This window comes from Nyctereutes procyonoides, unplaced genomic scaffold, assembly GCF_905146905.1.
Source record: "Nyctereutes procyonoides isolate TBG_1078 unplaced genomic scaffold, NYPRO_anot_genome, whole genome shotgun sequence".
Lineage (NCBI taxonomy): Eukaryota > Metazoa > Chordata > Mammalia > Carnivora > Canidae > Nyctereutes > Nyctereutes procyonoides.
In genome coordinates this window covers 80,744,390-80,888,568 of record NW_026575125.1, presented here as the reverse complement: position 1 = coordinate 80,888,568, position 144,179 = coordinate 80,744,390, and the positions used below count along the sequence as shown (strand labels likewise).

The following is a 144,179-nucleotide window of genomic DNA, read 5'->3' as shown; positions in this document are numbered from 1 at the left end:
GAAGCAGGCTCCCTGTGGGGAGCCCAATGCAGGACTCAGTCTCGGGACCCTGGGATCATGCTTTGAGCCAAAGGCATATGCTCAACCACTGAGCCACTCATTGTCCCTAAACTATGCTTATTTTGAAGTATTTATTCCCTACATTTCTACCTGCCCCAAAGATTGTGACCTGTCCTCTGGCCATGATGAGTGTCTATTGGTGGGAAGGCAATAGTGCTGGGGATGAGAGGAGTGTTGAGAGTATTGGAAGGGGACAGCTGAACTAGAGATGGAGGGAGGTCTCAGAGTTTTGCACTGAATGTTTGCACGGAATTTTGTGTACTTTTATTGACGTGCTACAAGGGTGGGAGGCTGGGGAAACAACATAGAAAACAATGTTGGGCTCTGGTTGGTCAGGACAATGAACTTAAACCATATGAAAATTGTATTTGGGGGGATAAATGGTAACCAGGCAAACAAGAAATGGCATTGCTCTTGGCTAGATAACTGCACATGCATGAAAAGTGGGGAGATTGACTAGGAAGGGTGTGAAGGGGCTTTTCTTGGAATACAGAACGGCATCCTTGTTAAGCACATTGTTGTTGGCACCAGCATGAATTCAGATCTTGGCCGTGCCACTGAGGAGCTCTGTGACCTTGGCCAAGTTACCTAACCATTCCATTCCTTGGTCTCCCAGTTTGTAAAATAGAAATAATATTGTTAATACATATTTTGTGATATCTTTGTTATGGACAAGCAGTCCCTGCTTGAGGAATGTTATTTCCCCTACCCATGGCAGAGATTATGCAGCCAGCTATTTAAGAGGATGAAGTTGAGACATACTAGGTAGCTTCAGTGTATTGAGGAGCATCAGTATAGCTCAGGAGAGGGTTGGGTACTCTGCAGGCTTAATAAATTGGGGTAATTAGGACTGCTTCTGGCTGTGCTGTGCAGCCATTTTTCCTGCTCAAGCATAGACCTAATGGAATTAAAGCTGCTCGGAGTTACTACCATCCCCATCTGAATCTTCTCCTTGCTCTGGAGTTGCCATGGACTAGTCTAGAACAATCAGGGAAGTGATCCGAGGAGTCAGCCCCTTGCTCTTAGGTCTCTGGTTGGTGATCGCCCTGCTCAACATTAAGTCTTATGCCCTACCAACTCAGTTAGCTCGGCGCCTTCGGCCCATTCACATCAGACAGCATTTCTAAAAACAGCTCTGCTGAGATATAATTCACATACCCTGTACTTTACCCATTTAATGTGTACAGATCAGTGGTTCTTAGTATGTTCACAGTCATGCAAGCATTGCCATGAAATTTTAGACCATTTTCCAATGGCCTGAAAAGAACCCCTTCTCTTCCCCATTAGCAGTTCCAATTCCTCTTGCCTGCCACCCCTGGCACCACCGCCTGCTTCTATGGATTTGCTTATTCTGGACATTGCATATGAATGGAATCATACAATATGTATCTTGGCCTAGTTTTCAAAGCTCTTCCATGTGGTAGCATGTATCCACACTCCAGTTCCTTTAATTGCAGAGTAGTATTCCATTGTATGGCTATACCACATTTTATTTATCCATTCATCCATTAGTGGGCATGTTTCCACTTTTTGGATATTATAAATAATGTAAACATTTGTTTACATTTTTGTGAGGGTACATGGTTTTAGTTCTCTTGGGGAGATATCCAGGAGTGCAATTGCTGGGTCATATGGTGACTTATGTGTTAAAAAATAAAATTCAACAGTAAAATTTGAAGATCCTTTTGGTTTTATTCAACAATTAATCAATTGGGCAACATCCAATCTAGCAGACATAAAGGAGCTCTGAGGAGTTGTGCAAAATGAAAGACTTTCACAGGCAGAAGGGAGAAGGAATAAGGAAGTTCTATGAAGCAAAAAAGCAGATGGGTTATTGCAAGGTTCCTTTTCTTTAGGGGATGGTAGGGATCTATCAGGCAGATCACCTAGCTAATACTGATCAGGTGATTCCTGATTGACTGGTTTGAGATTCCATTTCCTGGAGAGCTAAAATTGTAATTAAGTAAGCCTTGGTTTGATGATGTGGGGCTTAGCATAAGCAACTGCATCTGTGGGGGCCTGTTGTCTTGTCTTTAACCTGTTAATGTTGTAAGGAACTACCAGACTGTTCTCCCCAGGGGCAGCACCAATTTACATTCCCAGGATTGTTATTTCTCTACATCCTTTCCAATCCTAGTCATGTCTATCTTTTTTATTATAGTCATCGTAGTGGATAGGAAGTGGTATCTCACTGTGGTTTCCATTTGGATCTCCCTGATGCCTCATTATCTTGAACATCTTTTTATGAGCTTATTGGCCATCTGTTTATCTCCTTTGGAGAAATGTCTATTCAGATCCATTGTTTGTTTTAAAAAAATAGGTTGTCTTTTCATTATTGTTTTTTTTTATCCTTTACATTCCAGATACAAGTCCCTGATCAGATATATGATTTGCAAATAGTTTGTCTTATTCTGTGCATTGTCTTTTCACAACCATAGATTGTGGAGTGGGGTACAGGAATAGGTGAGTAGATCCAGTTACAACACTACAAGTGCTAATGTCGTTATGGGTGTTCAGTAGTCTTTCTTGAACACATGCTCCTCAGATTTTTCCAAGTATTTGCTTAATTTCAAGAGTTCTGAATGAGTTAATTTTGACAATGTTAGTGTTCTCATTGCTTTGGGGGAGGGGTTAACTTATAGATGTTCTCACTCTGCTATTCCGAAGCTTTGTCTAGATGGCACTTTGATAGATCTTTTGAAAGATGTTATTGGATAACTTTTATTATTTATACATTTGCTAGACTTTTAGGGAATAACTTTACGTGCTTTTCATATATTTGACATTTATTTCATACCACTGGCACAGAGTAAAAAACCTAGGCAAAAAAAAAAAAAAAACCTAGGCAAAGTAGGTGGTAAAAAGAAAATGACCAAATGAAAATTTCTCCTCCTGATAGCTTGCTTTTATCCCCATTTCGAATCCATTCTGGAAGAAGTGAAGATGTGAGCTAATTTCTTTTTCTTTTTTTTAAGATTTTATCTATCTATCTATCTATCTATCTATCAATTATTTATTTGAGAGAGAGAGAGATGGAGAGAGGGAGCATGTCCATGAGTGGGTGGAGGAGCAGAGGGGGAGAGAGAGGGACAAGCAGACTCCTAGTTAAGCCTGGAGCCCAACTCAGGGCTTGATCCTCTGACCCTGAGATCATGACCCTAGCTGAAACCAAAAGTCAGATGCTTAGCTGATTGAGTCACCCCGGTGCCCTCCCATGCCCCCACTCCACCCCATTTTTAAAAAAAATGTTTTTAAATTTTTATTGTTTTTTATGAACTTGTTTCTTATAAAGGGAACTTTTTCTTCTTGTCAGGAAAGAAGTGAGAGAATAATCCATTTTCACCTCATTATTTTTCAATTGCCTCCTCTATGGGGTATTCACAAGTCTTATCTTCAGGGGAGAACAATTCTTGCAACCCTCTGCTGGAAACTTCTTTTCCTTAAAGTAATTCTTTCCAGAAGCAAAACATACAATACAGCTTTTCTATTGGTTGAGCTCACAAGTTTGGGGAAATTCCACTAAGACCCTGGCTCATCCACTCCGCATATTTCTTAGACAAATACGAATTGTCATTGTCAAGACGTTGCAACGTAAGGTTCAGACAGGGGCATACATTTAATTAACAAGATGAGGAACTAAAATATGAACATTTCCTTATCTCACTTGACTCTGAGAAGTCACCTTCATACAAAACAACTCTTTCTTATATTCTCCCTGCCATCTAGCTCCAGGCTTCTTTCTGCTCCCATGAACTCAATAAAAACAAACCTAGAAATAAGCAAAATAAAAAAATGCTCCCTCTAAAAAAAAGGGGGGGAGAAAATGTTAGGGGATTCATGTAGTCACGTAATTTTTTTCTATTCTTTTTACCTTTAAATATATGTTTGCCTGAAATTAAAATAGATCTACAACAATTTTTTGTTATTATTTGCTTCATGTAAGTTTTACATCATCATTTTATTTTCAATCCTTTGAGTCTGGGGCACCTGGGTGACTCAGCGATTGAGTGTCTGCCTTTGGCTAAGGGCCTGATCCTAGAGTCCCAGGATTGAGTTGCTGCTCATCGGGCTCCTTGCATGAAGCCTGCTTCTCCTCCCTCTGCCCGTGTCTCTGCCTCTCTTTCTGTGTCTCTCATGAATAAATAAATAAAATCTTAAAAAAAAATTCTGGGACGGACGCCTGGGTGGCTTGGCAGCTTAGCATCTGCCTTGAGCCCAGGGCATGATCCTAGAGTCCTAGGATCGAGTCCCACATCTGGCTCCCTGCATGGAGCCTGCTTCTCCCTCTGCCTATGTCTTTGTGTCTCTCATGAATAAATAGTCTTTTAAAAAAATCCTTTAAGTCCTTATGTTGAGGTGTGTCTTTTGTAAATTGCATATAGTTTATTTTTTTGCCTGATATATATATTTTAAAGATTTTATTTATCTATTCTTGAGAGACACACAGAAAGAGGCAGAGACATAGGTAGAGGGAGAAGCAGGCTCCCCGCAGGGATCCTGATGTGGAACTCGACCCCAGGACCCCAAGATCATGCCCTGAGCTGAAGGCAGATGCTCAAGCACCGTGCCACCCAGATGTCCCTGTTTTTTAAAATGATATACAATTCACCTAATGTTCATGAATTTTAAGTGTAGTGCTTGATGGATTTCACAAAAGTATACGCCCACAAAACCAGTAACTACATCACTACAGAGATTATTTCCAGTGCCTGGTGGGCTCCTTCCTATGTTCTCCATCAGTACTCCCCAAACATAATCACCATAAGGACTTTTATGATCACACATAGTTTGTGTCAGTTATTTAATGTCATGTAAATGAATTCATATAGTATATACTCTCTAACATCTGGCTTCTTGCACTCCACAGTAGTGTGAGTCATCTGTGTTGTTGCATTAGAGCACTGGCTTAAGCATTCTTACGCATTCTTTATTTATAAAAGCCTCAAACTGGAAACAACATACATATTAATCAGTGGGATGATGGACAAATCAATGATCTCAGGGAAAAGAATTTACTATTTCACCCTTAAGTATGATTCCTGCTTTAAAAAGAACGTCTTCATTAGATTAGATATGTTCCTTTTTATCCCTAGTTTGATTTTTTTTTTTGAAAATCATGATCGAATCAAAATTCGATCAAATGTCCTTTCTGCATCCATCGGCAACTTGCTCCTTTATTCAGCCTATATAATAAATTACATTGGATGACTTTCAAATATTCAGCCAAGACTCCATTACTGGGATAAACCCCACTTAGTCATGATTTATTGTCTACATTGCTGGATTCATTTGTTAATATTTTGTTTAGGATTTTTGAATCTATGTTCAGGAAAGAGCTTGGACTGCAATTTTCCTTTCTTGTACTCTTGTTAGGTCTTGGTATCAGGGTTCTACTGGTGTTCTTAAATATAACTGCATTACTTTCTTTTTTCACTATTTGCATTGTATATATTACTACCCTTTTTACTTCCAACGTTTCTGTATCCTTTTATTTAATATCAGTTGTAAGCAGTATGAAGTTGCATTTTGTTTTCTATAAAAGGAGAAGTAGCCTGATAATCTTTATATTTTAATATAACTTCTTAGTCCATTTACACTTTAAGTAATTATTGAATACAGTTGGGTTTCTAGCTACCATCTTGCTACTTGTTCATCTGTCCAATCCTTTATCTTTTCATTTGTGCCTTCTTTTTATTAAGTATTTTTATTATTCCATTTTATCTTCTATAACTTTTTAGTTATTTATTCTATTATGATTCCTTTTGTGGTTATCCGCAGATTCTTTTTTTTTTAATTTTTTTTAATTTTTATTTATTTATGATAGAGAGAGACAGAGAGAGGCAGAGACATAGGCAGAGGGAGAAGCAGGCTCCATGCACCAGGAGCCTGATGTGGGATTCGATCCCGGGTCTCCAGGATCGCGCCCTGGGCCAAAGGCAGGCGCTAAACCACTGCGCCACCCAGGGATCCCTATCCGCAGATTCTTATATGCATCCTTGACTTATTCTAGTTCACCTTAAATTCATACTTTTATCACTTCTCCAAACATGTAAGAACCATATGACAGTTTCACTCCCTTTGCTGACCTCTCATCTTTTGTGCTATTATTATATATTATATTTCCATGTATGTTTAAAATTGTATGGGAGTTAATTTTTATGTTATGCGTATTACACCACAATTTTTAAAAAAGCCCTACAGGACATTATTGTCATTGTTTTAAACAGTACTCTTTCTTTCTCCTGCAGTATGCTTCCATCTGTGATCCTCTTCCATCAGCCTAAAGTGTCCCTCTTTCGTATTTCTTGTAGTGTGCATCTGTCGGCAAAAACAAAACAAAACAGGGGCACCTGGGTGGCTCAACCAGGTAACTGTCTGCCTTTGGCTCAAGTCATGATCCAAGGGACCTGGGATCAAACCCCGCTTGGGCTCCCTGCTCAGTGGAAAGTATGCTTCTCCCTCTACCTCTGACCCTGTACCCCTGCTCATGCTTTCTTGCTCTCTCTCTCTGTCAAATATATAAACAAAATCTTAAAATGTAAATCCAAAAAAAGCCTCTTTTATTTGAAAATCTCCCTTTTTTCAATTGATGTGAAATTCACATGACAAAATTAACTTTAAAAGTGAACAGTATGGTGACTACAGTTAACAATACTGTATTATATATTTGAAAGTTGCTATGAGAGTAGAACCTTTATCGTTTTCTGTTTTATCATTGTCAGTCTAGCTAAAGGTTTGCCAATTTCATTAATCTTTCCAAGGAGCCAATTTTTGATTTTATTAATTCTCCATGCTAATTTTTCTATTCTCTTTCATTGATTTACACTCTAATTTTTTATAATTTCCTTTATTCTGCCGGCAGTGGGTTTAATTTACTCTTCTCTTTCTAATTCCTTAAGGGGTAAAGTTATTATTTTGATCTCAGATATTTCTGCTTTTCTAATGTAGGTGTTTAGGGCTATAAATTTTCCTCTTAGCCCTACTTTTTCTGTATCCCATGAGTATTAGTATGTTCTGTTTTCATTTTCATTTGTCTCAAAATATTTTCTCACTCGTGATTTCTTCTTTAATACATTGGTTGTTTAAGAGTGTGTTGTTTAATTTCCCTGTACATGTGAATTTTTCAGTTTTCCTTCTTTTGGTGGTTTCTAGATTTATTGTGTTATGGTTGATGTCATGAAATATACCCTTTTATATTTTGTATCCATTAAAATGGTTTTATAATTATAGTTTTTTAATAGCTTTATCTTTTAAATTCTACACCTGAATTACAGGTTATTTTTGCACTACCATTACTGTATTGTAGGATTCTGTATTTGTCTACATAGTTACCTTTACTAGAGGGCTTTGTATTGTTGTATGCTTTTGCTTTCTGATAAGCTGGTGCGGAAAAAGCCCTGATTTATAGTATTTGCTGATTTACACAGTGGCATACGTACTCCCATCAAGGGATAATGTGAAGTTACCAATGTGACATAGTTGATGTGAAGTTGGGAAAATATGTGCACAGTCATACATCTGGTGAGAATTGGCTCTAAAATAGCACTTGTTTCGTGGAGTTTCCACTGGGACATGTGTAGTTTAGGAGTCTCTCAACAATTTGTGGGGAATTCATAATCACCTTTTGGGACTAATTTCTCTGTGATTCCCTCCTTTTGGTGATTTTATCCCTCAAACTTCAGTCCCTTTGGTAGCCCTGAACTCTACATTTGTCTCTTTATCCCCAAACTGCTGACACTTTTTTGTCAGTTGCTTCTTAATATCTCTGAACACTTTTAAAAGTATATATTTTGTGGGGCGCCTGGGAGGCTCCATCGGTTAAGTGTCTGCCTTCGGCTCAGGTCATGATCTTGGGGTCCTGGGATCCAGCCCTGTGTGGGCTCCCTGCTTAGCGGAGAGTCTGCTTCTCCCTCTCTCTCTGCCCTTCCCCCTGCTCATGTTCTCTTTCTCAAATAAATAAAATATTGGGGATCCCTGGGTGGCGCAGCGGTTTAGTGCCTGCCTTTGGCCCAGGGCGCGATCCTGGAGACCCGGGATCGAATCCCATGTCGGGCTCCCGGTGCATGGAGCCTGCTTCTCCCTCTGCCTGTGTCTCTGCCTCTCTCTCTCTCATTCTATGTGACTATCATAAATAAATTAAAAAAATTAAAAATAAATAAATAAAATATTAAATATATATGTACTATATAGTACATTTTTTATAACTGTTTCCAGTGGGAGAATTAGTCTTCTATCAGCTACTCCTTTATGCCTGGAATTGGAAGTCTTTTCTCCTATCCAGCCTTCAGTTTTCACTGAAGAGATTAATCTATTACGTTTATTGTGGTTACTAATGTATTTGGATTTATTTCTACATTATAACATCTTAGTTTGATCTTTCTCATGATCCCACTCGTTTCTTTCTCTTTCTATACAGCATTTTTTGCTTCCATTTTTGATTGGTATTTGAAAATATGTGTCTGTTTATATCAACTACTTTTTCTTTTCTCATTTTGGAGTTAAATACTATGTTTCTGTTCTTTTAGTGCTTAACCTAGAAATGTTAGCATGCATATTTAATAAAGGTTAAAGTAAATCAATATTATTTGCTATCCTCCCAAACAGTTCAAGGACCATAGGTCACTTTAACTCTGATCACCCTGTTTTGACTTGTATGTATATGTATATTTTTAAAGATTTCATTTATTTATTCATGAGAGACACACAGAGAGAGGCAGAGACATAGGCAGAGGGAGAAGCAGACTCCCTGTGGGGAATCTGATGTGGGGCTCCATCTCAGGACCCCGAGATCACACCCTGAGCCAAAGGCAGACTCTCAACCACTGAGCCACTCAGGTGTCCCAAGTTGTATATATTGCCCATTATTTTTGTTCTATATTTTTGATGCCACAATGCAGACATTATTATTGTTTTTGTGCAGTCAATGTTTATTTTGGCTTCCTCTTATATTTATCACTTTCCAAATGTATTAGATCAAAGGAGAGGAAATGTAAGACTGTGTAAGGCAAATATATTGATAGAAGTGCACTCTCCTGGGATTCAAGATTGGAAATGAGATGGGACTCACATACTGGGGACTGACACTAGTAGTCCACTAATCAAACGTTGGTCTCAATGTCTCAAAGTGCAGTCATGTCACTGAGTTCTGGCCAATGGACTACGAGCAAAGTGATATGTGACATTTTCCATTGATCCTACCAGCTGAATGTAGAGGTTGCCTATTGTAGCCAGTTCAACCTGCTGTAACAAAATTCCATAAACTGAGTGACTTAAACAACAGAAATTTATTTCTTATGGTTCTGGGGCTGGGAAGTCCAATGTCAAAGTGCCAATGAATTCACGTCCTGGTGAAGACTTTCTTCCCGGTATGCAGATGATGCCTTCTTACTGTATTCTCACGTGGTGGAAAGAGAAATAATTTCTCTCGTGTGTCTTACTATAAAGGCACTGATCCCATTCATGAGGGCTCTATCCTCATGACCTAATTACATCCCAGAAGCCCCACCTCCAAATACCATCCCACTGGGGATTAGGGCTTCAACATATACATTTTGAGGAGACAGAAACCTTCAATTCATAGCAACTCCTGAGGCCTAAAGGAAAGCAGAGCCAAAGAATGAAGGGAGACTGGGTCCTCGAGTAACGGTGGAACATAGTCCTCCTCCTGACTCACTGCTTTTTTTTTTCCTGACTCACTTTGAACTGGACATGAATGAGAAATAGACATTTTTTAAACCACTGAGATTTGGGAGTATGTTTATTACTTACCCAACTTATGACACTGGCCAACCAAGGAGTTTACCTGGAAGGCAATGGGTTGGGTCATGAAAGGAAAAGTGAAACAACCAGCTCTCAAAAACAAGACATCTGGGATCTAAATAGAAGGAACTAACAGAGTGCTTTCAGGGCGCCCCAGACATTATGAATCAGCTCCAGGTATTTTCCATCTTTGCCTTGCTCAGCTCAAGATTCAAATTCCTGGGAAAAATCTAATTGACTTTACTTAGAACTTGTGCCCACCTCTTCATCAGAGGAATGCAGGGTATATTGATTGGCAGTCCCCAAATGCTGCACACAATGGGGGAGGGGAGTCTTCCAAAGGGAATAACAACTGGCACTTGACATGTCCAGCAAAGGAGCTGTAAACTTTATGGTTTATGTGGCTCATCTATTGAATTCTTTTTTTTACATCTATTGAATTTTTAATTTGTTACTGTATTTTTCAATTCTAGAATTTTTATTTGATTCTTTTCTATAGATTCTAGCTTTCTGGTGAAAGTTATCATGTCCTTTATTTTCTTGAATATTTGTCATCTGTGTCATATAACTGCAATAATTGGATCACTACGAGTCAGTTTCTTTTTCTAAAATATTTTATTTATTTGAGAAACAGAGAGAGAAAAAGAGAGAGGGAGAGAGAGAGAACGAACACAAGTAGGGAGAGGGGCAGAGGGAGAAATAGGGAGCTGATGTGGGACTGGATTCCAGGACCCTGAGATCATGACCTGAGCTGAAGGCAGATGCTTAACTGACTAAGCCACTTAGGTGTCCCTTCTACAAATCTGTTTCTATTGGTTGGGGTTTTTTTTTTCTTGAGCTAGTTTATTGGTCCATCAGTTATTGTTTTTTATTGACTACCAGACTTTGTGACTGGAAAGGTATGTATGTCCTAGATGACCTTATCTCCCTCCAGAGAGGGTTCACCGTATTTTCTCCAAGGCATCAGAAGGATAAGCTACTTTCATCCAATCAGCCACTGCAGTGACTTGAGACTGGTTTACAGCATTTGCTGGACATAGCCTATTTCCGGTCCATTCCCTTCCTAGGCTATAGCCCTTTAAGGGGTCCCAGATGAGAGCCAGTGATGGATGTTTCCTAAGGATCTTCCTCCTTGAGAAGTTCTAAACTCAATTTTTGTCTCTTCAGCTCTGAGAATTTTTTGAACATTCCACTCTACTTTTAGCACTCTCCTTGGCTTCTTATTTGTTACCCTGTGCAATCGAATGGGCAATTTCCTGGAGGGTACAACCTGTGCTGAGTGTCAGATTCACTTTTCTGTATTTCTCCCCTCTCGAGATCTTGGCCACCCAAATTCTATCTGGCCTCACAGACCTTAAACTCACTTCTTGTCCCCCTAGTCTTGTGATATTATGTGACATTCTGGTGGCTTCTCTGCCTTTTGAGAGCCATTTTCTACTTAGTGTCTGGTCCAAAAACTGGCAGGTATTCTAAAGGAAAACAGCAACATGCAAGAAGTTGTGTTTACTCAGTGAATTTCATGTCTTCCCCTCTGAAGTCCTATCTCTCTGATGCCTTCAAAAAAGAAAATTCTTTTTCATATTTTACTTGATTTTTCTAGTTGTTCTCAGAACAGCATTGGTCTGCTACAAGTTACTGCATTTTTAAAAAAGATTTTATTTATTCATGAGAGAGAGAGAGGCAGAGGGAGAAGCAGGCTCCATGCAGGGAGCCCGACGTGGGACTTGATCCAGGGTCTCCAGGATCACGCCCTGGGCCAAAGGCGGCGCTGAACTGCTAAGCTACCCGGGATGCCCATCTTTTTTTTTAAACAATAATCCCTACACCCAATGTGGGGCTTGAACTTACAGCCCCAAGATCAAGAGTCACATGCTCTACAGACTGAGCCAGCCAGTGGCACCCAAGTTATCCCATCTTGAAGCAAAATTTTCTTGTGCACTATGGTATATTTTACTGAAGTATAGGTGACATACAGTATTATATTACTTTCAGCTGTACAACATAGACAATTCTATACATTATGAATACTCACCACAATAAGTGTAGTTACCATCACCATACAATTATTACATTATTGACTATATTCCCTATGCTGTACTTTTCATACCTGTTACTTATTTAATTTAAAACTGGAAGTTAATCCCCTTGACCTATTTTGCTCACCCTCCCACCTCTCTCCACTCTGGCAGCCACCAGTTTGTTCTCGGCATTCATGAGTCTATTCCTGATTTGGTTTGTTTTTTGTTTGTTCATTTGTTTGCTTTTTTAGATTCCACTTACAAGTGAAAGCATGGTATTTGTTTCTTTTCTGTCTGATTTGTTTCACTTAGCATAGTAGCCTCTAGATCCATCCATGTGGTTGTGAATGGCAAGATATCATTCTTTTTATGGTTAATATTCCATTGAATACATACAATATTTTAGTGAGTATTGGGCCTCCAAGAGTTTTCTTGTATATTTATCTAATTTAAGTGGTCCATAAGTGGATAGGAAACCAGATGTTTGAGATATATGTTTAATGATGATGATGACAGTGTAGCACTGTGTGTGTACCAGTCAGAGTTCAGTGCAGGAAACAGAAGCCACTTTAAGAAGTTTAAGAAGTAAGCAATGCCTTTCAACCTCTTGATTTACAAAATGGAATTATACAACCTGTTTCATTAAATACATCATACATTATGACATGCTGTCAGCGTGATACATATGCAGCCTTATTCTTCAATGCAATCTATCATATTCCATAGTATGGATGTCCTATAATGAATTTAGCCATTGTTCTATTGACGAACATTCATGTTGTCCCCCGGTTTTTTGCCAATAAAAATGACACTACAGTAAATGTCTTTGTGACAGTGAGTCATGGTACTTTTATTTCTACGCAGTAGAAGTTTCTAAGTGAGAATGTTGGGTCAAAGGGTATACATATTTTGAAACTGTAATAAACAGAACCAGATTACATTCCAAAAAAATTTAAAACAATTTATGGGAATAGATTTGAAACAGAACTGAACCCTTACAAAGTTGCTAGAAGGTCTAAAAGAGTGGGGTATAGGCTGGATTTAAAATAATAGATCCAGAAAAATACAGAACTGAAACTTCAAGGGAGCTACTACCTCTGATGTCATCCCTAGAGCTCTGCCAAGAGTCAAGAAGCTGCCACTGAATTCACCTCTCCAAGCTGTCTGTGAATATTCAGGGAGCTAAATAAAAAGCATCCATCGCTATGATCCCGTGATTAGAAACTGGATCAAGAAACTGCTGTTGCTGCCTTTGCTAGGGGTAACCCCTTGGGTTTTTTTTAAGATTTTATTTATCTGAGAGAGAAAGTGAGTGAGAGAGAGAGCTTGAGCTTGGGGAGGGAGAGGAAGAAGCAGACTCCCCTGCTGAGCGGGGAGCCAGACCGGCTGGCTGGCTGGTGGGATCATGACCTGACCCAAAGACAGACATTTAATGGACTAAGCCTGCCAGGTGCCTTTTTGTTGTTGTTTGTTTGTTTGTTTGTTTTTGATACCCAAGAAGCTGGAGAAGAAACACTACAGGAAAACCTCATATATACAAACAGGACTGCTCTTTCCAGCTTGTGAGCTCACCTCCACCTGCCAGAAATCACGTTAGTGCATCTACTTCTTGATCTCTAATTTGCATGCAAAACCCGAGCTGCATGAGATTAAGAGGTGGAAATGGAAGTGGAGTAAACCAATCCATAGTATTAGCACAGTCTATGATTATTATATAGTATTACTAACTACTTCACATAAGCCTGGATAAGACACTAATTTCAGCTATCTACTGCCTACCTCTGGACCTTAGAAGTGAGGGAAGAGACAAAGGCAACTCAAAAAACAGGAAATGCATATGACTTACAAAATTATGGGAAAAGATTTTTTTTTAAAAAGACTTTACCCATTTATTCATGAGAGACACAGAGAGAGACTCCCCGCAGGGAACCTGATGTGGGACTCCATCCCGGGACCACTGGATCACAGCCTGAGCCAAAGGCAGCCGCCCAACCACTGACCACCCAGGCATTCTGGGAGAATGATTTTTAAACAATGCACAAGTAATTCTAAATCAGTAATAAAATTAGTTATCTTTTGGGGGGCTTTTAAAATTAGTTAATATGTAATTGGAGACAACTGAAGCTGTACAGAGCAATAAAATAGACACTTTTATTTACTGTTGAAGAGAGCAGAAAGCAGTTCAGATACTTTCGAAAAGAAATAGACCATATATGTCAAGAATCATTACTGATAGTCATACATTGTGACCCAGTAATTCCAATTTGGGGAAACTATCCTAAGGTAATATTCCTAATATACTGAAAAGAGGCTTATACTCAAAGATACTTATTGTAGCATCATTTACGATAGGGAAAAATTGGAAACAACCCAAATATAATAATAGGGGAATGGTTAAGTAAATTTTCGAATATACACAAAATTAAATATTTTGCAGCCATAGAATAATGCATTAGCGAAAAGATCATAATGTTACCAGAGGCTTTTATTTTAATCAGTTGATCAATATAAGTACAATGCCTAAGTTCTATAAACTTTTCAAGGACCTACAAAGGTACTTGAAACTTGACAAAAATTACTGGCTTGGAAACAGAAAGATAACTGAAAAATAAAGTCAGTAAATGTTTAAGTAAAGGCTGAAAAATGTAACACAACAGTTTTATATATTATTACATTTTGTGTTCAGAAAAAACTTCAATATTTTGGAAAAATTGTTGGTTGGACTGTATCTGTTTGTAGGAATTCCTGAGCATATATAATCCGTGCCAAGAATTCATAACTAATAGTAAATTTAAAAAACAAAATTTATTTATTTATTTAAGTTTCAAGTTTTAATTTTAATTTTAATTAGCATACAGTATAATATTAGTTTCAGGTGTAGAATTTAGCAAATCATCACTTATGTATAACAACCAGTGCTCATCACAAGTACCCTTTTTTTTAAAAAAAGATTTTATTTATTTATTTGAGAGAGAGATAGAGCATGAGTAGGGGCAGAGGCAGAGGGAGAAGGAGAAGCAGATTCCCTGCTGAGCAGTGATTCCCGATTTAGGGCTCAATCCCAGGACCCCGAGCTGAAAGCAACTGCTTAACCAACTGACCCACCCAGGTGCCCCAAAAAGTGTCCTCCTTAATACCCATCACCCATTTAGCCCAACCCTCTGACCACCTCCTCTCTTATAACCATCAGTTTGTTCTCTATAGTTAAGAGTTTGTTTTATGGTTTGTCTCTTTTTTTCCTCCATGTTCATTTGTTTTGTTTCTTAAATCCCACATATGAGTGAAATCATATGGTATTTGTCTTTCTCTGAATGACTTATTTCACTTAGCATAATATACTTAAGCTCCATCCATGTTGTTGCAAATGGCAAGAATTTATTCTTTTTATGGCTGAGTAAAAATCTCCACCTCTTCTTTATCCATTCATCTGTCAATGGACATTTGGACTCTTTCCATAATTTGGCTATTGTTGATGTTGCTGCTATAAACATTGGGGTGCATGTATCCCTTCAAATCGGTATTTTTGTATCCATTGGGTAAATACTTGGTAGTGTAATTGCTGGATCATAGGGGAGTTCTATTTTTAACTTTTGGAGGAACCTCTATACTATGAAAAATGAAATTTAAGTTTTACTTCAAATTTTTAGCAAAAGATATATTTAATGTAGGATATGAGTAGATGTTAAAGTATATGGTAAGATGTGAGGTGGTGCCTTCAAAAGCAAGAACGCTTAGGGTTCAGCATGGTCTTAAAATATTCTGCATATATTTTGAGCACCTACTATGTGCCAGGCACTTAATATGCACCATCTTCCTTGTTTTTCTTTTTTTAAAAAATATTTTATTTATTCATGAGAGATACACAGAAAGAGAGGCAGAGACACAGGCAGAGGGAGAAGCAGGCTCCATGCAGGGAGCCTGATGTGGGAGTGGATCCCAGGACTCCAGGACCACACCGTTGGCCAAAGGCAGGCGCCAAACTGCTGAGCCACCGAGGGATCCCCTTCTTTGTTTTTCTTTAAGTAATCTCTACATCCAAGTTGGGGTTAAATTCACAACCCTAAGATCAAGTCTCATGCTCTACCCATTGAGACAGTCAGGCGCCCCTGTACCATCTTCTTTAATCCCCACAACAGCTGGGAAAGGTAGAGCTGGAGTTTGAAGGCAGGTGGCTTTGACTCCAAGTTCTGAGCCCGTAATAAGAACTGACATGTTATAAAATTGTTTACATGGTTCGATTATAATTTTAGAAACAATACAGTATTCATTGAAAGTAAAACATTTTTCTGACTTCTACTGTTCTGCATTCTCTAAAATATTTTTTGCAACAACCATGTAACATTTTTAAAAATTGGAGTTTGAGAATTCTTGTATGATAGTGACATCGCGTGGCCACAAGAGATCATTACAAAAGTACCCGTAAAATTGCTTTAATTTCAGTTTGGGAGCTGCCTACTAGAGGGCAGCACTGAGCTCTTTTCTGGTCAAATTCTCTGGGGCTGAACTTGGCAGAAAGTTGGGTCAAGATTCCACCTCTCCCCTCAAAACTACCATAAATAAATCAATAGATCAATACACCGATAGATAGACTAAATACCCTTAAATAGCCTCTTTGCATTCGGTAGCAGTATAACAAAGTTATTTAGCTCTGAGCCCTGGAATCATGCTGCCCAAATTTGATCCCTGACTCCACCACTTACTAGCTGCGTGAACTTGGCGGAATCACATAACCTCTCTGGACTTTTTCTCCACCTCTACACTGAGAATAAGAATTGTCCTCACCGGGGGATCCCTGGGTGACTCAGGGTTTAGCGCCTGCCTTCGGCCCAGGGCGTGGTCCTGGAGTCCCGGGATCAAGTCCCACATCCGGCTCCCTGCGTGGAGCCTGCTTCTCCCTCTGCCAGTGTCTCTGCCTCTCTCTCTCTGTGTCTGTCTCTCATGAATGAATAAATAAAATCTTAAAAAAAAAAAGAATTGTCCTCACCTTCAGGTGCTTGGCTGGCTCAGTCGGTAGAGCATTCGACTCTTGATCTCAGGGTCACAAGTTTAAGGACTGCATTGGAAAAAAATAAAATAATATTTCTAAAAAACAAAACAAACAAACAAAAAGAACCCCACCTCTTAGAGTTGTTATGAGAAATAAATGAAAAAATATACTGAGAGGACTGATCGTGCCAGTTGAGAGGAGATAATTGATAATTATGATATTGCCTCCTACCCCAAACTATCCTTCTTTGAAGAATATATATAGATATAGATATATAGATATATAGATATATCTATCTTGTTGAGTACCATAAGCAGAATTAACCAAAGAACTTTCAGTGGGATAGGGTTTATATAAGACATTTAAAGAGAGGTTGAGAATTGCAATTCAGAGCCTGCACTGGAATCAGGCAGATCTGGCTTTGAGGCTGGCCTGGGCAGGTTACCTGTTCTGCCTCAGCCTCATTTACCTAATATGGAAAAAATAATATTACATGCATCATAGAGTCTCCGTGACAATTGAAATGAAAGATTGCCTTTCATGCTGGGACACAGTGATCTGCACGTAGAGCTCACACAGCTTTTGTTTCCCTCCTTACCCTCGGTGGGGTTCTACGTGACATGGCAGCCCTTGTGGCAAAACGTGGACATTTGTCTAACATCCTTTCTTTTAGTTTTCCTCTCCTACTCTCATTCATCTTCCCCCACCTCCCTTGATCCCCAGGTTCTCACGTGACTTCCTGGCTGCAAGGAGTGACTTGTCCAAGCCTCGTTCTGGATGATTAACTAGGGACACAACATTCTGGACTTATTTTTATAGTCCGTGCCCAGACCCTGCAAAGTTATTCATTCTGTGTCTCTGTCTCAAAAGGAATACATAGAACCCAGGCTAATGCCAAGGAAAGCCTTTGCCCCTTTCCCATGATATATATAATTGGGGGTTCCCTGCAGTGTCTAGCAGTACAAAAAAATCATTAAATGTGAAGGGACTGTATTTTTGTCTTGGGAACTAATGTTAAGAGGGTAGCACGAGAGATGTGTCTGCCCTTGCAGTCTTGTGGGGAGAGAGGGTCATTTTGGATGCTGTCATTCCATGGTTACTTAGGAAGTAAAAATCATTCAAAGATAACTGAATTCTGTAAATTATTAGGTTCTGATACTGAGAATGTAGAACAGGGACTGATATGTTTCAATGAAATCCAGTAGGATCCCGCTAACTTTCCTGTGCAATAGGTCAACAAGGCAATATTTAACCAGACAGTTTAGCTAAGGCTTTTGTTTTTAAGATTGTATTTATTTATTCATGAGAGACAGAGAGAGAGAGAGAGACAGAGACAGAGACATAGGCAAAGGTAGAAGCAGGTTCCATGCAGGGAGTCTGATGAAGGACTCTATCCCCGATTCCAGGATCGTGCCTGAGCCAAATGCAGACGCTTAACCACTGAGCCACCCAGGCGTCCCTTAGCTGAAGATTCTGACTCAGTGGTTCTAAAAAGTCTGTAGGCATGATCCCTGATTATACTCATGGATATGGAGTTTTTAAGTATTTTTTTACTCACAAGGAACCCAAATAGTTCTAAAATGATCATTAATTATATTGTCACAGAAGTCTGGAGATCTAATGGGCATTTTTGAGTCTATGGATAAATTCAATGGGTCCACACTGTAATTTTGTTTAAGAGGCAGTGGTGAGGAACTTTGACTCTAAATCTCAACCACTGGGATTCCTGGGTGGCTCAGTGGCTTAGTGCCTGCCCTTGGCCCACGGTGTGATCCTGGGGTCTCAGGATCGAGTACCGCATCGGGCTCCCCGCTTGGGGCCTGCTTGTCTCTCTGCCTATGTCTCTGCCTCTCTCTCACTCTCTGTGTCTCTCATGAAAAAATAAATAAAATCTCTTTAAAAAAATAAATCTCAACCACTTATTTTCTTCACAATCTGGTTCTACCACCTACTAGCTGCTTGTCCTTGGGTAAGTTACTTGAACTCTGTGCTTCAGTTTCCTCATCTATAAAATATAGATGATAATAATATCAACCCTATAGGACTGTTGTAATGGTTCAGTTATTTAGTATATGTAAAGACCATAGAGCATTGTCTAGCACATAGTGAACCCTCAATAACTGTTAGCTATTAATATCTACAGAGACGGGCACCTGGGTAACTGACTGAGGGGCTCAGTCAATTAGATGTCCTACTCTTGGTTTCAGCTCAGGTCATGATCTCAGGGTCAGGGATCAAGCCCCATGTGGAGCTCCATGCTCAGCAGGGAATTTGCCTGAGCATCCTCTCCCTCTCCCTCTGCCTCTTCTCCTTCTCTAAAATAAATAAAAAAAACTTTAAAAAATATTTACAGAGGGACTCAAGGGCTTATGGAACTCTTAATTAAAAAAAATCACTTTAGGGGACACCTGGGTGGCTCAGTGGTTGAGTGTCTGCCTTCTACTCAGGTTGTGATCCCGGGGTCCTGGGATCGAGTTCCACATGAGCTTCACCACAGGGAGCCTGCTTATCTCTCTGCCTATGTCTCTGCCTCTCTCTGTGTCTGTCATGAATGAATAAATAAAATCTGTTTAAAAATTTAAAAAATCATTTTATAAATTTTATTTATGTGCTAATTCTCAGCTACTTCTACTTATAATTTTGGAATTTTATGTCTATTCAGGATTTGGGAGCATTCCTTGCATGACGGTTTCTTGAGCATCTGGGATGCCATCAGAACTCTGTGAAGTATCTTCTGGGGGTTGTACATGACACCATGGCACCAGTAGAGAAGCCTAGAAGGCCCTCACTTGTGTAAACATTTTGATCAGGTCACCCCAAAATTCTGTAATTAGGGATTGTTTACTTTGTCACCTTGTTTGCCTGGAGCCCTTACCAAAGCAGGAGCAGTCTTGGAGAGTGAGCACAAGAGATGTATCTGCACATCTGGAATTCAAATAGCATCTACCTCATGGATCATTGTGCAGATTAAAGGAGACAGAGCTTCCAAGAATGATTGTCACATCATCAGCACGCAGTAAATAACATTGCCTTATATATCTAAGTCTTGGTAACCTCATTTACAAAATGGGGAGAACAGTATCTATCTTCATGGTTGTTGTGAATATAAAATGAGATGATGTATATGTGAAACTGCCTACCATACTAAAAAAAGACAGATAATGACGAGTGTTGACAGGGACATGGAGAAACAAAACCCCTCATATATTATTGCTAGTGGGAGTGTAAAATGGTACATCCTCTTTGGAAAACAGTTTAGTAGTTCCTCAAAAAGTTCAACATAGAGCTATCCCATAATCCAGCAACTCCAATTTTAGGCATATACCTAAGAGAAATAAAAACATATGTCCACACAAAAATGCATACATAACGTCTATGGAAGCATTATTCATAATAGCCAAAAAGTGGAAACCACTCAAATATTCGTCCATGGATAAACAGATGAGCAGAAGTGGTATAGCCAATACAATGGAACATTATTCAGCCATAAAGAAGGAACGAGGTACTGACACATGCTACAACGCACATAACCCTTGAAACCATTATGCTAAATGAAAGAAGCCAGTAACAAATTGCCACATACCATGTTTACATTTATGGAAAATGCCCACAATGGGTACAGGATTTCTTTGCAGGGGCATAACGAAAATGTTCTGGATTTGGACAGAGGTGATGGGTGTACAACCTTGTGACTGTATTTAAAAACACTGAATGGTGTCCTTTAGATGAATGAATTTTGTGGTATGTGAATTATGTCTCAATAAAGCAGTTATTTTTTTTAAATGTCTGCCACATAGTAGCCCTAATGTAAAATGAATAATTTTCAGCCACCAACACCTCAGCGCTAAATTCTTAGGAATCTAGAACCGGGCCGTGAATGAATGGTATCCATTACAGAAGCCACTCAGGGAAAAAGGATAGATCTGGAGCATGGGAGTTTTGCCGAGGTCTGGAGTAAGTTGGAAGGAAACTCAGTGAAGGCATTTAAGGGGTCTAGAAAGAGAGACAAACTATACCTACTTTGAATTCTTGCAGGGAGCCAGCCTGGATCATCTTTCATACCCTGGACCAAAGTCACAGCTGATGAATGTCCTGGCATTTAAAGCTGTCCCGGAGAAGGAGCTATGTGTGGCTATTCAACAGAAAGATAAAAGGAATAAAACAGAGGCAAATCCGAGGGTATGTCAGTCTGATTTTGAAAGGCAGAAGGCAGTAGTTGGCAGAGGATGCGTTTATCCAGAGGACTCTAATTGTTTGTTAATCTCTGGGTCAATGCATTTAGGTCAGCACCAACTATGCTACAGGTAGGATCAATATAAAGGATTAGAAGTGTCTGTCTAAATCCTAATCCTGGTCTTGGTCTGGGGATGCCAAAGAGTGATTTACAAAAAGGTTTACTATCCCTCTCAATTATTTACCCCATTAATGGAATTTATCAGCAGACTGGAGTCCTTGGCAGGATTATGAACGTACAGAGGATGCACTGAGATGAACACACTGGGTAGCCGTGCCAGAGATTTCCATGTGCAGAAGGCAAATTGAAGACATTTGAGCAGTGAATTACATGGTGAGTAGTTGACAGCTCTGGTTTATTAGAAAGATTGTAATGGGGAAGAGACACAGCCCACATGGGAGCTGAGACTTTTGACTGAGATCTATCAGTTTTACTGCAGTATGTAGTAAAAATAGGAAAGAAAGAAAAAGAAGGAAAGAAGGCTGGGGGCAGGGGATGCCTGGGTGGCTCAGCAGTTGAGCGTTTGCCTTCGGCTCAGGGATTTGGGATCCAGTCCCACATCGGACTCCCTGCATGGAGCCTGCTTTTCCCTCTGCCTATGTCTCTGCCTCTCTCTGTGTGTCTCTCATGAATAAATAAATAAATCTTTAAAAAAAAGAAAGGGAGGGGGGAAGAACTTTCAACACTTTAAATCAAGATTGGGCTCAAAGGTTATCACCCCAGCTTTCATTCAGATTCACTCATGATTCTTTTTTATTTCTTCCTGATGTTGTCTTACACAAACTGTTAACTTGATTCAGGCTGCAACGGCAAAGATCAATCATCCATAGAAGTCCTCGGCTTGACAAGCTAGGATAAGGAACCATTTCCCTCAGAGCTATTTGTCATAGTCTTTCTTTGTACATATTTAAAGAACAGTCCCTTTCCTTGTGAAATCAGCCTTCCCAACAGATTGTGAAAGCCACCTGAAATGAAATAATGCATCCCTATGCTCTAGCTACTTTCTACGAAAGCCTGATTCCATGCAAGTGTCTGTATCTGAGTTACCTAGGCAATGGCCCCAGAAGAGCTGTGGGTCAGTAGTATCCTATTTCCAAAATTTCGTACCTTCGAGCTTTTACTTATGTCCACATTTCCCATTAAGCCGAGGGGGCTTCAGCCAGCTTGTTTTAAGACAGTGTCTTTTACATAGGGCTTTATAATTTTGTCTTTAAGTCCAAATCAGCAGGTGAAGGCGTAGAGCATTTCCCTCCCTCCCTTCCTTCTCTGTTTCCTACTTTTTTAAAAAAGATTTTATTTATTTACTCATGACACACACACACAAACACACACACAGAGGAGAGAGAGAGAGAGAGAGAGAGAGAGAGAGAGAGAGACAGGCAGAAGGAGAAGCAGGCTCTATGCAGGTAGCCTGATGCGGGACCCGATCCTGGGACTCCAGGATCACACCCTGGGCCGAAGGCAGGCACCAAACCGCTGAGCCACCCAGGGATCCCTTTCCTACTTTTTTTTGAAGAAAGAGTTTCCTTCTGCAAAATCTTGGGATCAGGAACAAGACTAAATCTTTGAGTAATATAGAGCTTTCTGGTTCTACAGGGAGTTCTAGCAGAGTTAGAAATACTACCCAATGCATGAAATAGAACCCAGAAAAAAATGAAGGGACAAACTGTCAGCATGGGGGTTGTTTATTTTATTTATGATAGTCACACACACAGAGAGAGAGAGAAAGGTAGAGACATAGGCAGAGGGAGAAGCAGGCTCCATGCAGGGAGCCCGACGTGGGATTCGATCCCGGGTCTCCAGGATCACGCCCTGGGCCAAAGGCAGGCACTAAACTGCTGCGCCACCCAGGGTTCCCTATGGGGGTTGTTTAGTGAAGAGAAAAAGCAATCAAGAAAAAATAGCAAGAGCTACTTTCTAACATGAGGTTTGAAGAAAAACCGATGTTATAAATGTGTAAATTTGGAAAATGCTATTTTTAAAAAGCTAAAATTTTATGTAATTTTTTGTTTTGTTAAGAACACTCAACATGACACTGTCAACAAATTTTTAAGTGCACAAGACAGTGTTGTTAACTATATGAACTATATTGTACTGCAGATCTCTAGACTCTATTCATCCTGCTTGACTGAAACCCCATGCCCATTGAACAGCTCCCCTTTCCTTCTCTTCATAGCCCTCAGCAGCCACTATTCTCCTCTCTGCTTCTGTGAGTTTGGCTATTTTAGTTATCTCACTTAAGTGGAATGCTGTAGTATTGTCCTTCTGTGACTGGCTTAGCATAATGTCTTAGCATAATGTCTTCCAAATTCATGCATGTTGTTGCATATGGCAGGATTTACTTCTTTTTAAGGCTTAATAATATTCTGTTTATTTATTTAAGAGAGAGAGAATGGAGGGGAGGGGCAGAGGGAAAGAGAGGGAGAGAATCTTTAGCAGGCTGCACACCCAATGCAGAGTCTGATGCAGGGCTTGATCTCATGACCCTGAGATCACAACTTGAGCTGAAATCAAGAGTCAGATGCTTAACCAACTGAGCCACCCAAGCGCTTATTTTTAATTAATTAATTAATTAATTAATTATTGATAGAGAGAAGGCTTAATATTCTATTTGACATATGTACTGAATTTTCTTTATCCATTCATCCATCAATGAACATTTAGTTGGTTCCCCATCTTGGCTCTTGTGAATAGTGCTTCAATAAACACAAACGTGCACACAAACAAGCAAAGGGGAAAAAATGAGAGCGAGATGGAGAGAGAGAGAAATCAAGAAACAGACTCTTAATTATAGAGAACAGACTGATGGTTACCAAAGTGGAGGGGGATGAATAGGTGATGGGGATCAAAGAGTGCACCTGTAGTGATGAGAACAGGATGTTGTACAGAAGTGTTGAATCACTATACTGTTCACTTGAAACTAATATTACACTGTATGTTAACTAACTGGAATTAAAAACTTAAAAAACATAAACATGCACATATCTCTTTGAGATCCTGATTTCAATTCTTTTGGATATATACCCAGAAGTTGGATGACTAGATAAGATGATAATTCTACTTTTAATACCTTGAGAGATGTCCAAACTATTTTTCAGTCACTGTACCATTTCATATACCCATCAGCAACAGCGTGCAAAAATTTCTCATTTTTCCACATCCCTGCCAACACCTGATTTCTTTTTGTTTTTTTTTTTATAATAGCCATCCTGACAGGTGTGAGGTGGTATCTCATTGTGGTTTTGAGTTACATTTCTCTGATGATGAGTGATGTTGAGTACCTTTTCTTGTACCTACTGGCCAACTTTTTTTAAGATTGATTTTAGGGGATCCCTGGGTGGCTCAGCGTTTAGTGCCTGCCTTCCAGCCCAGGACATGATCCTGGGGTCCTGGGATTGGGTCCCGCATCAGGCTCCCTGCATGGAGCCTGCCTCTCCCTCTGCCTGTGTTTCTGCCTCTCTTCTGTGTGTGTGTCTCTTATGAATAAATAAATAAAATCTTTTTTAAAAAGATTTATTTTTTTAAAGATTTTTCATTTATTCATTTGAGAGACAGCAAGTGCGCATACACAAAAGCATGAACAGGGAAAGAGAACCAGGCTCCCCGCTGAGCAGGGAAGCCCTGCACCGGGCTCAATCCCAGGGTCCTGAGCCGAAGGCATCCGCTTCACCGACGGAGCCACCCAGGCACCTGGGTTTATTTATTTGAGAGAGAGAGAGAGTATGCTGAGGGGCAGAGGGAGAGGGAGACAGAGAATCCTCAAGCAGACTCTCTGCTGAGCACAGAGCCCAATTCAGGGCTTGATCCCTGGACCCTGAGATCATGACCTAGCCAAAAAGTTAGATGCTTGACCGACTGAGCCACCCAGGCGCCCCTTCCTACTGGTCATTTGTATGTCTTCTTCAGAGAAACATCGATTCAAGTCCTTTGCCCATCTTTTAATTGGGTTGTCTTATTGCTATTGAGTTGTGGAAGTTCTATATATATTTTAAATATTAACCCCTTATCTCATATAGGGTTTGCAAATACTTTCTCCCATTCTATAGGTTGCCTTTTCACTCTGTTGATTGTTTCCTTTGCCTCACAGAGCTTTTTAGTTTGATGTGGTCCCATTTGTCTATTTTGCCTTGTGCATTGCATTTTTGGTGTCATATTCAAGAAATTATTGCCAAGACTAACGCCAAGAAGATTTCCTTTTCTGCCTTCTAGGAGTTTTTAATCATAGCTCTTACACATTTAGATTTTTGATCCATTTTGAATTAATTTTTGCATATAGTGTAAGATAAAGATCAGTTGACTATAGGCGTGTATGTTTACTTCTATGTTCTTTATTCTGTTCCATTGGTCTATATGTCTGTTCTTTTTTTTAATAAATTTATTTTTTATTGGTGTTCAATTTGCCAACATACAGAATAACACCCAGTGCTCATCCCGTCAAGTGACCCCCTCAGTGCCCGTCACCCAGTCACCCCCACCCCCCACTCTCCTCCCCTTCCACCACCTCTAGGTCGTTTCCCAGAGTTAGGAGTCTTCCATGTTCTGTCTCCCTTTCTGATATTATTATATGTCTGTTCTAATGCCAGTACCATAGTGTTTTTGATTACCATAGCTTTGTAATATATTTTGATACCAGGAAGTATGATACCTCCAGCTTATGCTTCTTTGTCAGGACTGCTTTGTCTGTTCGGGATACTCTGTGGTTCCATATGAATTTTAGGAATTTTTTCTTATTTCAGTAAAAAAATACCATTGGGATTTTGATGGAGATAATATCAAATCTATAGATTGCTTTGGACAGTGTGGACATTTTGATAATATTAAGTCTTCAAATCCATGAGCTGAAATGTCTTTCCATTTATTTATGCCTTCTTATTTTCTTTCATTGACATTTTGTGACTTTCAGTATACAAGTCTTTCACCTCCTTGGTTAAATTTGTTCCTAGGTATTTTATTTTTGATGCTGTTGTAAATGGGATTTTCTTAATTTCGTTTTGGATATTCATTGTTAGTGTATAAAAATGAGACTGATTTTTGTATGCTGATTTTTCCCCTGCAACTTTATAAGGTTCACCAATCAGTTATTGTGTGTGTGTGTGTGTGTGTGTGTGTGTGTGTGTGTAGTCTTTAGGATTTTCCATATATGGTCATGCAATCTAGGAACCCACATAATTTACTTCTGTTTTTCCAATTCGGATGTGTTTTACTTCTTTTTCTTGCCTATCACTCTGGCTAGGAGTTCCAGTACTATATTGGATAGGAGTGGTAAGAGTGGGTGTCACTGTCTTCTTCCTGATCTTGAGGAAAAGCTTTCAGTTTTTCACCATTGAGTCTGCTAGCTGTGGGCTTGTCATATATGGCCTTTCTTATATTGAGGTACATTCCTTCTATACCTAGTTTAGTTGGGAGTTTTTATTCATGAAAGGGTGTTGAATTTTGTCAAATGCTTTTTCTGTGTTTATTGAGATGATCATGTGATTTTTAGCCTTCATTCTGTTAATATTGTGTGTCACATTTATTGATTTATATATTTTGAACCATCCTTGCATCCCAGGGACAAATCTCCCTTGATCATATGTATGATCCTTTTAATGTGGTGTTGAATAGCAAAGTTTTTAGAACTTGAGATGTGGGGCAGCTCCGGTGGCTCAGAGGTTTAGTGCCGCCTTCAGCCCAGGGTGTGATCCTGGAGTCAAGTCCCGGGATCAAGTCCCGCATCAGGCTCCCTGCATGGAGCCTGCTTCTCTCTCTGCCTCTCTCTCTCTCTCTGTGTCTCTCATGAATAAATAAATAAATAAAATAAAATCTTAAAAAAATAGATTGCTAGAACTTGAGATGTGTAGGTGTTGTGGTTAGGAGGAATAACCTGGATTATAACATAAAAATGCTAGCCTTACATCTAGAATAGACTTTGATCTGAGGAACACCAAAAGTCCCTTCATTTTTCTACTCAAAAAATGGTCTCTTCCCTTTGCCTACCTGCAACTGATGCTTGAAGTTGAAATTATAATATTAGAGTTTAATTCCTTTGGCTAAATTTTTCTTGATTCCTTTTTTTTTTCTTGACTCCTTTTAAAAAAAGAAGCACCATTTGTTGGGGAGGAATATGAAAAGTTTTCAAATATTATTATTATTTTACATATCAGTGGAATTATGTAAATAAATTATTTTTCTAGAGTTTTTTTTTCCATTAAATAGAGATGGTGGAGAGAATGAGACTAAAAGTTTGAAGACAAATTTTACCTACTAGATTTTGCCAAAGGTGGTTCCTGACCAAGGCCTAATATAGAGCCTATTCAAGAACATAATAATATAAAACATTTCATTTGTGCTCCATTTCTCTTCTTCACTATTTATTTGGCAAGAATTTGTTCAATACCTATTATGTGTCAGGTGCTATGCAGGGCACTGGATGTAAAATGACAAGAAAAGGAAGCAAGGAACTTACAAATTTTACCCTACATGTGAGCCATGTTGGTGGATATTATTGCCCTCTTACTTCTGATGTACCTAATTGCATTTCTTGATGAATTTCAGGCCATATATTTCCCCACTTTTGTGGTTTCAGGCCTAGCACAAACTAGGATCTTAATGTATATGTGTTAACAATGAAGATAAGATAATGGTTTTAGGGGATCCCTGGGTGGCTCAGCAGTTTAGCACCTGCCTTCGGCTCAAGGTGTGATCCTGGAGTCCCAGGATGGAGTCCCACATCAAGCTGCCTGCTTCTCCCTCTGCCTATGTCTCCAACTCTCTCTCTCTCTCTCATGAATAAATAAATAAAAATCTTTTTTTAAAAAAGATAATGGTTTTAGAAACTCAGAATTTTCCATGTAGCATAACTCCAATATTTGGTCTGTCTGTGTGGTGGTGGTGGTGGGGGGAGAACGCGGGGTCATACTTCACATTGTAGGTATTTGATAGAGGATTCTAGACCAAAATTATAAAATAATCAGAAACTGGATCTGCCAGATAAGAGTAAGTACAAGCCACTTGTGGGAACTCTAGTAAAAAACTAATTAAAACAGCAAAGGCTAGAGAATATTGAATGAATTCAGAAAGTAGTTTAACAAGTGCAGAGGATTAATAAAGTCACTGCCTAGAAGTACAGAATCCCAGGATCCATGTATATCAGAGAACAAAGGGACTTGCAGGTCCTCTAGTCTAGCTGAGGAAAAAAAAAAAGAAAGAGATTTAGAGAGGAGGAATAGTGACTTTAATGTCACATGGCAAGTCAGTGTCAGAACTGGGTTCAGGACTCAGGCCTTCTGATTCCCAACACAGTCCTTTTTGTTGTTGTTGTTGTTGTTTTAGATTTATTTATTTATTTATTTATTTGAGCTCGAGAGAAATTCATGAATGGGGAAGGGGCAGAGGGAAAGGCAGAAGAAGACTCCCCACTGAGCAGGGAGCCTAATGTGGGGCTTGATCCCATGACCCTAAGATCATGAACTGGGTCAAAGGCAGACCCTTAACTGACTGAGGCACTCAGGCTTACTTGCAGTCCTTTTTTTAAACAGCAAAGAACTACTATTTATTGAAGGAAATTGTGTGCTCAGCATTCTATCTTATTTAATCCTTTACATTAAATTAAAGTTGCCTTCAGTTTGCTGGTGAGGAAATTGAGAATCAGAACGAACATTCCAAAGTTGTAATTCCAAAACTTCCATTTTAGAGAACTAGGATTAAGCTTTCTTTCTTTTTTAAATTTTTTTATTTATTTATGACAGTCACAGAGAGAGAGAGGGGGGCAGAGAGAGAAGCAGGCTCCATGCACCGGGAGCCCGACGTGGGATTCGATCCCGGGTCTCCAGGATCGCGCCCTGGGCCAAAGGCAGGCGCCAAACCGCTGCGCTACCCAGGGATCCCAGGATTAAGCTTTCTATAGAATCCATTGTGACTGGTGCCCCTAACCCCTGGTTGTGCAACACTGAACCCTGATTCAGAGAGCTGTCCCAAGACTGGCCTTGAATAGTAGAGGCAAATTCCTTCCGGTTGGGGGGATCCCTGGGTGGTGCAGCGGTTTGGCGCCAGCCTTTGGCCCAGGGCGCGATCCTGGAGACCCGGGATCGAGTCCCACGTCGGGCTCCCGGTGCATGGAGCCTGCTTCTCCCTCTGCCTGTGTCTCTGCCTCTCTCTCTCTGTGTGTGACTATCATAAATAAATAAAGAAAAAAAAAACAAGTATATAAATTCCTTCCGGTTGGATTATGAATGTGTTTGCTCCTCCCACTTTACTCTGCCCCTCCCCTCATTATGTAATTTATTCTTTCATGGGGGACTAAGGGAATTTTTTTTAAAGATTTTGTTTATTTATTTGTCAGAGAGAGCACAAGCAGAGGGAATGGCAGACAGAGGGAGAAGCAGGTTCTCTGCCAAGCAGGGAGTCTGACATGGGGCTCGATCCAAGGACCCTGGGATCATGACCTGAGCCAAAGGCAGATGCTTAACTGACGAGGTCACCCAGGTACCACACTAAGGGAATTTTTAAAGCCACAAATGAATTATTCAAAAGTGACATGGGTAGCAAAGAAGGTATAATAATGGTGATCTCTGGGCAGCCCTGGTGGCTCAGCGGTTTAGCGCTGACTTCAGCCCAGGGTAGGATCCTGGAGGCCCGGGATCGAGTCCCATGTCGGGCTCCCTGCATGGAGTGGAGCCTGCTTCTCCCTCTGCCTGTGTCTCTGCCTCTCTCTATGTCTCTCATGCATAAATAAATAAAATCTTTAAAAAATAATGATCTCTGACTTCATAGATTAGGGGATGGCAACAGTCTGTCTATTTTAGTACTTAATCAACTGGGGTGCAAATCCCCATTCTATCACAGTGGGCCCTCAGGCAGGTTATTTACCCTTTCTGAGCCTATTTCATCATCTGTAAATGTAGGTGATAATAGTGCCTGCTTCAAAGGACATGGTGAATTTTTTAAATTGAGTTTTCACAATAAGATAATAAATGAGTTTAGCCCAGTATCTGATACATAGCAAGAGCTCACTATCTTAGCCCTTGTTACCCAAATGCTAATTTCTGGCTTAAATGTACTACTTCTGGGAGGGAACTCACAAAACTGGGTGTGTTTGGGGGAGAAGAGGCAGTCGGTTGGCTTCTTCACTCTGTCATACATAAAGAGGACTTTTTTCCCCATTTAGAGTTACCCTCTCTGCTGTCCATTCCTGGTGGTTGAAAGAACGAGGCTCTCTAAGGACAGAAATATCATCTAGTCCAATAACCTTGTCACAATACAGACCAGAAATAGGAACCTCTCCCATGCCACCCAGAAAATGCCCTGGCTTCCAAGTTTTGCTGTGGCAGATAAAAGACTGGCTGAGGGAGAGTGGGAAGAGAAGCATGTTAGCTTTTGAATAGAGCCCAGGTTGTAGTGCTGGGCTGGGAGCTCTTTGAAGGCTAAGTCTACATCTCATACCTCATCCACTGTGAAGCTCACCCTCATGCCTTCAACATAGCACACAGAATAAACTTATTTGGGCGAATGAAAATTGGGCTACATTATTTTGCCGGTCTAGGAATAGATCTGATGCCCTTATGGATATAATCAGCCCAGAACCACCTTTCCACTACCCGCGAAGCAAAGTTGAAAATGTCCCCTTCTTCATCAGATACACCCTTCAGCCTCTGGCTCATGCTGTTTTGTGAGACATTTCCTTCCTAAGTCTTTCTTGACCCTCATTTTAACCCACTTTCACTTGTTTATAAATGTTGGGGTATACTATTGTGGTAGGTCTTTAGGATACTGCAGGCGTGCCCCCAGCTGGTCTCTTGAGGAGTCACTTTCTCATGATATTAGGAATGAGACTCAAGATAACAACCAACAGGCCTGGCAGAGGCAGGTTTGTTGCCAGTAATAAACAACCAGTTGAGTTTGACTGGTACCCACCTGCACTGATTATCAGCCCTGAGGAGAGCCATTCCATTATTTTGATCTTTGATTAGAAATTAAAAATTCACTAAGGATTGTCTTTATTAACATCTCCCTCAAGCTATTAATTCTTCTTCTTAGGTCTGGAGAGGTTATTTCTGACTTTGGATCAACCTTATTCTGTTATTTATTCATTTCACCAACATTTATCTGATAGCTACTATCTTGGTAACTTGGTTAGGCATTGGGACTATGAAGAAGACCTCTAGGAGCTCCCAATCCAGTGGGCTCTGTTCCCCATAGGGAGTTGCCCTCATTATTGCTCATCCTTTGTGGTTGAAAGTATGAGGTCCTGTACATATAGAGATATCAAACGGTATCCATGTCATAATATACACCAGAAATAGGGGCAGTTTATAAATCATATTGACACCTTCCCTAATGGGTATAAGTATGAGGCAAAGATGGAAAAAACAATGAACTCAATCTGAGGGTGTTAACTCAGGCTGCATAGAGGAGGGAACACTTCAGTTGGGTTTTTTTAAAATTTTTATTTATTTATGATAGTCACAGAGAGAGAAAGAGAGAGGGGCAGAGACACAGGCAGAGGGAGAAGCAGGCTCCATGCACCGGGAGCCCAACGTGGGACTCGATCCCGGGTCTCCAGGATCGTGCCCTGGGCCAAAGGCAGGCGCCAAACCGCTGCACCACCCAGGGATCCCTTCAGTTGGGTTTTGAAGGTAAAGTTCATAAGAACCCAGAATTAGAATGTGAGAGGAGGGAGGAGGGAATTTCAGGCAGAAGGAAAGGCATTTTCCAAATCCTATGCTTCACAGGCTATGTGATATATGTCTATAGAACTCCAAGAAATGTACTGTAGCATCAGGTGAAAACAGTAGGAGATGGGGGTATAAAGGAAAGGGCAAAATAGAGAAAGGCTTTATGCATGCATCACCTTGAAAGAGTTCTCTACATTTACTGACTCCACTTCATTAATCCTTGTTTTTGACTCACTGTGTTCCCTTAACTGGCAGCCTTACTCTGAGTCCAAATCCAATGTTTAGTTGACTTCTCAGTAGAGTGGGAGATGTGATAAACACTATTCATCCTCCAAGCTTCATCTTCCTTGGATTGTAAGATACCACCCCATCTCTTGGATTTTGCTACTTCCCTGGACTTGTCATATAAGTTTCCATTATTATCTCCTTTCTCTCTGCCTGACCTTTAAGTGATGTGGATTCTCAGAATTTTGTCCTCTCTTATTTCTCTACTTCACAACTCTTTGTCAATCTTCTACATGTCTTCAATTATCCTCTATCAATTGATTATACTCAAATTTTTATCTCTAGCTCAGCTTTCTATGATGAGATCCAGTGTGTCAAATTGCTCACTGGACATAGCACTTGAATATTCTTTTTTTAAAATTTTTATTTATTTATGATAGTCACAGAGAGAGAGAGAGGCAGAGACACAGGCAGAGGGAGAAGCAGGCTCCATGCACCGGGAGCCCGACGTGGGATTCGATCCGGGGTCTCCAGGATGGCGCCCTGGGCCAAAGGCAGGCGCCAAACCGCTGCGCCACCCAGGGATCCCGCACTTGAATATTCTACAGGCATGACCAGTTCATCATGTCTAATGGAATGCATTATATCTCCCCACTCCTCCTGCAGTGTTCCCTATCTTGGAGACCTGTATCACTTTCTAACCCAGTTGTCTAGGTCTGAAAAGCTCAAAATCATCATGGAGTCCTTTTTCTCCTTCCCTTCTCCATCTTGTCAGTTGCCAAGTTGTTGTTGGTTCTACTTTCTTAATCTCATTGATATTTTCTAATCTGGGTGGACTTCATCTCCATTCTTCATCTTCACAACTGCTCCCTTGTTCAGACATCATTTCTCATATGGAATTACTACAACAGCTTCTAACCTGGTTCCTCTGCCTCCGGTCTTACCCCTTCCAATCTGTTGGCCACACTGCTACTTGAGAAATCTTTTAAAAATGGAAATCTGGGCAACCCGGGTGGCTCAGCGGTTTAGCGCTGCCTTCATCCCGGGACATGATTCTGGAGACCTGGGGTCGAGTCCCATGTTGGGCTCCCTGCATGGAGCCTGCTTCTCCCTCTGCCTGTGTCTCTGCCTCTCTCTGTGGTCTCTCACGAATAAATAAATAAAATCTTAATAAAAAAATAAAAATGGAAATCTGGGGTGCCTGGGTGGCTCAGTCGGTAAAGTATCTGCCTTCAGCTCAGGTCGTAATCTCAGGGTCCTGGGATCGCGTCCCACGTTGGGCTCCCTGCTCTGTGGGGAGCCTGCTTCTCCATCTCCTGCAGCTCCCTCTGCTTGTGCTCTCTCACTCTTTCAAATAAATAAGTAAAATCTTAAAAAATAAATCAAAATAAAGCATTTCTTTTAAAAAAATGGAAATCTGATTATGCCATTTCTCTGCTTAAAACTATTTTCTACTGGATTAAACTGAAAAACCTATGAATGGCATATAGGACTCTTGGTGACCTGGCCCTTGCCTTAGCTGACATCATAGATCTGAGCAGAACAAATGCCTTGGAATTCTGAAACTCTAACATATCGTCTTCTTTAATGAAGTTCTTTTTAAAAATATTTTATTTATTTATTCATCAGAGAGAGAGAGAGAGAGAGAGAGAGAGAGAGAGGCAGAGACACAGGCAGAGGGAGAAGCAGGCTCCATGCAGGGAGCCCGACGTGGGACTCGATCCCAGGTCTCCAGGATCATGCCCTGGGCCAAAGGCAGTGCTAAACCACTCAGCCATCCAGGCTGCCCTATCCTCTTCTTTAAAAACAATTTTCAGGGGTGCCTGGGTGGCTCAGCCAGTTAAGTGTCTGACTTTGGCTCAGGTCATGATCTCAGTGTCCTGGGATCAAGCCCCCAGTCGGGCTCTGCACTCAGTGAGGTGTCTGCTTGTCCCTCTCCCTTTGCCCTTCCTCCTGTTCATGCTCTCTCTATTTCTCTCTCAAATCAATCAATAAATAATTTTTTAAAAAATAAAAACATTTATAAAAAAAACCCTGGGTGTTACTGTACACTGTTCCTTCCGCCTAGAAGGCATTTAGCACCAAGTCCCTCATAACCCCATTTACCTAGCTATCTTTCTTTCAATATTCAAGTTAGAGAGACAGTCCCTTCTTGTCCATCCTCACCTCCCATGAAATCAGTGTTTGGGTGATGCTCTCTATCTTCCTCTGCTGAGCTACTTTAATCATACTATTTTTTTACTCTGCATTGCCATTATTTGTTTATATCTGTGTGTCTCTCCAAGAAGCATTATGGTAGAGAAAAATGAACAAATTTTAAAATATCATAATGATAATAATATCACGAATACAATGCAAGACCCTGTTGTAAGCACTTGCTGTATGTTTATCCATGTAATCCTTACAATGCTGTGAGGAGGGTAGCTATTGCTGAAGTTGAATCAACATGACTCAGTGATAGATCGAATGTAGGGCTAGAGATGAAGGAAGAATCTCAGCTGACTACCAGGTTTCTGACTGGAGCAAGTGGGTGTACAGTGGATGGAGGTGCCATCTATTGAGATGAGGAGTACACCCAGGCAGTATGTGAAGAAGAGGAGTCTGGGTCAGGGTAGGGGAAAGAGATTTTCAGTTTGGGTATTGCCATTCTTTTGCCATTCTTTGATAAGCAATCTTTCCAGAAGCTTCAGGAATAATGCAAGTAATGAATTTTTCCCTCTGGCAGGCATTCGGAAAAAACCACTGTCCATCTCAGTAAAGCAGACTAACCTTCCAACATTTCTTCGCTAGCTTACTAGAAGCAGGAGGGCTATGTTTTTGGGATCCTGGCCTTTTTTTCACCTTATGCTCTGGCTTGCGACTCCCAGAAGACAGCGAAGACACCGTGGCCTTGCAGCCTGCAAGTTCCTGCAGTTCCTGTACCTCCTGGCCCTCACGTCCATCCCTCAGCAGGTGTGGGCGCCCCCTTACAAGATAGGGGTTGTGGGCCCTTGGGCTTGTGATCCTTTGTTCTCAAAGGCTCTGCCTGAGGTCGCTGCTCGATTAGCCATTGAGCGGGTCAACAGGGACCCATCATTTGACCCGGGTTACTCTTTCGAATATGTGATTCTCAATGAAGACTGCCAGACTGCCAGAGCCCTTGCCAGTTTCATTTCTCACCACCAGATGGCCTCAGGATTTATTGGCCCTGCCAATCCTGGCTACTGTGAGGCAGCCTCGCTCCTGGGAAACAGCTGGAACAAAGGGATTTTCTCCTGGGCTTGTGTGAATTACGAATTAGACAATAAAAACAGCTACCCGACCTTTTCTCGGACGCTCCCTTCTCCCATCAGTGTGCTGGTAACTGTCATGAAATATTTCCAGTGGGCACATGCGGGAGTCATTTCCTCAGATGAAGACATTTGGGTGCACACCGCCAACCGAGTTGCAAGTGCCCTTCAGAGCCGTGGCCTGCCTGTAGGGGTCGTCCTGACCACGGGACAAGACGGCCAGAGCATGCGGAAAGCTCTGCAACAGATTCGCCAGTCTGACAGAATTCGCAGTGAGTGCTTTCTCCCCGCTGAGGTTTAAATGTGGTTTCGGGAGGAAAAAAAAATAACGATCTCCAAAAGGTTTCCTACCCTTCCACCCTAGGAGAGCACCCCCCTCCCCAGGTTTTCATGCGTCTGCCCTCTTTCACTCCCACTCAGGCTCGAAGACCATCTGGCTTCAAGAGAGCCTATTTTATGAACGAAATACAAGTACAAAGAACTTGGCAGTTAAGATCCCCTTGGATTCCATTGCCTACACGCAGCATCAAGAGCAACTGTAGCCACGCACCCTTCTCGCCTGTAGGACCCCAGTAGTTTCAGATCAGCCAAAGCGGGGCGCTCTTCTGGCTCCCTTTTGGTCCGTTCTTGTCACCTGCTTCATCACATTTCACTTGGAACCTGTCTTCTCTGGACTCCAAAATATACATCCCTTCTGTCCTCTTACCCCCGCCCCCAAAATAGGGCTTATCTCTTTGCAACACACAGCTAGCTGATTCAGAGGGCCCTAGCTGATCGATAAAAGCATAGTAAAATGTGGAGAATGCCCAGATTTTTACCTCTCCCTTCCCATGAGAAGGTTGACGCTCAAAGATGATTCTTGCAGAGGCAATGGACAGAGCGTGAAGCAAACGACTGACCCCGCAAAGCTTCCGCCACCAGAGCTAGCTGGGTAGGTTTGGGGGAAGAGGAGCCCTTCCTGGTCCTCTTGAATCATATGTCTCTTACTCACTCTTAACAGCAAGCCCTCGTGGCACAGTTTTGATATTTTCTATTCCAGTGTTTTAAATATCCACTTTACGTTTTTTTCTGGAAAGTGGCAAAGATTTGTGGAACACTGTTCATTTCCCCTTTGCACCACTTGAGACAGGCCAGCTCAGAAACTACTCCTCAAATTGATTACTGCTAGGATTATTTTTTTATACAATTTGATTTTCTTTAAATTTATTTATTCATAGAGACGGAGAGAGAGAGAGAGGCAGAGACACAGGTGGAGGGAGAAGCGGGCTCCATGTAGGGAGCCCGATGTGGGACTCGATCCCCGGTCTCCAGGATCACGCCGGGGCCGCAGACGGCGCTAAATCGCTGCGCCACTGGGGCTGCCCGGCGCTAAATCGCTGCGCCACTGGGGCTGCCCGATTACTGCTAGGATTAGTCCTGGTCCCAGTCATTTCCTTAACATAACAATGGGTTTGTTAGAGAATGGTCCCGTTTAGCGGCCTGTAAACAGAAACCCATTTTAAGTTTCAAAGGTCACCAGTATTGGACCTTCATTATGATCCTTATGGGAAGATGAGGACAAGAAGGTTTCATTCCCAGAACTACAGTAGTCTGCTTCCAGCTCCAGTCTACAAGATCCTATAATGTTAAGCAATCACTGGGGCTCTGATTACTTCATAATAGAGCTTGATACTTTCAAAGCAGAGCACAGAATTATTTTTAAAGATATAAAACCATTTCCAGGGAGGAGTCATGCCAGAAACAGGCTAACAGATTTAATATTGTAATTTTATAATATGTCACAAATCTTCATGAAGCCCCATGTCTCCTGCGAGCTTACAGTTCAGTGAGTGTTTCCCATCCCACCCATTCTAAATAGTATACTCTTTGAAATGACAGCTTGGCCTCTACCATGAAATGTTAAATAAATCCAGGCTCTGAAGCACTTTGGACATCAGACAGAGTGAAGTTAGGACTGAGTGCTTGCCACACACAAGTCGTCCGAGTCAGAGAGGTAGCAAATGTACATATCATTGACCCACTATTCAAGATTCATTCCTTTGGGTCGATGGTTCTCACTCTGATGGCATACTAGAAGTACTTGGACACTTTTTCAAAATGACCGGTGCCAGGATGCCACCTGTGGAGACTCTGGTCATCTGCAGTGGGGCCCCAGCAGAGATCTTTCAAATAGCTTTCCAGGTGCCTGTAAAAATGTAGCCAGGGTTAGGAACCCCTGCTTTAAGTTAATGAAAATGCAAATCAATGGTCCTGACTTTAGGTTGCCAGTCATTTCTGTCTTAATATAACTTGGTTTAATCAGATTGTCTTCTTTAGAACACTATGCACCGAAAAAAAAAAAAGAACACTGTGCACCGGCACATTAAAGGAATGGAAGTTTTAAGATTGGAGAAGGAAAAGCCTAGAGAGGAAGGTCTGTGGTTATTGAGCAGAGGCAGACTCTGGGTAGAAAATGAAGTAGGGACTCAGGGCGATAAAAGGGAATGAGGACAAAGCTCTGCACTGCAGGATTTTGCCTCTGGTTTCTGACAAAACATAGGCAGACTCAGATGAGGCATGCTGGGACCTCATTGACAGGAGACAGAATGGGGCTGGGGCTGGGAGCAGGGAAACTGAGCCATCAGTTGGGATGTGGCCTCAGTATGACCTCTGCCAGTGTGGCGTAGCCAAAGATGTGTGGGACTTGGATCTGGTACAGCCAGCTGTTGGCACCTGAGGGCTCACTGAAGCAGTGGGTAGGGTGCGACAGTGGGAGTTGTGGAATGGGGGTGAGTCAAAGTAAGCTAGTGAGAGCAGTGTCTCAGCCAGTGCAAGCATGAGAGGCAGGATTCAGAGCATGAACATAAACAGACTATCAGGACTCGAACTGAATGGCCTGGGGGTAAGGGGCACATTTTTTATCCCATCAAGCAAGTGGGAGATCTGGTGAGAAACAGAGCCAGAGGCCAGTGAATAGGAACTGAGGCAATAGGGCGGTAAGGAAGGTTAACAACACACCAAGCACAGCACATACCAGATCAAATCTCTGATTTTCTAGCCCCTCTTCTCCGGGTGGATGGAGATTGCTCAAGTATTCCTGGCTGTTATTTCTCTTGATTAAAAGGCACTAAGCTTTTTGTGTGAGCTCAGCCCAGCCAGCCTCTTCCCTATTCCGTTGGCTGTGAGGCTACTCCTTACACTGCGGGTCCCTGGCCGAACCTTCAGAGAAAGACTCTTGGTGATGTACAAAATATGGTGGAAATGGATTCTTTCCTTCAGAAAGGCCCAGCAATATCTGGCAGTAATAAAAAAAAAGTTGAAAGATGGGTCAGCAATATCTGGCAGTAATAAAAAAAATAGTTGAAAGATTGGTTTTGTCCAGCCTGCTCACAATAACAGTGGTCCCAGCCCCAGGTGGTGGTGGTAGTAGATGAAGGGGAGAGGAGGTTTATCTACTTCTGGTTGGTGGGTCTCTTGTCCTTTCTGTAAATTTAGATTTCCAATGAAGAAGCATCGCTGGCACCTCACTGGAGTCCGAAGAAACGTCTCTCTCAGAATCAGGTCTAAATTGTTCTTACTGGATACTGAGGCGGTGATAACACGTAGTAGTAAAGATGATAATAATAATAACAATAATAATAGCTGTGGGCTCTTTGGAGGGGAAACAGCAGGGGTGTTACTAGATGCTGCCATAGAGACAATGAGAGCAACCATAATACCACTTTACATGTGAACAGCTCTCTACAGTTTACAAAGTATTTGCATATAGATAATCTCATTTAATCCAGGATTACCCAAAAGATAGGTATTTCCTTTCAAGTTGTACAACACCTGTGGGTCTCACATAACAAGGAGGTAGGTGTAGGCCTTTATTAAGGACAAACAATGGAGTAAATGAAGTCCCAGAGAAGGGGAGGTTTCAGCCTTTCTTGCTCATTTTCCTTGAAGCTTCAGAAGCAATTACCAATAATCTTTGTTTCTGACAAAGTCAAATAATATAGATAGTAATCGAAGACAAAGGTCCTCAATTTACAGTTGTGCTTATAGAGGTTGTGGCTGGCCCAAGGGGATCAAGCTGAGTGGGCATGAGGGCCAAAATCCAGTTCATTCTCTACTTAGACCATTAGCCCTGATGGAGATTTGGATCCCCTGGCATAAAAGAGCACTCACTCACCAGGCGGAGCACCTGTGGGGTTGCAATGACCCAGAAGAGTTTTGTTTTTGTTTTTGTTTTTTTTGCTTAATCTCACAAAGGCTAGAAGGAGGCCTCACTAAAAAGCTCTTTGGGGGAACTTTTCAAATGGCTATTTCAAGCCCTCCACTCCTTTCCTCACCTTTTTGCCTATCAATGCTTGGCTGATTTGTGAAATCCTTTCCATTTGGGTTTACCAGGCTGTTGAGCCATGGGGACGCCTTTAAATCCTTTCAAATTGGGAATGCTTCATTACAATATGATATTTAGTAAATAGGACACAGAATGGTCTTCGTTTGTTCGAAATTAAAAAGCTTATTACGATGTTATTGCTGGGGATCTGGCTAGCCTCTTCCCATCTATTGGAGATTATTATTTTTTTTAAATCTTTATTTATTTATGATAGTCACACACACACACACACACACACAGAGAGAGGCAGAAACACAGGCAGAGGGAGAAGCAGGCTCCTTGCACCAGGAGCCCGATGTGGGATTCGATCCCAGGTCTCCAGGATCGCACCATGGGCCAAAGGCAGGCGCCAAACCGCTGCGCCACCCAGGGATCCCTCTATTGGAGATTATTATACATAAAAAGACCAAAAAAAAAAACAAAAAACCAACAAACCCAGCAACATTGGTAATACCTAATATTTGCTGAGAGTGTATTGTGTCCTAGTCATTTTGCAAGGGCTTTGTATAGACCATCTCATTCCATTCTTGCAATATCCCTCTATTATTATCTAACACACTTTATCGGGCAGCCCCGGTGGCGCAGTGGTTTAGCGCCGCCTGCAGCCCAGGGCGTGATCCTGGAGACCCTGGATCCAGTCCCACATCAGGCTCCCTGCATGGAGCCTGTTTCTCCCTCTGCCTGTGTCTCTGCCTCTCTCTCTCTCTCTGCATCTCTATGAATAAATAAATAAAATCTTTAAAAAAATAACACACTTTATGGATGAGACTATAGAAACCATAAGAGGTTAAAGAGCTTGCCTAATGTCACACAGCTAGTGAATGGGAAAGTCAGGCTATATGCTCTGGTTGGTCTAAACAATGCCTCTCAAACTTTGGGGCTTGTTAAAACACAGGTTGTGGGGTTCCTTCTGCAGAGTTTCTCCTTCAGGGAGGAAGGCTGGGGAAGAGTCCCATAATTTGCATTTTTAACCAGTTCACAGTGGTGCTGATGCTGCTGGTCTAGGCATCATTCTTTGAGAACCACTGGGTCAAGTGAAAGACTTATACTCTACTGTCTCCTGCCTACCTGAGATATGTCCCTAAAGCATACTCACTTAAGATCGTGTGTGCCATGTAGGTGTATAATTCAGCTCTTCCATTTTTTTCTTAATTGTTGGGCCCACTGATGAAATTCTTTTAAGCACCTGGAGGTAGCTGGTGTTGGCCTTCTTTTCCTACAGTAGTAACAACAATGACATAATACTATGGCTAAGAGCCTTTGTGTCGATAGGGAATTTGGTATAGAATTTGGTAGAGATAAGTATAAGTCGATGTAAATGGTCAAAGACAACCCACTTTCATGAATGGGTTCAATGGGTAATGATAAAATTATTGAAGACCCTGCACAAGAAGAAATCTCTAAAGAGGCTTCCAGCATCTAGACTTCCAGCATTTAAGAGGCCTTCTCTGTATAGCAGTTTTAAAAAGTCAAAGAAAACATATGTTGTAAGGTGTGGCGAAATATTAAAAACTTATCTCAAGATGGGCAGCAATGTGAAGGCAATAAATGCACTCGTAGTACCAGTTTTATTGGGTATGAGAAAACACAATCTGATGTAGGTGGAATGGCCATTAAATGAAACGTGTGTCTGACATCGTACTGAGCTACTTGCACCGGTTCAACACAGGTGGCAGGTAAGGAAGTGGTGGTCTCTGGACTTAAAGCCAAAAATGTGTGTGTTGGGGGACAGAGGATATCCTCAGCTGATAAAAACAGTCACACATCGCCTCGGTGCAGTGTTCTTACATTGTGCTTTGAAGGCCTCCTGTACCGAATCACACACTGTAGGGCAGAGCTGGGAAACATGCAGATTCCAGAGTCTCCCACCCTCTTCTTATGCATTCATTTTATAGACTGCCTAGAAGAAAGCTGACAGGAAGAGGGTCTGGATGTACTTCTTTCACAGTATGGCCAGATCGCTGAATCCTGGGGGAATGTGAGACTTGGGATAAATCACAGAGCATGCCACCCCCTCCCTCTGGCCCATGTACCTTCCCCCCTTTCTCAACATTTGTTAAAACATAATATGTTAAAATAAATTTCAGTGATAGGAGATGGCACAAAAGGGTTAAAATGAAGATAAAGAACAGTAGAATGTGGGGTGAGGGGGGTTTTGTTTTTGTGGACTGGGAGCAATACTGTGGGCTCTTAGTATGAATGTGACTCCTAAGGACTTAGATGTGAGACTGGGCTCAGTTTCCTCCACTAAGGACTCTATAGACAGTAATCTGCAAGAAAGAAAAAAAATAAACTTTGCCTTCTAAGAGACACAATTCCTCTATCTCAAGGAACTATCAGACAGACTATTTCAATATAAGAAGGGAAAGAGTTGAGCAACTTAGTAATAGACTTCTTGTGGAGGTTCATGATGTTTCTAGCTGCTGGTGTTGAAGGTGAAAGAGAAGGTCCAGGACAGCCTGCCCTAGTGGGTACCACATAGGTACCCGCTGGATATCTTGAGTGGGGTTCAGGAAGCTCAGAGAAAATGCTAGTATCATACTGTGGTGAGATGGGATCTCAGGAGGATGTATCTCCTGATCCTTGTTTTGGCTAGAGAGTGGCTGACTATTAACAATCAGGATGGAAACTTACAAATTAGTATTCTTTAATGATCACCCAATGACCCAGGCCTTGTCCACTAATCCTTTCCTGACAACAACTTACAGGTAAAAATCCCATTTTAATGAATGTAATTTTGAGATAATAAAGCTATTTAGTAAAATCATCATGTAGAACAGATGCATCCACAAATCTCTGTTCACAAAGCATTCAATCTATTAAATTAAGATACTGTTATTTGAATTCAGCATCCTACTTTCAGCTTCCTACTTTAGTCATGTTCAATGATGAGGTCTTGCCATGCAAAAAATGAGGGAGCCTGTGATCAGACCCTCTCAAGGCTTACAATTGCTCATCTATCAAATAATAGAGGAATGAAAGGAACTAGTAGGTCTCACAGAGTCTTTCCAGTTTGAACATTTTGACTCTTTGTCTAAAATATCCTTAGTATGGGCCAAGGAGAGAAAAATTACAAGGAGAGATTAAGGTTGAGGGCAAGGTCTTGAGCATAGTTAATGACACTAAGCATTAAGGAAAATATGGTAGAATTTACCTGCTCAGTAAATATTGCTTCAACTTTTTCCTTCATACTAATAATCCAAATATGCCCATGCTTCACATCTCAAAGAACCCACAAAAGATACCCAAGTGTACAACCAGACATTCATTTAAACAATGTACATTGGGTTCATAATATGTACCAGGATCCAGAGATAAATAAGACACAGTACTTGACTGGTCATTGGGTACAAGCTGATGCCAAGAAAGGGGTACAATGTGATAATAATTGTTTAATAGCCGGCTTGTCAGGGGAACATACCCCTGATTTGTAACGTTTGCTGATTTTCATGGAGTGATTTCCATAATCACTCCCACCATACCCAATTTCAAGCTATAAGTCTGACACTGACTAGCACACATAAATCCCTGAAAATTTAACTCCAGGCTCTTGTGAACTAGCACCAGCCAGCTCCAGCACACTTCTGAGGAAGTGTGACCTTATGAGTGGTGGCTCTCTTCAGCTGAGGGCAATTCTTAGCGAGGCGTTAGCTATCCTCTCCTAACGCCAGCCGCAGCCCCCCCTCCCACACACACACACCAGCAACTAGGAGAATAACTGCTTCCGTCGTCAAGTGTACATCTGGGTGGTACACCATGGCTCCCACTACACATAATGTATGTTAAAGTATTTGCGGTATTTCAACCAACATAAAGCACTTAATTCCATTTAACATACTCCATCTAATGAAATAATTTTAATATTCCTTGAAAGATAGTAAATACAATTTTATCTCTGTTGGGTAATCTTGGTCAAGTCAACTAATCTCTGTTTTTGTCAAAGAAAGATACCAATATGGACTTATTTGCTAAGGATCCTGGTGGACAAACTGACCAACTAACGGAAACACCAGACATAACTCATTTCTCTCCCTCGATGGATCTGTTACTGGACTAATTTGCCCAAACCAATTCACGTTTAATAGTGTAAACAAATTTAGGGAGTTCGATGTCTTTGGTTCTTATTTTTCCTTCTGAATCCAGCTCTTGCCTTGTCAAGCCTCTCTGGCACTCCATTTCCCCATTATATAATGTGTAATTATGCACAAAGGAGACTGAATTCCTCCTGTGGCTCATAAACTAGCTCCAAAGATATCCTACAGTATCTGAAGGAAGATTTAAGGATCAGAATACAGGCAAAACCTTTTGGGTCGATTATATTGAAGGCACTAATGGTTATTTGAAAACTCACATTATGCTGTGTTTGTGTGTGTTTAATTTAAATCATCTTGATAACTTGCTAGTTACTTCTTAAAAAACTGAAAGGTGTCAGCTCTAGGTCAAAGGGGATAGTTTCTGGGAGTATTTATCCAGTGTCAAAAGGTTTTTGAAAATGAAGAAATATGTAAATGCCAAAGACCAGTCACTGAACGTAGTTAAGCGTACTCAGTTCCTGAGATTAAAGGTTCCGTGTAAGCACGTATAATTAATATTTACCAATAGCAATAGGACCTTTGCCTTTCTTCAAGGAGCTCAGAAAAGTTGCCAGGCATTATCTAATTAAACTACTCAATGTACCTGTGAAATGCTTTGGAATCTACATTTGAAAGATGTGGGCACTGAAGCACAAGTGGGTTTAAACTAAACTCATTTAGCATGCCAAAGGGGAAATTGGATAGAAGACTTTCAGTCTCATGATCTTGCTGTCATTCTTCAACCGTGGCCTCCTCTAATCCACTCTATTCTAGCATATCCTTGCCAAACAACATAGTTTCATAAGTCTAGGAAGAATTAAATAGAATGCAAAGTAATTCCAATTATAGAGAAGTTAGATTTTTAGAAGTTGATCATATCACCCACAGTATCATTAGTATTTAGAGGTGAATGTGAGCTAGTATCATTCATTGTCTATAAGGGCCATGGTAAGGGTGGGCACAGTTGTGCAAAATTTATTGGGATGTATGTTTGCTGAGCTCGACAATAAATAGCAATGGTGAGAATGTCTCCCATCTTCTCCCTCTAGCCTTTTTATTCTTAGGTATAAGAGTAGCTACTATTTTTTGAATGCTGTGTGCTAAGCCCATTATACAAATTGCTCCTTCAATCATCACTACCACCCCACAAAGTATATATTTATGATCTCCATTTTATAAACGAGGCAGAGAGAGGTAAAGTGATTTACCTAAGGGTATACAGCTAACAATAAGTAGTGATGCTAATATATAAACCTGAATCTTCCAGTCCCAAAGCCTCTTCATTATGCTATCTCCCATTTGCTAAAGTTTTTCTTGCTGCTGTCTAGTATTAGGCTCGGCAGGTTGTAGACATGTCTGTTTTGTCCTTATGCCTAATCCAGAGTCCCTGAACATCCTTCAACCTTAGCTCGGGGCTTCAACATCTTGATCATCTCAGAGGAATAAGATAAAAATAATTTACCAGTTGGTTATAACACATTTATTTATTTCTCCCAATCTGCGGTTTTTGGAATTCTATTTTCCTAACATATTACTACCATAACCTCCCTGCTTTGTTGGTTTCAGTAATCATCATGTGTATGCATTCGGCCTTGATTGGGGGAGAGACTCAGACGCATCTCTTGGAATGGGCTCATGATCTGAAAATGACTGATGGAACCTATGTCTTTGTTCCTTATGATGCCCTGCTCTACAGTTTACCTTATAAGCATACCCCCTACCAGGTCCTGAGGAACAACCCAAAGCTCCGTGAAGCCTATGATGCTGTGTTGACCATTACAGTGGAGTCACAAGAAAAGACCTTCTATCAAGCTTATACTGAGGCAGCAGATAGACATGAAATTCCTGAGAAGCTGGAGTTAGATCAAGTAAGTGAAGATTTACAAGTTACCATAAATGGAGACCCTCAAAAATCAGGAAGGTCAATATTGTTCCTATGAAGAACCTCTATTCCATAGGCAACCCAATCAAGAGCAGACAGCCACACACAAATTAAAAACACCTTTTGTTTGCAGGAAACATTTATAAAACAAAGACACATTGTTGAAGAATTTCTTTTTACTGTCAAGCTGCCTACAATGACAGCATGTAGCCATGAAGGATAAATAAAATATATTTAAGAACAGAGAAACAAAGCTTTTATATATAGTAGTGCTGTTCAAAGGGGCTAGAGAAAAGAAGTCTTATTGCTGACCCAAGTTCACCTAGTTTGAATAGTTCTAAATCTCTTCAAAATAAAAGAGAGCTGGTGTTATGAGACTATATTAACTTTATTATTGATGATAGCAGTATTAGAGAATGTGGCTTCTGTTTGTTGGCATTTGAGCTTCCCAATGCTGAAACTGAGGATCACCCAGACTTCTCCACCTAGTCAACAGCGTTACATGATGACCATATTCTGGCACGATGAGGGCATGCCTTCTGTAAAATATACAGCCCGGAGGAGCATAGGGGAGTATGTGTTTCCTGTAGGTAGCTGGCTCCCAAGAAAGAGAAGTTAGGAGGGGCTGGGCTACACAGGCTTAGTTTTCCTTCCAAATTAACCTGTCAGGTTAAGTCACTCCTTCTTTGTGGGAAGGAATCAGTAAGGGGGTGAAGAGAGGTCAGGGTGTTTTTTTGTTTTTTTGTTTTGTTTTGTTTTGTTTTTGCTAGTAGAGCTATCTCTGTATGAAAGGAATCATTTGGAATGGGGAAGAATTCCTCCATCCCAATATGCAAGATATGCTATTTACATGTGTTTAAGTGGAATATATGTATAAACATATTTCAGATTCAAATCACAGACACTTAAGGACTAGAGGAAGATAAAGGAGTGGGGAGGGGAAGAAAGCAGAGAAAGGAATGGAGAGCAAAGACAAAAAGAGGAAAAATACAAAGAAGACAAGGGATATGGGAGGAAGGCGGGGAGGCCAAAGATAACAGTTAAATTTGAAAAAAATACAGAGGGGTTTTTTCTAAGTTGGAGGCCAGATATAGAAGAAGGCAGTGATTTTTAGAAGTATTTATTTTAACATGCAAGTAGGAGTAAAAGTTCTAGCATTTGCTAGCTACTGTATCAGTTATGATGCTTCTGGCTGCAAGTTCAACACACAATGGCCCAAATATTTTTTTTTTCAAAATTTGAAGGTATGGGAGCTCGAGGGTCAGTTAATTTATCAGCTCAATGATGTTATCAATGAACCAGGTTCAACTCATCTTTCCACTTTACAAGCCATTGCATGCTATCTTATCATCATGATTTGGTTGGTCTTATGGTCCCATGATGGCTGCCACAGTCCCACGATAGCTGCCACAGTTCCATCACATATTATAGGTGGAACTGTCTCCAGATAAAAATAGGGAATGTCCTTTACTTGTGTTTTTAAAGAGTGAGGAAATCTTTTCCAAAAGCTCCTCAAGCAGACTTCTCTCCACACTTTCCTGATCACATTCATGTCTCCTATGTATACCTAAATCAGTAATTTAGAAAGAGGAACAAGACCATCATGATTGACCCTATGGCTGCTGGAAAAATATGAACAGAATTGAGATTTTGTTAGCAGGAAAGAAGGCTGTCAGGCAGGCATCTGATTGTATCTAATACTCACATTTTCTATGATATTCTCCTTTATATCCACCCTTTAATGTCTTTATCCTATAGACTTCTCCCTCTGAACAAATAATTCATATAAAACTTTAGTTTAAATATTGATAACAAAGATTTTGCTGATTCTTGTTCTGATAAAATAGTGATTAGTAGAGATATTCACAGTGCTGACTTTGAATTTTATTGCTACTGAGATATTTATAATAAATCTTTCCTTTAGGAGACACACACATGTTTAAAAACAAATGGTCAGTTTGGTCAAGAATTGGAAAAATCCCTTAAATTTCTAAGAATGGTTGCTCAAAGCAGTTGCTTGGTGTATTTATAGGCAAGCATAGAGATGGTGAATTTTTGTACTTTTTAGCCAATGTATGGCATCACATACATACACACTGAGTCTTTTTACTTTAATCACGAAATTGAGGGAAGGAAAAAGGGGTGTGTGTGTGTGTGTGTGTTGTACATACATATATATGAACAGATATATTGATACAAAAAACTCAGACCTTCTACTCTTAATATTTGATCCAATCTCTTTGTGCTTGTGGAAAACATAAGGTAATTAAGACAAGAAAATAAAAGACACCATTATCTTGGTTGCTAGGCAGCCTGTACTCTGCTTTAGACAAGAAAATAGACCTAAAACAAAGAATCTAGATCTTATAAAACAGCTTGTTTGGATGTATTTCCACCCCCACTTTGCAGTTGCCTAAGGTATACCTTCATAACCAAAGATTGAGAGAACGATGAGACAATTATCTTCACATTTCTGGTAAACAAAACCTCCTTTTTCCTAAATTATTTTGCTACAATTTTGAAGGCAGCTGTTACAGCAGAATGAGCATACGATAAGGAGTTAGACACACTTGGGTTTAAATCCCAGGTTCCCACTTACTAGCTGTGTGTCCTTTTTTGAGTCTCAGTTTTCTCATCTGTAAAATGGGTTAGTGATCGACATCTTCTAGGATTATTGCAAAGATTGAACAAAGTCACATATGTAAAGTAACTAGCAGAATGTCTGGCTCACAGCTCCCTGCCTTCCCACTTTTTCTTCCATTGGGCCAGAATGACCATATACTTATCATCTTAGTTCAAATCTCCTTTCAGCTCCCTATTCTTGAAATTTTGATTAATGGCAGAAAATCTCTCAATAGTTTCAGCTATCAAGATTATTTTGCTTTCAGAATTCCAAATGGTATTCTCTTAGATCCAATTATGTAGTGCATTGTTTGCTTGTCCCTGGGCTCCTATTGTTTTTCCCCTATTCAGTCAACAGATCAACAATTATTTACTGAGCACCTGCCATGTGCCATACATTATATTGAACTCCAGATAAAACAGTAAACAAGACACGTTTCTTATCAGTGGTGTGTTGGAGCCAGTTTACAAAAGCTGATTGTGTGCACCTTTTCCCAATTCTGTGTTTAGTGGCATCATATTGGTAGCTAGAAATCAGGCATTGGGAGTGTTTACACCACAGAAATTGGTAAATGATACAAGTAAGAGCTATTTTCCTTCTCAAATATTTACTAGTGCATCGCTTGTTCCTGATCTTATTGGGTGTAAATTTTTGTGAGTGAGACAGTTAGTAAATGAATAAACAAATGAATAAAAAACATGGCTGTAATCCATTTGAAGGGAATAATCATGTCCAATAGAGTACTTTGGATGATGCAATAGCATTTCAACAGAAGTAAACTCGGTGGCCTTGAATCTGAGAGCCCAACCATCTTGCTGACACAAAGCAGAACAAGCCTCCCATTGGCAAATAGTCCTGAGGCTGCTGAAGTCAGTGGTAAGTTTAAGTGGAAACCTTTTCTTGTGTTCTTTTTAGCTGTTTGCCAAGGTGAACTGGTACATTTCTGTCATCTCTGTATTACTGCAGAAGAGAGGAATGGACAGTGCTTTCAGTCTGCTGTAGTCCTTCAGATCTAGTATAAGGTCTCAGATGCTGAAAATGATCAAATATATATATGTAGAGACTTACTCTGCACTTAAAAAGAGCTGCTGGTCAAGTAGTATATAGCATGGTCCTTCCAGTTGTGAACAGTAAGTCCAGGGGAGTGGGTGGGGGTGAGGTGCAGGTTGCTTCAATTCAAAACTCCTGGGTGGAAATGAGTGTAAGACAGGCTGATACCAGTTGTAGTTTTCTCAAGCACAGCCAGTCTGATTGCAAATCTTCAAAAATGGCAGACAGGGCTGGGTTACATAAAACAGGCAAATAGGTTTACCTTCACCAGGGCTAGCCACACCAATAGCCAGGATGTTATCTGGAAGAATGGGCAGATTGATATCAATGCTCTGTAAATTAGTTTTTACCCTGATTATTCCCTTCAAATGGATTACAGGTTTCCTGAGTACAGGACAGACTTACTCCTCACGATGTTTTCTTCAAAATAATCTTATTATCAAGAAAGTAACAATGCCAGCTGTTACTGAACAGAGACTAAGCGAATTTTTCAGTATCTGGTCTTCCCATTGACATCAGTTGTTTTTGATTGACCAGCATCTATTGCACTCTTTATAACAACTCTGATGTTTCTTGGAACCACTTTTCCTTATTTCCAGTTTACATGGTTCAGACAGTCTGGCCTAACTTTAAGCTTCTTCGGTGTACATGTAATTCAGACTTGATCAATCAGCATAGTCCCATCTCTTTCACCATAGTGATTGGTTCTAGAATGTTTTGATTCAAATTGGTCCAGTGATACTCAGCCATAAGAGTTTTACTGAACTGTGGAGGAGAAGCTCAGAAGCTATCTTTACTGAGGTTGCTTGGCTTTGTAGTATGAAAGCTCTAACCAACAGGGCCCACCATATTAAATGAGCCAGAAAATGAAGCCAGTGCAGAGGAAAGCAGAGCCAAATGATGGAGAGACTTGAGTCCTGATGACAATGTTTGTGCCCCTGGATCCAACCGTGCCTGAAGCTAGTATATCCCTATGGACTTTTCAGTTATGTGAGCCAATAAATACCCTTTTTTGCTTTAAGTTACTTTGAGTTGGGTTTCTATTGCTTAATATTGAGTCAGTCCTGGCTAGTATACTGTCTACCAATATCAAAACTTAACAGATTCAAGTATTTATTAAACTGGAGGTCATGGCCACACTGAACTTACTTTTCAAACCAGAAGACAGAGTGAAACAGGAAGTGACAATGTTTAAGATACTACAGACAAAAATTACATGGTAGAAAAATACAGAAGAAAACCTAAGTGTTTATTGGTAAAGGATTGGTTAAATAACACGTTTCAGCCATCTAAGAAAATCTATATGGCTATTAAAATTAATAAACTACCTTTATTCTGTATGGACATGGAAAATGGCCATGATAATATTAAGTGCAATAAACTATTAATAGAAAAATGTATAGTATGAGCTCACTTAAAAATTTGTGTTTATGATGCATAGAAAAGTCAACTAATGGCTTTCTTCAAATAGTGTAGTTTACATGAGACTTTCAACTTTATATGTTTCTGTATTGAATATTTTACACTACTCACATTACTTTTAAACTTTATTTAAAAATAAAGGATTTTAAAAATTAAAAAAATAAAAAATAAAAATAAAAAAAATAAAAAACATGGCTGTATTTCTCTCTTGCTCAATAACTTCCAGTGGAGTTGAAATTTCTACAGATAGGCTATATTGCCTATAGCAGTGGCTTGCAATCTCTTTTAATTTATGCCTTTACTTCTTTAAAAAGTAAAACCAGACTGTCAAAGTGATACGAGCACGTAGTTTTAAAAGTTAAGAAGTGCTAAAAAGTTTGCATCAACAACAAAACAGTCCCTAGGCTTCCCTCCTACCTTTCATCAGAAGCAACCACTTTCTTGACCTTTTAGCTCTTTATTCTGGCATTTACCTCTGGGTTTCTAAATACTGTACTGCTACTTGTCTGTCTGTCTGTCTCTCTCTGGTATCTCTTGATTAATTAATTTTATTTATTTTTTTATTGAGAGAGAGAGCAAATGGGGAGGGGCAGAGTGAGAAGGAGAGAAAATCTTTTTTTGTTTGTTTTTTTAAGGATTATTTGAGAGAGAGAGAGAAAGAGAAGGCGAGAGGGGGGCCAGAAGGAGAGGGAGAGAAGGTCTTAAGGAGACTCTGTGCTGAGCATGGTGCCTGATGCGTAGTTTGATCTCAGGACCCTGAGATCAGGGCTTGAGCCGAGAGTCGAGAGTCAGATGCTTAACCAACTGCATCACACAGGCACCCCATGGAGAGAGAATCTTTAGCAGACTCCATGCCCAGTGTGAAGCCCAACTTGAGGATCAGTTTCACGACCCTGAGATCATGACCTGAGCCAGAACCAAGAGTCAGACGCTTAATGGACTGAGCCACCCAGGTGCCCTTTGATTAATCAATTTAGATATTATTTTTTGACTTTCTAATTACAGTTGAGGATTTTTAGCTCTTATATCCTTCCTTATATTCCTTCAAAGCTTCCTTATAGGTATGCCACAATTTTTAGTTAAATTCATATTTTATTTTTAATATTATACTTATCAAAATATCATTGATTGCTGATCCACATAGTATACTGTGGTAACAAATCATTCTACATGTAACATTTGATTTTTACTGGGATTAATAATTGCTTTGTTTTTAAATTTGTTTACCTTAATTTGAATTTCGAAGTCTTTCCACATTGATAGATCTATAGAATTTTCACAGAACAATTTTATACATAGTAAAAACTCCTTATCAATTTCATTTGTTTTTTCTGAGGCTTTCCACCCACCTGTTCCAATATAAATTTATTGTTCTCTAAAGCTTCTGCAAAACTGTTATGATAAGATCTCCCTAATATCCTGGAAGGTCTCTTTCTCTTTTTTTTTCTGTGCTGAATCCATTATTCCATGAATCTTGTGACTTTTTTTTTTGTCTACTCTTGTTTTGATGGAGCACATTCTTTAGTGAGAAAGATACATGGAAGGTAAAGTTTTGAAATTTTGTATGTCTGAAAGTCATTATTCTATCTTCATGATTGATTGTTTGAGTATATAAATCTAGGTTAAAAATCATTTTCTCTTGGGCACCTGGCTGGCTCAGTCAGAGGAGCATGCAACTCTGGATCTCAGGGTTGTGAGTTCGAGCCCCACATTGGGTATAGAGATTACTTAAAATCAATCAATCAATCAAATAAAATAAAATCATTTTCCCTTAGCACTTTGAAGACATGGCATTCTGTCCTCTTATTTCCATTGTTGTCATTGACAACTCCAATGCCATTGCTATTCCTGAATCTTTGATGCAACCTCTTTACACTCTGCCCCTCCCCATCTCCCCCAGAAGCTTTTTTAAATTTATTTTTTAATAATTTTTAAAAAGATTTTATTTATTTACTCGTGAGACACACACACACACACACACACAGAAAGAGAGGCAGAGACACAGGCAGAGGGAGAAGCAGGCTGCCTGCAGGGAGCCTGATGTGGGACTCGATCCTGAGACTCCAGGATCATGCCCTGGAATGGTGCTGAACCACTGAGCCACCCAGGGATCCAGAAGCTTTTAAGACTATCTTGTTATTCCTGATGTTAGGAAATTTCATGATGATGTTTGGTCCTTGCCGTATATTATGCAGGATCTATTATGGGGCCTTTCAATCTCATTCCATCTGAGAAATGTTTGTATATTATTTATTTGATAATTTCCTCATCAGTACTGTCTTTGATCTCTCTAGAAATACTATTACTTGTTTATAGGATTATCTGGGTTGATTTTTTTTAACTTATTCATGAGAAACAGAGAGAGAGACAGAGACATAGGCAGAGGGAGAAGCAGGCTTCCTGCAGGGAGCCCAGTGTGGGACTTGATCTGGAGACCCTAGGATCACACCCTGAGCCAAAGGCAGATGCTCAACCCCTGAGCCACCCAGGTGCCCCTAGGTTGATTTTGTCTAATTATTTATCTTGTATCATTCATGTCTTTGTTATAAGTTACTCTTCCTAAAAGAGTTTCTCAATTTTGCATTCTCATTTACCGATTTTTAAAATTTTTTTCTATCACATTGTTAATTTCCAAGAGTTGGTTTTTGTGGTTTGACGATTCTTTTTTTTAAGGGATTTATTTATTTATTCATGAGAGACACAGAGAGAGAGGCAGAGACGTAGGCAGAGGGAGAAGCCGGCTCCCCACAGAAAGCCTGATGCAGGACTCGATCCCAAGACCCCAGGATCACCACCTGAGCCAAAGGCAGATGCTCAACTACTGAGCCCCCCAGGTGCCCTCCTGGTTTGACAATTTTGTTTTAATGGCATCCTGCTTTTGTTTTGTAAATATAGTTTTTTCTCTTATTTCTCAGAAAATATTTATTGTACTTTCTTTTTTTTAATTTTTTTATTTATTTATGATAGTCACACACACAGAGAGAGAGGCAGAGACACAGGCAGAGGGAGAAGCAGGCTCCATGCACGGAGCCCGACGTGGGATTCGATCCCGGGTCTCCAGGATCGCGCCCTGGGCCAAAGGCAGGCGCCAAACCGCTGCGCCACCCAGGGATCCCCTCTTTTTTTTTTTATTGTACTTTCTTTGAAGTATTTTTCTGCTGTCTGTGTTTTTCTCCGTTTCTAATTTTCATGCTTCTTTGTTTTGGTCTTTCTACTTCATTTTAGAAGCTTTCTCTCGTGATCCTGGTTGCCCGTATTTAAGAGTGAAGGTCTAAGAGACAGATTTGAAGGTGTATCTACATTGTGTGTTTGTTGAACAATGAGTTTCAGCATAGGGAAATTGGCTGGCCAGCTGGAGTTTTTTGGTCAACATCTGTAGATCTTGCCTCTTGGGCTACACTTTCTTCAGGGAAGAATGCTCCCATCTCCTTGGGAGTCATAATCCTGGCTGTCACTATTCCAGGAATCTTGTTGGGGGAAGGAGACTGGGACTCTCATTGTTAAGTGTAAAGACTTTAACTTCATCACTCTTTTTTGTGGCATGCCTAACTTTTACCTTCTTTGAATTAGGTGTCCCAGCTCTGGATTGATTTAACCTGTTCCCAGCAGGGATCTGACTCTTCTCAATAGAGGTGGGGATGGCGGATGTCTAACTACTCCTTACAGGGACATTCAAAAAGCTGTTCCTTCTTTAAAGTTCTGCCTTACTCCTGCTTCTTCTATAGTACTTGGTGTCTTTAATTCCTGAGTCTTTCTGGAATTCTCAAGGGGGAAATCTACTTGTTGCTCACCAACATTCCCCTCTTCAGGTACTTGGGTTTAGTCGCCCCCCCCCCCATTCTGCTAAATCAGTTACCACTTTCCATCTTCTTATTCTGTGGGTCAGAGTTACAGACATCCTCTATTACTAACAAATATGGAGGGTTGGTGTTTCTGTTCCTTGTTCTTGTTTGGGAGTGATATTTGAGAGGAGGAGGAGAGTGAAGAAAAAAAAAATTGGATCTCACTATCCTCAATCAGGAAGCCATGAAGGAAAAAAGAGGTTACAGAAAAAGTTATTGGTGAGTCTAGCACAGTCAGTTAATTAATTTAGTAGTATTTATTAAGCTCAAATATAACACGGTAGTTAAGATCATGGGCTTTGAAGGCAGAGTGCTGTACATTTACTTAAGCTCTCTGTATCTTCTTTTCATTATTTTAAGTTGGGAATAATAATAGGACCTATCTCACAGAATTATTGTGGGATTAGATAAGTTAGTATTCATAAAGAGCTTGCCTGGCACTTAATAACCCCTTAATACATGTTTATGATTAGTCGTATTAATGTTCTTTTTATTATTACTGTGGGCTATGCACTCTGCAGGTTATATCATGGAGAACAAAATAGAAATAAAGTCTTTCCCTCAATGAAGGCAAAAGTTTTACCATTTCAGGGTGCTAAGAACACCGAGTCTAAAATTGGGACTTTTAAGGGCTGGCTCAGTCAGTGGAGCGTGCAACTCTTGATCTTGGAGTTGTGAGTTCAGGCCCAACCTTGAGTGTAGAGATTACTTACAAATAAAAATCTTAAAATAAAATAAAATACAACTGAGGTAAATAAGTCAATCGGAGGACAATCATCATATGGTTTCACTCATACAGGGAATATAAGAAATAGTGAAAGGAGTTACAAGGGAAAGGAGAGAAAATGAGTGGGAAAAATTAGAGAGGGTGACAAAACATGAGAGACTCCTAAGTCTGGGAAACTAACAAAGAGGAGGCGGGCTGGGGGATGGGGTAACTGGGTGATGGGCACTGAGGAGGGCACTTGATGGGATAAGCACTGGGTGTTATACTATATGTTGGAAAATCGAACTTCAATAAAAAATATATTTTAAAAATTGGGATTTTTACCTATTGCTCACAAATTCAAGACTGGGACAAGGTATTTGACCACTCTGCTTCCAAGGATGGTATTACTAGACTTCTGTGTTTCTCTTCTGAAGTACGAACAATAGCAGCTCTCAGGTATCCAGTGCTTACTCTGTACTAGGTAATTAACATAAATGGTCTCATCAGATCCTCAGATCAAGCCTACAAATCAGGCATTATTATCTCTACTCTATGGATGATGAAACTAAGGCTCGAGATAACTTTTCCAAGGTAATACGGCTGGCAAGTGGCAGAGCTCGGCTCGGATTCCAACACTAATTTGCTACCAGAACCTGACCATTTAACCACGCATTAGGCTTTATTTTTTTTAAAGACTTTATTTATTTACTCATAAGAGGCACAGAGAGAGAGGCAGAGACACAGGCGGAGAGAGAGAAGCAAGCTCCATGCAGGGAGCCCGATGCGGGACTCGATCCCAGAACTCCGGGATTAAGCCCTGGGCAGAACGCAGGCGCTCAACTGCTGAGCCACCCAGGTGTCCCCACACATTAGTCTTTTAAAAAATTACACCGTGTCCCATGTCCAGTGCTTTATTCAAAGTAATATTCCTAAGTGACTAACACTTTCATTTGAATGGGGTTTTTAGATTGTTTTCCTCTAACATAGGAGGTGCTAGGGCATTATGAGGGCCCATGAAAAGAGAACAATAAATCAGAATGGGGAGATTGGGGAGTGGGAAGCCAGGGAAAATTTCCTGATTTAGTCTCAGGATGATTGGGCAAGGATTATCACTTTGTGACTTTAAATATTGACATCTGAAATAGATTCTGAAATAAAGCTTTAGTGCCTGCATCCCTTACTTTTGTTGTCTTCCCCATGCTTATTTTCACTGAAATTATATTGGCTACAAATGCATATTGCTGGAACACACATTTGGAATAATTTTTCCAAATGTAGCCTTACTTGCCTAAGCAAAGGAAATCCTCTGGATTTCTCAGCAAGCTCAGGGAAGACCTGAAGCTCCTGTAGTCATTGCTTTCTGTTACCTTAAATATGGGTGCCTGGCAGGGGGATAGTAGGCTGCAGGGGATGTGGTTAGTACTGAAGCATTCCAGGATAGGGTCCAGCAGACACTTGTCAGGAAAGGTTGACTGCAGCTTACACTGGCTACAAATGTCTTTGTACATCATTCTATTAAGAAATAAAGGAATCCTTCCATAAAAATAAAGGTGTTGTGTTTATGAGTATCATATCAAACAGATTGGATAATGGCCGCCTCTTGGCTAAGTCCAAGGTTTGAGATCATGTATTATTGGAAGTACTACCTTTAACAACAGGAATTTGATTACCATTTGGTTTCTCTATCCCTGCACGTGCCTGCCTTTTTGTTTAAAAGAGATGTTACCATCTTGTCCTTCAAATGCTGCTTTCCAACCCGAGTATGTTTCCATGTATGTTTCTAAGGGCAAAACGCTGTGGAAGTCAGTTTTTGTGTCTTTCAAGCACAGTAAATCTGAACTGATGATAGTCAACCTAACAACAGCATGAACCATTAAATTGAACAAATTTGAAAATCGCTGCTCCTGGCCCAGACCTTGTTTTCTTGGATACCAAGCTCCATGAAGCCTAGGGTAGAGCTAGCTAAAGTCTCTGAATAACAAACAATCAATTGTCATTCATTTATTCATAATTCATTCAATCAGGTTCAGGTCTATACAGCAGGCAAAACTAATAGATTTGTGAGTTGGTTCACCAATCTGGGCTGTGATGTCAACAAGGTCAGCGCCTGAGGGAAATTCTGCCAGTCCCTTTTTGCTTCTTTGGAGTTATAGCCAGAAGCTGGGACAGAGGTGGTGGAGAGGGCTTTCTTCCCTTGCTCCACCTTCTACCTCTTCGTTCTCTCATTATTTGCAGTATCTGCAGCTGGAGACCTCTTGTGACCAATGCTAACAGAGTGTGTCTTTGACTTATGGGCAGCAGCAATTTCTACTGCCAAAGAGCACAGTGGGTGAAACAGCAACACAGACAAGCTGGAGCACAAATCCAAGCCCTAACAGCGAGAGCGGGCCATTCATTGTGACAGTTCTTTTGCAACCCAATGCTATCGCTATAGCTATGCTCCTTCCTTTAGCTTTAGGTCATTCTACTATATTTTTGTGGCTATGTGCGTGTGAACATGCACGCCCATTTGTGCATATGCGCACATGTGGTGTGTGCATGTGTGTGTGTGTGATGTGTGGTGGAGGATAGAAAATCCTGAAAAACAGGCTTCAGGTTTCAGTAGTCTTGGAAAGTTGCTGTCTGTCAGCACTAACAGGAGTCAATCCAAGAACATGAAGGGCAGTATAGCCTGGCCAGCTGAAAATCCTGTGAGATGGGTCAACTCTGAGGTGAGGGTGTCATTTTTAATAGCTTCAATTTTAACTTTTGGCTGTAGGTAGATGCAGTCTCTTTCCCAGAAGGCTCTGTGCCTTTCAAAACAGCATACTAGCATTTTCTCTGCTTTCAGGGGCTTGCTGCCCTGTGTTTTGTTTTTTTTAACTCATTTGTTTTACTAGTATTGATTTTATACTCCACCTTCCAGCCTTAACTTATTGTCATAACCTACGAAAGCCCCAGAAAACAGGCAAGCTCTTGCAGAAATCCTGAAGACAATTAAATGGAGCATCTGAGAATGTCAAAAGGGAGAGTTAATGAAAGTCCCTTAAGAGAACCTCAGTGTGTGCTGGACAACTAAGTGTGGATGCCTGGGTGGCAGCACATGCCATCTGTTCGCCATGCCTGTTTCTACGGTGCATGTTAAGGCAGGGTGGTGGAGAGAGATCACTGAACAAATGCTCAGGGGACTGACGTGTTGCTTTCTGCCCTGCTCTTAGCTAACTCTGTTATCCGGGGCAAGGTTTTTGGCCTGAACAATTGGAAGCATGGAGCAACTCTAAACAAAAATGGGGGAAGACTCATTACAGATGAAGCAGGAAGATTTGAGGAGAAAACCAGGAGCTCGATTTGGGGTACATTGAAATTTAACATCCACGTAGAGATACCAGAGTAGGTAGTTGACTTATGAGTCTGGAATTTAGGAAACAGGTCTGTGCTGGATGTATACATCTGAGATTGACGGCATAGATGTGGTACTTAAAACCATGAGACCAGAAGAGGTCCCCAATGGAGTGAGTGTTAATAGAAAAGAGGGCTAAGGATTGAGCTGTTTAATGCTCTCATGTTAAAAGATCAGAGATATGAAAAAAAACTCATATACAATCCGAACTGAAATGTCTGCAAGCTAAATTTGGTTCCTGAACTAGACCAAGTGTTGGGAGATTTCACAGGGGTTCACACCTAAAGAAGACCGCAGGTAACACCTACTTCAATAAAAAAAAAGCTTAAAAAAATAAAAAAAATTTAAAAAAGCTAAACTAAGAAACAAAAAACCTGGGTTCTAGTCCTGATTGTATGCCCAAGGGAGTGACCATGACAAATCACTTAACTACTCTGCATCTCCCTTTCCTGTTAAAAAGAAAGAGAAGTAGACCGGATGATCTCCAAGGTTTAGACCTTCGTGTTTCTAAACATTTTAGAGAGGAAGAAACTGAAGCCCAGAGAGAGGGACTAAGTGACTTGCCTAATATTCTGGCATTAGGAAGAGACCACAGGCCAGTGTGTCATCTTCTGTACTGTTGGTTTAAACCCCGTATGTATATTAGAATTACCTGGGGAGTTTTAATAATACTGATTACTGGGTCCCAAACCTAAAGTATCTCATTTTGTTGGTCTGGGTTGGGTTTGGCATTTGCATTTTTTTTTAATATATTATTTAATTATTTGAGAGAGAGAGTGAGCAAAGAGAGAATAGGAATGGGGGGAGGAGAAGCAGACGGAGAGAGAGAAACAGGCTCCTCATGGAGCAGGGAGCCAGATGATGCACAGGCTGGATCCCAGGACTCTAGAATCATGACCCGAGCTGAAGGCAGACGCTTAACTGACTGAGCCATCCAGGTGCTCTGGGCATTTGTATTTTTGACACTCTTTGGGTAGTTGAAAACCCTCTGCTCTACGTTAACCAGGCCTGGCAGTGTCTTGCTAGCTGCTACTACACCTCTCTGCATCTTGACTTGTATTTCCAACATGAAAATGATTCACTCTATTTTATTTTTATTTATTTTTCTTTTTTTTATTCACTCTATTTTAAACTCTTTTATTCAGATGAAGGTTATTACAGGAAGATAGCTTTTTAGACCTCATGAAACCAAAATAGCAAGTATCAACTTTCTTTGAAGCTCAGTAAAATGGTATGACTATAGTTTTCTTGAACTCCATCCTAGAAGTGAAATGTTATGGAAAACCATGAAGCCATGGTCCGTGGGGGTGGGGGCGGCGGGGAGAAGGGAAGGATCATTCTCTCTTCTTCCCTACCTTTTTGGAAGAGATACAAGTTTGTTCCCAAACCAAATTTATTCGGTTAAGAAGCAGTGCATTAGGCTCAGTACTCCCATGCTGTTGTTTTTACTGTATTTATATAGCAGGCAGAGTCATGCTGTCCACCATAGAAGCCTTACTACTTTACAGTGGCTTCTCACCAAAGCTTTGTTGCTTTGGACACCAACAGGGTATAGGGTTTCTTAATTAAAACCCACATTCTCCATACATTACAATATTTGGCTCTGTATTTGGGTGTGTGTGGGGAGGGGAAATATGTGTTTCAAACTGTATTCTAGTGTTCACTTTCCCTGGGGAGCATGTGTCTAGGAGAAGAGCCATTTTAGACTAAGACAGGACACAGACATGGGCTGTGGAGACACATTATTTACAGTCTTAACACACACACCTACCATTCTAGTAGTGCCAGCAAAATGATTTTACCATGCATAATGCACCAGTAATTAACCTGGTAAATTTCCTTTGAGTGACTCTTTTTTTTTATTTTTTTAAATTTTTATTTATTTATGATAGTCGAGAGAGAGAGAGAGAGAGAGAGAGAGAGAGAGAGAGAGAGGCAGAGACACAGGCAGAGGGAGAAGCAGGCTCCATGCACTGGGAGCCCGACGTGGGATTCGATCCCGGGTCTCCAGGATCGCGCCCTGGGCCAAAGGCAGGCGCCAAACCACTGCGCCACCCAGGGATCCCCCTTTGAGTGACTCTTGTCTATTCTATACTTGTTTTTTTAGTGCCCTTTATAACTCTAAATCATTTCATTAGTTTAGGAGCATAAAAATATATTGTGTATTACTTGGTTAGCTCATAAAATTGTCATATTCGATACATTTAAAGATGTGAAGGCCTGGGGGAGAAAAACAGAAAAATTCAGAGGAGAAACCAAGCAAGTCCTCAGAAACAATTGTTTTTTTCCTCTGGGTCTTCATAGCTCTCCTCCACTCAGACGTGCAGCCCATAATAACGAACACAGGCTTAGAATACACTCTGAGATTGCTCTAGGGCAACTGGGGCTCAAGATAATTGTAATTTTTAAAAATAGGTTTCACCATTGTTTGGAACCATCTACAATTCAATTTACTTTATCGCACAAGCCATGAATAATGCTCTGAAAGAAAATGGACCGGCTAGTGCTGCCAGCCTGGTTCAGCATTCCAGAAACATGCAGTTCTATGGATTCAACCAGCTGATAAGGACAGATTCAAGTGGAAATGGAATTGCAGAATATGTAATTCTGGACACCAACTGGAAAGAATGGGAACTCTATAGTACTTATACCGTGGACATGGAAACGGAGCTGCTACAGTTCAGAGGGACCCCCATTCACTTCCCTGGTGACAGGCCCCCTCGAGCAGATGCAAAATGCTGGTTTGCTGAAGGGAAGATCTGTCGAGGAGGTAAGAAATGGAAAAACCACTTGTAGTCAATTGGGCACAGCGTGGGTTACCAGGGAACCTCTTCAAGAGATGGCAGATTTTAACATTTGAACACTCATAGAATGAGTCATTTGTGTTCAGGGGAGATAAACATCTTGGCATTCCAGGTAGTTAATTTAAAATAAGGAGGACAATGAGAGGTACTTTGCAGCTTTGGATAATCACAATTTAAAAGTTACCCCCACTCATTTTCAAAAGGATCTCCCTATGAAGAGGAAGAGAAAGAGGAAGACATGAGTCTTCTCCTTGGTCTGTTGTCAACTATGACCTGTGATCATTTCCCCTGCTAGAAAGATCACCTTCCCTTGATATATCCAAATCCTGCCAGTCAGGTCCACCCACAGAAATACCATTTCTCTATCCTCTCTTCTCTGAATTCCCGTTGAACTAAAAATCTGTACCTTACAGCTTAGCACAAAATTGCTTTTCAATTGTTTCTTGTGTATTGATTGTGTCTCCCCTTCCCAAACATACTGCTCCTTGAGGGCAGGGACCATGGCTAATAATTCTTATGCCCCCCACTCCCCACAACCAACACAGTCTGCATCCAATAAGTACTTGCAGTTTGATTGATTGATGGAATTCCTCTAGCTTGAGGAAGAGTGAAAACTCCATCAAATGTCTGAGAGCCAGAGGGCAGGGGAACTTTGGAAGGATCCATATTATTACAATGCAAGCATATACCACGCCCTTCTAACCAAATGCATCTATTTGAAATGGACTTCAATTTCTAGTTTGCTTGACCGTGACATACCCAGGCTGCCTTTATATTAGCGTCCTCATATATTTCCTTCTGAAATCTTAGTAATCCATCCAAATGTTTAGGTTTTCTAGAGGCCAATTTACATCTCAGTGAAACCCTAATTATCAAAATCAGACTCACCCTTGAAGGACAAGTGCTGTGTTTTCCATCTATTACTTACGAGGTCTATGGTCTCCAGTGAATTTAAAAGGTCTTTTATTTTATGAAGGTGGCAGAATACTTACCCTTCAAGGTGAGATAACATATTTATTCTCAAGAACTCTATTGCTATCCAACTTAAATTAAGGTTCTCAAAGGTTTTCATTCATGGACTTTTTCCTCCAAAGAAACACCCGGGTCAGCCTTAATTCGTGTGATTTGTTATTGTCAGAGTGGTGAGTGGTTTTGCTTCAGAACAGCAAAATTGCTTTCTGTGTCCATAAAGTCAACAAGACATACTGTGCTGTAGAAAAATGGAATTAAGTTAGGTAGATGTGGCTTGATTTTACACTCACCAGAAAGCATGAGGAGCCGCTCTGTGGTGCCCTTTATTTACAGCCTCTCTGATAATGCCATTCTTCCTCTTGCTCTCTACAGGCATCGACCCTGCCTTTGCTGTGATGGTCTGCCTTGCTTTGCTGATAGCCCTGCTGTCTGTTAATGGATTTGCTTACTTTATAAGGTACATTTTTGTTCTTTTTGTATACAAAAGTACAAGCACATAATAGCCTTGTTAATATTTATTTCCAGGAAGTCATGTTTCAATACAATCTCCTCATTACATGACCCACTGATTTTCTGTTTTCCATAGTGATTTACCCTCCCTACTGGCCCCATTTAGAGTGAAGTGTTTTCCTGATGCCAAGAATAACTTCCTCAGCTGTGTTGTCAGTGTTGTTGTCTGTGAGTAGAACTGGCTCTCCCCACTATCATGAAATAAGAGAACTAGTCCTTTAGGGCCTGTGTACTCCCCATCTGTGCTTCCTTTTCCACTGGCAGAGCCTCCTCTACCCACTTTTTTCCCCAAATGGTTTGGACCGGTAGAACTAGAATTGGGATATGTTCACCAATTCCAAGAATTGGTCAGACTTTGGCTAGAATCCAAGAGTTGGGAATATGGCACCAGCTCACAGGATTGTAGAAGGGATTAAATAAAGTAGTTAAAACACCTAGTGTAATACCTGACTCATAGTAGGCGCTCAACAAGTGGTAAAGTCTCACCTACTTTCCAGGCACATGGGATTCTCCTGATGATTGAGCCTCAAATCCTCACTTTGACACTCAGACCTTTTGCCTAGGGTATCATATTCCAGACTCACACTGTTCTTCCTTGGACAAAAGCTATCCTGGCTAATCATCAATATCATCATTAACATCAAGTCTTTGTCTTTCTCCCTGAGATCCCATGACAGGTGACCAACTACTCTGATGAACGAATTCAGGGTCAAGGACAAATGGCTGAAGATGGCTTAATATGATGTTCCTTTTTCATAATCTTTGCATTTTAACAGTGGAACCCTTCCCATATTAAGACAATTTGGGGGAAAGTAAAAATGAAAAGTGAAATCAGCTCTTCCCTCCCACTTTACTCTTTCCATCCTGCTAACCACACCTTTGTTATCTCTTTGTAAGAGTGATCCTGACAACAATATGACATGAACTTGGTGGGAAATGGAGTGGAGCTATTTTGGCAAGTTCTGAGAAAAAAAATGTCTAGAGTGTATTAGGCATCTGTGTAAATTTGGACAAGACACAAAACCTCTCTTGGCCAGAAGTTTCTCATTTGTAAAATGAAGGGATTGGATTAAGTGATCTTTAAGAGCCCTTCCAGCTCTGGTGTTCTAACGAGTCTGTGAAATCCTGGCTTGAAACTCTAACAGGTGGTACTCTTAGTATTTGGTACATTGGCATCACTGCAAAAACCCACTATTGTTATTCAATCTCCTCATTCCAAACTTGATAAAGCCATTCAGAGTGGTGTGTAGCTGTGAATTGCTAGAACACACTTGACAAAGATGTTCATTCAAAGGAAGTTTTTCTTTTAATTTATGTGACTGTGACATATTCCTGCTCAGAACAGAAATTTAATGTATTGAGTTTAGCTGCTGCCAAAGACCGAAGTATTGAATTAACATCATGAGATGCTTAGTGCAAATAAATGTCATCCAGTCGGAAAGCTCCCCTCTCTAGGGAGATTTGAAGAGTAATCGGCTCTGGGTACCTACTGCCAAAACATCCCATGGCAAGGTCAAAAATGGAGTCACTCAGATGCTTTAGGTGACTTGTCAACCTCCCACCTCACCCCCATGCCTAGTGTCACTGGTCTTTCCCAGGGAACAGACTGGTTCCTTCAGCTTAGAGTGAACTCAATCTGCAATTCTTGGGAAGGCAAGGGGAAAAAGTTTGAAAAATCATGAGGGGGCCTGTGTTTGGAGTTTGTGGGCTGAAGGGCCAAAAGACTGGAGAGGGAAATGAATGGAGAGGAAAATGAGTCTGAGACAATTCGTACTTCAAGTGGTCACTGAAAACTCAGAGATGGGAGAGAGGCACATCATTTCCCAGAGTCACTTGGTCCTTGGTTCTTCGGCTAACAAAGCACAAAAGATGTCCTCTCTTTGCTGCCTGCCTCCCTCTCTGCCCACCATGACTGCAATCAGAAGAAATGAGCGTCTGATGAGTTTCTGTAATAGATGGTGATTACTTGTAGGAGAGTGACTCTCTGTTCCTTCCTTTTCTCTGTGTTTTGATTGTTTAAGTTTTTTTTTTTTTCAGAAAGAAAGATGTGCAAAGAGCCCAACCACCCCAAAACAAAGGATTCTTTGAACTCCTCCTTTCTCCCTACTCTGAACCAGATTGCCTTGCCTTTCTATAAAGCTCTCCAGTGTTTTGTAAGACTAATGATGATAATGATAATAATGAGCTCTTATACTTTCATGGTGCTTCATGCTTTTCAGACCACTTTCACATATATTATCTCTTTTGATTTTCAAAACAACTCTATAAAGCGGGTAACACAGGAACCATTATCCTGCTTGACAGATGAGGACACAAGGGCACAAAGAAGTTAAATTATTTATCTAAGGTCATCTGGCTAATTAATGACAGAATCCGCGCTACACCCCAGGTCTCCGGATTGGGAATCCAGTTCTCATTCTACTAGAGTGTGTTCTGTAGCATGGTTATTTTCACAGGTGTGCCTGCTTTAAGACAATTCACTACACATATGAGACAGAGAAGTTGGGGAGTGATACTTTACTTTGCCAAAAGATTCATGCACTCTACCCAAGAATTCACTACAGGGCTCTTTTAATTTTCTCTGCAGGGCAGCAGCTCCCACAGTGATAAGGGACATATTTGTTGGCAGACAATTAGAAACACATTAATTGTTTGTTTACAAACCAGTGGAATCACTGAGACAAACGCACTGTGTTGCTGGTGCTTAAAGCTACAGTGACATCGCAGGCTTCCTTAGAGCAACTTGATAAAGCATTTTGATTCAGTGGTTGTTTTCCCTACTCTGGCACTGGCTTTAATACATTCCACAGGATGACCGTTAAGGGGTTATGGAAAAAGCTAAGCCAAACTGTAGCTGTCAGAGCCCCCAAGACAAAACAGAACAAAACAACTACACAGACTAAATCCAAGGTATCCTTCAGGTCCTCAAGTTGCCTGGTCAGCTCAACTGAGATGACCTACCTGGCTGTGTGGGGAGACACTATAAACTTCTATGTGTCTAGTAATTGATTTGTAGGAAATTATTACATTCGCTGCAAATTAATGGGCATGTTTGAAGAGAATCAGGTTTACACCGTATCTGTGTAATGCTGAGACAAGAGACCTATTCAGTAAAAGAGAAAAAAGAAAAACACAGTCAGCCCACTTGTTTGGAATCATGTAGACAAAGCAACCAACTGATTGAATTTTTCCACTTTTCAACCTGTTGCTTTGGCAACGCAGAGATGCAACTTTGCAAGACAACTGGTCTTATGGGCAGAAATCTGGGCCCACAGCCAGGAACCAAGGATTTGAGTCCCAGCTCTGCCTCAGGCTAGGGCATCTCACAATATGTTTAATTTTGTTTTGTTTCTTTAATGTGTTTTTGTGTCTCTAAAATGGAGATTAATGATTCTTGGCCTGGGTATTATTAGAAGATATACTGTGGCATAAGAGAAAGGATGTTGAGTTTTTTTGCAAGTATTATGAGGTGCTGTTCTGAATGTGCTCTTGATGTGGGATCACTACTTTATGGGTCTGGGTCTGACTTACTATCCCCGTGCAGCATCTTCACCCTTCCCTTTGCATGCCTCTTCAATGGCATCTTCATTTTTTTCTTTTGGTCTTTGTAACTCTGCAAGTCATGAGACCCAGGGTTGCTGTTTCTCTTTGCTGTGGGTACTAAGGTAAAGATCTATCTGTGGTCACTCTCTCCATTATCTTGTATATTTAAAAACTTCTATTGTGATGGCAAATTTATCCTGGGTTGGTAAAATACCCAGCCCCAAGTGACCCTCTGATTTTACATTTGTTTCAGGCGTCGTATAAATAAGATCCAGTTGATTAAGGGACTCAATAGACTTCTACTGACTTTGGAGGATGTGACCTTTATCAACCCCCACCTTGGCAGTAAGGTAAGAAGCATCCTCTTTTCTTGCTGCACTCTCTGATATGGTATCCACTGGCCAAAATTGACTACTGAGCACTTAACATGTGGCGAGTCTGGAGGCACCTGGGTGGCTCAGTCAGTTAAGCATCCGACTCTTGATGTCAGCTCAGGTCATAATCTCAGCGTGGTGATATGGAGCCCTGTGTTGGGCTCTGCATTCAGTGGGGAGTCTGCTTGAGGATTCTCTTTCTCTCTTTCTGCCCCTCCCCCCACTCATGCTCGCTCTCTCTCTCTCTCTCACACACACACATAAATAAATCTTTATTTTAAAAAATTATTTCACACACACACACAGATTGTATAAGTAGGGGGGAGGAATGGAAGGAGAAGCAGACTCCCTGCTGAGCAGGGAGCCCCATACAGAGCTTGATCCCAGGATACCAGGATTATGACATGAGCTGAAGGCAGATGCTTAAGGGACTGAGCTATCCAGGCACCCCTAAAAAAATCTTAAAAAAACAACATGTGACGAGTCAGAATTGAGATGTGCTGTAAGAATAAAATACACACTGGATTTAGGGGATTTAGTACAAAAACATATAAGATATCTCATGAAATTAAAAAAATATATTAATTACATGTCAAAATGATAATACTTTGGATATAGTGGGTTAAATAAAACTTATAATTAAAATTACTCTCACCTGGTTTTTACTTTATTTAACATGACTACTAGAAAGCTCAAAGTGTGTATGTGGCTGAGGTTACATTTCTAGTATATAGTGCTGTCTTAGAACAGTTTTGTGGAAGTGATGCAGTGCACTTTGAGCAATAGTGTAGCTTTGACTTCATGTAGCTGTTCTTTAGTATATATGAGTACAGCATTTGATTGCTAGTTCCTCAAGGGCAGAGGTACATTATGTCAGCCCATAGCACCTGACCTAGTGCTGATAGTATAATAGGTGCTCATAAAAGTTTGGTGAGTGAATCAACGAGTGAAAGACAGTTGAATGTCCCTGGAGGTTCTGTTCAGATTGTGATAGTGTTGCAACTGGTGCTCTTCACTGTATGCCCATTACTGCGTTCTGGCCCTGGGCTAGGCTTTGTGAGAGATGACATGTCTTTCCTGCCTTCAAAGAGATTACAATTAAATCAGAGAGCCAAATCACACCACACAAGAGAGCTGAGAGCTGCCATATTGCACCAAAGACACTAGATGTACGGTAAACTTCAGAGGAGATGTATCAGTGGAAGAAGGGTTTTGTTTTGTTTTGTTTTGTTTTTTGTATATTTTTTTATTGGAGTTCTATTTGCCAACATATAGCATAACATCCAGTGCTCATCCCATCAAGTGCCCCCCTCAGTGCCCATCACCCAGTTACCCCATCCTCCCGCCCACCTCCTTTTCCACTACCCCTTGTTCGGGAAGAAGGTTTTTTAAGACACCTGGCACCAAAGCTGGGTCTTAAACAAGGATGGATAGGACTTGTCTGGATCACAGGTCATAAACTAGTAACCACTTTTGTTTGATCCTTAGAGTTATAAAAAATAGTAGCCAGAATTTTGAAATTGGGAGATTATACATAAAAATCTGGATTTATGGGTATTTTTTAAAGGTTGGAACATCCATAAGCTTTGGGTATTGTCATGGCAATCGGTCTGTATTCAGTAGTAGTTGCCCTTTTTGGAAGGCAAGCTCTCTGCAGTTTGACACAGTCCCCATCATTCTCTACTGTCCTATACTCAACCTATGTTACCAATTTATATTTATCTTCTGGACCCCTGTAAGCAGAGAAAACAGCATAAACAAAAGCTGGGAAAAAAAACAGTATGGGGAAGAGTTTTGTCAACTGTAACTAGTAATGAGAGAGTATGCCTCTCTGTGCCTAGTCTGTGTGGCCAAAATAAAGACATTAGTTTTTGCAAATTCGGGTATAGTGATTGTGAGATATAAGGAGAGAATTCAGACACATTGTATTATCCCCTGTGTGCTGGTTACTTTTGCTAAACCAGTGTACCAGATCTGAGAATTAATGATCTCTGTGACCAAACTGATCACTAAATGAAAAGTATACTTGAACTAGTTGGCTGGGTGACAATGGGTTTACATGGCAATACTCTGGGCAGTTGGAAACAGATGAAATATTCACCTATTTAATTTAATTCTCAATTCCAACCCTAACTCTTATTTGTTTAAATCATCAAAAATTTTTTGTAAGGTTCATATCATGTTCCTGGAAATGTACTGCTGAATGCCAAAATTATCACTGTGGCTGAAAGCTACATTCCACTCTCATACCATAAAAATGTATTGATGTTAGTCTCTATTTTTAAAGCCACCAGAGGACCCTGGACTCAGTAGTAGAATTTGTCTGGATTTGCCATACCCTATATGCCTTGTATGAACTTTCCCACCTTAATCAGAAGGGGTAGATACTGAAGTGCAAGCTCTGAAGCAATCCCAATATATAACCCAATACTGGGAAAGCAAGTGTTTAATCCCATGACATTTTATCCAGAAATGGGTAATAAGTAGTAAAAGCAGATAATTAGAAGTTGCTGTTCAAATGTGGCAATGTTTACTAAAGTTTTGGTTAAGAGCAATAAATCTGTTTTTAAAATTCCTACTCCTGTGGTGGTGTCCATGTCAAAATGACAGTTCATCTCAATTGCCTACATGTTTTGGTTCTCAAGTGTCAAAACAACAAGGACAGATCGATATTGGGCTGAATTAGCCACCTCTTTGTATAGGCCTTGCACTAGTCCAGTTAAGTCTGTAAAAGCTCCACCTGTGCCTTCTCTCTTTCCTACTGAAACACAAAACGTGTTGGGGTTTTGTACTGCATCTCACAAAATCACTATAAATAACAGGTAGTGCTACTTTCAGATGAAGAAAGTGCCTAAATTAAAAAAAAACTTGTTCGTGATGATATATCCTTTCTTTCACTTGTGCATAAATTTTGATATAATGAGAGTAAAAAAAATACCCCAATAATCAGCACCTTTTACTGTATGAGTAAGAAAAATGAAAAGCAACAGGGATTGATAGCTTTATAGAGAATGTCTCTTTTATTTTTTTACTATTTTGGCCCAGGTGGGAAAGGATGGCATTATTCTAGAACATAGCTCTTGGCCTCCATATCCCTTTTGGCATTTGGCTGGTATCAGAGTTTCTGATGGGAAAAGGTAGGGGAAGCGTACGTTTTCCTTAATTGCTGTGTAGTCACAAACTTGCAGCTGGCTGTATCTAATCAGTCAAGAAGCCAAGCCAAGAATTCCATCCAAATGGAATGTCTGAAAGTGTAAACTCTTGGTGAATATAAAATTAATTCAGTCTAGAAAAATTGGCAGGTCAGTAGAAGTCAGGTCAAGAGAGGAAGTTTTTAGAAGAAAGTAAAGCTGAAGCCCAAATGTTTGTGGATTTTGGCAGATTCTCTTGCTTTTTCCTGTGCCCCTTCATGGAGAGGCCTATGTCTCAATATACAGATTTAGGTGCGCCTGCTGAGATATGAAAATAAAGAATGAAAGAGAAGTAGATTCCTCCCTGGCCTAGCTTTGTTGAGGAGAGTTAAGGTTTATGCAGGGGTTATGTGAAGAGTCAAGTTTTACATCTTGTCTGAATCATGAGCTGTTGAGATTTCAACACATTAGAAGTTAGGTGTAGTTTACTATTGCCTTGGAACTTCATGATAGGCTGGTCTTGGTGGACTGAACTTAACTCAGGGCTAAAGCAACTAGTGATCTTCAGCTTATCAAAGATCATTAAGAGCAGAGTATGTGAAGGTACTTAAGATTCATTTTTACTGGCAGGCAAGAGTGAAACTGAGCCTGATGTGTTAAAAAAATCACAAGACCAGGAATTATGACATCCACATTCTTCGTCCAGTTCCTATATCCATCATGAGGTCTCTGTTTCCTTGTTGTAAAATGGGGGTGTTAGAGTTGAAGGGGGTGGGGGCTAGCCTAGATTATACAAAATGTAATTGCTAGCTCTGAATGGCTATAATTCCAAGAAAGGCACATTTGGGGACATGGAAGAGAATATGAGGAACCTGTTGATTTATGATTTCCTCACATGAAATAAGCTTGCTGGTTTAGTTGAAGATAAAGATGTTTGATTTTAGGGGCACCTGGGTGGCTCAGTCGGTTTAAGTGACTGCCTTCAGCTTGGGTCATGATCCCAGGGTCCTGGGATTGAGCGCTGTGTTGGGGTTCCTGATCAGTGGAGAGCCTGCTTCTCCCTTGTGCACTCTCTCTTGCTCACTCTCTCTCTCTCTCTCAAATAAATAAAAAATAAAATCTTAAAAAAAAGATATTCAATTTTAAAGGTTACTACAGATTGCAGATAACTCTTCCTCTTGTCATTCAGTGATGTACTTCCTGGTCCTCTTTTACCAGATTTGTGTGTACAAGTTAACAAATCAAGGAATAAAGAACTTGGCCTATTTAAGCATCAGACTCATAAATCATGAGCAGACGATCTACTCACTCTCTACTATCTTATTGCCTTCTGGGATACCTTCTGCCATTAATCTTGCCTGTACAAAGAAGACTGCCTTTCAAGATGGTGTAACAAAAGGAGACAGGTCTGAGAGCCAGAAGAGCAGGATTATGTGCTAGTTCTGCTATTGATTTTTTTCAAAATGTTAGATGCTTATGTTCTTATTTTTGTCTATGGAACGAAGGTCCCAGATTAAATTATGACTGGTGCTCTTTCTTGCCTACCTCCAAATCTTTGATTTTTTAAAAAAGATTTCTTAGTTTTTCATTTGAAAGAGAGAGCAAGAGTGAGTGAGCATGAGCAGGGGTGAAGGAGGGGGGCTTCACAGGGAGAGGGAGGAGCAGACTCCCCGCTGGGCAGGGAGCCCAATGTGGGGATCAATCCGAGGAACCCAGAATCATGACCTGAGGTGAAAGCAGACCCTTCGCCTACTAAGCCACTCAGGTGCCCTCCAAATCACTGATTCTAATCCTTTTTACGGGATGGAGGTACCTGCGAATATTTACTTTTCTTTTGTGGTATATGGAGGTGAAGCATGATAGAAACCCTAGCCTAAAAAAATTGTTCTGGGGGATAGGCAAAATTAATTTCATGTTTACAAAGTTCAATTCCTATAGTTACTCTCTGAGGAAAAAAAAAGCCAGATAAGAACAGTATCTTTACCATAGTTCAATGCCTTGTCCTAAATCATGAGAATTTTGTTTATAACCTTTTTTTCCCTAATCCTTTCACAGAGAGGAAGTCGTGCCAGTGTAAGCTTCCAAATCACCTCAGAAGTCCAAAGTGGGAGGTCCCCAAGGCTCTCTTTTTCCTCAGGGAGTCTAACTCCAGCTACCTATGAAAATTCCAACATAGCAATTTATGAGGTAGGATATCCAACAGCTATCTAATCTGCTGCCTTCTCAGGTTTTAAAATGAGACATTTTAGGAGTTAGTCTTTGGGAAAAAATATTGAGGCTTTTGGTAAGTCCTTCCAGTTCTTTTTGTTCATTATCCACCCATGGACTTGTTTAGCTGAGCTTTTCGACAAAGATTTTCCTCAGCAATTGATCTACTTATAATTTCATTGGTCTTTCAACTCCATCTGTGTACTGTGTACGTGAAAAAAAAAGTCAATGGAGCCAAACACTTAACCATGTCACACATTCTAGAAGATAATGGGTATAATAATAGAAGAAATGATTCCTGAGTCATGTGTTTGTGATGGAATGTCTAGAAACATGTTTTTGTAGAGTGGCATTTTGGGCAAACCCTTCCCTTCAAATTCTAGTTGTTCTTCCTAAACCTGTTATCCTCTGATCTTACTGAAATCTTTTAAAATTATTCTTTTCTTTTTTTTTTCCTTAGCCTGTAACAGGTGATCTTATACTGTGTAAAATAGAATGAAAAATTTTTTTCACTTAAGTTTCTGTCTTTCAAGCTTTAAGAGGCCAACCCTGACCCCTTGTTCTAAGATACTGGAATTTGGCAACCAGAACAAATCTTGCAACAGTTGGAGGGATGAACTGTTTCTTCTCAGCAGGAAAGAGTTAAGCAGGGGGTAAAAGGGAAACTAGTCCCTCCTAAATGATGGCTTCCCAGTGTGGTTTTCTTGTTTTGTTTGAAGATACTCCCAAAAGCAGCAAACACTCTCAACTTCAATAGTAACTACAAAGAAAGTCCAAAACAGAACAGAATGAGTTTTTAGATTGTCCAACGTATTGAATTTTCCAAATGAGTGCTCTCCTCCATTGGCCAAATAATTGATAGAGAGGCCTAAAACACCAAGATAGGCATGATATATATTTTCTCAGTGTACCTGAGTGCTCTGACTTAAATTTGTAGCAGGAAACCCTTTGGATCTTGCCTTGAAGCTAATTTAATCAAAGAGATTTGCTTCACATGTAAACTTGCGGCTTTGGGGAATTGATAGCTCTACTTTCTCAAAAACCAAAACCAAGACAATCACATGGCTTTTGAATGTCAAATGCAGTGGGCTGATAGCTTTATGAAAGTACTGACACCTCTAAGATTCTGAAATGAATCTCAGTAACTTAAGGCGATCTCTTGGTTTTTCATCTGTAAAATTAGGGGTTGAACTAAATTCTTAATCTTGGCTACTCATTAGAATCTCCATGGGAAACTGAAAAACATACCTGTGCCTAGCCTCCATCCCTAGTAAATCTGATTCAGTTGGTATGGGGTGGGCTCAGGCATTGGAATTCTTTTCAAGTTTCCCTGTGTGTGCAGCCAGGGCTGGAGATTGCTGGACTAAGAGATCTTGAAGGTCTCTTCTGGCTCAGATATGCTATGATTCTCTGATTCTATGTAAGAATTTATGTGTTGAATTGTGCTATGTTTTATTTGGTGGAGATGGGAGGTTATAGTGTAGAATTGAGAAGGGCAAAAATAAACATCTATATGTAACTGGCCTTTAAGAATCCATCAGATATTTCCTCATCTTGGAAGGAGGCAAAGGGTTGAGTTAGTTCCCATAATGACTTAGTCAGATCATGAGTATTTCTGAACTGTATAGGCCAAAGGGAGCCTTTATATGCACAAAAGGAGGGTGTTAGTGAGAATAATACCACACCATGAAGTCAAGATTAGGCTGATGGCAGGGTGCAAAGAAAGACAGCCGAAGCTGGAAAACTGCCTGGCTAGGGCTGAAGAGGACTCTGGGAAAGAGCATAAGTTAATTGAATCAACAGATCACACAAAGAAGTTCAGTGTGCCTTCTGAAATGGTTCTCTATTGGGAGTGTTTTAAAGAAGATTCATTAACTAGCATCTGTTTAAAATAAATCAGATTTTCCTAAGTATTGTTATTGGAAGATCTACAAGTTCTACCTAGTGTGCCCGGGGTAGCAGATGGCTGATAGCAAAAGACAGGCTTCCCTAGGATGTGCCATTACATTGTGCGACAGTGATACAAATTCCCACTTTGATTCTGCACAGAGATGAGGCACCTTAGCAGCCGCACCAGAAAATTGACCCTTATTTCATACATCCCCAGAGCAGAACACTGGGGAGAGAGAACTGGGAATAGCAGACCCAGTGGGAACATGTCACAATATACTCTAATAGCCACAGTCTAGGGGAGAGGGGTGAGGTGGGCAGTAACACAATCCTGATACGCTCAGCGAGAACCCACTGAACTTATCCCTCCCTCTTCATCTCTGACTCTTCCTGCCTCTCAATCTCTCCCTGTGTTTTCCTCCTTGTCTCCTTTCTCTCTTCCCACTATACTTCCTCCCTATTCATCTTCCTTTCCCAAGGCGCTTTTTCTTACTTTTTCCTCACCTTCTTCTATATCCCACATAGCCCTCTCCTTTCCATCCCCCTCTCCTTTCCACCAACCATGTCTCTCATCACAGAATCGTCCAGCTCTGTCCATAAGAAAACTGGGGCTCAGGCCACCGAAGTGGCTGCCCTAAGGCCACCCCTGAATTTAAGGCACAATCAGGTCCAGGACCTAGATCTCTTGACTCTTAGTTAATCCTCTATGGCCTTAGTGCAAAACTGATAGACTTTAAATTACCTCTAAAAATTTAGTGGATAGGTTTGATGTTTCTTCCTCTTAATTAAAAAGTGAATGATGAATGAAGTATTTTATTTTCACTTTTAAAGGAAAAAACAAAACAAATAATGCATATGTGGTAAAGATAAAACCTGCCTATTTCCTTCCTTTTCCTCATTTTTCAGGAAATAGGACACACAGAGACTCAATAAAAATTTGCTTATAGAGTTTGTGAGAATTATTTAAATCTTAAAACAAATACACACAAATCCCCCAAACCAAAGAAAGCCCATGAGAGAAAAGAGCAATAAAGTGGAAAGTGGAGGACCTTGGTTCTGTTACTACCTAGCCTTCTGACCTTGGACAAGTTGCTTAATCTCTTCAGACTTCAGTTTCTTTATCAAAATATGAAGGGATTAGAACAGGGATACCCAAGATCCTTTCCAGCTCTCAAATTTGGTGATTTGGCTGGAAAAAATCTCTGCTTAACTACTTCTAAAAGTTAATAAGTCAGAGAGAAGGCTAACGCCTGTCTGTAATAAGGCTGACTCCAGGAAAAAATGTATCAGGTACTGGCTAGAGGCAGAGTCAGGGCTGCCAGTACTGACGTTCATGTTGTACACTGCGCAAGGGCACCATATTTAAGAGGGTACTATTCACATTACAGACATATACTAATTTATATGAGAGTGGTGCAGGAGTAGGCAAAGAGGTTCTGACCTCCCAGTCTAGTTTGGGAATGAGGTGGGGGAGGGGGGGCTATTTCTCATATGTACATTTATACAAGTGTACTCGACTATACTCACACATAGTCACTAGTAAACATATGTGCACCTGATTATATGCTACCTTGACTAGTCCCCAGGAGTTTTTTGAGGTTACTCCTTCCTCCTGCCTAATATTCTTGGAGATCCAATTTCAACTTCTCTCTTCCACGTTTATAGCCTGACTCCAAACCTGACAAAGAGGCTCCACCTGGCAGTCAGGGCTTGGTGGTATGTAGAATATCCATGCTGCTAGAGGAATGTGTTCCTTGGTATCTGGAGAATGTATGAGTAAATGAGAGTGTGGCACATGCATGAATGTATCGGGCCAGGGCTGCTGCCCAACATCGCAGGGCTGCCACAGGCTGTAAAGTAAAGTTCTTACATGTTTGTTTCTTTATTTTTCCTTGAGCATCCTTTCTAATTAGCACAAAGTTGCCATAACAGCTAGTAATGACCAGGGGCTGGGTAATATGGTTGCAAAGGTGCTGGAAAGGCTTCATTGCCCACCGGTATATCCTATACATTTGTTGATTTTGTGAATTCCCAGTTAGAATTTTTTTTCTTGCAGCTTAAACCTTGGCTTTGATCTCTCTAAAGGGCAAAGTCCTCTAAAGGCTAAAACTCTGAGCTCATGTCTGACCCTCTTGACTAAGTAAGTGTGGGGTGGAGCCTGAGATTTGGCCTTAGTTCTAACCAGTTTCATCCAGGTGACCATGATACAGCTGGTCTGGGGTGCAGAGAATTTAATTTCTGAGCAAGAGACCAGGCAGGCTGCCTTTCGTGCTTGACCATTCTGCTGCAGGCAGGCACTGATCCTGAACTATCTTGCTGGACTCTGTAGGCGCTGAGCCTGGCTGGCACAGTACTGTTCAGCTGCTGAAGGCCGCTGAGAGCCATTCCCTAGTTAAGGGTTTTGAGTTCCTTGGCTTGAAGATGCCCTCTAACCCAAAGTGCGGACATGTAACTCAGATGCCCGCAGCTCCCGTTATTAGCCTTTTCCTCTGGCAGGTCTCCAGATGCAGTGCCACAGCTGGATATAATCCTTAATAAGAGAGTCTTATTCTTGGAATTTGACTGCACAGAGCTCTCTGCTTTATTTTCTCTACTTGATGACAAATTGGTACAGCCTGAAATGGAACATCCAGGCTATAGGTAATAGATGTGAAAGCACTTTGAAGAGTTAAGAGCACTGTGCAAATGCGAGGCATTATTATTATCATGGAGAAAAAGGAAGCTATATTTGTATTGCTTTTTTAAAAAATTTGGGTCAGACAGAAACTAAATAGGGCTTGATGACTGATGAATCCTTGAGGCTATGCACGGAGAAGAAAATTATCTATCAGGTGCTGGTGCTAAAGTGAAGACAATAAAATAATTGTTGTGTTTGACTTGACAGCAGCCTTAGACATAGCTGCTTTGTACTTAAAAAGTCAGAAATAGACTCCTGAAAGAGTCTAGATTACTCATATTACTATGGTAGTACATTTGTGCATCCAAGTAAGAAATGTTTAATCTACATTGAAGCCAGTTGGCTTATGATTAAAGCATAAGAGGCCCCCCAAATGGCCTGTCCCACAAGAGAAAAATTGAGAAAGGTAAATGCAGAGAACATTTGCTCTATGATGACTCCTGCCTTACATCTCCCAAGTTGGATGCCTCAAGGCAGTAAGAATCGTAACCACCAACCCTCACCATTAACCACAGGGAACCGAATGCTACACCACTTAGCTATGAGTAAGTGAAATGACCTAGCACTTTTTGCAGTTAGTGAAGGGAGTCATTTAGGAGAGTTGTATCATTCCTTTTCTGAGGTCTGCATACTTGCAATGGTTTTCCTGACCTTAGTCAATTGGAATTTTAATTTTTCACCTCTCTGCATGACCACATTTTTCAGATTTTATTTATTTATTTATTTATTTATTTATTTATTTATTTATTTGGAAAGAGATAGAGAGCGAGAGAGCGAGACTGAGTGGGGGTGGGGGCAGAGGGAGAAGGAGAGAGAGAATCTCAAGCAGACTCTCCACTGATCATGGAACCAGAGGCTGGGCTGGATCTCACTACCCTGAGATCATGACCTGAGGCAAAATCAAGAGTCTGACACTTAGCTGACTGAGCCACCCAGGCACCCTGGCATGACCTCATTTTTAGCTCAAATACAGAATGTCCATATGGTGGAGGCTAATGGAGGAGGAACAAAGCCTGTTTGAGTTGATGGTGTGATTATACCCTTCATATGGAAGGGACATTGCTCTAAAGCTGTTGGCAACTAAGTCTCATCACTCCTCTCTGCCTTTTCTTTCTAGGGTGATTGGGTGTGGCTGAAAAAGTTCCCCTCTGGAGGTTTTGGAGACATTAAGTCCATCAAATCGAGTGCAAGTGATATGTTTGAAATGGTATGAGAAATGCTTGTTTATGTCCGTTCCCACTAAAACCAATCCTTTCTCCAAAGTAACTAACATCAGCTGTTAGGAAGACCCCTTAACAAATCAGTGCAGGGAAACTGCAGGGTTGCCACTGGCCTGATGTGAATCATGTGATGCTATGGCAAAAGTATGGGTTCTGAAGTCAAAGAGACATGAAGAATTCAATTTCCAGCTTTCCCCACTTAAGAGGTATTTTAACTTGGACAAGTCACCTAAACTCCCTGAGCCTTATTTTCCTTATTTGTAAAGGAAGTACATTAATGTCTATTCCCCAGGGTTAGTATGAGGATTAAAAGAGATAATACAGGGGGATCCCTGGATGGCTCAGCGGTTTAGTGCCTGCCTTTGGCCCAGGGCGTGGTCCTGGGGTCTCAGGATCGAGTCCCACATCAGGCTCCCTGCATGGAGCCTGCTTCTCCCTCTGCCTGTGTCTCTGCCTCTCTCTCTCTCTGTGTTTTTCATGAATAAATGAATAAACAAAATCTTAAAAAAAGAGATAATACACATCAAGCATCCTGCACATTTCCTGACATATAGCTTCTTTGTAAAATGGTAGCTATTATGCTTATTATTAAGTATATATCCCATAATCTTTCAAATTCCAGTTGTCAGGCCTGGAAAAGTCATCTTGTAATTACCACTTGCATAATAAGAAAAATGGTGATTTCCCCAGTCTTAACAGTTATGTTTAGAGTCCTTGGATGGTTCATTTAAGGAAGCAGTGTGTAGATAAGGCAGGGATGACAATGATTCCTCCCAAACCACTTAAAATTTTGGCTCCTCCTTGAGCTTTGAGTCCATAAAAGATTCACAGAGCCTGTCTCCAGTTCCTTTAGACTCATGAGTGGGAGTTTTAGAAAGTAATAATAGATTTCTTCACATCTCTGAAGCAGGCAAGTTCAAGTCAATCCAATAAGTATGAATCAGACACCTGCTACATCCCGAGCACTGTACAAGTGAGAAAACAAAGGAAATGGGGGAATGGAAGAGATGTGGCTCATGGTGGACAGGATGTGTCCCTGATGGTAAAATAATGAGAGATGAATCCAGAAGGGGGGGCAATGTCAGAGCTAGAATAGGCAATTCCACACTGGTTTGATGATCCAGGATGCTAAACAGAAGCTAACTTCAAAGTCTGGAGCCAAGCAGGGCCAAACTTGGGAGAGCTGATTGACTGCAAGTATGGAAGTAAGATGATAGGTATTGACCCAAGGTAAAATGTGTCTGTGATTTTGGGGGAATTTTTGATTTTGATGTGATCTCAAACTAACAGAAAAACTGCAAGAAAAATTCAAGGAATTCTTGTATACCCTACCTAGATTAAGCAATTGTTCACATTTTGCCTAATTTCTTTTCATTCTCTATAAGCTTATGTATATTATTTTTTTGAACCATTTGAGAGTAAGATGTAGACATCCTCTACTTTTACCTCTAAAATACATCAGTGTGTATTTCCTCAAAAAGGCATTCTTTTATATAACTACGGTATAATGATCAAAATTAGAAAATTGAACATTGATACAATAATATAACTATTGTCCATATTTTTAAAAAGATTATTTATTTGAGACACAGAGAGTGTGCATGAGCACGGGGAGGGGCAGAGGAAGAGGGAGAAGCAGGCTCCCTGCTGAGCAAGGAGCTCAATATAGGGCTCAATCCTGGGACGCTGGGATCATGACCCAAACCAAAGGCAGATGCTAACCACCTGGGCCACCCAGGTACCTCTATTGTCCATATTTTATCAATGGTCAAAACCCATACTTTTGCCATAGCATCACATGATTCACATCAGGCCAGTTTTCTTTTTTTTTTTAATTTTTATTTATTTATGATAGTCACAGAGAGAGAGAGAGAGAGAGAGAGAGGCAGAGACATAGGCAGAGGGAGAAGCAGGCTCCATGCACCGGGAGTCCGACGAGGGATTCAATTCTGTGTCTCCAGGATCGCGCCCTGGGCCAAAGGCAGGCGCCAAACCGCTGCGCCACCCAGGGATCCCCTCCAGGCCAGTTTTCAATCTAGGCTCACACATTATGGTTAGTTGTCATGGCTCCTTATTGCCTTTAATCTGGAACAGTTTCTTAGCCTTTCTTTGTTTTTTCTTCACCTGGATATTTTTTTTAAGAATTCAGGTCAGTTACTTGGTAGATGGTCCCTCAATTTGGGTTTATCCCATGTTCCTCATGGTTAGATTTAAGTTATGCATCTTTAGCTAGAAAACTACAGAAGTGATATGGTGTTCTTCTCAGTGCTTTTTATCAGGAGGCACACAATATCAATTGTCCCATTATTGCTGATGTTAATTTTGATTACTTAGTTTAGATGGTTTCAAAATCTACTAAATTTCTCCAGTATTGAGTTACTGTCTTTCCCCCACTGTAATTATTATTTTTTTATTTTTTTAATAATAAATTTATTTTCCCCCCACTGTAATTAATACATAATCTGTAAACAGATACTTTAAGTCTGTGTAAATACCTTGTTTCTCATCAAACTTTTGCTCATTAATTTTAGCATCCATTGATTTTCTAACTCCAGTGTTCTATGTTTATTGGTTGGTATTGTGTTGTAAGAAAGAGCCTTACCTTCTCCACCATTTATTTATTTGTTTATATATTTATACCTGTGTGCATGTATGGACTTTTATTTTATTCAAATCTATCATTTATCTATCTGTCATCTATCTAAAAGCATGAATTCATATTAATACTTCCAACTATAATTGAATGCCACAGAGTTCATTTTGTCCTTTCTCCTTTCCGTATTGTAACTCCGTTCTTTAATAGTGAGAAAACTGGCTCCCATTATTCTCATGACATCTTTTTATGTGTCCCTTTACTGACTCATATGGCCATGTCAGGTGCAGATAGCAACTCAACTCTAGGGGGAAGGCCAGAGTTTTCCAGCATTTACCACGTGAAAGGCTCAAATTCATTTCTAGTACTTTTATGAAGCAGGAGGTGGAACTGACTATGCCATCACTGTGCCTCTAACACTGCCTTGACCACTTACGTGCCTTCATGATCTTAATATGTTGAGACTGGATACCAGGAGCCAGAATGGAAAGCAGATCTTGGTAAGCCACCTGTAGAAAAGAGCCCTGCACAGTGAGATGGATATTCTTGAAAGGCAAATGGCTGGAGTTAGAAGGCCAAAGGACTGATGACTTTCAACATCCTTTTAGAGCCTTAATTTCTACAAAAGTGTGTGTAGGAAAATCAGGCTGTATCTCCAAGGTCATGTTCTTCCCTACCATCTGCAAACAATTGGTATATTCCCAGTGCCATCTAATACCTTAGCTGTTTAGTTCCTTACCATATGATCTCTAATCATTTCTTCTTCCATTCCACTTGGCCATCCACTGCTATCATTGTACCTTAGGCTTTGTCATCATCTATAATTGCTACTGAAAGTGCTTTACCTCCAAAATCATAGATTCAGGCATCATAGTCTTTGAAGTGTATCCTCCTTTTCTTTTACCTTGTGTGTACTTTACATCAGGTCTTCCTGTTCTACTGACCTTTACTTTCTTCCAAACCATAAATCCTTCTTTTGTCTTCTCTTGTGTCCATCTTAGATTCCATAATCTATCGTTTGAACACATTCTTATTTCTGCCTTTATGGTCAAACATATCTACAAAATCCAAATTCTGGATGATCCTAATTCTTCACTTTGTGCCTGCTCTTAAATAGCCAAGTATTGTAGCAGAAAGTCATGCAACAAGGTATATTGTTTTCACTATAAATTCATGTTTCTCATCTTAAAATGTCCCTTATCACTCTTCATTAAGTCCATTATACTTTATTGGTTAGTTTACTCTCTTCAACTCATACTTCAAAGATTCTCCCTTCTCCTTCAACCTCCAATGTTCTTCTTTTCTTCTATTTTGACTATTACCATCCTTCTCCAAGCCATTATCAACTTCCACCAGAGGTATTGCAATTGTCTTTTTTTTTTTCAAGAGAAGTAATTTTTTAAAAACTATTTTAGGTTCACAACAAAATTGAACTAGAGGTACAGAGTTCCCATATGCCTACTGCCCAAGCTACATGCATGGACTCCCCCACTATCACCACCCCAAACCAGAGTGGTACATTTGTCATAACTGCTGGACATACATTGATATATCATTATCACCCAAAGTTCACAGTTTACATTAGGGCTCACCATTGGTGTTGTCTGTTCTATGGGTTTTGACAAATGTATAATGACATGTATCTGCCATAATAGCAACATGCAGAATAGTTTCAATGCCCTAAAAATCCCCTGCTCCGCTTATTCATACCTCCCTCTCCCTAATCCCTGGCAACCACTGGTAATTATCTTTTAACTACTAAACCACATATACTTTTATCATTCTCACATCTCTTCTCCACTTTGCAAAGTGGTCTTTTCAAAATAGAATCTGATCTTGTCAGTTTTCTACTTAACTCTCTTTAAATAGATTCATATTGCTTTTTTCTTTGTGTGGAGATTTTAAATTACAGGTTCAATTTCTGGAATAGATAGTAGACTATTCAAACATTCTATTTCCTTTTGTACCACTTTTGGTAAGTTATAGCTTAAAAGAAAATTGGCCATGTCATATATTCTGTGAAAGTTACTGGCACAAAGAAGTATCTAATATGCTCATGCAATATTCTAAGTAGCTTTAGGATTTATAATGATGCCCCCTTTGCATTCTTGATATTTATAATTTGTGTTTTCTCTTTCTTGATCAATTTTGCTAGAGGACTACCGATTTTTAAAATCTTTTCCAAAGATCAACTTCTGGCTTTGTTGATTTTCCTCAAGTGTACGTCTGCTTTCTATTTCATTGATTTATATTCTTATTATTTCTTTCATTCTCCTTTCTGCGTTTTCTTTTAAAGATTTTTTATTCATTTGAGAGAGACAGAGAGGGTGAGTGAGAGCACCAGCTCAGAGGGAGAGGAACATGCAGATGCTCTGATAAGCTGGGTGCCAGAAAAAGGGCTCAATCCCAGGATCCTGGGATCTTGACCTGAGCTGAAGGCAGATGCTTAACTGATTGAGCCAGGCAGGCACCCTATTTTCTGTGTTTTTAATTCGTTGCTCTTTTTCTAATTTTTTGAACTGGAAGCCTTCCTTATTTTCTTTTTCCTTCTTTTTTTAGATTTTGTTTATTTATTCATGAGAGACACAGAGAGAGAGAGAGGCACAGACACAGGCAGAGGGAGACGCAGGCTCCATTCCATGCAGGGAGCCTGACGCTGGACTCCATCTCGGGTCTCCAGGACCACACCCTGGGCTGAAGGCGGCGCTAAACTGCTGAGCCACCCGGGCTACCCTTTATTTTCTTGTATAGTCACTTAAAGCTAAAAAATTCCCTTAAGTACTGCTTCAGCTACATCCTGGAAGTCTTTCTTTCCTTTTCAAAAACTTTTTATTATGGAAAGTAGCAAACACATAGAAAAGAAACAGAATAATATAACCAAACTCCATTTGCCCATCACCCAGCTTCAAAAAAGTTATCAACATTCTACCATTATTATTTCATCTCTAACTTGGTTATTATTGCTGTTGTTATTGTTTTGCAGTTCTCTATTTTTGATGTACAATTATATACACTGAAATGCCCATATTATAGATATGTAATTTTGATAAAGGGATACACCCAGATAGTCTAGACCATTATCATGATATGAAATAGGGATCAGCAATCTATGGCCCCTGGACCAAATCTGGCCATGGTCTGTTTTTCATAGCCTGGGAGCTAAAAATGTTTTTTACATTTTTAAGTTGTTGTAAAAAACAACAAAAAAAGGAAAATAAAGATTATGCAATAGAAACAATATATGATCTGCAAAGAATAAAATATTTATTATATGTACCTTTACAGAAGATTGCTGATCCTGTATAAGAAACATTTCTTTCTCTCCAGAAAAACCTAGAGACTAGCCAAATGTTCATCAGCAGGAGAAGGTCCTTTGTGTTCTTCAGTAAATTTGTGCCCACCCCCCAAAAGAGGGAACCACTATTCCAGGGTTTTTCTTGCCTTACATTAATTTTGCTTCTTCTATAACCTCATAGAAGTGGTATCATATAGCCTCCCAACTGATACTAATCCCTATTATTGTGTGTGTATAAATAGCTTGTTCTTTTCATTGACGAGTATTATTCAATCATATGAATACAGCACAATTTAATTATGTCTTTTCCTGTTGATGGGCATTTGAGCTGATTCCAGTTTTGTCTATTGTGAATAAAGCTGCTAGAAATATGCTTTTTACAAGTCTCTCTCTTTTTTTTACAATTCTTTTTTACGGACACATATTTTAATTTCTCTTGGTTAAACACCTAGGAGTTGAATTTCTATGTTGATGTATAGTGTACATTTAAGTTTACAAGACACTATCAAATCTTTTCCCATTTTAATTTCCTACATGCAAGTTATGAGAGCTGCTTTTGCTTTACATCATCAAAAATATTTGATTGTCTTTATAGTTTTAGCCATTCTAATGGGTTTACAGGGGTATCTCATTGGTTTAAAAATTTTTTTAATTAAGTAAAATAAGTAAACTCTATCCTTAAGGTGGGGCTTGAACTCATGACCCTGAGATCAAGAGTTGCATGCTCTACCAATGGAACCAGCCAGGCACCCCCTCATTTTTTTTTAATTTTTCATTTTTGTTTACATTTTTTTGGGAGAGAATGAGAGAGAGCAGGGTGCACCAGTGGGGGTGGGAGTTGAGAGGCAGAGGGAGAGAGAGAATCCCAAGCAGGCTCCACATCCAGTGCAGAAGGCCAATGCAGGACTGGATCTCCTGACCCTGAGATCATGACCTGAACTGAAATCAAAAGTCAGACACTTCACCAACTGAACCACCCAGACATCCCTTAAATTTTTATTTTTAATGATGATAAAGACATAACAAAATTTAGCATTCCTGAGTATATAATTCAGTGGTGTCAAGAATATTTACATTATTCTGCAACAGATTGTCACAAATCTTTCAGATTGCAAAACTTAAATTCTATATCATTAAACAACTACCCTACCCAGCCCCTTCCAGCTCCTTGTGACCACCATTCTGTTTTGTTTCTGTGAATTTGACTACTTTAGCTATTGCATATGAGAGTGGAATCACACAGCCTTTGTCTTTTTGTGACTGGTTTATTTCATGTTGTATCATTGTGTTTTTAAAATAGATTTTTTATTCAGATTTAATTAGATGTTCTAGTCAGTGAATTTTGACAATTGTATACATCTGTGTAACCACTCCCCAAAACAAAATATAGAATATGTTCATCATCCTAGAAAGCTCCCTGTTTCCCTTCTCAGTCATTGTCCCTAGCCCAGAGGAAACCACTGTTCTGATTTCTATCATCATATCATCGTATTGTTTTTTGTTCTTAGATTTCATATAAATAGAATACTATAATATGTATTCTTATGTGCCTGGCTTTTCTTTCTCAACATCGTACTTTTTAAGATTAATTCATGTTTTTGAATATAATAATATTCATTTTTTTAATTGCTAAGTAGTATTTCATTTTATAAATATATCATAATTTGTTTCTCCTGCTGCTACTGAACATTTGGCTAGTCTCTAGGTTTTTGGTGTAATGAATAAGGAAAGTATAATCTTTTTTAATGGTGAAAAAAACACAAAATTAGCATGTTACCTCTTTTTTTTTTTTTTACAAAAAATCAACTTTAATTTTAGGTGTAGAATTTAGTGATTCATCAGTTACATATAATACTCAGTGCTCATCACAAGTGCACTCCTTACCTATTTTTAAATACACAGTTCAGTTATGTGAAGTATATTCACATTGTTGTAAACAGATCAGACATTTTTTATCTTGCAAATCTGAAACTCTACCCATTAAGCTACAACTCTCTTTTCCACCTTCCCCCAATTCCTGCTAACACCATTCTACTTTCTAGAGACAGATGTAGGCAGAGGGAGAAACAGTCTCCCCGCAGGGAGCCGGATGCAGGACTTGATCCCTGGACCCTGGGATCACAACCTGAGACAAAGGTAGACGCTCAACCACTGAGCCACCCAGATGCCCCTCGCTCATTTCCTGATGGACATTTTGGTTGCTTCACCTTCTTGGCCATTGTGAATAGTGCTGCTATGAATATGGGTGTGCAAATACCTGAGACTGTTTTCAATTCTTTGGGTTTATACCTTGAAGTGGGATTAGTGAATCATATGGTAGCTCTATTTTTTATTTTTTGAGGAATCTCATAAAATTTTCCATAGTGGTCGTCCCATTTCATCACAATCCTATCAACAGTACACAAGACTTCTAATTTCTCCATATTTTTGCTAACGCTTATTATTTTAGGGTTTGGGTTTTTTAACGATTTTATTTATTTATTCATGAGAGACACACAGAGAGAGGCAGAAACACAGGCAGAGGGAGAAGCAGGCTCCATGCAGGGAGGCCGACCTGGGACTCAATCCCGGGTCTCCAGGATCAGGCCCTGGGCGGCACTAAACCGCTGAGCCACCCGGGCTGCCCTGGGTTTGGTTTTTTAAAAAAAATTTTTATAGTAGCCACTCTAATGTGTTTGACATGATATTTCACTGTGGTTTTGATTTGCACTTCTCTGATGATTAGTGATGTTGAGCATCTTTTAATTGGCAACTACAAATATTTTTGGGTATTTTTGTGAACATATATTTTCATTTTCTCTGGTAAATACATAAGAATGGACTAACTGAAAGGTGCCTGGCTGGATCAGTTGGTAGAACATACAACTCTTGATCTGTGGTTTATGAGCTCAAGCTCCATATTAGGTGTAGGGATCAGTTAAGAAAATAAAATCTGTAAAAAAAGGATAGATTAAATGAGTCAAAGAGCAGATACAGATGACTTTATATGAAACATCCAAACAGTTCTTCCTTCTAATTGGTTACAACATTTTATACTAACAGAAATGTATGGATGTTCCATTTGTTCTAAATTCTAAGCAGCATCTGTCTTTTTGATATTTGCTTTTCTGGTATCTGTGAAGTGGTATCTTATTGTGGATTTAATTTGCATTTTCTTGATGGCTAAAGTTGTTGGGCACTTTTTCATACGTTTATAATTTTTCTGTGTATCTTCTGTTGTGAATCGCCCATTCAAATTTTTGCCATGTAAGAAAAAATTGTTTTTTTTGTCTTTTAATTTTTGAATTGTAGACATTCTTCATGTATCCTGGATATAAACCTTTGGTCAGATATGTGTTTTGTAATATTTTTCCTTAGTCTGTGTCTTGTTTGTTTTCTTAGTGGTGTCTCTCGATGAGCAAAATTTTTTATTTTGAAGAAGTTCAGTCTGTTGTTTTATTTTGTGGTCCAGAAATCATTGTCTATTCCAAGATTCTAGATTTAGGACTATGACCCATTTTGAATTAGTTTTTGTGTATGGACCGAGATAGTGATCAAGGTTCATTGTTTTTCCATAGAGATAGCCAGTTCCTGTAGCAATTGCTTAAAAAAAAGCTTTCCTTTTGTTCCTGTAGCAACTGCTTAAAAAAGCTTTCCTTTCTCCATCGAGTTAACTTTCCAATTTGGTAAAAATTAACTGACTATATATATATATATATATATATATATATATATATATATATATGTGTGTGTGTGTGTGTGTGTGTGTGTGTAGGTAATTTTTTGGACTCTCTACTCTGTTTAACTAACACACTAATGTACTCTACTGCCAACATCACACTGCTTAATTATCATAGCTCTAGAGTAAGTCCTCAAGTCAAGTGGTGTAAACTCCTCCAACTTGTTCTTTTTCAACATCATTTTGGGTAGCATCATTCATTTTAATTTTCAGTAAATTCTAGAATCAGCTTCTTTTACTTAAGCAATGGCTTTGACAACTTTTGATAGAAATCGTATGAATTTATAAACCAACTAGTGACAATAGACATCTTAATAATAAGTCTTCCAGTCCATTAATATGGTATAGATCTTCACTTAAGTTTTCTTTAATTTTTTCCATCAGTATTTTGATGCTTTCACAATTTTTTTGAGTAGAACTGGTGAAGAAAGACGTCCTTGCCTTTCTCTCGGCTCGAGAGGAAAACAATTTAATGCTTTACTATTGGGTTTGATGTTATCTGAAGGTTTTTTCACACATGTCCCTATTTCTGATTTTCTGTGATTTTTTTAAATAATGAGTTTTTTAAAAATATATTCTTTGACTGCCTTCAAAAGTTTATATTTAGATTTCAGGAGTTTGACTGTAATGTGTCTAGGTGTAGGTTTCTTTGTATTTAATCTGAAGGTCACTAAGACTCTTGGATCTTTAAGTTTATTTTTTTAAAGATTTTGTTTGTTTATTCATGAGACACACACACACACACACACACACACACAGAGAGAGAGACAGGCAGAGGGAGAAGCAGGCTCCACGCAGGGAGCCTGACGTGGGACTCCATCCCAGGTCTCTAGGATCATGCCCCCCGCCAAAGGTGGCGCTAAACCGCTGAGCCACCGGGGCTGCCCTAAGTTGATATTCAAAAGGCAGGAGTTTGAGTGTGATGTTACTACGTTGCTTGTGTTTCTTCAATATTTAAATTGACATCTTTCAACAAATTCAAGAAGTTTGGGGCCACCATTTATTAATTTTTTATTTTCCATTCTCTCTTGTATCCTTTTGTAACTGAAGTTATGTATGTGCTACACTTGATATTGTCCTACAGATCCTGGAGACTCTACTTATTTTTTATCCCCTATTTTTTTTCTCTCTGTTGTTCAGATTAATGTATTTTTTATTGATCTCTCCTCAAGTTCATTGACTTTTCTGTCATCTCCTAAGCCAATCTAGTGAATTTTATATTTTCTAGCTATAGAATTTGTGTCTCTGCTGATGTTCCCTATCTGTATATTCATTTTGCATATATTGTCTTTTAAGTCCTCAAATATATTTGGGATATCTGCTTCTTTTCTGGGAGCACCTGGGTGGCTAAGGGGTTGAGCATCTGCCTTTGACTCAGGTCATGATCCCAGGGTCCTGGGAGTGAGTCCTGCATCAGGCTTCCCGTGGGGAGCCTGCTTCTCCCTCTGTCTATGTCTCTGCCTTTCTCTGTATCTCTCATGAGTAAATAAAAAAATATTTTTAAAAAATAAAATAAAGTTCTTTTCTGTTGGTTGCAACATCTGTATCATCTCAGGGTTGATTTCTACTGACTGCCTTTATTTTTTGTGTATAGGTCACATTTTCCTTATTCTTTGCATATCTAAGGCTTTTTGTTGATTGCTAACATTATGAATGGTACATTTTAGAAATTCTGGATTCCGTTAGATTGCTCTGAAGAATGATATTTTGTTTTTGCAGACAGTTATCTTGGCTAGACTCAATTTTCAACTTCTTCTCCCATGTGGTATGTAGTAACTAAAATCTCTGGTCTGAAATTACAGGTTTACTTGTTGCCTTTTTATGAGGTCCCTGGGATCTTTCTCATGCATGCAAAGATCAACATTCAGCCAAGGATTTGGGCAGATTGAAAAAAAATTTAATTGAAGTATAATTGACATACAATGTTATATTAATTTCAGGTATACAACACAGTAATTCATAATTATATATTTTATGAGATGCTCACCATGATAAATATAGTTTTGAGCAAATTTTATATGTATATTTGGTGATTGAACTTGCCCTATAGCACATTACCTTCCAGAAATTCTTCCCTAACTTTCTAACCATTCTGTTGGCTCCAGACTTTGCCTTTTGATGCCTCGAACCTGCCAGGATGCAGTTTCTGCCTTCAAGTCATATGCAGTTTGGAGAATACACTCTCACAAAACAAAACAAAACAAAAAAACCCAAATATGAATTTTACCTATTGTACTGTGTTTTTTCAGGTTTACCTTCACCTGCATTTGTGCATTTGGTCACTCTCCACTGCCTTCATGTTTTCATGGTTTAAAAAATATTGATCCATATTTTACGGGGGTTTGGGTCTATGCATTATTTAAAGACATGTTCCTTTGTCTTCTGTCTCCTTTGTTTTTGCCTCTTCAACTATTTAGTGATTTTTTTATTATGTAGTAGACATTTTATATAAAGACATTGTAGAGGCTCCAGATAATATGTTCTACCATTGAGAGTTTTCGCTTTTCATCAGTCAGGTGGGTAGAGTGAAAGAGTAAACACATTAATCTAATCAGAGACTGAGCCGAATGGAAGCTATGTTGTAGTTTTAATTAGACTTAGTGCATCTTTAATTCTGTTATGTTTCCCGAGCATATCCCTCTAAAAGCCTGCGGAGCTCTCCACTTTGAAAGATTGGCTATGTCCAGATGATGCTTCAGAGCCTTTGAGCTTTACCCTTTGGCCTCTACCCTTACCCTATGATGCTTCCAAATTAGGCAAATATTTTGAGGATAAGTTCAGCCAACTATTTGTGACAGGCCTTACTCTTACAGTGAGACTTTGTGTCCTAAATATTGGGATACTAAAGGAGATGTCATCTCACCTTACGGAAGCTTCCTAGTCTTCCCTGTAGCGTCTAAACTCAGAATATATACTGGGGTAGGGGAGAACCATCTCACATTTAGGTCTCCTAAAGTTTATTAATTGTTATACCAGTACTTCACAATTGCTGGAACTTTGCTAATTTTCTCTTTTTTCCAGCAAAGCCCTTTAAACCTGATCTTCAGCTTGTGACAAGGATTAGCAAATGTCCCCAGGGAAGAAAATGGCTGGCAAAAATCTGCTTATCTCAGAAGGGTTCCTGCCCTTCTTAGTTTTAGTTCCTTTATTTTGTGTATGCATATCCTTGTTGTCTTTTAAAATATTATATTTTTGCAGTTTGGCTTTTTAATGTTGTGGTATCAGGAATGGTAGTCTGAAAAAAAAAAGGAATGGTAGTCTGCCATGACTTTTTGTATCTTACATGGTATAGAAGTACCTCTAATTGCCGTTAATATCAGGAAAAACCTACCTAAAATAGTCCATTAGATCCTTCATGGTCTGGCTCTGCTCTGCCTCTTCAGCCTTATCTCATACTATTTCTCTTACCCTCTCTCCATCAGCCACACTGCTCTTTTTTAGTCCTTGGATTGTGATATGCTCCTAGCACAGAACCTTTTCATATGCTATTCCAATCTCTGGAATACTTTTCTCTCCCTTCTTTGCCTGGTTAACTCCACATATCTTTTAGCTCCCAGCCCAACTGTCACTTCCCAGGAACTCTCCCTCAACCTCCCTGATTGGTCACACCCCCAATTATACATACTTACATTGTATATCTCTCCTTTAGAGGACTTGTCAGAGTTGCAAATTTACATTTCTTCATGTAATTATTTAATTAAGAAGTCAGGGACCATGTAATATTTTGTTCACCATTTGTTTCCAGCCCTCACCTCAGTGTCTAACATAGAGTAAGGTGCTCAATACACATTTATTAAATTAATGAAGTGTTACTTACAGGAAACATAGCATCAGAAATCTGCTAGTATCTGGTTAATATGTTCTATATGACCATTGACCTCTGGGTGGTAAAGAGTGAATAGATTGATACAAGGAGGTCTTGAACAATAGCTCTTTACAACAAAACAAAATAAAATGAAACAGAGGAAGAAGACATAGCAGCCATTTAGTCCATAGAGATAGAAAATCTTATTGCCAAAATAGGTAGCAATGGTTGACATGGTAATGGCAGGCACTGATGTAGAGAATTAAATTTTCATAAGGGTCCATACCCACCAGTAGGATGGCATCGCAGCTGTGGTGCAAGTAGGCATTTTTCTGATGTTACAATGTCCCAGAAACATTGTCAAACAGTTAAAGACATCTTTAAGATCATTTAAGCTAATGCTTGACTTAGGAGCAGGTTTCTCTGGTGACTGTATGCTAAAAGGTTTCACATCAGATGCAGTACTAACAAACATCTTGGGAGATAGGACAATTTAACTCTTGAACATTTGATGATAACCACTTCAGGGTATATTATTGAAGGGGCAAAGTACATGCCTACCCAGGAAATGTTAAGATGACCATCTTGCTACAAAAGGTGTTCCAAACATTCTCTGCTTCCTGGGGTTGTCCAAAATGTCAGCAGGACATGACTGCATGTAGGTACCTACCTGGTTCCTATATGTGCTCTTCTCTATTGGTTGTAGCTGAGGACATATGACTGTAAAGATCCAGAGAAAACCTAGGCCTGAACTTTTTCCATTCTAGGGCTACTAGTGTAAAGCTAGATGCTATAACAAATAGACCCCCAAATATTTAATGTCTCAAACACAGCAGAAGTTTAATTCTCATCCAAATAACAGTGCAATGTAGGTGTTCTTTGTTAGCTGGTGACTTCCTTCCAATACAGGGATTCAGGGACCCAGGATATAACCATTTTATGGCTATGCCATCTCCTAGGACCCTGTCATCATCTGCATTCATCTATACAAGTTAAAAATAACATGAAAGGCATATAGTTACTTCTTAAAATCCTTAACCTGGAATTGGCACATATTACTTCCTCTTATATTTCACTGCTTAAAATTCAGTCATATGGCTACACTTAGCTCCAAGGGAGGTTGTAAAATATGGACTAATTGTTTTCCCAATAAGAAAAAGAAATAGGTTTGTGTTGAATAGCTAGCAGATACATCCACTTTGTATTCTGTCTTCCAAGAGGTTTAGAACTCAATAGTTTGGGGTCCTTGGTCCATAAGCGATGGCACAATAAAACCTTAATAGTGAGTGCCCACTTTGCTATGTATGGGCTGAATTTCCTTGTCTGCCTTAGCTGGTTTAAGCTGCATTGGACTAAGTAACTTGTAAGGAGTGCTAGGCTTTTATGCTTAAAAGGCAACTTTAATGGTCAATAGCTACCATTCACCTTAGGGATAATTTAACTTTGGCTTGGATCACCCTGTTGGAGAAGTAGGCTCATATACCAAGCCAGTGTACTCCATCTCAATAAATGTCCCACCATACTCTCAATGCTCAAAATAGAATAATTTGTGATTTAATCCTTTCTCTTATTTCCTACATGAAGTGCACATATTTTATGTGGGAAATAAGGGAAAAGATTAAATCACAAATTATTCTATTATATATCCACCCCAGCTGCTGTGAATGTTGGCTGGTAACTCTCAGCTTAAATGTATATATCTACTCTATTCTATATATTTTATGTGTGTGTGTATATATATATATGTATATCTGTGTAAACATATTTATATGATGTTTCAGAATAATTAATAATTTACTACTGGTCAAATTCATCAGATGCTTTTCCATCTTCATCTTCATCTGATTTCTCTGACATTTATAACATTTTCCTGAAATTCTTTCTGGCATTTACCTCAATTTCCTGAAACTCTTCCTATGGTGTTTATAAAATTGCTCTAAATAGTCTTTTCTCCACTTCCCTGGCCTCATTTCTAAGTCTATACAGGATGTTCTTACTTTTCCATTTTAAAAATGTTGCTATTTCTCTCTTCTCTTTTTATTCTGTATGTTTTCCTTGGGCTATCTTATCCACTCCCATTAATTTGTTGTACCATGCTTTGCATGCTTATAGTTCCCAAGTTTATTTATCCAGATCAGACTTCTTTCCTGATCTCCAAACCCTGAATCTCCAACTGTGGAATAGTTCCTCCTTGATGTCCCACAGGCACCTCATTTTTAAGATGTCCCAAACTGAATTAATCAGACTTCCCCACCACCAAAATTTTGTTTTCCCATCTGCCTTAGGTCAGATTCTCTAAAAGCTGAGCCTGACATGGAGTTTCTTGTTCAAATTACTCATTGGGAGAATGCTCCAAGAGAAAGGGAGTGAGCTAAGCAGGATAGCTCAGCAAGTATGTGATCTCTGCTGGAGACTAGCTTCTAGCTTCAGTATGATCTCATGGGAGAAATGCTGGAGTGCAAGTTATACCATGTGTCCCACCTTGAGGCTAGGGAGTTGGACTTTTGTACCAACCCTAGGCAGTCAGTCATCGGCTAAGGTCTGTGGGTGGGACTTAACCTTTAAGGTAAGTTGACTTCCATTTGATTTGGGCTCTAGGACAATTTTCATGAGAATGGAATAGCTGTGAGTTCTTAGCCAACATTCACAGTGTCTGGGGAATGCATAGTAAAGGTGATATGAGTGGGACACCTACATATCCATTACTAAACCATCCCTGAATTCCCTATATTGATGTGTGGCACTGCTATCTACCCAGGAATCCAGGTAGAAATCTGGAAATGATTAGGAAAACTTTTTCCCTCTCATCCCCTATTAAATAGTAAGAGTAATAGATAGCAATTATTGAGTGCCCATGATATAAATTTCAAATACCATAGCAAGGTTTTCAAAGACCCATGGGATGTGGTTCCTGTCTATCTTGTGTCTTATCTCCTTTCCCTTGCACTCTGTTCTGGCCACCCTAAACCTGTTACAATTTCCTCAACATAACATGCTCTTACTTTCAGCCATTCCCACCCTGTCACTTTCACCTGCTCAACTCTTACTTGTCCTTCATGACAGTCAAGACATTACCTCTTCCAGGAAGCCTTCTCTGATCCTTCAGGCTATAAATGAGCTCCCCCAGCATGCCATTCTCCCTTCCATAAGAATACATTTTACAGTAAAATACATCTGTCAGTTTATTTGTCTATCACCCCCTTTTGAATGTGAGCTCTTCCAGGACAGTTATTTCATTTTGCTTAATTCTGCATTTCTAGCATGAAGCCCAGTGCCTTGGAAATTGTGGGCACACACTAAATGCTTCTTGCATTAGTGAAAACATTAATGATGCAAAAGGAAAATATAGTCAGAATTCTAGATGTTTCTTCTAAACAAATTTTGTAGAGTTTGGCCTGATGTTTATGTAGGCTATTTATTTTATTACCTGAATATTCACAAATAGACAGTCTATTCCACTTTTCATTGTACTAAACTTCTTTAGTCCTCCTGGCTCACTGAGCTCCATTCCAGAGTCCCCAAAAAATCAGGAAGAAGGCCACAACCCTGGCATTCACTTAAAATATGCCAGGAGAGATCTCTCTTTAAAATCTCCCTCTTTGGGCAGCCCCCCTGGCTCAGTGGTTTGGCGCCGCCTTCAGCCCAGGGCGTCATCCTGGAGACCCTGCATGGAGCCTACTTCTCCCTCTTCCTGTGTCGCTGCCTCTCTCCCTCTCTGTGTCTCTCATGAATAAATAAATAATTTTTTTAAAAAAAGTAAAATCTCCCTCTTTGACCATTGCATCGATTTTCTTTTTTTTTTTTAAAGATTTTATTTATTTATTCATGAGAGACACACAGGGAGAGAGGCAGAGACACAGGCAGAGGGAGAAGCAGGCTCCATGCAGGGAGCCCGACATGGGACTTGATCCCCGGTCTCCAGGATCACACCCCAGGGTGATGGCGGCGCTAAACCGCTAAGCCACCGGGGCTGCACTGCATCGATTTTCTATCAGTGCCTATGATATTGTGATTTATAGTAAAAAATATGTCTTTGGTCTTCATATTTCTAGCACAGAGCTCCTAAAACCCTTGGAATTTCCTAAGTGAGAAGAATGGTAAAGTGTCTTTTGTTATGTTAATGAGACTTCAGACCACACCTAAGGATGGGTGCTGGTTGCCTGAGAACCAACCAGTTGATTAAAAGGTTGGAGCTTGGGATCCCTGGGTGGCGCAGCGGTTTAGCGCCTGCCTTTGTCCCAGGGCGCGATCCTGGAGACCCGGAATCGAGTCCCACGTCGGGCTCCCGGTGCATGGAGCCTGCTTCTCCCTCTGCCTGTGTCTCTGCCTCTCTCTCTCTGTGTGACTATCATAAGTAAATTAAAAAAAAAAAAAGGCTGGAGCTTTCAGTACCCCCTCCTCCCTACTATCTGGGAGGGGAGAGGGACTGAAGGTTGAATCAATCATGGATGGCCAGTCAATCACGTCTATGTAATGAAGCCTTCATAAAAACTTCAAAGGACAGAGTTTGGAGAGTTTCTGGGTTGGTGAACATGTGGAGATTTGGGGAGAGTGGCATGCATTTAGAGAGGACATGGAAGCTCCACATCTTTCTGCTATACCTTGTCCTATGCATCTCTTCCATCTGGCTGTTTCTAAGTTATATCCTTTTATAATAAACTAGTAATCTAGTAAGTAAATTGTTTCTATGGGTTCTGTGAGCCACTCTAGCAAATTAATTGAACTGAAGGTGAGGGTTGTTAGAATCTCTAATCTATAGCTCATTTGTAGAAGCCCAGGTAACCTGGACTTGTTACTGGTGTCTGAAGTGTGTATGGGCCGGGGGGAATCTTGTAGGATTGAACCCTTAACCTTTGGGATCTGATGCTATCTCCAGGTAGATAGTGTCAGAATTGAGCTGAATTGTAGGACACCTGGCTGGTGTTGGAGAATTGGTTGGTTGTATGGGGACCCTCTTCCCCCAACACACATAGTGGAATTGGTGAGTAGAACCTTTATCGTCATACCAAAACAGCACAAACATAATGGCTTAAAACAGAACCTATTTATTATCTCACTATTCTGTAGATCAGAAGTCTAAGTGGGATCAGTTGGGTACTCCACTTAGTATCACATGAGGATCAAGTCAAGGTGTCAGTCATTCTCAGCTTTAATTTGGAGTCTCTGGAGGAAAATCACTTCTAGGCTCAGTTAGGTTGTGTGCAGAATTTGGTTCTGTACAGTTGTAGGACTGAAGTCCCCATTTCCTTGATGGCTGTCAGCTGAGAACTGTTCTCAGCTTCTAGAGGCTGCCCACAGACCCTGGCTTATAGCCTCCTTCCTTCATCTTCAAAGCCAAAAATTGAGTCCTCCTACTTTGAATATCTCTGACTTCCTCTCTTCCCTCCTCTTCTGATTTGAAGAGCTCATACAAACAGATTAGGCCTACCTGAATAATCTCCCTTTTTCCATATAACATAATCACAGGAATAATGAGAGGTTGGAGATCATGGGGCCCAACATTCAGCTTTTCACAGCAAGCAGTCATAGGAAGTTTGAAGAGAAGGCATGTGCCCTAAACTCTGGTCCCCCATTGTAAAAAGACAGTTGTGACTTTCCTCTCTCCCTCTGTTTCCAGATCAAGGACCTGCGTCATGAGAATATTAACCCTTTATTGGGCTTCTTCTATGATTCAGGGATGTTTGCCATTGTGACAGAATTCTGTTCCAGAAGGAGCTTAGAAGACATATTGACAAATCAGGATGTGAAACTTGACTGGATGTTTAAATCATCACTCCTGCTCGATCTCATCAAGGTTAATGGAAAGACTGAGGAAATCTTGGATTTTCACTATAGATTCGAATTTAAACATTTTGGGATATTTTATTTTCCTTGGATCATTGTGATGATGTCACTCTTCCACCTTCCTTCCCAGGGTCTGCCCCCATCCCTTCTCATGGTCCCTTTGTCCATATCTGTTATAAGGTACTGATATAGAAGGGATTTACTTGTCCTACCCCTCTCCCCCATTTTGAGGGCCAAATTTGTCCTTACTTCCTATTGTCACTGAGCACTCTTTGCCTTAAGCAGCCCTTCCTTCCATCCCATTTCTCTACTTTCTGGATGGGGAAAAGTATTCATTCACAGATCCTTTAGTGCTGCTTAGCCTTATCTCCTGGTTTTCACCTTCTAACAGATGGTTCACTCTAGAACTAGGGGATAGGTCTTTGCACAACATAGGTGTAGATATGGAACTCAGCATGACCAGAAAGCCAAAAGACCATAGGGTCTGTCTGGCCGCACTTCTATTCTCTGAGGCAAGACTAATGAGAGTTAAGGGGGTTCATGAATGGGTCTATGGATGGGCTTTAGTGGAGTCTATGAACTCCTTGGAATAGTATGCAAATTGTGTCTATGTGTATTTTTATGGGACTGAACTGGTTAATCAATGACTTGTTGAGCCTCCTGCATATTGACCGGTCTTGACCTTTATACTGTGGCCTAACCCTTTTCAAGGTAGCCTTATAGACATTATCTCATTCCAATTCTCCATAAAATAAGTATGATTATCCTCCTTTTACAGAGGCTCAGAGAAGCTAAACGAGGTACACTCTGTTATATAATGTCTGCCATACATAGTAAGTGCTCAATAAATATTTATCAGCCAACTATTAAGTGGCAAAGCTGATAATAGAATTCAAACCTCCTGATTTCAATTCTAGTACTCTTTCCACTCATCCTATAAGCAAGGTCCCATGAGTTAAGGGAGAAACTTCTACATGACAGTCCTCTCAGGCCCATGATGAATGAAACCCAAGAATTAGATAACTCCCGGAGGAAATTTCACCCACTGCAGACTCAGCTTGGAAGTACTGGGGACTGCATACTTTCTGAGGGACAAGATGTAAAGCATACAGATACAAAGGGGTGTCAAGCCACAAAACAGTGCCAGATACTTAAAAGGGCTCAACATAAACAGTTCTGAGATGATTGCACTAGAACATGAATTGTATTTATATGTGAATGAGTAAACCCATCTGATAAAGTCCTGGTAGATCACATTTGAATGTCATATAGAATTGTCAGGCAAGCTGCAGAGATCAGCAGTATTCAGCTTTCTTCTTTTGTATTGTCTACTTTTAATTACAAAAATAATGTATTAAATCAAGTGATATAAATATATGTGGGAAAAATAATAATATTTACTCAACCCTCCTTCATATCCTCGCCCAGAGCTAACCACTGCTGACAGTTTGATGATTAACCTTACAATTCATCTCATGTATATTTACATACATTATAGATTTTATTTGTTTTTTAAAATACACACTGTCACATAGTTTTGCCCCTTTCTATTTTTCACTTACTTTATGGCTTAGAGATGATTTCCTGTCAGTACATATAGATTTATTTTATTATTTTTAATTATTGCAGAATATTCTGTAGTTTGGATGCACCACAATTTGGACAGTCCCTTCTTGACAGGTACTCATTGTATTTTTAATTATATAATATTATGAAGTGGAGCTGCCTTAAGTATTCTTGTGTATGTCTCCTTGTGCAGATGTAGAAGCATCTCTTTAGAGAAGAAGCAAACTCCCTAGGTCACAGGGTGCATGCTTTCAATTTTGATACCTATTGCCAAACTGCCCACAAGAAAGTATATACCAATTTCCATTCTGCCAACAGTGGATGAAAGTCAGGCGAGACTTTTTTGGGGGAGAAAAATCAGAATCTTCCAATTCTCAGAAATTTTATATGTATGGATCCATCCTATGTTTGAAATGTTAATAAATCTCCCAATAGCATACAATTCTCTATACACACAAGATAGATCCTTCATCAAAAGCATACAATTTTAGAGCTGGAAGGGACCTGGAAATAATTCTTGTTGTCAAAGTTTTGCTTTGCCTGCATAAAAGGGAAAAAGGGCTGAATTCTGGACCATAATAGCTCATGCCATTAACAAGCTCAGAAACTGGCTCTAAAAGCACAAAATAGTTAAATAAGTTACTAAGTAAATCCTGTTTGTATCATCTGCAGGGCATGAAGTACTTACACCACAGAGAGTTTGCTCATGGGAGGCTGAAATCTCGGAACTGTGTGGTAGATGGGCGTTTTGTACTGAAAGTGACAGATTATGGTGTTAATGACATCTTGGAAACGCTAAGACTCTCCCAAGAGGAACCTTCTGCGGAAGGTAAGCAAGGTATTGTACCCTTCTGATGTACACAAGGTAACTCCAAAATTCAGATGAGAATATGCACTGAATTAAAGCCTCAGGCTGATTCAACTATCTACTTTTGTTGAAAATTCAGCCTTATTTCCAAGCCAAAGGAGTTGAATGAAGTCTGCAAGCTGTAATCTCAGCACAGCCTAACCTTCAGAACAAAGCCAGTGCAATAATGTTGAGTTCCTGCTGTGGCAGGATTAGGCTGTATTGTTTGGAGACCCCAGGTGTCTCTGGAGGAACTTGCTGAGCAATAGGCACACAGTAGGTGCTCAATAAATACTTGTCAGATTGAATGGAAGGTAATTTGGCAGCTGGACCCCCACATAGCGCATTCTGGAATGGGATGTCACTAGAGCCTACCCTCACTGTCTCTGTCAGAGAAAGAAGCAAGGAGGGGGCTCCCCGCAAGTAAATACTCTGTGGGTTGCGTGGGATGGCTTCAGACACAACTATGGTCTTCTAGTAAATAAGTAGGCATGCCTGTAATGCGCATTTGGTGTTTTTGTCTTCTATTTAGTGCCCTGGTAGCAGCACCAAACAATGCCTGTAGGGGTCATGACAGATCAAAGAAATGGGAGAAATCTGAGATGGGGAATTGGGAGTGGATGAGTGAGGGAAGAGCTGATGGAAGACAGGAAGGAAAAGAGACTAAGAAGGAGAGAAAGAATGGAGTTAAATACATAGAGGACATTTGGGCATTAAGAATTTTAACCAGCATTGCAAGGCTGAGGAAGAGAGAGTGACACAGAAACAGACAACCCAAGAAAGACAGAGGGACAGATCAAAATTACAACATATATTCTTGAAAGAATCTTTGGCAGTGTAAGTTTTAAAGCTGCTGACTTTACTATGTAAGGGAAACAAAGACCGAAAGATACAGAAAGAATATGCATAGATGCAGACAAGACAGCCCAGCCATTAGGGGCAGCATCTTTGTGCTTTATAAAACTTGCAGAATATTGAATGTTAGGAAGACATCTAGTCCAACTCTTGTTTTACAGATGAGATAAGTGAGGCTCAAGATTTGCCCAAGTCCTACAGCTACTTAGTAGTTCCAGGAATTCACTTCAGGTCTTTTGAATATTGACTCCTACACACAGCTAAATTACAATTTATAATAACAATTTCCTTTTTCTGCCCATCCATGCTTTGGAGGACTTGAAGCTCCTGGTAATCACAATAAAAACCGTGCTATATTCTCTCTTTCTCCCTCTCCCTCTCTCTCTTTCTGTGGTCCTATTCTTGTTGCCAACTTAATCTTATGGTTATTGTGTGGCTACTTCCAGTTTGAAAGCTTGGAGTAGTTGCCTGGTATTAATGCTAGAATGTTGAGGACAGCAGATGCAGATCGTCAAGTACTTAGCTTCCTGTCAAGAAGACTCATCTATAAAAGATAAACACAATGCCCAGCTTCCCAGAGTTCCATTTAATTCACAGGTTGGCAACTTGCAAACTTAAGAAACTCTGGTCTTGGAGTGGGGAAAGGATAGGGTGTGTGTGTGTGGACCATATCTGTCTCTTGCTCTGTCTCTCCTTTTTTTAAATTTTTTTATTTATGATAGTCAGAGAGAGAGAGAGAGAGAGAGAGAGAGAGAGGCAGAGACACAGGCAGAGGGAGAAGCAGGCTCCATGCACCGGGAGCCTGACGTGGGATTCGATCCTGGGTCTCCAGGATCGCGCCCTGGGACAAAGGCAGGCACCAAACCGCTGTGCCACCCAGGGATTCCCTCTGTCTCTCCTTCATATTGTTGCATTTCACGCTCCAAATTGCAATGGCAGTCTGGATGCTCAATGCATTCTTCACACACTGCAGCCAGAAGGAGTTTTCTCAACTGCAAATCTGATCATGTTAGAGCTGTGCCAAAATTCACTGAATGGCTTCCCATTGCTCCTAGGATAAAGTTCAAATTCCTTTACAAGGCTTATGAGCCCTGTGTGGGTTAGGTCTGGTGGACCTCTTGTACTTAATCACTCCCCCTCTATCTCTGGGCTCTAGCAGGGCTGAACTCCTTCCAGTTGTTTATTTACCCCAGGCTCTCTCTTACTCCTGGACCTTCACACATGCTTTGCCCATTCCTTGGGATACTCTTCTCTTCCCCCTCTGTTATACACTCCTCTGAGTCTGGCTAGATTCTACTCTGTCTTTGGGACTCACCTTAAATACCACTGATTCAAGAGACTTGTCATGGCCCCCCATGCTCAGCTAAGTTTCCCTCTTTATGATTCTTAGGGCTTTGAACTTTGTTGTAATACCATATTTTGCTGTATTACCTGTTTTTTTTTAAAAAGATTTTATTTCTTAGAGAGAGAGAGAGAGAGAGAACATAGTAGGCAGAGGCAGAGGGAGAAGCAGGCTAAGCAGGGAGCCAGATGCAGGGCTCCATTGCAAGACCCTGGATCATGACCTAAACCAAAAGCAGACACTTAACTGATTGAGCCACCCAGGCGCCCCTGGTATTACGTATTTAATTAGCTGTCTTCTCTCCCAACTTAACCTATAAGCTCTGCGAAGGCAAGAAACAGGTTTGCTTCCCTTTCACTCTATACCTGGCAGAATAAATGTTTGTTGAATTGGTGAACGGATGAAATAAAGTTAAATAAAGATACTTGCTGCTTCCTCCTTAGATGACAGGGCTAATAGAATCTTTTAACTGGGAGGCTCTTGCAAATCTGTGGGCTCAACTTCTGTCTCCTGACTTTCAGCTCTTTGTTCTTTTGCACTTCACCATACTGGCTCTCCACAGTTGAGTTTTATCACCACAGCAAGGCTCAGAGTTAGTACTGGCATCAGCAGATGCAAAACAAGCCAAAGTAATTTTTCTAGTTTTCCTGAGAGTTCAAGTCTAATGGTAGGTAGTGACTCTTACTTGGCTCTGGAGTGGGGATGGGGAAATGGGGGTGGGTTGTAAGTGTATTCATTACTGTCCACTTTCAATTATATAAGTATAGTGCAGATAAAGCCTCATTTTAGCCATTAACAACATACATGTAAGTGCTCTTTGAAAATACTATTTGGTAATGATTGTATTTAATCATCCAGCTTTTTACTGGAGAATTTTGTCCTCTTTTCCCTTCTTCTGCTTTTAAATGAGTAGGAGAGAGGATAGCAGAAGAAACAGCTGCATTTTTCTTGCTCTGAGATAACCTCTCTGCCCTCCCTTCCAGACTGTATCAGAAATGTATTCCTGAAATCCCAGTCAGAAATGCATTCCTTTTACCAAAGTAACATTCAATCTCTTTGGGTCTTATTTGCAAATATAAGTCCTCCTAGGCAAGAAGACATAAAGGCAAAAACCACTATAGTAAGTATGTCAGAGACTTTCATGGGGGCAGGAAAGTGGGGGTGTATGGGTATGACAAAGGCTGGGGACATCTGGAGGACAAAGAGAGAAGATGAGTACATGATTGGAGGTGAGGCTAGAGTTCCCCATTCCACTATTTTGATCAGAATTGGCTCAAAATAGGAATTTCCAGGGTGAGTATTTCTTTCCTGGGTTTCACTAACACACCAAAATAATTACTGACCTCTCCATCCTCCTTCCTGCTTTGCAGGAGCTTGTTCCCTGGGCTCCCTTCCCAATACCCCAAAGTTAACAAGGTGAAGAGTTAGCCGGCACTTTCACACACACCCCCACCTGCAGCAGACACTCTTCTCCAGCCTTCCTTTCTGGAGTTCAACCCTGGTTTACTCCAAACCTTTTCCCTCCAAGGAGCACATTGAGTCCATCCCCAGCACTGTCACTACCTTCTCCATCATAGCCTTCCTGTGTCTCTGGTTCCCTGTCCAGCTGCTGCCCCCATCCCCACTTAGGCCCCTTTCACTTCCCCTCCAGCTCTTACTGTAATAACTTCCTAGCCAGTCTCCCTGACTCCAGCCTCTTTCCTTCAATCCAGCCTGTGCAGGTTGCCAGATTAATCTTCGGAACACAGCTTTCATCAAATCCCTCTCCAGCTCCCACACCCCTACTGCCTTTTGTATTCACTCCAAATGCCTTCATTTGGCTCTCAGGGCCTCTCACCTTCTGCCCTCATTCTTCTAGCAACCCTCCCTCCCCCACTTCATCAACCCCATTTCTCATTTCTCATTATTCCTTAACAGAGCCCTTCTCTTTAGCCAAACTAATCTGCTTACCCCGACCCCCATCTGCAATTTGCTCCTTTCTACTTCTTGTTCTTTTGCACGTACTGTTCTTTCTCCCTGTAAAGCCCTTAACCTATCAGCTCTAGGAAACTACATCCTTGACCTTTTTAACAAGCTCCTTTAAGATTTAACTTTTCCAGGAAGCCTTCCTGGATTAATTTGATCAGCTCAGTTTTCTCTCCCTCTCTCTCTCTCTCTCAGTTTGAGCATCATGGAATTGTCAATATTCAATCATTTTTGACTCACAGAAATGGCAATTTCATACGATTCTGTGTAAAGTGCTCCCTCCAACTTTTGACTATTCCATTTACATCACTAACGTTTTATTTATTTATTTATTTATTTATTTATTTATTTATTTATGAGAGTGAAGCATATGATATGAGGGAGGGGCAGAGGAAGAGAGAGAATCTCAAGCAGATTCCACGCAGAACACACAGTCTGACAGTGGGGCTCCATCTCACGACCCTGGGATCTTGACCTGTGCCAAAACCAAGAGTCGGATGCTTAACTGACTGAGCCACCCAGTTGCCCCATTGTGTATTTCTTTATATATTTCTTAAGTGGCCCTGACGTGTATTGCAGTTAGGGATTCACATGTCTGTGTTGCCCACTGCTCTGTGAACTCTACAAGGGCAGAGGCAAGGTCTAATTCATCTCTGGCGCCATTCTCCTGAACCTAGTGCCTGGTACATAATAGACCCTCAATAAATATTTGTAGAACTAACTTGAAGGAATTGTTGCATCTTTTTGCTCTGTGAGGAATAGAGGAGGCCTGGAGATCCTCTAATCCTCTTAGAGAAGACCTGGAGAAAGCAACTTGTGAATCCCTGAGCCCTGGCACAATCAAATTACCAGACACATATAGATCTTAGCAAATAGCAAATCCATGGCAACCAGAGTGGCTGTGCACTTGCCTTTCCCTGGAAGCCTGCCAATTGCTACTTGCAGGCTCAAGAGAGCAAGAAAGCAAGTGCCAGATAGTTTTTCTACTTTGAGCTTTTCTGCCTTGCCCCACACCTCCACTATATCTGCTTGCATGATCCTGGAGTGGGGAGAGTTGGTATGCTTTTTCTGTGTGCAATTTCTTAGATTCATAGCTTTGGACCCCGGGGGGCACGCACATGCCAGTCTGTCTAATAAAAATGTAAAGCAGTCAATGAAACAGCACCCTTGGAACCTTTCAGGGCATTGCAAATGCTGTCAGTTAATCCTCTCTGCATTCACTACACAATGCTTTCTTTTCAGAGTTGCTATGGACGGCCCCTGAACTGTTGAGAGCCCCAAAGGGCAGCAGGTTAGGTTATTTTGCAGGAGATGTCTATAGCTTTGCCATCATCATGCAAGAAGTGATGGTCCGGGGCACCCCATTCTGCATGATGGATCTGCCTGCCAAAGGTAAGTGGGAAGTGAGTAAAGGCCACCAGGGGCCCACCATCACCCAGATCATCAGCCTAACCCAGGCTGTTGTAATTTGCCAGAAGAGTGAATGCAGTTATGTGCTTGTGCTAACTGCCTACTAGTCTGCAAATAGCCTGTGTTATGAGCAGGTGGGACTTAAAGCCAAACAGATTTGGAAGAAGTTCCCCAACCCAAGAAGCTGGCCCTTTCCAAATTGTGACATAAGCCAAGGACCTCCTACAGGACCTATGTTGGCTTTTTTTTTTTTTTTAGCAGCCTCCTCTACTTTGGGACAGTTTCTGCTAGGTATCTCAGTACCCTTCATGATGCTCCTGGATGGCAAGGTCTTCCATACTTTCCCTGTGACATGGCTTAGGCTTTTATCCTCATCTTTAACCAAAATGGTTGCTGCCTGTCAGGCACAATACATAAATGAATGGTAAAATCACTGGGCAAAAGTTTGAGGGAAAACAGGATATTTGCATATCCTGAGAGTATGAACCCACTGCATACTTAGTAATTACAAATGGAAAAATATTAAGTTTACTAGTGGAGAATGATCTTGCAGATACCACCTTTACCAAATGATCAAGGCACGTTGACATCATGTACCCCCTGATGCAGTGCACTGACAAGGGCACAATATCACCTTGTGGAATTTTTGCAAAAAAATGCATAACAAGCAACCCAGGAGAAAACATCAAACACACCCCAAATGAGAGACATTCTACAAAATAATTGGCCAGTACTCATCAAAAGTATCAAAGTCATAAAAGACAGGCAGAATGAGGAACCATCACAGACTGAAGCTGACTGAGACACAATAACTAAATACAATACGGGATCTTGAGTTGGATTGTGGGACAGAAAAGGGATATTAGGGATGAAATTGATTAAATTCAAATAAAGACTAGAACAGTAGTAATAGTAATGTACCAATATTAATTTCCTTTATACTATGGTTATATTAACATTAGAGGAAGCTGAGTGAAGGGTATACAGGCAATTATTATACTAGTTTGATAACTTTTCTGGAGTCTAAATTTGTGTCAAAGGAAAAACATATAAAATGTAGACAAAACAAAACAAAACAAAAAAAAAAAAACAAAATACTTAGCTATTCTTTGCCCCACTCAGAGTCCCATATCATTCCTCTACTCAAAACTCCCTAACTGTTCCCCATCACTTGTCAAATGAAGCCCAGATTCCTCACATGACATACAAGGCTTTTTGAAATCTGGCCCCTAGCCACCTCTCTAAGCTTATCTTCTGTCATTCCCTACACTCCAGCTACCTGTGTGCTTTCAAGAGAGCTTCTCACAGTCCCTGGAATGCCCCTACCTTCTCTCCACTTTGCCCCATCCAATTTTTGTCACCTCCTCTGGAAACCTTCTCTGACCTCTTCAGTGTGGGCCAGGTGCCCCCTCTGTGCTTATCTGTGTATAATGTCTGCTAAAATGCTTATACTGTTGGTCATTGTTGTGCTTGCCTCGGCAGCACATATATTGTTGGTCATTGTTTAGCTCTTCAATTGGACTATAACCTCCTCAAGGGCACGAATTATACTGGGCTTAAGCAGAGAGGTAACCCATTCAGCTCAATGGTGTTCTGGTAAAAGGCTAAGGACTCCCTTTACTGGAGAGTGAATGAAGGCAGTCACACTCCAAGGGACTGGTTTGCACGCAATCTATTACACTGAGAGTTGGGCGCTCCAATGGAGAAGCCATTACCGATATAGGCCAACCTGGGTTAAAGGAGCAGGAGTGTAATGTCACAAGGGACTGAGAAGTCAGAGGCAGAAACCTTCCCTTTCATGGAGGCAAGGGAACACTCACTATGGTATAAAGCAGCACAGTTGGAGTGTTACAGCCAATGCAGAGGTGGGCAGGACACACCAGTGGGGCAAGCAAGGTTTGGTGCCTGTTGGAGTTGAGGCTATGGGGAGGAGGTTAGGGATAAGAAATGAGCTGAAGAGATAGGGCTTGGATTTTACCCTATGTGTTATGAGAAGTCGTGAATGGGCTTTTAAGCAAGAAAGTGACATGGCTAAATTTGTGTTTTAAGAATGTTTTGCAGAGGGATCCCTGGGTGGTGCAGCGGTTTAGCGCCTGCCTTTGGCCCAGGGCGCGATCCTGGAGACCCGGGATCGAATCCCACGTCGGGCTCCCGGTGCATGGAGCCTGCTTCTCCCTCTGCCTGTGTCTCTGCCTCTCTCTCTCATTCTGTGTGACTATCATAAATAAATAAAAATTAAAAAAAGATTAAAAAAAAAGAATGTTTTGCAGAAGGCTAGACTGGAAGCAGAGAGAACAGTTTGAGGTCTGCTGTGGGTTGCTGAGGACATTGAAGGCTAACTGTTTTCTCCTACTTCCAGGGAGTTTTCACTCTTGTTCAGTCTGCCTAATCTTGACCTCTCAGTCACTAGCGGCTTTTGGGTCTGAATAGGCAGTTTTGGAACTCCCAGTTGAAGTTTGAGGCATTTAGAAACAGGACTACATAGTAGATTGAGACTGCCTGGGGTCAAATTCAAATTCTGTCACTTGTTAGCCATATGACTTTGAGCAATTTACTTTCTCTCTGTCCCTCATTTTCACCTCCTGTAAAATAAAAATAAGAGTTCCTACCTCATCTGTTTGTAGTGAGAATCTAATGAAAGAATCCATTCAAAGTCATTAGCCCATAGTCTGATACATAGTAAATGTTTCACTGAAAGTGGAGTTCAAGGACAAGCAGCCAGGGGGATCTAGATGAGGTGTTGAACTATTTATTGGAGTTCTTAATCCTCTTTCCTAGGGGCCAGGCAGGGCTCACAACATGGATCTGGCTGGGCCTGGGCCTGGGCCTTCAGGGAAGGCTAAGTGGGTCTACTGTGGGGATTGGAAACTTTATTTATTTTTTAAAGATTTTATTTATCCATTCATGAGAGAGACACACACACACAGAGGCAGAGATACAGGCAGAGGAAATAGCAGGCCCCATACAGGGAGCCCGACCTGGGACTTGATCCTGGGACTCCAGGATCATGCCCTGGGCTGAAGGCAGCGCTAAATTGCTGAGCCACCCGGCGGACTGCCTGGCATTGGAAACTTTAAATGATTTGGGTGTAAGCGAAGGAAGCCAGATCATTGGAGGTGTAGTGTTAGAACTGACATCAGATAGGCCACAACTAAAACCTAAAACCTAAAAGCAGGTTAAAGCTGAGCCTAAATGATACCAATAGCCCAGTTGATCAATTTTTTGCCCCCTCCTCGCTTGACTAATATTTCCTTTGCTCAGATACAATTTATATGCAAGCCATCTAAGGAGAAAGCAAAGGAGATGGCTTTTCTGTGAATCTTTTCCTAATTAACCTCTTTCTTTGCTAAACCTCAATGATCTTTGCCAAATCTTGGTGTTCTTTCTGGGGTTTTATGAAACTTTCCCTTCTTACTTCTGTACAGAAATCATAGACAGACTTAAGAAGCCTCCGCCTGTGTACAGACCAGTGGTTCCTCCTGAATATGCCCCTCCAGAATATCTCCAGCTGATGAAGCAGTGCTGGGCTGAACCTGCAGAACAGCGACCAACTTTTGATGAAATATTTAATCGGGTAAGGACTCTGTGAATCTTAGCACTGCCCAGAAGTCATCCTAAAGCCAGCTTACCCAAAACTAACTCCTTGGGTTCTCATCATATTGTGAAAGGAAACCCTTTCAAGAGAAAAAAATATCACTCCTCTTGGGGAAGAAGCATTGGGGTGGTTGCTTAGAGGCCTTTGATAGTGGAATATCCCTGGTACATCCTCCAAGAGTGCAATGGTTGGTTTTAATGTTCTTCTGTATATGTTCCGGACCATCCACACACAGTCTGACCTAACCAACCTTTCAGAAATAGAATTGAACTATTGGGTATTTGCAAGGTAATGGCATTGAGACTGTTAAAAGATGGGTATCATAGAATAGATGTAGGTCCTCATAGAGCCACATTTGCTTTGAAGATCCCAGAAAGTTCTGATGAGTATACCATCAAAGTGATGCTAGGTGGTTTTGAGGGGTCAAGAAAGGTAGTGTTTGAAAGAATGCTCATGATGGAAGAAAGTGAAAATGGGAGTACAAAAGCAGATTTTTAAGATTCCTAGGGAACTACTTGAGGCAACAGAGTGCAAGAAAAATGGTAACCTCTCTACTTATGAGACTGAATTTCTATAGAGGCTGATTCTTTCCCTAGAGTTGGAGAATAAATAGGAGAAATGAGGAAAGGACAGAGAGAGCACTGCTGAGGGGAACTAGGGTACAGTTCCTATATTGGAACATGCAGCTTATGGTTGTGTTGAAACTACGAGATACTGAAACTGAGGGTGATTTCTGTGAGTGCTGTGTGAGCTCTGGTGGAGAGAGTTTTGAGCCTGGCTGGAGTACAGCACTGAGATGCTTTGTGAGTGGCAGGTATCTGAGGCAGAAAAAAAGAAAGAGTTGGATTGAAAGCCCGAGGGGCCCTGCATATGAAGTCATCCATGTCCCCAGCTAACAATACCTCCATTAGTCTGGCTGGGTTTCTTGAGGACACTCAGGCAGGTGTTCAATAGTATGGAAAAGGCAAAGGACCATGAAGGTCACATTTCTGAAAACTTACCATGAGGCAAGAGAAAAAGCATTTGCCCTTGTGTTGATGCTAGAGATGTTATTTCAGAAGGCAGCAGGGAAGCTGGTGATAGATAGAAGGAGTACACATCATACGGCCTTCAAACAAGTTACTGGTGGGGCTGCCATCACTGAAATGCTTCAATGGAAGTTGAGACCATCTGAAAGACCAGGATAGCCTGCCAACTCCTGCAGCTAATAAAACTTAAATAGGAAGAGAAGGAGAAGGAGGCTCCCTGGGTTAGGCAATAGGGGAGCCTTCAACATCTGAGCAGGCTACTGAGATTACCTGTAGGACCTTTGTAGACCTGTAGATGTGGACCAGGCTCAGAAAGAAACTCCCTAGTATCAGCTTTGGGGCATTGAGTACTAAGGGGAGCATGTGTGGCCCAGCTGCGTAGGAGGGTTCATTGAGACAAATTCCTAGATGTCTGCTCAGAAAAACTACCACCAGTCTTTTCATTGTTGTAAACATGGCCTTGTGCATGCTGAACACATCAGCAAGGAGGAGCTACCCCCAAGTGATTCCAATGCTATGCCAAGCTCCCTGCCTCTGTAGATGGACAGGGTTTCTGGAGGGCACATTAAAAATCCATGGCATGCAGCCACATCTAAAGGATCAGGGCATATAATGGAGCAAGACAGTTAGTTGAATTTTTACATGACCCTAACTGACATGAAGGGTAGATGCTAGGGCACATCATTATTCCTGGCCCCCATGGTAAGATGGTAAGAAATAGGGGTAGATCTTATCATGTGGTTCTTGGGTCATATTTAAGAGGTCAGGGAACCAACCACTGTCCAAGAACTGGTAACACAGTGATATTAGAAGTAAGGATGATTTAGTAGGTTGATTATCCAGAATGGTAAAATAGTACTCCCTGACTTCTTTCCCCTTATCCCACTCACAAATGGCCTGGGCTCAAGATGAGATCCTATTGACTTTGAAGTGGTTACTACTCATGTGACAGCATCTGAGAGCTGGAGAATTCTTCCCAGAAGACCTTTGCTCAGACTTCAAAGAGCCAGAAGGGTGGTGGGAAGAAGTACTCAGGGAAAATGAGCCTGTGAATGGGTCAGGGTAACAATGAGTTTGAGTGGTGAATTTTCCTATTTATACCTAGGTTTACTTCTTGTGCAATGGCATTTTAGAGGAAGAGATTTGTGATAAGGGGTCCTACTCTATCATCTCTGAGTTTGAAGAGTGAAAACTCCTTCCCTCCTTTTTCTGTTTTACTTCCAGTTTAAAACTTTCAATAAAGGGAAGAAGACCAATATCATTGATTCCATGCTTCGGATGTTGGAGCAATATTCTAGCAACTTGGAAGATTTGATCCAGGAACGGACTGAAGAGCTGGAAATTGAAAAACAGAAAACGGAAAAGCTTCTAACACAGATGCTACCACCGTATGTGTGAACACCTGAGGAGTGTGAATCCTTGTAACAGTGTGTTCTATTAAAAATAGAAAAAAAATTGCCCATCAACTAACTGCTCCCTCCCCCTGTCCAGAACCCTCTCTACTCCCAGTAGGCTTGAGTCACACCTTCAAATCAAAGATGAATTGGAAACCAAGGGAGTAGAGCACACCTTCCTAATTTCCCACTACCTGTGGAGCATACTGGTCATTTAAGTTTTTGGTGCTGCAGTTTTTCTATGTGTCACTTCATGACTTTGCTTGGAAGCTGACCAATTAAAAGGAAGCAGTTCTTTGAGCTCCTAGAGGAGAGTAGAAGAGTTGTTTTTCTATGTTTTTCCTTCCTTAGTTCAAAGCCTTACCTGTTGATACTATTTCCAAAATTTCCAAGGCACCTGATTATGTTGTAACATGATCTTCTAGGAGATAATTGAGGAAACTGATCTCATGCAAAGCAATAACCTGGGAACATTCCTTGAGTGAAGGGACAACTGAGGAAAAAGGTTAGCTGAAAAATCTCAACAAAAACACAGACCATGGCTGTCTGTTCAATGCTGTATCCCTGTATCTGGCACAATGCCTGGCACATTATAAGCACTCAAAATATATTTATAGACTAAATGAAAGAATTAATGTTTTCATCCAGATGACATTCTTCCTCATCATTTACTTGGCAGTGATTTTGGAGAAATTGTGTTCTAGCAGATGTGTGTGTGGCATGCAGGAAGCCTTGTGTCCTCTGAGGAATAGCTGTGTCTGTTTTTCAGATCAGTTGCTGAATCCCTCAAAAAGGGCTGCACAGTTGAACCTGAGGGCTTTGACTTGGTCACTTTGTACTTCAGTGACATTGTGGGCTTTACCACCATCTCAGCCATGAGTGAGCCCATTGAGGTGGTGGATCTTCTCAATGACCTGTATACACTCTTTGATGCCATCATTGGCAGTCATGATGTCTACAAGGTAAGTTACTCAGCAGAGAAATATATTCTAGAGAGGAATTTTTACATAAGGCTCTTCTTTATATATTCCAAAATTAAAATGGAATTTTACTGAATGTTGTTATGAAAGGAGATTTATTTATTTATTTATTTATTTTCGTTTCAGATGTAGAGTTCAATATTCATCAGTTGTGTATAACATCCAGTGCTCATCACATCACGTGCCTTCCTTAATGGTCAACATCCAATTACCCTGTCCCCCTGGCCCACCTCCCCTCCAGCAACCCTCAGTTTGTTTCCTATAGTAAAGCATCTCTCATAGTTTGTCTCCCTTTCTGATTAATGAAGTAAAATTTAAATAATATACCCCTTCCATTGGTATATTATTAGAAGTGAAGGCCAGATAGAATGCATAAAATTTCACACTTTACAAAATAACAGGATGAACTCAGGAAGAGATTGCTAGTCAGATTTCTCTTGAGCTGTTTTCTAGAACTGAGACTAAGAAGAGGTTGGAACCAAAAGGGTTATTGCACTTCAGTGGCTAAGTAGCCACAGTAACCACGTCATGCTAGGTACTGAAGGGGAGACAGAAGAAGCATTGGTGCATTACCTGCAGTTGGTGAGTGCTACAGAGTTCATCTTGGTAAAACTTGTGTAGGTCTAATAGTTGCTGTTAAAATTTGCTTTGGTCCCTTAAGTACCATTTTTATACAGGAGGGAACTCTGGCATTACATACATCAAAGAACTATTAGACCTGAGGCTCTTTGGGATTGCTACAGGGTAACCAAGAGCTCACCTAGTGGACTGAGGTCTAAAGAAGTCATTAACTATGAGGTTCAACCCCCTGCTCCCACCTTCCTCCCATCCCTCCAGCTGTCAATTTCCACTCTTCTTATCAAGGTTGCAGAAGATGAGCAGAGAACAGATGACCACATTCACTCATTTGAGTGCCATGCTTCCTTACCCTTGATTTCTTATGTGTCTTATCTCTAGGCAGAAAATGATTAAAAATCTTATAGCTGTGCAAGGCCATTTCCACGTTATCTGCAACATGGATACTTGTCTTATTAATGGAGAGATATGCCCCAGGCATCCCAAACTTTAGACAGCTCCTTTATCCCAGGAACCAAGGTAGAAGTGGGGAATGAGTACCTCTATTCACTGGATCCTTCACAGTAGTCTGAAATGTTCTCTCAAATCACACACAGGGCAGTGTGTTTATCTCAGATTAGACAGGGCCCTTTCAGGTCAGGTAGAAAGCCTCAGGGATAGGCCAAGCCAGCTAAATAGGGCTCGGAAATAGACATCATACCTGTCAATCACCAGGAGCTGCAAACTAATGAAGAAGCACACATGAAGACCACATGGAGGAAAAATCCATGGAATCAGACTACCTGTCTTAACTTGTTGAACTCAAGCAGCCTGAAGAGAAAAACAAATCACTGAAAGCTGATTCAGTTGAAACTAAAATCAAAGATGATTCAGTGTGGGCAATAACACAGCCACTGGTTTAATCAGTGCAGCTGATACTGTTCAGACAATTGTTGGAAGTCTTAGGGATGAGGCCATAAGATATTTTGGTACTTCATGGCTGCAGTAGGGAGTCAGTGGACTGTTTCCAGGATAGAGCACAGCTATACAAATACAAAAATGAAATCTATTTTTTCAGTCCTGTTTATTAAAAACAACAGTGCAAAGGAAATAAAATTGAACCAGCAGTGAGTCACCAAACCCATTTGTGTTTTCATTTTCTTTACTTGTAAAATTGGAATCACCTCCCCTGGCACTTGATAATCTGAAATGGAAGTGAGAAGGTTACTGCAGAATTATGAAGCTGGTGATTTGTTTTCAATTTCCATTCCCCTGCCACCACCCAATATCCACCAGACCCCTTTCTATACCTCCTCTGCCCTTTCCGTGTCCTTCTGCTGGCTCATGCCACTCAGAGTCCCCTATAGCAGTTCCATACCAAGGCTAGGCACTGCCCATGCTCCCTACCTTCTAATCTCCTCATCCATATCTGTGGGGACTCCTGTGTGACTGACTCATTTTGGGCAAATGTCAACGACTATTCTTTAATAATAGCCAGTCTGTGACTCTCTCCCTCCCATATAATATTTCCCTTGTACCTGTTGCCTTCCTCGGTGCAGGCTGGCATGCATATTTGAGGGCAGGGATCCCTTTCTCCAATTGCACCAGGTAAGGGAGGCCCTGTATGGAAGTATGGTGAGGTGCAAAGTCCCATGGATTGAAAGCAACGTTGTTACTGGCTATATAGAAAGTTATGATGAGAGGCCTATTGCTGATCACTAAACTTTCTCTGGAGTGGAGTCATAGCCATCATCCCAGAGCTTGTGTCAAGACATATCAGTTTGGTGATGATGATGATAGCTTGTACTTATCCACCATGCAGGCTTTAGGTGCTTTGGCATATATTAAGTTATTTAGTCCTTAGGAAACTGTAAGGTAGATACTGTGATTATCCCTATTTAAAAAAAAAGGATACTAAAGCCCCGAGAAGTTAAGTGACTTGGCAAAGCCACACAGTTTGTAAACAGTGCAGCTGGGATTCTAACCAGTATGATATCAGAATTTCGTGGTCTGAACTATTGCACTGTTAGTGCAGTTTTCTAGAAGAACATGGATTTTAAGTGGATCCAACCTTGGTACTAGCTGAGTCTGACTGGCACATTTCATGGAAGTCCTTCCAGCTTACTTGTCTTTTGGATTTACTCAAAAAGCTTCAACTTAGTAGTTACCTAAAAGAGTAAGCACACTTCTTTTGGGAAGATGAGGAATCCAGATTTCCCTTTCTTTACAGGTGTCTAGCTCAAAGGAGTTGAGGGCAGGTATTGCTGCCCCTTAGAGATGTGGCACTAGGAGACGAGGCAGTAGCTGGTGGAAAAAGATTCAGTTCTCATACCAAAGGGACTACAAAACTAACTCCATTATATTAGCAAGACAAAGCAAAAAGACCCCTCTTTCTTTCCCTTTCTCTATACTTGCCTTAAGGCTGACCTAGCTCATTTACCTAAAGTCTTCTAGAGAAATACTTGCTAGAGGAGCACCATATGCACTTTCTCCTGGGGTGCTCTTCCATGGACATATATGGGTAGTCCCAGAAATCTTCCCTTTCCCTTCCCTCAGGAATTACTTTGGGCCTGATAGTTCTCTAGTGCTCTCCAGGAACCTGTAAAGTAGCTTCATTTAGAATCTGTGAGTGTGGGACCTAAACATTAATATATATATATTATATGTATTATATAATATATATTATGTGTATGTAATATACATATGTAGTTATATACATATGTATATGTATGTAATAGACATATATAATACATATGTATATATGTATTAAATACATGTATATACGTATTTTTGACATAAAGCTCCTTACATGATTCTAAAGTGTAGTTAGACCTTGAACCTCTGACAGTCTCTCTCCATCTTCTTTATTTCACAAGAAATAAGCCTCCCTCATATCCCTTAAACTCTGTAAAACAGACACACACACACACACGTTATTTGCCTACTAATTCTATTTCCCCTGATTCCCAGGTAGAGACCATTGGAGATGCTTACATGGTGGCCTCAGGGCTCCCAAACAGGAATGGAAGTCGGCATGCAGCTGAGATTGCAAACATGTCCCTAGATATCCTGAGCTCCGTGGGTACCTTCAAGATGCGACACATGCCAGAGGTGCCAGTCCGGATTAGAATAGGTCTGCATTCAGGTAACGAAAGGCAGCTAAAGTAAGAAAAGACATGCACATGTACTTCAAGGGAAAATTAGAAAAGGTGGGGGAGGGTAGTTCTTCTCTGATTACTGGCAGCTGGATTATCTAGGCGTCTAGTGCTGCCTAATTTCTTTATACCTACCCAAGGTTTACTCTCTTCCCAGCACCTGTACTAACCCAGGGGGCAGCAGTCCTTGTTCTAGGTACCAAACCCTTTCAATCGACCTTTCTTGTTTGAGACATTTCCTATGTGCCTCAAGGGAAGACTAGAAAAAGGGTAGTGCACCCCTCAATACTTTATGCTTACAACTTCCCTCAACTGGCTTTTATGACATTCTCATCACTCTCTGAATGCTTTTTCTCCATTATACTCACTGGCTCTCTTAGCAACTTCTGCTCTCTAACTGTGGCTGCTCTCCTATTGTCTGCAAAGCTCTGAGTTGTGGTCTCCTTGCTCTCTGCATGTCTTGATTTCTGTTTCTCAACCCACTTCATCCTGGCTTTCATTTTCTACCATTGTCTGATCATCTCTTCTGTTTCTGTCTGCCCCTTAAATATTGATAATCCCCCAAAGTTCTATCATTCATTCACTTTTTTTCTCCCCTCACATACTCTTCTCTGCCATGTCTATGGTTTAACTACCACTTGTATGCTGATGACTTCCAGCCCCACTTCTGCACATGTCTTCTCCCTTAAGCTTCAATCTTGTGTATCAGACTTGCTGCTGAAATTTCCATCTGAATGTTCTATGTGGACCTCAGACTCAAATCTGAAACAGAATTGTTTTCTTCCCACATAAGCTTACTCCTCTTACTGTATTATCCATTTCAGTTGGTGGCACTACCATTTACCTAGTTATTCCAGTTAGTCTTGGGAGTCATCCTCCTTGACTCTTCTCTCACCCTGAATTTCACCATTCAACCATTTACCAAGTCTTAAGCATCTTATCTTCTAAATATTTCTTGAATCTGTCTTGTCTGTATTTGCCTCTCATGATTCAAGTCTAGGCCACCAGCATCTTTTGCCTGGATCACTGCAATAACATCTCCTTGCTTCTACTCTTGCTTCTTTCTATTGATCCTTCTTATAGTCAACAGCATAATCTGTTTATAGTCTCTCCTTCATTAGACTTTAGGTTTCTTAATTCTTTGGGGGGGATGGTGCCCAAGTGGCTTAATCACTTGAGCATCCAACTCTTGGTTTTGGCTCAAGTCATGATTTCAGGGTTGTGGAATTCACACTCAGCAGGGAGTTTGCTTGAGATTCTCTCTCCTTCTCTCTCTCCCCCTACTCCCTCACTTGCTTGCACACACTCACTCTCTAAAATAACTAAAAAATATTTTTTAAAAGTTAAAAAAAAATTTAAGTAGGCCCATGTAAGCCTTGAACTCATGACCCTGAGATCAAGAGTCGCATGCTCTACTGACTGAGACAGCTGAATGCCCCTTTTAAAAAATTTCTTAAGTGGGTTGCCTGGGTGGCTCAGTGGCTGAGCATCTGCCTTAGGCTCAGGGCATGATTTCATGGTCCTGGGATTGAGTCCCACATTGGGTTTCCTGTGGGGAGCCTCCTTCTCCCTCTACCTGTGTCACTGTCTTGCTCTCTCTGTGTCTTTCACGAATGAATAAATAAAATCTTTAAAAAAAAACAAATAAAAAATTTAAAAGTAATCTCTACATCTAAAATGGGACTTGAACTCACAACCCCAAGATCAGGAGTCACTTGCTTTACCAAACAAGCCAGCCAGACACCCTTAGACTATAAGCTTCTTGATGACAGGAACCTTATCTTTTTCTTAAAAAATTTTTTTATTGGAGTTCAATTTGCCAACATATAGCATAACACCCAATGCTCATCCCGCCAAGTGCCCCCCTCAGTCCCATCACCCAGTCACCCTAAACCCCTGCCCATCTCCCTTTCCACTACCCCTTGTTCGTTTCCCAGAGTTAGGTGTCTCTCATGTTTTGTCACCCTCACTGGCATTTTCACTCATTTTCTCTCCTTTCCCTTTATTCCCTTTCACTAATTTTTATATTCCCCAAATGAAAAGGGGCCATATAAAAAAATAAAAAAAAGAAAAGGGGCCATATAATGTTTGTCCTTCTCCAATTGACTTACTTCCCTCAGCATAATACCCTCCAGTTCCATCCATGTTGAAGCAAATGGTGGGTATTTGTCATTTCTAATGGCTGAGTAATATTCCTTTGTATACATAGACCACATCTTCTTTATCCATTCATCTTTCGATGGACACCGAGGCTTCTTCCACAGTTTGGCTATTGTGGACATTGCTGCTATAAACATTGGGATGCAGGTGTTCTGGCGTTTCATTGCATCTGTATCTTTTTTTAAATAATAAATTTATTTTTTATTGGTGTTCAATTTGCCAACATACAGAATTACACCCAGTGCTCATCCCGTCAAGTGCCCCCCTCAGTGCCCGTCACCCATTCACCCCCACCCCCCGCCCTTCTCCCCTTCCACCAACCCTAGTTCGTTTCCCAGAGTTAGGAGTCTTCATGTTCTGTCTCCCTTTCTGATATTTCCTACCCATTTCTTCTCCTTCCCTTCTATTCCCTTTCACTATTATTTATATTCCCCAAATGAATGAGACCATATAATGTTTGTCTTTCTCTGATTGACTTATTTCACTCAGCATAATACTCTCCAGTTCCATCCACATTGAAGCAAATGGTGGGTATTCGTCATTTCTAATGGCTGAGTAATATTCCATTGTATACATAGACCACATCTTCTTTATCCATTCATCTTTCGATGGACACCAAGGCTCCTTCCACAGTTTGGCTATTGTGGATATTGCTGCTATAAACATCGGGGTGCAGGTGTCCCAGCGTTTCATTGCATCTGCATCTTTGGGGTAAATCCCCAGCAGTGCAATTGCTGGGTCATAGGGCAGGCTTATTTTTAACTCTTTGAGGAACCTCCACGCAGTTTTCCAGAGTGGCTGTACCAGTTCACATTCCCACCAACAGTGCAGGAGGGTTCCCCTTTCTCCAGTCCTCTCCAACATTTGTTGTTTCCTGTCTTCTTAATTTTCCCCATTCTCACTGGTGTGAGGTGGTATCTCATTGTGGTTTTGATTTGTATTTACCTGATGGCCAGTGATGTGGAGCATTTTCTCATGTGCTTGTTGGCCATGTCTATGTCTTCTTTGGTGAAATTTCTGTTCATGTCTTTTGCCCATTTCATGATTGGATTGTTTGTTTCTTTGCTGTTGAGTTTAATAAGTTCTTTATAGACCTTGGATACTAGCCCTTTATCTGATAGGTCATTTGCAAATATCTTCTCCCATTCTGTAGGTTGTCTTTTAGTTTTGTGGACTGTTTCTTTTGCTGTGCAGAAGCTTTTTTTATCTTGATGAAGTCCCAATAGTTCATTTTTGCTTCTGTTTCTCTTGCCTTCATGGATGTATCTTGCAAGAAGTTGCCATGGCCAAGTTCAAAAAGGGTGTTGCCTGTGTTCTCTTCTAGGATTTTGATGGATTCTGTCTCATATTTAGATCTTTCATCCATTTTGAGTTTATCTTGTGTATGGTGTAAGAGAATGGTCGAGTTTCATTCTTCTGAATGTGGATACCCAATTTTCCCAGCACCATTTATTGAAGAGACTGTCTTTTTGCCAGTGGGTAGTCTTTCCTGCTTTGTCGAATATTAGTTGACCATAAAGCTGAGGGTCCACTTGTGGATTCTCTATTCTGTTCCATTGATCTATGTGTCTGTTTTTGTACCAGTACCACACTGTCTTGATGACCACAGCTTTCTAGTACAACCTGAAATCCGGCATTGTGATGCCCCCAGCTATGGTTTTCTTTTTTAATATTCCCCTGGCTATTCGGGATCTTTTCTGATTCCACACAAATCTTAAGATGATTTGTTCCAACTCTCTGAAGAAAGTCCATGGTATTTTGATAGGGATTGCATTAAATGTGTAAATTGCCCTGGGGAACATTGACATTTTACAATATTAATTATTCCAATCTATGAGCATGGAATATTTTTCCATCTCTTTGTGTCTTCCTCAATTTCTTTCAGAAGTGTTCTTTACTTTTTAGGGTATAGATCCCTTGCCTCTTTGGTTAGGTTTATTCCTAGGTATCTTATGCTTTTAGGTGCAGTTGTAAATGGGATTGACTCCTTAATTTCTCTTTCTTCAGTCTCATTGTGAGTGTATAGAAATGCCACTGATTTCTGGGCATTGATTTTGTATCCTGCCAAACCGCCGAATTGCTGTATGAGAGTTCTAGCAATCTTGGGGTGGAGTCTTTTGGGTTTTCTATGTACAGTATCATGTCATCTGTGAAGAGGGAGAGTTTGACTCCTTCTTTGCCAATTTGAATGCCTTTTATTTCTTTTTGTTGCCTGATTGCTGAGGCTAGGACTTCTAGTACTATGTTGAATAGCAGTGGTGAGAGTGGACATCCCTGTTGTGGACAGGAAACTTTTCTTACTCATGTTTGCATCCTGAATGCTTGGCACACAGCAAGTGTTCAGTATTTTTCTTTTAAAGAAAAGTCCTCATCTCCCATTTGTGCTTCAGTTCCACATCTCCAATGCTCTTCAGTATATGTCTTCTTAGATGGTTCACCATTATTTCGAATTCAACATGTCTAAAAGTTCAAGTCACCTTTTTCCACAAACCATAAGCCCACACCAATTTCTTCATGGTTGTTAGCCAATAAATCTGTTGATTCTCCTTTCACAATGTCTCTCTTTCACCTCCCCGTCATCTCCTTCCCAGTACTCACAACCTTATGCTTGCATTATAGCAACAGCCACCTAACAGGTTTCCCTGATTTTACTTTCTCCCCTTTTAACGCATTCTATACACTGATCTGAGAAGAAAAAAGGAAAAAATCATTGTCACATAATTCCCTGCTCAAAATTCTCTAGTGGTTCAAGGTCCTCAATCTTGTGCAGCCCAATATTCAATCTTGACTCCAGTTTCTCCCTAGCCCCTGAACTAGGCTGACTGCTTTCTCTAAGAGCTTCCCAAAATTCCATGCTCAATCTAAACCACAAATCTATGATTCATGTCCCTTTTCTCCTACTCAAATCTTACCCACCCATCAAGATTCAAATAAAATCCCGCCTTCTTCATTCTTCTTGACTGAACCATGTCCTAATAAGCAAACCCTTCCCATTTTCTAAATTATTAAAGCACTTTTGCTATTACCATTTATGTTACTTCAACTATACATTGTCTTGGGTTGTTGCTTAGTTGCTTCTTGTTTAGTAGTCTCTTCTCTTTGACTATAAACTCGTAAAGAACTGAGACCATGTGTTACATTTCTTTTTTATTCCTCATGGTGCCTTAGCTCAGTGCTCAATGAATGCATATGAATGGGTAAGAAATGAATTAGTATGGAAAACGTAAGTTTTGTAGTTCTTTTTTTAAGATTTAATTCATTTATTCATGAGAAACACATAGAGAGAGAGGGAGAGAGAGACAGACTCAGGGACACAGGCAGAGGGAGAGGGAGAAGCGGGCTTCATGCAGGGTGCCTGCCGTGGGACTGTATCCTGGGTCTGCAGGATCAGGCCCTGGGCTGAAGGCGGCGCTAAACTGCTGAGCCACCTGGGCTGCCCGAGTTTTGTAGTTCTTATTTATTTTTATCCTTATAAATTAAAGAAATAACTTTGTTTTAAAGAAATAACTTTTTGAAGCAAAAAACACTTAATTACTTTTTTAAACTCAGGAAATAGCAAAAAGATAATGTTGAACCATTTTAAATAGAAACAAAGCAGAGTCCAGAAATGTAAGGGTGGAGAACTTTCTAGATACTCCTGAATTAGGTTTTCAAAATGGTTTCTGAAATTTTTTTCAAGTAATGTTCACTGTCTGAACACCTAACATGGCCATATTGAAATGTAAGAACAAAATACATTCTAATGGCAAATAGAAAATGTTCTTAAGGGCAGCCTGGGTGGCGGTTTAGCACTGCCTTTGGCCCGGGGTGTGATCCTGGAGACGCGGGATCGAGTCCCATGTCGGGCTCCTTGCATGGATCCTGCTTCTCCCTCTGCCTGTGTCTCTGCCTCTCTCTCTGTCTGTGTGTTTCTGTCATGAATAAATAAATAAAATATTTTTAAAAATTCTTCAATTATCTATGCATATTGCTTGTCCATGTCCCTAACACAAATGATTGAAAATCAATTCTACTTCTTTTCAGATTTTCCAATTGTCTTAGCAATAATTCTCTTGGGAAATTAATAGCCCCATGAGATCCCTCTTTCCAACCCTAAGACATAACAAAGGCTCAGTTTTGTTTTGTTTTTTTAATTGCAACAAACATGCTTGGATCCTGAGTCTCTGCTGAGGCCTTTCTGGTTTGGCTTTTATGCTTATTTGTCCCCATTGACAGATCTAAGCATCTGTCTGTATACCTGTTGACTATAATGCCAACTGACTGCTACTCTACAGGACCAGTTGTTGCTGGAGTGGTGGGCCTTACCATGCCCAGATACTGCCTATTTGGAGACACTGTGAACACAGCTTCTCGGATGGAATCAACAGGGTTACGTGAGTCCCTAAGTGATGGGATGGGATGTTAATCTCCTATCGTTGAAAAAGTGGTTATTCTTCAAGAGAGGGAAGGAGAGCAGAATACCTGATGTTTTAATGTTTTTTGAAAAAGTAAGATAATTTGAGAAGATTAAGATTTTACACACATTTTTTCCTGGTTTCTAATGGCAAGCCAGTAGGGGGTGATGTTGGATTAAACATGTACCTTTCTTGTTACAGAAATGAAGCTGTAGCTAAGTGACACTGAAATAGTCAATTTGATTGAAACAACTAAAGATGTCCTTTGGGTAAAGAAAAAAAAATGGCTAGCCTAGTGGGTTCGGGGAAGACATATTTAGAAAAGAGAAAGTAGGGGACTGGCATTTTTAGTTTTTCAAATAGTTTGTGGAGACACACAGAATCAGCTGCCTCCCACCCAAATGCTGTTTGCTGCTCTAGTCCTCTTTCTGAACTAGTTATGATCCCAAGAGTTCTGGTTTTATCAAATAGCCCCATTGAATTTAGCTAGCAATAATCCCTCAGTCTAAGGAGCTTGGAATTTTGAAATAATTAATTCCAATTTGCCTGTATATAAAACCTTTAGTTTCTATCAAAACAGGCATGGTGTCAAAATACCATTTCTTTCCCCCTTCTTTGAGAATAAAACTGTAAACATTTACGCCATCTGTCTGTTACTGGCACCTCTTTATTGGTTATTTACTGCTGGTACTAAGGCAATGTCAGAATCACAACATACCTTTACCTTTATCATGGTTGAGCAAAAATTTGTTTATACTAATATAGGAAAAGCACAGAAAACAATAATAGGTTCTATACACAGGTTTCATGGGTATTCTATTTAAAATCACTTAAGCTCGTAGAAGCCCTGGCTTTGGCAGCTGCTAGACAAGATAAACTCTTCCCAAACTCCAGCAGTATATGCAGACTAGTCCCTGATGATATGGTGGCCTATATCACAGTGGGTGGTGCTCTGTCTGACCCCACTCCTCATCACTCATGTGCAGAAATGGGCTTGTACAATGGGTCCAGTCTTAGTCAATCTAGCGTGTGCGGCCATGATTAAGGAGGCAGCACGGAACTTAGAAGCTGTTGTCAGAATAAATTTTCTCACATCTGGGAAAGTCTTCGAACTCCACAGACATGGCAGAAGTCATGGAAGTAGTCATCCAGGAACCACTGCATGCATATGACTGCTCTTAAAGTGCACCCAAGATGAAGTGAAATTGATCATGGAATCACAATGCAGATTTGGCACAGCACACTGGACTGATGTAAGCTTGTAGAAGACTGAAGTCATATTCTGGTCTGCACCAGGGAAACTCCACTCACTTCATATTGGAAAGAGAGCTGAGAGCAGAAACTGAATTTTTAGATTTAGGTAGCACCTTGTCCAGTGATCAAGCTAGGAAGAAGAAAAGAGTGAATCATGCACAGCAGTTGTTTGTTAAGTACTGACTATGCAAGGAAGGCATTGTGAGGGAAACAAAAAAGCAGACATATGTGGTCTCAGCACTAAAAGAACTGGTTAGTGTGCTTTTCTGGAAATTAATGACTGGGACCAAAATAGGGCATTAAGCTCCACACCTGACTGAAGATTTGTAGAGGTAGCCTCATGTTGAATATGAGACCAGGATATGTCATAGGTCTATTAAAAATTAATTTCATCAATATCCACTTTATGCCCAGTTGAATTCACTGACTCTGGAATAGAAGTAGCTGGTGACCCAGTTCTGGAGTGATTCTCCTTGCCACACTCCTGAGTGCTAGTTGGAATGAGCTGTCTCTCTCTTTTGACCTGTGTATTCCTCGCTAGTAGGATTATGACTGACCACCAGATGCTAGTGGAATGGTGCACAGGGGGCTGGCTAGGGGCACCTAGATGAACATGTGGCTTTTAGGAACCCTTTCTGAGCAGAGGTTTTGGGTGGCCATGAATTAGTGAGTAAGACACAAATAACAGTACTGAGCTCGAAGGAAAGTTATGTTATTATGTTATGTTATTATCTGCAAGTTGTTATTACGAGAACACATAGAAATTTCTTGAAATTCTTTCCAGCCATGCCTTCCTGCTTAGATTGTTCTTAGCTTCTAAAAGAATTATTTTCTCAAGTATGTGTGGTAATAACTCTTGGACTTGTATTTAAGACTCAACTTGAACAAGATCTTACTTCATAGGATAATACTTTTCAAGAAAGTCAAGGATACTATCTGAGTTAATAATAAATGATTGTTCTTCACCAAAGAATTCCACTTAGTTGCTACATAAAATTTTTAGTCATAGTCCTCAATGTTAACACTCTTATCCCAAGTTGGGCTCATTAGTTGGAAAAGATACATTCGTGTGTGTACACAGCTAGATGCATCCACCCAAAGGAAATTTATAAATCTATAATTGCCATAGAATGTTGACAGAAATCTTGGGACATTTTTTTATTGATGTTATTTTAAGTGCAGCAGTATTGGAAGATAGTTGTATGAATGTGCATGTTAAAAGACACCCTTTTGTCTCTTAAGTAGGATATATAGACCTCGGGAGCTCTGCTTTAGCAGTAGCCTGTGGATGAAGCTGCTAGAGCCTAACTTCCCTCTGAGGAGGTCACATTTCAGCTGAGAGCACAGTAGTGGTAGCTGGTTTCTCAAACACAACCCTGGAGTTAAATTAACACCTTTCTATTGCATGGCCTTTCATATGAGATAGTGTGTAGGAGGCTGATAGGTGCTATAGTTAACACCTTATTTGGGCCTGGAGAAGAAGGCCACCACTCTCTTTTCCTCCTCCTGTGAAAGCCTACCTGAAGCTCTCTCTCTCTCTCTCTGGGACTTTCCTTAGGGTCTCCTTCATTTAGGAGTGGGGTTATTTATTACATTAATATTTTCTCATTGATTTTACCTGGAAGAATCCAAAATCACACCTGTCTTTCTTTTACAGCCTACCGCATTCATGTCAGTCATAGCACGGTGACAATTCTTCAAGCTCTGAGTGAGGGCTATGAAGTGGAGCTTCGAGGAAGGACAGAGCTCAGGGTATAATGTCCTTTTGTGTGTGTGTGTGTGTGTGTGTGTGTGTGTGTGTGTGTGTGTGTGTGTTTTAATCAAACCACTTAGACACATCTGCCGAAAGGGTTTACCTGGATGTCTGAGACTTAGAGCTATAATTTGGGCAGAATTTCCAAGCCAATTTATGGTCCCAAGAGAGTGTTCCTTTTTGCCTCAGTTTTCTTCTCTTTAAAATATGGCTACAGTGAGGAGGATTGTTAGAACTCCTTCTGAATTTTTCAGACTATGAGCTGCATCTTTCTTTCTTAAAGGATTGCCCAGAATTTGGCTTTTCAGTGAGTTGCACTATTATTTACATCTTCTAACTTCCATTTTGTTTCATCTTTGGCAATTCAAGACATGATTCAATAAGCCAAAGTATTAGTGAATTTGGGTTTTCTATTTGCCTGCTCAGTGGTCACCTTTCTAATTTTTCATCCATACCATTGACACCCCCCCCCATTTACAGAGTGGCTTTATGTCTTTTCCCAAGGACCAGGAAGAATAAAGTCAGTTCCTGTGAAAGACAAACATTTTGTAGCACCTTTTCTCTGTTATGTCTATCTCTTGATCTGGGATTCAGGATTAGAATAATTTTCCCTTTTCTTTCTTTCTTTTTTGCCATCTCCACTGGATTCTTTTCATCTTCCTCTGGTAACCCCAGAGCCCCTGGCTTCTCTATTTGTAAGAGACTCTAGACATCTGATCATCTAACTTTTTCATTTTTAGACAAAGAACCAAGGCCCAGAGAGGTGAAGTAACTTGATCAGGGTCACACAGCCAATTGATGGCAGAATCAGGCCAAAACCCAGGAGGTCTGACTCCTCACTCAGTGCTCTTTCTATGGTACCATGGTGCATGAGAGTCATTTTCTCAGCGATTATACTTGGGCAAAGCAAAACCCAGGTACTGAGTGATGCACACTTTGCTCCTGTCATTGGCAAGCCTTCCTCAAATGGTGGCAATTTACATGTAAAAGAATTTCAGAAGTTAAAGTTTGGAAGGTTTGATTCTAGTTGATCACTTCCTTTCCTTGCTAGTTCTAGTTTTTCACTTCCAATGGATCCTAATATCTTCTAGCAGATGGGATGAGTCATTTATGAGGGGACAGAGGTTCTTTTCCCACCTCTGCAGAGAATTCAGTGAGATGATGGGAGTGGCAATATTATTTGAACAGTGAATCACATCACTCAAGGCTTTTGTGATCCCTCTCTATGTTGACATTTCTTAGCAGAGGAGGATAAAGGTGGCTTTATTTCCTGAGGCACTTTCCTCTCAGTATTGCTGGGCACAGATTCCATCATTTAAAAGCTAAAGAGCTGAAGAGGTGACAATTTTGCAACTGAAAAGGAGAAATATGCCCACACCCCCATGGTTTTTATTGACCCCCAAATTCCAGTCGGGAACAATCATATCTTTGGAATAGACAACTTCTTCATTGTTTTTTACATTTGTTTTTATTTAAGTTCGATTTGCCAACATGTAGTATAACACCCAGTGCTTATCCCATCAAGTGCCTTCCTCAGTGCCCATCACCCAGTTACCCATTGCCCCCTCCCCCCCTCCCGCACCCACCTCCCCTTCCGAAACCCTTTGTTTGTTTCCCAGTGTTAGGAGTCTCTGATGGTTTGTCTCCCTAATTTTTCCCACTCAGTTCCTCTCCTTTCCCTTATAATCCCTTTCACTATTTCTTATATTCTGCCCATGAGTGAAACCATATGATGATTGTCCTCCGATTGGAAGGACTTTAGATTATATTCTAGTGTGATGAGAAACAATAGGAAAAATCACCCTTTGGTTTAGTGATAAGATTGTAGGAAGGCAAAAGGGAAAGAATCAAGACAGTTAATCTATTGTGGTATGGGGTATCTGGGTGGACAGTTGGTTAAGTGCCCAACTCTTGGTTTTGGCTCTGGTCCTGATCTCAGGGTCATGGGATTGAGAGCCCATCGAGCCCAAATAAAATCTCAAAAACAAAACAAAACAAATCATACCTTTGGGTGTTTGGAGTACAAAAGCAGGACTACTTCAAAAGGGCCCTTTGCAGCTTCACAGTTTTCCTTACCCCAAGGAATTTGGGAACACGCTATAGCAAGCTGGAGGAAGAGGCAGGGAGAGGCTTCCCCTAAGGCCATGTCAGACTTTGCTTAGTGAGGTGGTAGAGGCTTCCTGATTGAGAGGGAGATACTGAGAGAGAAGGGGGGGGCAGGGGAAAGGAAGGAGCAATGTGAAGAAAGAAGAGAATAGGAAGTCCCAAAGAAAGGAGAAAATGGGAGGTCCTTTCTGCCTCTGTACCTCTGCCCCCAACCAGAGGCAGGTATTGGACATTACATACTAGGGACCAGGGGACAGAAGACTCCTTGCCCTTTGGGGACATGCAATATATCCCAATAAGACCATCTCACTAGCACACTTCAGAAATTCTAATTCAACATTTCCATCCCTTGTTCACTTTGTGTTGCTAGAGAGCAAGAGTCACTTTAGTACATAGGTCAGAAGGGCCACATTTGATAGCCTTTGTGATGGCAAAGATGATAGTTGAAATCATCTTCTCCTTCCAGCTGACTGATGCTTGAAATTCCTCTATCAGAGCTTCTTCTCTTGGATTCAAGGATTGGATCCAATAACAACACTCTTTTCCTACTCTATCTCCTTCACTGGAGTGGTAACACTTAGTTGTTACCCCTAGTGGAATCAAAGATTGGATTGGGTGAGAGAAGAGAACATAGTGCAGTTGAGTAATTAGGTGGGTGGGGGTTACAAAGAAAGACATCAAACTGAGAAAGCTGAGGTAGATTGGGGGAGGACTCATTTAGAGGTGACAAGCTCAGCCTCTGAGAAGTTGTCCTACTGCCTGCTCCAATCCCCTCTGTACTGGCAACAAATCATCAGTGTGTAACTGGCCAATTCTACTTTTTAAAATATTTCTTTCCTAATTGCCTAGTGATAAGTTGTCTTATTACCTCTTCTCTTACATGAGTCCTATTTCAGTTATTGTTTTTCTGACGTCTGAAGCTTCTTGCTGAGCCTTTGTATATACCTAGGCTTATCAGCTGTATTTATTAGGGCCTCTTAGGTACATTTACATTCTGAGAAGACTTTCCTGAATGGCTGTTCTAAGCCAGTTTATGTCATTGCCAGAGGTGGACACTTGTGACCTTGTCTCTGAATTCTGGGGCCAAATAGGATTTGATTGTCAGGCCCCTAAGCTGTAGTCCTGTTTGATTTGTGATTTCTCTTTTTCCCCAACCTCTTCCACCCCTATTCTCAACACCTAACACTCATATATATAAGTTTGCACATGTATAAGCATGTGCACACACACATGTGCACATGCACACATATACCAGCAATTGAGCTAAGGAGGTTGGGGCCACCTGAGTGGTTGAGTCACTTAAGCATCCGACTCTTGATTTCAGCTCAGGTTATGATCTTGGGGTTGTGAGACTGAGCCCTGTATCAGGGTCTGTGCTAGGCATGGAGCCCACTTAAGATTTTTTCTCTCTCTCATTCTCCTTCTGCCCTTCCCCAACCCCCATCTCTTAAAAAAAGGAAATAATGAGGTTGTGTTGGCAGAGTCATGAAGGTCAAAATGTCTGGTCTCTAATTCTTGTCCCATCAATTACTCAATGTGTGACACTGGACAAGTAATTTTATCCTCTCTGTGCTTCCATTTCTTCATATAGAAGCCTCTTCTGACCTGTGATTATCAGGAAGCTCATTAATCACAATCTTTAATATTCTCAACAGTTGCTTTTTGGCCTCTAGACCTGTCCCTTGACTCCAGGGTGTTGGAAAAGTTACATGGTATAGAAAGAAGAGCATTTAAAATTTGGAGTCTAAGTTGTTAACTAGACTTACTGTGATGAACATTTTACAGTATACATGTTGTATATGTATGTTGTATGTATGTTGTATGTCAGTTATATCTCAATAAAAATAGCTAACTCATAGTTAAAAGAAAATAAGTAAAACTTGGACTCTAGTAAAATTGGGTTCAAGTTCCAGCTATGCGCGCTTATTGACAAATCATTTAATTTCCATGAAACTCAGTGTCCCTCTTTTCAGAATGAAGTTAATAATAAGCCCACCTTCTAGAGGTTTTGTGAGAATTAAAAAAGACAGGATATGCCAAAGTGTCTTAAAAGTGTTAGGCCAAAGTAAGATGCTATTATTTGGGGGGGGGGGTGTCCGGGACTGCCTAGGGATTGATACTAAGTCAAAGGGCTTGCTTTAGGTTTTAGTGGTTGTATACTTGTTTTCCCCCTTTTCTCTCTTTAGCAGAATTTTGGAAATAGGGTGGGTAAACAGAGAGCTGGGATTCTAAGAATTCTCCTAATATATGTGATGTATAATAGAGAAAAAAGAATTCGATATTTAAAGGGGGTCAAATCTAAGTGAATTGCTAAGTTAAACAATTTAGAACTGTTCCAAATGAGATCAGCCAAGAGTGAGACCATATTTCAGGTTAATGAGTTGGAAACACATCCCATTACTTTTCTCAGTCTTAGTAAACACATTTTTTTCCCTTATGGGTTGGAAGAAATGAAAGAACAGTTGAAAGACAATTGAAAGGAGGAGAGTGAAACACATTGAGAAGAGTGCTTGTTGGAAAGAGGGGAGGGTGAAGCAGAGGCAGAAAACTTGGCTCCTCTGAGGTCATCACTTAGGCTCTGGGGTGACCAGCTGGAGTTTACACTCCTTTTTTCTACTCAGAATCCATGGTTCTCGACAACCAAGAAACTGGGCTGTAGATGGAGGCTTCCCTGGGGTCTCTCTCTACCTGTGAAAATCCCTTGGAAGGAAAAAAAGAACACTGCAGAAATGTAGACTGCTTGGGACACCTCGGTAGCTCAGTGGTTTGGTGCCTGCCTTCGGTCAGGGCATGATCCTGGATTCCCCTGATTGAGTCCCGCATTGGGCTCCCTGCATGGAGCCTGCTTCTCCCTCTGCCTGTGTTTCTCTCTCTCTCTCTCTCTCTCTCTCTCTCTCATGAATAAATAAATAAAATGGTTTTTTTTAAAGAAATGTGGACTGCTCTAAGCAGCCAGGGTGCCCTGGCCTGTAAAGTTGCACAGCCTGCTTTCCATATCTATTCCAATTTTTGAATTTCATGAGAGCCTTTGGTGAGTGTTTGGGGGAGATAGACTCTGAATATTTGTACTCTAGATACAAAAGACAATGGGATACCTAAGGCTAAAAGATCAGGGCAAAAATGACAAACAAAATCTTGAATTCAGCATCCAGATATTTGGTTTCTATGAAGCCAAACAACCACACATTTCCAACGATGGAGCTATGTGACAGTGGGTAGACAAAGCATCTGGATGACAGCTTCAAATGGTGTTCATTTTTCTTTTTCTTTCTTTTTTTTTAGAGAGGGGAAGGGGCAGAAGGAGAAGGGGAGAGGGAGAATCTTAAGCAGGCTCCATGCCCAGCCTCACAACCCTGAGATCATGACCTGTGCGGAAATAAAGAGTTGGAAGCTGAGCCAACTAAGCAACCCTGGTGCCACCAAATGGTGTTAACTTTTCATCTGCTTGCTGTGTCAGCTTATGGAACTTGCCTGAGGCTCGGGTATATATAGTAAGGAAGCTGTGTAGGAAGGAAGACTCCAGGGAATGGTGATGAGGGTGAAACAGAGCCAATTTCTGAGCCCAACTGAATGCTTATACCCCATTGACCAGAAAATAAGGAAAATTGGGAAAATTGGTTATAGCATGTTTAAGATTTTCTGTATTTTCTATAATAAGGGCAAAGGCACAGAAGAGACTTTCTGGCTGGTTGGAAAAAAAGGATTCACAAAACCCCTTCCTGTGCCCCCACCAATGGGCAAAGATGGGTAAGTAGAGTTCACACTTAATTAGAGTCTTCTTTTCCCACTCTGCTCCACTGTCTTCACTATTTTTGTGTCTCTTCTGCCCCATAGGCAAGTGGGCCATGGCTTACAACCAGTAGAGATTGCAGCCTTCCAGAAAAGAAAAGCAGAAAGGCAGCTGGTGAGAAACAAGCCATAAGGTAATGGCCAGCAGGAAAACAGTGCATAGGAGTTTGCCAAATTTTCAAAGCTGGGGCTCCCTTTGGCATGGGTGCCCGTCTAAGCCTACACTCTGTTGGCAGAGTGTGATGGAGTTGGTGAATTTCCAAGCTCCACTGAGTTGAGCAAAAACCTTGTGGAGAGGCCTGTTGCAGAGCAAGCTGAATTTGAGGGAGGTCAGCTGCCCGGCCTGAGAGGTCCTTGCTTCCTGCACGGATAACACATTTGAATGTTAACAAGGCTGGCCTTGTCATTCAGTTATCAGACAGGTGCACCTGTCTGTTTCATTGTCAAGTACCTGGACCACATGAGCCACCTCACGTCTTTGGAGATTCACATATATCTAAGCAATACAGCAATATTATGATGATCCTCTTTTCCCAGCATCCATTGGCAAGACCATCTTTTAGGGGATGTTATGTCATTTCCACTGGAGGCACTGCTTGGTCCCTTCTGAGGTTGGCATTGCCAACCAAAATAAGATTGGTTACTCCTTGACTGCCTGGCTTGAATTCAGGACAATTTTCCCCATTGCTCCTTCTCCTACAAGAATGGTATGATTATGAAGCAGCAACAACAGCCTAATTATCAAGAATTATCCCCATATATTTATCTCTGAGGAATCCATTGCTTTCTGGGGCTCCTGTCAGTATCTCTTCTCTATCTTACTTTCTTATTTTCTCTTTTATGGAGACTTTGACCCTAAGATCCATTGCTCTGTCCACATATCCTTGGAAATAACAAGATTCTGAATTAAACATAAGGGCATCTTCATACACTCTATAAACTCCTGCTCCCTTGTTTCTTAGCATATGTTCTTAGCATATTTTCAGAATAATCACAATTCTAGCAGCAACTGCTAAATACATCCACCTATATTTTGTTTTCCTATTAGCCTCTGTTGACTTTGTCAGCTCTCTATGACTGATTCTCTCCTAAAGAAACCCAATGTGTCTTCATTTCTCCAATTATCACAGGTACTCTCTGTAAATCATAATATTTATGCTTCAGAAAGGCTTCAGTACTGAGCATGCGGCTGCCCTGCAGCCCCCTATAACACCCTCTGCCGTCCTGCCACCTGGGATCTAGCTCTGTTTCTTCCTATTGGTCAGTACAAGCAGATTAAGCAGCTGGGACACACATTCATCTAATTTCCAGTATCATTCTTTCCCCTGGGGAAGGAAACACACAGACACACATAGGCACACAATCTCTTTCTCTATCTCTCTATCTTTCTCTCACAGCAAGAAAGGTCTTGGAAGCTCTTGAAGGGTTTTCCCTTTGATGGGGTGGCATAGGCATTTTAGGCACTGTGCAAGAATCTATCTGTTCCTAAAAATGTGTTGGAGTTTGTAGAAGACACTGCAGCTGACTCACCATCACTGGCTGTGTGCTTTGTAGTGTTTTCCCAGCACTGCAAATGGATGTGCCTTAGGCCATTTATACTCACTCATCTGGACCCCCTTAATAGAGGGCAGGCTTCTATGGGCTGTGAGTATATGGGATGGATTGAAGCCAACTGGCCCCAATGTGGATTTGACCTCTGATCTTGGCCTCATTAGCACTTATGCTTTAATTAACATGTTAATTGACCACAGTGGCCTTGGCAGACTGTGAAAATCACAAAAATCCTCAAGAAAAGCACCCTTGACAAATATCAGAAGGCTTGATCCAGATCTAAGAGCTCTCAGACATCTTGCTTCTCTCATTAAATGTCCTATGTTGATGTCATCCAATAACACCACCTATTCTACAATGTTACCAACTTTCTATGAATTTTCGGCTGACTCCTAGTGAGATAGACCCAATTCACCGAAGACCCACAATATCAATGAATGCCTTTCACCCGTTGTTGTCATGGGAGTTGTTAGGGGAAAATCTGAAACCTTTAGGGAGCCCTCTGTGGTCAGACGTGGAAGAAAGAAAGATGCTGTGAAAGGGGCACAGCTTTGGTGAACTGACTGCTATGGCTGCCTCTCAGGCAGGGCCATGCTATCTACCTAGTAGCTCCTTTTTCACGTCCCCAAATATCTACCACGTTCTAAACCTTCCTAAAGGTTATCATGTCATCTAGTTATTTTCCCTAGAATTTCACCAATTGGGCTTCATTTGGTATTGATGAAACTTTTAATCATAGATGTACCTTTTGGAGGTTAAGAGATGATTAATCACTCATACCAGAGTGAAGGTGAACTGAGCTAGATGTTCAGGAGCACTTGGAAGTTTCATTTTGGTTAGGACCAGGAGCAATGAGGAAGTTTGGCAGCTATGAAGACTAGAAGGTCATAGTAGATGTCTTTGGACAGCATAAGAGCAGTGGATCCCTGGGAGATGGGAGAAGGGTGAAAACAAGTATAGGAGTGGAAAAGTCAGTTTAGATTTCCCCATTTTTAAGTCTTTGCTCTGGGTTTTCTTTGGACACAAAAAATGGGAAGAAAGCATGCTTTTCCATCTGCTCTCAGGACCTAGGACCTCTGCCAGAGCTCTAATATAACTGCTCCATGTGGGTTAAATCAGCCTTTGCAGACTGGCCTAGAAACCTGACCACCACATATATAACACAGTTTCTATGGAGCAACGCATTCCAACTTCCAAATCATTGACTTATAAATGTTTAGGACACATCTCATTAGTAAGTTGAAGATTACTTATATATTAACATGCCCTCTTTTTTGTTAAATTTGTAAAAACCCTTATAAATAGCAACATCTAGCTATGTAGACCTGACACATATAATGTTTATTTGTTCAGCAATCCAGGAAAGTTTAGCGATTTGCAAGCTCTTTGCGTAGAGTGGCGTTGTGTGGCTTGGAATCATTCATATTGAAATCCTGTGAAAGGCCTAGGATGGAGAAGGTATACTTACTGTGTTCTCTTTCTCCTACCCAGGAGTGAAAAGTTGTGAGATTGGAATCTTCTCTTGGTGAAGCAATGGAAAAGCTCACTCCAGTTCAACAAATTGTTCTGCCTGGGCAAGAAATTAATGAATTACTATACAACCCTCTGAGGATGACCAGTCTATGGGGTTATTCAAGCCTAATTCCAGTGAAAGGGGGCCCCCGGAAAGTAACTTTAATAAGTTTTGTTCATTACACAGCTATCACCAAAAAGGCCATTTGAATGTAAACTGCAATGGATATGAAACCTAAGGAAGAGTAGAGAACCACCTCCAAGTTTAGTCATTGCAAAATAGCAGGCCCAATTTGGACTAAAATAAGAAGGTCTCTATTTTCACAGAAAAAAGTAGGAGGCACTTTGTTTTCTTTTTCATTTTGTTTGAATCTCTAGAAAGTATTTAATGAGCATAATTTATAACTCAGATACTATGAGATTAGTGCCAGGAAAAAAAAACTTCCAGCAAACATACATCTGAATCTCAGTCCTCTGTGACCTCAGTTGACTGGAATGCATAGGAAGTAGAGGGAAGGAGAAGAGTCTGCTTAATTGTGTTGTTTGGATAATTGAGGGCTAAGAAGAAGTTCCTTTGTTTTCTTATTGCTTATTATTCAAAATATTTCCACAACTGTCATGGTCTCTTTTCCTGTGTAAGTAAAGAGAATAGAGGCAACATAACTGAATAGTCTTTGCTAGATAGGTGAGGAGCTCACTGGGCCTCAGGGTTATATTCTGAACATGATGGAAGAGATGTAAGAGATATTGTCAGGGTAAAAGATACAGAAGTAGTGGATTGAACTGAGCAATTTCCTTTAAGTTTTATTCTTTTCTCCCTTCTCCTGCCGACCCTGCCTTTTAAGCCCCTACCCTGCTCCCTAAAATAAATCCCTTTGAACATTTGTTTTTACTTTGTGCTCTTAGTTTTCCAGATTCTACTTTCAAGGGGTTATTGGCAGTGGCTTGCCACAGTCACATGGACCAAAGCAATAAGACTTAAGTCATAGGCATGTTTAAAATAGTTAAGCAAGCTTTTCCTCCCTTTTATTATAAAAAATAATCTCTTTATTAAAACAGCTGAACCCAAACATATCAGCCAGTAAAGCAGTTAATTCTTTTAGAACAAGCCTTTTTTTAAAAAAAGAAATGCCTAGAGTATAACTTGATACCTTTCTCACTCATATTTAATTTTTCCATTATCAACTGACTCTGAATCTAAGCTTAAAGTCAAAAGCTCTTCCCGACAGTTTCCCCACTACTTTCACTCAAAGCATCCCTGGACTCTTCACAGAAACTTAACCTCTCTCAGCCTCAGATAGTCTCTTTACTATGCTAGAGCTGTTTGAGAGGATTCAGAAAAGGCTGAAGTTACCTTTCAGCTTCCTTGATCAGAGTTTCTAATTCCTTTTTCTAGGCATGGCAGAGGAGTAGACATGAAATATCATCCTCTACTTGTAGCTAGGTCTCAGTCAAAAGCTGAGCTTTTAAGAATTCTAGGAAGGAAAAAAAAAGAATTCTACAGAGGCAAGGCCTAAGGGAAGTTTCTAAGAAAGATATCAACTCAAAACCAAAGACTACTTCTCCTAGAGGAGGTAGCACTGCCCTCTAGTATGAATTGCAAGGATCATTGAGGGCAAGGGTAGGGAATGAATGGGGCTGCAGCTATAGGCTCCATGAATCAGAATTCTCTCAAACCTAATCCAGTCCTTTAGCCTAGGAACTATAGCTCTGGGCTAGACCTGCAAAATATTGAGTAACAAGACCCACTGAGGTGATCCATTAGCTCTGTGTCTGATCCTATCTCCTATTTCCCTCTTTGGTATTTCTCAAGTCCAGCATATCAACCAAATTCACCTTTTATAGCCTACTAATCCTGTCTTGTGCATGATCATGTCTTCCTTTGCTTGATTCTGTCATAAACTCCTATCTAAGACCACTCTATCCTTTCTTGGATTCTTTTTCATTAAGGCCTTCTGCATTGACCAAAACTAAGCTCTCTTTAATTTGCCTTAGCATTTTCATTATCTGCAGAGAAGAAAAACACTCTACTCCCATGAACCATTTGACTTACCTAGTGGAATAAAGCCTACTTCTCATATACAACTGATTATTTTTCTCTTCACCTGTTGCTACTAGCACAGTGGCTTCAGTTGGTGGTTATGAAGGACCAAAATGATATTTTATCACAGCTCTTTTCTAGCTTATATTACCTGTACAAAACAAAATATTTAGAAAACAATTTGAACAATGCTTTCAAACAGATTCAAATCTGTTTTCATCTCTCTTGTATATGCTTGCTTTTCTGTGATTTGTCTCTTCTCGAAATAGATTATTAGAAAAAGAAAGCCAAATGTTGATGAATTACAAGTTAGGTTCTGCTTATTTGAGGTTTTACTATACAATGTAACTTAACAAAATGGTCAACCCATGGAGCATTATTTAAGTCCCTTTAGATTTGTTATCTTACTGATCTCAATGGCAATGCAGGTTGATTGTCAAAAATTTAGAAAACACAGAAAGGTTTATAGGAAATTTAAATTGCTCACATTCCCTTTATGTTCTTTATTTTTTTATGTTCTTTATTCTATACTTATTTGGGCCCACTTCATACATTATTGCATGTTATTATAACAGCCACTCAGCCAAATAATACCTTAAGTCAGCTGATTCTTAAATTAACCCATTTTACTTTTATTTTATTGCTGGCTATGTTACTCAACTTTTGGTGGTAGAGGCTGAATCAGCTTAGAATGTGAGCAGCTTTCAGTGATCCACTCGTTTCTTATTTCTCTTGGCATAGCTAAGCAGGAGGAGATAGCAGATGGCTATACCTCATCAGAGAGCTCTAACTCAGTTTACTACATAAAGCTACTCTACCAAAAAGTGTTGTTCCAACGACTCCCATTCTGTCTACCTTGTTTTAGGCTTAGTATAAACAAATTTATTACCAACCTACTCATCTCATCACATTCTTGTCCTTAATCCAAGTGGAATCAATTTGCAAGGAGTGGGAGGTGGCAAACAGCCAAATCATAATACTCTGTGCACTGGGTGGTCACATCTATGTGATATCAAACAATTGGGTGTAACTTAAAAACTTAGTTGAATCAAGTAAGCATTAATTAGACAAAAGGTCACAATGGATTGACCATTTTATTTTAACCTGTCCTCTAGTTAAAGCTGGTTGACCTAATCAAGCACATTTCCCATCTGGTTGGTTGCTTCTAGCCCATTAAAATAGTGGAAACTTTGTAATAGAATTCTCTCTTACCCCTTTTCTGATCCATGAGATCTTTTTAGGTCAAGATAATTGATAGGTAGACCACAGACACAAACTGCAGATGAAAGTTATCTTTAAAAAAAATACATGATATATCTGTTGTTTGTGTGTTGCTTGGGTTTCTCTGGAGGGATTTGTAAAAATCCAACTATCTCACCTCTTTTCCAGTTTGGATTTGCTGCAGGCAAGCAACAGTGGATCTTTTTCAAAGAGACACTGAGAATAGAGGTGACCATTAATCTATATTCTCACTTTGGCTCACAGAAAATTAGAGTGGCTCCAGATGCCATTAAGAATTTTTGAAAAAAAAATAAATAAATAAAAATAATTTTTGAAAGGTGGGACACCTGGGTGGCTCAGAGGTTGAGTGTCTGCCTTTGGCTCAGGGTGTGATCCCACAGTCCTGGGACTGAGTCCCACATCGGGCTCCCTGCATGGAGGCTGCCTCTTCCTCTGCGTCTGTCTCTGCCTGTCTCTCTGTGTGTCTCTCATGGATAAATAAAATCTTTTAATAAAAAAGAAATTTTTTAAAGGTGATCTAATTTCATGCAAATAAATAAGCAAATAGAATCATAGAGTTGGAAGGATCTTGGAGATCATCAACCCTGTTGAAATGTGAAAAAAGGATATTGGGCTCCAGAGAAGAGAAGTCATATTCTTATGGTCACCCTCTAGTTAGTAGAAGAGGAACTGCTCTTACCAAGGTCAAAAAGAGATTTGAGTTATCAAGTACAACCCTTGACCCTTAGGAATACTTATTCTTAGAGAACCTGGCATAAGATCTCTTGCCATGTATATGGGCACAGGCTTGGCAGGAATACTTTAGAGTGTTTTGAGGAGATAACTGTATTGACATTAATAGGAGAGAGAGAGAGAGAGAGAGAGAGAGAGAGAGAGAGAGAGAGAGAGAGAGATTGCAGATTTCTCAATCACCTTTACCATGGAGACAGGATTTTATGCATAGATATGAATATTCCTAATTTGGCCCTAATGTATGGAAAACAAACCTTCAGTTCTTCCCAGTCCTATGGATTCATTTGTAGTTTATAGCACATGGCCTTAGTTCCATTTATAGAATTAGTCTTGAAAATACCTGAGAAGAGGCCAGACTTCAGAGAACATCTTAGGAATATTCTCACTATGCTCATCAACCAAATAATAGCTCCAGTACAAAGTGAGGGACATAGAGAACTAAGCCCACAAACTTCAAAGCAAGTTAAGAACTAATTCAGATATTATTGTTGATACTACCTTTATCCTCCAGAGCCATAAAATCTGAGTTGTGGGCCTACTTATGAACCCAGTGAGTATAGACTAGCCAGAGAGGGTCTTTGCTCCACGGACTTCAACTGCTTCAGGTGTGATTAAGCCCATCATGTAGAAGAGTCCCAGGTGAAGCTCTCCTCATCATGCCTTCCTGGAATGAGAGATTAAAGGAAAAGCAATTGCTCTAAGCAATTTCTGGGAGCCCTCTAGGGGGCTAGCTGATGGAGCTAGGTTCTTTACAAGTGGCAGTGTGGATAAGAAGCAAGACATGCTTGTTCTTTGGGGTATTCCTTGATCCAGGAGCAACCAAGAGTCAGAATAAATTCGTTGGGATGGTTGTGAGTCTGTAGAACCTGCCCCGTTGGTCACATTTGGATTTACTTAGTTACTGACCTCACAGGACAAACATTAACATGGAATATCCTCATTTATGCCTATAATTTGAAAATACAACATTACTTTAATAGTTTATAGTGAGAGTATTCCAAAAGAGTGCTATAAGGTGATTATGTTACTCCAGAGAAGTAATTTTTTCCCTCTGTGTGTATTTCTGTCTCTATTTCAGTGTACTTTTTTGGGATTAAATTTCAGGTCTTTGTTCCAAAAATTTTAATGTTTGTACATTTTTATAAATTCCTTAGTTAAGTTCCAACCTAATGTTCTCTGTCCTTCTTCTTACAGTTTATGCTCTAGCACAAACCAATTTCTTGCTCTTTCCCCTGACCTTCTCTGATTAGCATGCCTTTATTTGTGCTTTTCCTCTACTGAAAATCTCTCCTTGCCTCCTACACTACAGGCCCAAATTCAACCCATCCTTGAAAGTCTAGTCAAATATTCCTTCTTCCATGCAGGTGTCCTTGTTCTCTCTAGTGATATGTCCCTATTTCTGAATTTCTATAATAATTTTATCTATGCTTTTTTAATGTTTATATAATATTTACCTGTTTTGTATAGCTGTGTGTGTACTTATCTCTCTTATATTTTGATATAGAGAAAATAATAAATGTTACAGCTACCTGAGGGCAGGAATCATTTGAGTCATGTTTGTACTCTACACAGTACCTGACACATATAAAAGGCACTCAATAAATATGTGTTGAATAAATGTTTCTGTGCCTCTCTGTGTACTTTTCTCTGTGCATTTTCAACTCTTTTCCTTTTTTACTTTAATGTTTTTCTTTCCATACATCTGTCTATCCTCCATCACCCTTTTCTATCTCTATTTCTAGATATGTACAATGATATATTTATATAATTTAATTATTTTTAAAAAGTATATTTTGTATTTGTCATGTTTATTAAATTGAGGTTACTTTGCTTCTAATCTGAAAAGCAGTACTGTTTTTATATTCCCCTCATTAAATTCCAAAGGGATAAATTAAGTCATGTATTTATTATACCATTGTTGGTTAGCTATTTTTTTTCTTTTTTTAAAGATTTTATTTATTTATTTGAGAGAGAGAGAGACAGAGCATGAGCATGAGCAGAAGGGAGGAGCAGAGGGAGAGGGAGAAGCAGACTCCCTGCTCAGCAGGGAGCTGGACTCTGGGCTCTATCCCAGGACCCTGAGATCATGACCTGAGCTGAAGGCAGACACTTTAACTGACGGAGCCACCCAAGCACCCTAGTTAGCTATTTTTTCTTAACAGTTACTAATCTTTGATAGCAAAAATGTTCCCCATTCATGCATTGAATTCTATTTTTTAATTATTTTGAGGAACGTCCTACTATTTTCCACAGTGACTGCATCAATTTGCATCCTCACCAGCAGTGCATGAGGGTTCCTTTTCCTTACATCTTCACCAACACTTATTATTTCTTGTGTTTTTGATGATTCACACATTGAAAAGAATCCAATTATTGTTTACTATGGTTTCCCCTTGAAGTATTGAGGGAAATCAATTTTAGGAATTAATATTTAGCCAAGAGAAGTAGAGACTAAAGGACTAAGAGGGGCCATAAATAGTTCTCTTGATATATGTGAAAGGATACCACGGAGAGCTGGGGTTCATTTTGTTTCTTGGAGCCTCAAGAAATAGAATCAGAATCAAGTGATGGAAGCTGGAGGCATAAGGTCAACATAAGGAAGAAATTTCTAGTAATCAGAAATGTCCAAAAATGAATGTTTGGGTCTTAGAGATAGTGAGTTCTCTGTAATTGGTAGGTATTCAGACAGAGGCTGAATGGTCATGTTGTGAGGAAAAGTAGACAATACTTCTACCATTGTATAGACAATTGGGATAAATGATCTTTTGATATTCCTTCCCACTTGAGTCTTTGGTTTCATGATTTTCTAACATGCCTCCTTAAAAGGATTTAAGCAGTTTCCAAATGTTCAGAACACATGAATCACAGATCAGTTCAAATTAAAAGCAGACAAGAAGTTATAAGAAGCAGAATTAGAATCTTCAGATAGCACCATGATAAATCACTGTATTTGACCACTAAATTTTATTCTTGAGTTTCTTGGCAGTTGAGGTAAAAAGGGAGGAAAACAACCAAATTGAGTCACATAGTTCTCTGTCGAGTGAAAAAGAAAAATGACTATGAATTCATCTGCCTAGACAGATTTTTTCCCTGACACTGAATTCTGGGAGGAATTTATCGTGTAATTCCTTATATAATGGGTAGTATTTATTATAATGGACAATGTGGTCTTGCAAAAGATAGAGATATAATCTTCAAATGGAAATGTCTTTGCATCCCCTTCAAAAAAAAGGCTGTAAAATTTCACATCTTAAACCAGTAGGAGTCTTTTTCCTTTAGAAAGCGAAGATATTGTGGTTAAGGTAAATTGCTTTCTGGCTTAATATAGAGACCTGGCACAGAAAACCCAGAAGAATAGACAGTTAACATGATCCTTATCTGCTCTCAAGTATCTCCTATAACAAGTTATCCTTTGGATTGCAGACAATTTATAGTTGAATTCACTGAGGAACATATACCAAAAAATAGAGATTAGGAGCCTAAGGATTTGTGGTCTCTGCCAGTTACTTGCCAGCCAAGGACAGTAGAAGTATGCATTCCTGTCCTACCTACCTCTTTAGAGATGCTGTGAAGATGGAAGAAGAGGTAATTGATGTCAAAGCACTGGAGAAAGTTACAATTTCTAGCCAAATGTCAGGGATGAGGGATAGTGCTATTGATACCAGACTGCATCTCACCAGGGCCTAAGCCTCAGGGAGGGTTTTGATGGTTAGCTACCGGGAAAAACCAATTTGTCAGATCTTCTATGAAGTGTCATTGCATATCTACAGGGGCAAGGCATTCAACTTCAGAGAAAGATGATTTTATGAAATTAATGAAACTTTTATGGTGTGAGGACCCTTGTTGACCAGTGTTAGAGTAGTGTCTTGGTCAAAGACATAGTTTAGCCACCAAAAGTAATTTCAAAATAAATCATATCCTGTAGTAATAAAAAACCATGAAGGGGATTTAGGAAAGCTCATTGAAATCCTCCTTTCTCTCCTGCTTTTTTCCCCATCATATTCCACAGGTTTCTAGTGTCTCTCTCTTCAACTCATCACCCCCTCCAACTTTTCCTGGACCTCCAGGCAGAACAATTCTCTTTTCTCAATATTGCCTTTGCTCCAAGCACTTTATTATGTATCTTAACTTATAATTCAGCCTAAATCCTTTCTCCCTGACTCTCATGCATTCCTGCTGTCTCTCTTCTTGAAATCAATTTGCTAAACAGAGGAGGAAGAGGTTAGAGTGGTAAAAATCTGAGAAAACAAAAACCAACCTCTCTTGGATACACTGGGAAAAAGAGAAAGTTGGTTAACATATAAACATTAATAAGTTTCATCCCATCACATCATGATATGGAACTTTAGTCAATTCTTCTTTATGGACAGATGGATTACCAGAATCATTGAATTTCACTCCCTTTTGTTATTAACCCAATTTCTCTTCTTTTCTACTCCAATTTATAGAATAGGATTTCCCACAGAGTTGGAAACAAAAATATTTGGGAACAGTAGTTAGGTATAGCAAAATCTGCTGGTGGATATGGTCAGAAAAGGCAGCAAGCCTGGTAGAAGGGCTGAAGCCCCTCTTTTTTTTTAGGTTTTTTAAAAATTTATTTTTTAAAAGTTAATATGTGCATAAAAGGAAACTGAAAAACACAAGAAGCAAAGAACAAAGTCATCCATAATCACAAGCAGTTTGCAGTTTGACTTCTAGGTCCTGTGTGTGTATCTATCTACACAAGTAAGCATTTTAAGTAAGATCGTACAGTTATGTATCATGCTTTTACACACCATGAATATTTATCATGTCAAAGTCCCCAAACTATGAGTATTTTGATAACCAAGAATACACTACACCAACTCCATCTGGAAAAAAAAATGTAATCCTGCCTTTCTTGGCGACAAAAACATAAAAGACAAAAATGGCAACAGGCCTCTAGATAAATATATTGGCAGAGTTACAATTAAAATACTGCATTCCCTTAATGTTCGATTAAAACTGAGACATAAAGTAACAGAGTACACAACATATAATGTGAAGCCCCTCTTGAACTAGTTTTATACATCATTCTGAAAGATGTCATCTTCAACATGCAGAGAGAGCAAAGAAGGGCTGGCTAAACTTCCCAGTGCTTTCTATACCTGCCCTTTGCAATGCAGCTTCAATATTTGGCTTGTGGTATGAAGTTTCTAAGCATTAGGCATACCTCTTGAAACAAAAATCCAATCCCAAATTCTAAGGCCAAATGTAAATATTTCAGACCATCCTTTTCTATTGACAAAAATCATGGCTAAGAGATAGAAAAGTAAATTGAAAGCACTTTAAAGGCATGAAGAAAACATCTTTATCTTCTCATTTATGGCCCTAACACTAGTTGTAGAAGTAAAGACATACCAGCTTCTATGTTTATAGAAAAGGTGAAGTCTAAGTTTAGTATATCTAAGTTTCTAGATCTCTTCAAGATTACTCCCAAATTAACAAAGTAAATCACTTCAGTATTCATTCTAACCTTACTATCTCATGTAAGTCATGGGATTTTGATGCCAGATGGGATTTGCACTCTGATGATAGATATGGCGAGTAGTAGTTGGCATAGACATAACAATCAGAATAACTCAATGATTCATAGCAATGTCGACATAATGTCTCAAGAACTTAGCAAAGGTCCTTGCATTAATTAATTAAAATGCAGGTCAACCTTAATAGTTGATGACTATGATATACACTCCTTTTTAAAAAGATTTTATTTATTTATTCATGAAAGACACAGGGAGAGAGAGAGAGGCAGAGACACAGGTAGAGGGAGAAGCAGGTTCCCCACAAGGAGCCCGACATGGGACTCCATCCCCGGTCTCCAGGATCACACCCTGGGCTGAAGGTGGCACTAAACCACTGAG

The 144,179-nt window shown here is 40.4% G+C and overlaps 1 protein-coding gene across 1 annotated transcript; it reads left to right on the top strand.

Annotated features, from left to right (window-relative positions):
* Positions 1–34,746: 34,746 nt before the first annotated feature.
* Positions 34,747–135,143, top strand: GUCY2F (guanylate cyclase 2F, retinal). Its single transcript, XM_055337469.1, has 19 exons — positions 34,747–35,476; positions 45,207–45,508; positions 60,963–61,317; positions 62,696–62,780; positions 66,630–66,726; positions 71,937–72,068; positions 77,774–77,863; positions 96,905–97,081; positions 99,310–99,466; positions 104,889–105,038; positions 108,482–108,630; positions 110,904–111,067; positions 111,843–112,035; positions 115,579–115,753; positions 122,198–122,296; positions 125,229–125,323; positions 131,089–131,177; positions 131,265–131,353; positions 134,262–135,143. Exons 1-18 carry the CDS (start codon positions 34,747–34,749, stop codon positions 131,350–131,352), a joined length of 3,327 nt encoding a protein of 1,108 aa, XP_055193444.1. The 3' UTR covers position 131,353; positions 134,262–135,143.
* The last annotated feature ends 9,036 nt before the right edge of the window (positions 135,144–144,179 follow it).

Coding starts and splice junctions, on each gene's coding strand:
- GUCY2F (XM_055337469.1), top strand. CDS start 34,747: ATGTTTTTGGGATCCTGGCCTTTTTTTCACCTTATGCTCTGGCTTGCG. Junction 35,477..45,206: donor CCAGTCTGACAGAATTCGCA/GTGAGTGCTTTC, acceptor TGTTGGTTTCAG/TAATCATCATGTGTATGCAT. Junction 99,467..104,888: donor AGAGGAACCTTCTGCGGAAG/GTAAGCAAGGTA, acceptor CTTTCTTTTCAG/AGTTGCTATGGACGGCCCCT.